Source organism: Lotus japonicus, chromosome 1 (assembly GCF_012489685.1).
Source record: "Lotus japonicus ecotype B-129 chromosome 1, LjGifu_v1.2".
In the NCBI taxonomy this organism is placed as follows: Eukaryota; Viridiplantae; Streptophyta; class Magnoliopsida; order Fabales; family Fabaceae; genus Lotus; species Lotus japonicus.
Window position 1 is genome coordinate 82,606,126 of NC_080041.1, and position 140,811 is coordinate 82,746,936.

Genomic DNA, 140,811 nt, shown 5'->3' on the forward strand with positions numbered 1-140,811 from the left:
CTTGCAGTGTTGAGTCCATGGATATTGGTTTTGAGTATCAGTTTAGGCAACAGAATTGGGTTGTTTGTGGCTTTTACTGTATCAGGTATCTGCTGGGGTAGCTGTTGAGGTTTGGTGTTTGTTTTTATTTTTCCTTCTAGACTCTCTTTGTTGTATTATGGGTTGAGTACCCCTTGTACTCCCATTAATGCATTTCTTTGCTTATCAAAAAAAAAATTAATCAACACAAGATAAAACTTTCTGCATCCTGTGTAAAAATTAAATCAAGTTTCAATTATTTAAATATGTAATCTATATTTTGCTCTATTTTTTTTTTGAGAGAGAGGGATGGAGATGCGGAGATAAGAAAAAGGATGAATAGACAATCGTTTCCACAATAAAGTGGATGTTTTGTTTGGTTGTGCATCAAATTGAAAGCCTAGTAGCAGAGCCCATACTGATTTCCCAGTTTCTAGTTTTTTCTCCTCCCCATTACCCTCGAACCTCTAAAATCACACATGGCCTGCCTCTCAAAAAAAATTCTACATGGCCCAAGGCAAAACCTTAAACTAAAACTTGGGTTTCTTAAAGAGGTACACAATTAGTTGACAATAATAAAGAAGCAGAAAAAAATTACTAATTGAGGATTCAAAGGACTAAATTAAACATCTTCTTTTATCTTTTAAGGGATTATGAAATTTATTTTTATATTTGAGGATTAAATTGACTTATCCTAATTTTTTAGTACATACATGACCATTAAAGCTAAATACATCACCCCAAATCTATGTATATCATCCCCATTTTTGGAAAAAGTCTAAATACCTTTTTTTTATCTCCCTCAACCCCCCTTCATTTCTAGGACTAAGTATCGAGCGGGTTCGGGCCAGATAACTCGGGTATGGACGGGTTTATATCATGCATAGCTCAACCCATTTCCGACCGATCCAAAGCCTCGGATAACTCAGTTGCAGGTTTGGTGGGTTGACGGGTTGGACGGGTCGGTTTTCACGGGTATATAGGCTAAATCACACATCTGGTTTAGCGAGCATGCAGCCATGTGCAACCACCACTAGCATGGAAGCTTCGTTTAATCGAACCATTGCGGCGCAAGAGTGTGATAGTTTCTTCTTCTCCCTTCATAAATAAGTTAGTTTTCTCTTCATCTTCTCACGCATTTATTTCATCCATCTCTAGCATGAGTTGGGATGGTCATCCATGGAGAATCTTATTTTAAAATCAGGTAATACTTTGTACCGCATTATAATTTGCAGTATTAAGTAAATTTTGTGCGCATTTTAGAACGTGGTACGTTTAAGTTAGTTGCAGTAAATTAGTTTATGCAATTTAGTTATATTAGTTTGTTATTGTAGACATGGTAAGAACCAGAGGTAGGGCTTTTCTTGGTAGTCCATCACGACGTCGTCTACCCACTACATCGACTTGTAGAGAGCGTGCAGACAACTCCATCCCTTAGACTTGTCTTGATCATAGATCCCACCATCATTTATAAACCATCACTTTATACTCGAGCTACATTTGTTGTTCCTACTTGCTACACCCTCATTTCCTAGAGAGGTGCTAAAACAGTTCAAGTACATGCAAGTAGTTCATGTACTGGTGACTGAGGTGGTGGGTTGTGGTGGTAGGTAGTGGTGGTGGCAACAACAGCGGCGATGGTAGTTGTAGTGGCACCGACGATGGTGGTGGAGGATGATGGTGGTGGCGGTCGATTAAATATTTTCATGTAAGTTTATACATCACACTTTTATCATGTCTCATTCATCATCTATATGATAAATTAAATAATTCATCATTTTAATGTATATGCTTATATAATACAATATTATCACCAAACAATGAAATGTGAAGCCTAATACAACGTAGCAAACGAGTGGCTGAAATTAAAATAAGTTTTGATTTTGAATATGAAGTGTGAAGCGTGGAGCAAGGAGGACGGAGTGATTGATCCAACGGAACAGAGTGACGGCGGCCAAAGCCAAACAATCTCGTAATGGGCCCCCACACCCACCTGCGTAAGCGTAACCAATGTTCTTGTTCCTCGCCAACGTCGCTGAACACCAGAGCCTCCTCTCTCTGTCTCGCAAACAAACAAAAACAATCAGATTATATATTTTTTATTGTTTACAGCGTGAGAAGAGAAGGGTCAACTCAACTCAATAAACCACCCTTTTACATCAATTACTGTTCGCACATTCCAAACAGAATATCCATTCATTCATTCATTCGCGCTTTTTCTTCATCCTTTTCCATCTTGATCCCCATCATGAATTTTCCAAATTCCGAATCTCTCAACCCAATTCATGAAGGCTTCTGTTCTCAATTCAGCGATGATTGATTTAGTATAACTACGGTGGTTGGAGGATGCAAGCGGTGGGGAGGTTAGGCAGTTACATTAGCCAAGGCGTGTACACTGTATCAGCGCCCTTTCATCCATTCGGTGGTGCCGTTGATATCGTCGTCGTGGAGCAGCAAGATGGGAGTTTCAAGTCTTCACCATGGTACGTTCGATTTGGGAAGTTTCAAGGGGTTTTGAAGGCCAAGGAGAAGGTTGTTCAGATATGTGTTAATGGGGTTGAGGCTGATTTCAAAATGTATCTTGGACATAATGGGGAGGCTTTCTTTCTCAGGGAATTGGATGTGGAACCTGATTTGATGTGTCCACCATCTTCTGATGATGAGGTTGATGTGGATGATGATCAGTCTATGAAACTCAGGTCTAAGACTTGTGATGAGTTTGATTCTGAGAATGGTGGTACTAAGGTGGTTGTGGGTAGGACTGGTTCTCGCCGCTCCCGGATACTTGGCCTTATGTTTGGGCAAAGGTCTTTGAAGGAGGTGGAGGTTGAAATGGGCCAAATGGTTGGTGGGAATAGGGCGAATTCGATGGACCGTGCTGAGATTGCAGCTAATCTTTTGGAGCTGAACTGGTCTACAAATCTCCCCAGTCCAAAATTTGAGGATAGCTCCTCAAGGGATCATGACATGCTCATGGATGATGGTGAATGTGACCCTATTGGGAAAGTGCGTTCCTTTTCTGACTCTGACCTACAAGTTGCTTATGTGGAGCTTGAAGCAAGCATGGATAAGCAATTGAGTGGAGAAGGGGTTTCAGGTGCGAGCTCTTTTATTGATGCACAGGGTGGTGATATTTCTGAGGAGGAGGACATTGCAGAGAGTTCCAAAGTGGGTGAGGATAGTTCAAGTGAACGGGTTCGTGAGGTGCTGTACCTTGCTGATGAAGGAAGTGGACAACTCCATGTCGGTGACGAAGTCCTGCTTGCTGCAACTGTTTTGCTATCTGAGGTAAATTCATATAGCCTTCAATTAAGGCCTTAGCTTGATAAAGAAAAGAATAGATGATTGTAAATTCTTCAAATAGAGTTGTTGCTTATCAACTAGGATAGCTAAATGAGCGAAGGTTTAATCTGTTTGGGCTGACACTGACACGTTAAGGTTCTCATTTAGGGTACAGAAACTGAGGATGTCATGAAGAATGATCTTGGAATGCCAGTGATGGAGGTCTCTGAGTTTCATCATCAAGTTCAGCTGACAGCTTGTTCTGGTCCTGATGTTGAAGACACAACAACAACTCCAAAATCTCAAATTGTCAATATAGATCAAGGACATTGTTCAATTGAGAACATTGAGTCAAACGGTGTCACCAAACCTCACAATTGCAGCAGCCAGGATGACCAAACCCTAGATGAGAATAATAGGAAGGAGAAAGATTTCTTCAGCGTGTTATCTTCTCCTCAGGACTCTATTGGTGATAGTTTATCTAGAAAAGCATCAACGAGCTTACTACCACCTAGTTCAGCAGAAGAAAATTTCCTTTTTGGCGACCTTGATGAAGGTATAATCAATGATCAATTTGAGGAATCACGCTCCCCTAAATATGTAGATAAAGAAGATCATCTTTCTTGTGAGAACGACGCGGAAAAGTTAAGAGTAACATCCAGTCCCATAGTTATCCCGAGAAATGAGGATGCTGGGGAAGAAGTTGTGAAGCGCACAGAATCCTTGCCAAATATTTATTCTGGTAGTAACAGTCTGGGCCAACATGTTCGCCTTCGTTTAAGTCTATCACTTGACTCCAAGCTTCCTTGCAAAGATGACTTGAAATGTCTAAAATCAGATAAAGACAAAGAAAACCAGTTATCACTTGAGGCCGCAGATGGCAAGGATTACCATAATTCCGGGGAATTTAAAAGTACTCTTCCCCTTGGTAAGAAAACTCGTATAAATAGAAGTTCCTTTGTTTTGGTCTGTCTACTGAATTAAAAACAATCCATATCTTTAAATACTATTTCATCTTGGTCTAGTAATGTGCTGAACTTACTTTCTTTTTGGATTATACTGTGACACTGTGTGTATCACAATTTGTAATTTTCACTAAAGATGGAAGATGCTTGCTTTCTACTTTGAACACCATATTAGACTACACAAACTTCTCTCCTGTATTTTGGTCCAGAGAAGAGAAGGGTTCAATGATTGTTATAGCTTTGAAAAATGCTTCCTAAGCATTGAGCTGTAGGTAGATGCAGTGCTGATTTTATGCAAACAATACTCTTCACGAAACACTTGTTGTATGAAGTGGTGCAAGTTGTTGCTACTTCTAAAGCATTCATTTCATAAAATCTGGTTGGTGATAAATTTACTTCTCTAGGCCCAGTGGGATAATAGACTTGTTATAAATATTGGTAATCATTATTTCCAAGGGATTTAGGCAGGGTATCTTTTGGGAGTAAATAAATACTTAAACTGAAAGCATCAAATCTTTTGACCTAGTTGAGAAAAATCATGCAGGAGAAACATCAACAGACAACCCTCCCCCTGGTGGAAATTGGAGAATTTGGCCTTTCTCCTTGAGGAGATCAGGATCAAGAAATTCTTTGCCGCCTATTCCAAGTGATGCAAAAAATAATACTCTTGGAGATTCCTCAAAGAATACATTTAGCCCAGACATGAACAAAAATGAGCTAAAATCCAATCTAAAGAGAAGGAGAGTTAGGGAAACAACTCCAACTTCTGAACAGGTAGCATCGTTGAATCTGAAGGAAGGGAGGAACACTGTAACCTTCACTTTCTCTACAGCTATGCTGGGGAAGCAGCAGGTCGGAATCATGAGTTTCTATAATTTAGGAACATGGGTTTTATTTTTATATATGTTCTATTGGAATCTCTCATCTACTATTATTTCTTATATTCTATGATTGACGAACAGGTTGATGCTCAAATATTCTTGTGGAAATGGAACGCTCGTATAGTGATCTCAGATGTGGATGGGACAATTACAAGGTGAGGATATATAGTTGTTTTCTTTCTGATTGTTAATTTGATGTTACCTACAAAAAGAAGATATTTGATGTCTATCAAAAGATATGCTCCTCTTCATTCTTGTTTAAATTTTAGTGCTGAGTGAACCTTTTATTTTTGGTTTAATCATATATGTCACGCCTCTATCAGATACAATATATCAGCAATATGATGTATTCCTCGATGAGTTTCCTTACCCATGATTTTTGGAGAATTAAGAAAACGTGCCTGAATTTCTTCACATATGTATAATGTATCAACATTGAATCTGCTGTGTATGAGTAAACTTCTACTTAATGTTGCTTTTATGGTGATAAACACGTCTCTAGGCATCTTAGAGCCTAGCATGATACTTTTCCCTCTCCTATTGTCACTTGAAGAAAACTAGACATGGGTGACCCAAGCTTGTTTCAATGTATACCGCTGATGGGATACCAACATCAGGGTTCATCTGCTTGTTCACCCTGTTCAGTTATTTGGTCCTGAAAAATAAAATGTATTGTATGTCATGCTATTCCTTTATCTTTTAGTTTTCTTTTTTTTTTACTTCCTGATTTTTTTTTGGACTAGCATGTTCTAAGTTCTAACCATGCTGAGATATCTAATCTAATGTAAACACAGCGCATGCATGAATCTGTTAGGCTTGGACTATAAATCAAATGTTTAATATCATTGTGGGGTTTTGTAGAAGAATACACTTGGAAGAATTGGGGGGAAAACACCAGAACACTAGTGTCATAGTTGAATGGAGGCATCCTTTCTGGAGTTTCCCTGCATATTTTCTTCTTAGATTCAAGTCTGTATATATACATTTATTTACCCAGTGGGTAGCAGGCACATAAAAGTTTCTCAACTTTTCATGGTACAAGGTTTTGAAGAAAAAGTTTGAGGCTGCGCTACTTGGTGAACCCAATCAGGCTTATGAGCTAGCTATTGTAGTTTGACATTCCCTGTTGAGGGAAAATTTTATTTTCATTCACTTAGGGGTATTTAGATTAGAGAACCTAGGTTGGCCAGTTGCAGTACAATGACACTGGGCGTGAAATTTTAAATGGATAAGGATCTTTGTTTAGTCTGTTTTAAATTCTAATCATGATTCATGATTATTTTAAAGTTAGCTAATATAATTAGTTTCACCATTATCATTGTACCTTTTAAGTCAAATTGAGTTACTATTTATGGAGATATTTTTATGAGAAAATTTATGGGTTGTGGTAGTAACACTCTAATTTGATCTGGAGTTTAATTATTTTTATTGGAATGCCAACTGCATTATGAATACTAAGCAAGAAATATGCTTTTTCCTATTTCAAGTCAATGTCTTTTACTTCTCTTCTGTTGTTATTTTTTAAATTTCTTACTCTGGTGACAATGGTGATATCTTCTCTTGTTTCATGTCTTACAGGTCAGATGTTCTTGGTCAATTCATGCCTTTGGTTGGCGTTGACTGGTCACAGACAGGTGTTGCACATTTATTCTCTGCTATCAAGGTTTGTTCATCTTGTCTGTGTGTCTTAATTGTTGAGATTATTGCAATTTGATAATGTGTCTGATTCCTGAATATGCTTATCATACATTCTATGAAAACCACAAAAATTTTTATTTATCTTAAGGGCCTATCGTTCTCATTTAGTTACATGATTAATTTTTTGAGGAGTTTAGGATGGGGCCTGTACCTGTACCCTGCCCATAACAAAGTTTTTATCTTTTTTCACTTGAGTTGGTAGTCTTTCATGGCCTTTTCCCTTGTCAATTTCATATTTACAGGAGAATGGTTACGAACTACTTTTTCTCAGTGCTCGGTCAATTTCTCAGGCCTATCTTACACGACAATTCCTACTCAACCTTAAACAGGTGATGTATAAATTTAACAATCAGTTTCCAATACCATTGATGCGTGGAAAAAAGAAACAGAAAGAGGAAGAAAGGAATTTACATTTTCATATTTATTTTGTAAATTGCAGGATGGTAAAGTTCTACCAGATGGTCCTGTTGTTATTTCCCCTGATGGACTTTTTCCCTCTCTATATCGTGAAGGTAACAAGACTTCTTCTTGTGGTTCCTTTTCTTCTAAGTTGTTCTCTTTCAACTTTCCATATACCGAACAAGTTTGCATGATAAAGTGTCCCCCTCACTTGTGTGGAATTATTTGTTTTTTGCTGTTTGGTTAAGAGACTACTTTTATCATAATGTAATTATTCAAGAATTTTTTAATGACATGGATGTAAAATTGTGTTCATTGATACTTCAACTTAGATCTCAGAGAGGGAACTAGGTAATTAATTTTGCTAAAATCTGGAGTCTGCTCTCTTGTCCGTGTGTGCTTTCACCTTAATTGACCGATGGGTTTGTATAATAGTGTTAGGAAGGCTATTCTACTGTACTAAGAACCTTTAAAAATAGTTTAAGAGGGAAAATTGAAGGGAAATTTTCCACTTTAAACTGCTGTTCCTTATTTCACCTGAAGATACATGCAGTGCACTGCAGACCTTGTCTGTCAAAAGAATTCATTGAAATGATTAACTTTTGGATGTTCTTTATGGTATGAGTTCTGATATTTGAATTTGAGGAGTGCTAACAACACTCACTTTAACACTCTTTTTAATGGGCTGAAATTCATGATGGTCCATCCCACTAAATTGGAAGTGGGGCCCACATTTTTTAATGGACCCCACATGAATTTCAACCAATCAAAGAGAGAGTGATAGAAAGTGTTAAAGTGAGTGTTGCTAGCATTTTTCTTTGAATTATTGATCATATTAGACACCACCATGTGGAGGTGTGCTCAATACATGCAGAACATAGCATCCTAGTTATCTTGAAGTCTTCTTGTATGATTTAATTGTCCATTTAATTGATGATTTGATGTATAAAAGAGACTGAGATTCAACAAGGCTGAGTATGGAATGCCCTGATCTTTCCTTTATAATATTTTGGATTAAGACTTTTTTTTTTCTTTTTCTATTTCCAGTTATTAGGAGGGTTCCTCATGAATTCAAAATCGCATGCTTAGAGGTTAGTTTCCCGCTGCCACATACTGAATTTGACAACTTTAACTAGGGGTGTAAATGAGTTGAGTCAAATTGAACACTTATATTTCAGGCTTGGCTTGTGAAAAAAATGTGTGCAAGCTTCTCTCTCTTTTTTTACTAGTTATATTGAAGTTAACTTGAAATTCCATGTCTCTAGGGCATCAAGGCACTTTTTCCTTCTGATTGCAATCCGTTCTATGCTGGTTTTGGAAATAGGGACACTGATGAAATCAGCTACCTTAAGGTTGGAATCCCTATAGGAAAAATCTTCATTATTAATCCCAAGGTAAACTAATCCTTCTTATTTTTTAAAAGTAGCTATAATTTCCTGAAATACAGGTTTGTCAACCCTTTCTTATTTTTAAGTTTGCAGGGAGAGATAGTGGTAAACCGAAGTCTTGACACAAAATCATACACTTCTCTGCATGCTCTCGTGAATGGAATGTTCCCTCCTACGAACTCAACAAACTCTTCTGAGCAGGTTAATTATTATGGAGCTTTATCTTTTATTTTCTTATCCATGATCAATCTTGGGGATTGTGTTCCAGTTTAATGCCTTCCCAGAATTTGAAATGAGAAAGAACTGGGGTGGCTCTTTTTATATTTTTTTCTGCTGTGTGAGATAAGTGATATAAATCTTGGTTACATTGTCATGCTTTGCATGCAAGTTTAAAACAATAAGGATTTGTTTGTGATGCAATGCAGCATGTGTGACTTACTTTTTTCCCTTGCTCTTGCTGAACATTGATTGCAGGAGGATTTTAATACATGGAATTACTGGAAGCTATCCCTTCCTGCTATAGATATTTGATAGAGCCCTGTGGCTTTTGGCTTACCTTGATGGGGACATGGATGGGTGCAGCCTGTGCTGCTCTTAGATTAGATGGGTAAATTCACATCCGCTCTACTCCAGGATTTAGTTTTAGTTGTTAGACTTAGATACTTGATATATTCAACATGTAAATGATTGGATTGGTTCAAGTGGTTCATGCTTGATTGCTCTTAAGGACTGTCTCGGGTTCGAGTCTTGTGAATGGAAAAAACTGTGTTGGGAGAGCGCCCCATATAATGTGGATGTGTACGGCTCGAATAAGATTGTCTCCCATAAAGGATACTAGCAGTACATAAATAAATGTGACTAATCTTGGACCCAGCAATGTAATAGAAGTTAGAAGTTGGTTGTTATAGATAATGTCTTGGACCTCTTGATGGATATTAATTAGAATATGGTTCTATGTCATGGTGGTGTATATTTGCACCGTTTTTTATGAGCTTGCAATTATGCATGCCAATTCATTTCACTAAGCTTTTGCTAATACAGGTGATATGTCTGTTAGCCCCATCAGAACCTCATCCTGTTGTGGATTGATTTAATTTATGGAAGCTCATGATTTGGTGGATGAAATTCTTATAAGAGCTGGATGGAACTTCTTCCCCTTTTTGATGCTGTTAGATCAGATCTAGTTTTTTCCCCTTGCTTAGTTCATGTGAACCCATGACCACTAAAGCCATGGAGTCTCATGTATTTGACATCATTTCTCGATGATGGATTAGTGTGGTCAAGTCCTTTTCATGATGACATAATTTGTATATGATTGTGTTGTAGTGTGTAAATTATGTGATCCTGAATGACTCTTCTCAGTTTCATTTTTCCATCATATAGAAAAGCTTATTCTTGGTTATCATTTCTTCTCTTTTTTACTCCTGAATTTCCAAAAAGTTATTGGGTCACAGGTTAATGAATTGAACCAGTTGTATTAATGATTTTCTTAGTCCATCAGGTAACATTATAATTTAAGGGTTTAAGGTTTATATTGATTTCATGTATAATAATACACAAGATGTAATAAAAATAAATGTACGTCTTTCCCAATGGTTGAATGTTGCTCAATCTGGGTGTTTGGATTTTGTACCGGCGGAGGCCGGCTTTTGGGTTTGTCTCTTTTGAATGGTTTATTTACTTTTGTTTGTGTTTCGTTTTTGTTTTGGTGGATGCTTAGTTGAGTTTGTCTCGTTTGTGATCTTTTGTCGAGACGACTTGTATCTCGACACATTTATTATTCAACAAATATTTTTTGCTTTAAAAAAGAAATTGGTAATAAAAATGGTAGAGGATAGAGGAAACATCTCTAGATTAGTGAGTTAGTGCCATGCTGATGAAACGAGCAAATGTGAAATATCATAAAAATATAACAATTGATTTTGAAATGTAGTTGTGAAATTAAATATGGTGCTTGCTGTGGTACCTTAAGCCAGATTAAGGCGTGGTACCCAGAATGATATAAATTAATAGAAAAATAAGGCAATTTGAACTGAAAAGAAAATGATGGATGAAGATTTGCAAGTTTCAACATAGGTGAGACATGGAGAAAGAAGATCCTGACAAGAAAGGATCTTAGATGATCTCTCAAAGTTGAAAGTTAAACTTAAAACCCTAATTTTTCAAATCGTGCATTGAACAGTATAAACAAACTTAAATACAATATGTTATTAGTTCATTGAGTCATTGAACTTAAATTCTTAAAAATTGCAACAATAAATCTTCCATTTTTTTTAAAGAAAATAACAAAATTATAATTTAAAATACTATACGAGGTACCACGCCCGAAAAAAAATACGGGTACCACAGAATTCACCATTAAATATTTGATTATGTACACCGGAGAGAAGTTGTACACTATTTGTGAAATTATCTATTACTTTGCAGCTAGAAAAAGGAAGCATCTAAATACTCAAAAATTTATTACTATGACAATGAAGATGGATGTAAATAGTGTTTGGGAATATGGTGACATTAATTCTGATTAGTGGGAAGCATGATTTAAAAAAATTGCAAACCCAAAAAACCATGAAAATATGGCTTTCATTTTCTTAATTTTTTTAATCAATTTTATTTAGTTCGCGCCGCATATGTCCAAGCTAGCTTTCGCGCACATCAACTAATTTTACTCGGGGCTGTCACTGACCAAGCATTCTTTCTACCCTGAGTTGTCCTAATGGCAGCCTTATACCACTAGGCCAACCGGCTTGGTTAATTTTTATGAATCTCTGCTCTGATCGAACGAATAGGTTTGTGTACGCTCCGAAAAGAATTTTTGATAGGCGTGAAAATAGCCATAAATAGATTATCAAAATTTGAAAATAAGCTTAAAATTGCAAGTAAAAAGTAAATCATACAAAAAACATTTACTCTTGGTAATAATTAAGATTTAAGAGTTTAGAGTAGAGTTAGAGTTTTGAAGCATTTGAGATTGGGTATTTGTACTTGGAACCGGGTAGAGAGGATTAGAACACGCGAAGATGGAGTCACGAGCTCAATGGAACCCGCTTCTATCATTTTCTACCTTCATCCACCAACACTGCCTCCACCTCGCAACTCGTTTCGACGAAACCAAGCGACTCGCCGGAACCCTAGTTCAATCTCACGTCAACCCCTTCTTCCGCGCCAAACACGCCCTTGCCGCCACATTAACCTCCCACCACGTCGCCAAGTCCCTCGCCGGCACCGCCGTCTACACCGTCAGCAACTCCAACAACGAGTTCGTTCTTATCTCTGATGCCGACGCTGCTAAGTCCATTGGATTGCTTTGCTTTCGCCAGGAAGACGCTGAAGCCTTCCTTGCTCAAGTCCCTCCCTCTTTCCCTTCGAAAAATTCAATTTGTTGATTTTGATTTCATTCCAATTTCATCTAATTTGTTTGAATTTGTTGGTTTTTTTACTGGTCTAGGTTCGATCGCGGAAACGAGAACTTCGAGGCAATGCTAGGGTTGTCCCCATCACTCTTGACCAGGTCTTTCTTCTGTGAGCAACTGGATAATTTGTGAATTGCATTAATGGTGGTGTTTGTTTATCTTTTACCTTTTACACATGAGTATATCTTTTTTGTGCTGTAGGTGTACATGTTGAAGGTTGAAGGTATTGCATTTCGATTTTTACCTGATCCTATACAAATAAAGAATGCTATGGAGGTTAGTATCAATTATATTTCTTGTACACAACGTAGAGCCAAGCGATTATTTAAGTCAAAAAGTAGTGAAGATATTGTAGGAATTGAGTTTGATCCATTTGAAATATGATTAATGATGGAAAGAAGATTTGTCAATGAGCATGGTAGCTGCAGTGTGGGAATTAGTTCTTTAATATCATTTTATTTTTGTGGAGCATGTATGCTAGATTGCTTGTTGAGCTAGAGACTGAGCTGTTAGGTAGTGTTTAATATCATTTTTTTTTTCATGTTTATCAGCTCAGACCAGCCAATAAGGAAGGTTTTGATGGGGTTCCTGTTTTTCAGGTTTGTTCTCTTCTTTGTTTGTAAATATCTGTTTTGAAAGGACTTTTTGGGCAATGATGGGGTTTGGGTGGGAGTTATTAAATGATACAAATTTGTTTCCCAATGTATTTATCAGTATAACAAAGGGAGAATTACTATCTCTATCTGTACATTTTATTTTGGCTAAAAAACATTTTTTGCCCCTGATGTTTCAAGTTTGTGCAAATTATGCCCCTACTCTATTTTTGTCGATGTTTCTACCCCTGACGTTTTCAAACAGTGCACTGTATACCCCTCCGTCAGTCAGGCTTTCTCAGGAGAGGTTCCTGAGTGGATTGGAGAGATGAAGAAGAGTATATGAAGTTGATGATGATCAAGGAAATGATATAAATTAAATTTGCTTGATGTTTATATCAATTATGCATGTAATTGAACTGGTTAAATGCATGTTTTGCTACTTACAGGTCTTGAGTTTGAATCTCTCTTGCCTCTTTTTTCCAATTTCACTTGTAATTTCCACGTGGCAGTTCCAAAAAATATATAAAAAAAAGTCACATCAGCTCATTCCGTTAGTTTTTTAACGTTTGACTGATGGAGGGGTAGACGATGCACTGTTTGAAAACATGAGGGGTAGAAACATCGACAAAAATAGAGTAGGGGCAGAATTTGCACAAACTTGAAACATCAGGGGCCAAAAGTGTTTTTTAGCCTTTTATTTTTATTGAACTGATTGTATAATGTATATAACTATTTTAGATATCCCTTTCAGTAGTCTAATATAAATCTGTGCTAGACTTGTAGTCCTTGACCATAGTTACTTTCTTGACTATTGACTGCTAATTACTTGTGCTTACAGTCAGACCTTTTGGTTGTGAAGAGGAAGAATAAGCGTTATTGCCCTGTATATTTCTCTAAGGTTTGTCTGACCCATTAATCTCTTCATTGTTTTGCTTACACTATTAAGATTTAAGACTTCATGAGGTGTGTTGCGTTATAGAATATAATGATATAGTAGTTATAGTTTGCTGGTTAAATGGACAGGAAGATATTGAGCAGGAACTGTCCAAGGTTTCTAGAGCATCTAAAGGAGCTGGACTTTCTCAGCATATAATGGTATAGAATATGGAATCTCTTACTCTTGTTTTTGCTAGTGCCTGTGGCTGTCGGAAACTCGAGCATATTTCAAGTTTATATTAATTTTTATTCTTGAGTTTTGACATTCCAATTTATTTGTCAGAGCTGCTTGCTAGTTTCTCTATGTTGCAGCATATTTTATTCAAACCTCAAAAAACTTTTTGTGTTTCCATGTAATTTCACGACTCATCTTGAATGAATAGTCACATCTAGTTACCTTGAAAACCTACTGAACAGTTGGTTCAATTATAGTGATGTGCTGTGTGTAATATATTTTCCAGATGGCCGTAACAGCAGTTCCTTTTAAGGAAACAATTAGCAGAAAGTGATGATGTTATTTAAATTTTTCTTTGAACAAAACTTAAAACAATTACTTTGATCTATTAATTGGTTTTAATTCTATAAATGTCATTTTCATGGTAACAAAGCATCTGATTGATGGAAGATTTCAATGTTGAAGGAGCAATTTAAAACTGTCTCCAATCTCCATGTGGGATTTTAGTTCATGCTAAACTCTTGTGCTCTGTCTTCCATGGAAAAGATTAGGACAGGAGGGATAATCTTCAGTTTTCTTAAAGAAACAGGAATTTTATTTAAGTGTCTGGGTTTGAGTTACTACATGGTCCTTGTATGTTAATTTCAATTGACATTCTGGTATATCTGTTGTGAGTTTTTTAAATGATAAAATAAGATACATGGTAGAGTGGATTTGTTTTTGTAATTTATCAATCATTTGAAGTTTGCTAACTTGTTTTTAAAAATAAATGAACAGGTTGGCAGCTTTGAAGATGTACTGAGAAAAATGGAGGTAATTAAGTCTGCTTACAGGTTAATAGCTGGGAAGTAATTTGAATTCTGACTAGTTCTCTCTCTCCCATGAAACAGATGAGTGAAGGGAATTCAGGGTGGGAGGATTTGATTTTTATTCCACCAGGAAAAAGTCATTCTCAACACATACAAGAGATTAATGCTTGATTACCAGAGTTCAAACTTAAGCTAACCGTAATTTTATGGGGTTTTCATGAGCAAATTGGATATTGTTGTTCTCACATTCTACTACTAGTCAGCTGGTGAGATGTCAGGACCTTTGCCTTCCAATAATTGTATTCTTCTTTTTTGTTTTCTCAATATAAATTCCCTCTGATGCAGAAACTGCTTTAAAGATTCTCAGTGGATATGAGGTATATTTGTATGTGAGAAGGCATAACTTCAGTCTTCGCTTGTGAGAGATTAATGGGAAAACCGAATAGTTGGCGAGGTTGCTAACCTACTCTTGCCCAATTCCAGTTTTGTATTATTGTAATCCTGGTCTGTTACCGTTGGTTTGGTTCAGTTAGTGTTGGTTTGATTCCATGGAAGAAGCAATGAAAGAATTGAAAAGGAAAGAAAATGGAAAGAAAAACACCATTTTATCATTTGGCTGCGATCTAATCATGGATTAAAAAAAGTGGAATCCGCGTTAAAGTATTTCAATTTGTGTTCCTTCTAGAGTAAATTTTATCTGCTGAGCGACAACCCTTCCACTTGACACCATTTCTGTCCACCGGCACCATCTATTGCCTTCAGTTTCTAATTTATATCTCCTCTCAGACAAAGGTTTTAATATTCATCAACTTAAAAAAACCACAAAAGGTAAGATGATCAATATCAATTCATCATTATACATCACCACATACATGCAACTATCCTGATTTTTACAGACTCATCATTTAACATGTGCATTGTGATTGACATGTAGCGATTTCTACCCCTAGTGTTTCTTATATTACATGACAAGAATAAAAACAAATGAATACGAGAACTGATATAAGATAGACACTTAATGGGAGGAGCAAAAGTGATGGTTGAGTTTTATGTTGAGACTGGATTGGAGAGAGAACTACAATTGACAACGCAAAGAGAACATTGCTCTGGTAAGCCAATGTTAACCTGGAACGGACTTTCAATGTGCCCTCGCATCACAGAGAAATGTGCCAAGTCAGCCGCACACCTTGCTCCGGGCATTACACCAATACATACACCCCTTTGAACCTGGGGGCCTAAATCCCAGTACTCAGCCGAGAGTGCACACTTCTTCATACTGGAATACATAAAAGAAAATGCACGATATAAAAGATATTAAAAAACAAGAGAATGACTTAGAATACATAATGCAGGATATCTTTGAGCCAATACCTAAAAAAAAAAAAATTTTAATTTTGAAATTGGAAAAAACAGGCTAGCTCGTGCATATTAAAGAAAACTGTAAACAACCTGAATATTGGTCTTGAATAAAACTTCGTGAACTATTATAGCTTTAACAAACAAGGTTCCTAGCATTTAACATAAGTAGTAAAAATCAACTTAGTCAGATATGATCAAAGAACAACCATTGTAAAAAGGAACATAAAAGCAAAGAACTCCATGACCTTCATGACCCCATCTTCATGCAAGTTTACGTAATGAAAAAAAAAATAAAAAATGATCAAAATAACCTAAAAATAAATAACATTCAATAAATATAAGTTTCGCAGAAAACAATTTACATTACATGTTGTTGATAAGGTTGAACATTATCTTCAACACCTCCAACAAATTGGGGAGTAACCCCAATGCATGGCACACCTATCAAAAGGTAGGAACAATTATATAAAAACATCAAATCATGTGATCAAATCATAAAGTGATAAAGTTTGAACCAGTATTGAACAAATAAAACAGAATTAGAAAATAGCTACTAACATCAACAATCAAACAAATCAATTACGAGAATATATAGATCTAATTGGTGCATTTTAGCATAAAGAATCCAGCATATCAAGCTGATAAGCTTGCAGATCTACTGCGGTCAGTTTACTCCATTATTCCTTTGATCAATTTCAACCTTAAAATGATAACACATACATCATATCCAATACTGAAGACATAAACAGACATAAATGCATTTTTAAAAATCTTACCAACTAAAATATTGTTGCACAAATGTTCCAAGACAAGGAACAAAGAGCAACAATAACAGCTCGACCATGCTAGTTAGGCTAACTCGTGCATATTAAGGAAAGCTATAAACGACCCGAATATTGGTCTTGAATAAAACTTCGTGACCTATTATAGCTTTAACAAACAAGGTTCCTAGCATTTAACATAAGTAGTAAAAATCAACTTAGTCAGATATGATCAAAGAACGACCATTGTAAAAAGGAACACAAAAGCAAAGAGCTCATGACCTTCATGGCCCCATCTTCATGCAAGTTTACCTAATGAATAAAAAAGATAATAAATGATTAAAATAACTTAAAAATAAATAACAAACATTTTACATGACCTGTTGTTGATAAGGTTGAACATTATCTTCAACACCTCCAACAAACTGGGGAGCAACCCCATTGCATGGCACACCTATCAAAAGGTAGGAACAATTATCTTGTAGATCAATTACCAGAATACCAGCATCAACAAGCAAACAAATCAATTACCAGAATATACTGATCTAATTGGTGCATTGTAGCATAAAGAATCCAGCAAATCAAGCCGATAAGATTGCAAATCCACTGCGGCCAGTTTACTCCATTATTCTTTTGAACAATTTCAACGATAATACATTCATCATATCCAATACTGAAGACATAAACAGATATAAATGCATTTTTAGAAATCTTACCAACTCAAATATTGTTGCACCAATGTTCCAAGACAAGGACCAAAGAGCAACAATAACATCTCGACCATGCTAGTCAGAATATCCAATAATTGTCCAGAGTGAAACCAAGACGAACATAAAGAGGCCAACTATAACAAGGAGTGTTGTGTACATGTAAATAAAACAAAGAACAAAACTAAAAAGGATAGAACGAAAACAATTGAAAATAACAAAAGAGTATAACTACCTTGGTTTTAGGATTGGAGAAGTATAGCAAGACAACCATAATGTCTAATTCAAAGATCGCAGAGAAAGAAAAGTAACATAGCACGAGTAGGGAATCCCGATGCACAAACGAAAAACTATACAATAGGCCTATCGCACAAGAAACCAATATATCAGAGCATTGAGATATGGTCGCGCTCCTAACGCAAGACGAAAAACGTTTGCTGCAACATGAGATGAATATCATTAGATGATTAAATCTAACACATTACCAAAAGGAAATCATGAATAATTCGACTAAACCAAAAAATGGCAAAAACAAAAGTTTAATCAATTGTTTTCCAACAATACACACATTTGAAAATTGAGAGGATAACATAACAACACAAAAAAGTATTTAACCTAACAAAAATTATATCATTTTCACAAATTAATACACAAGTCCAAAATAAGAATCAGTCATAATTGGATCTAGATGAAAATGAAATCAAGAGTCAGAAATCAGATCTAGTTGAAAATGAAATCAAGACATCATTGCAGTAACCTATCATCAAATAAGCACATATCACATTTGAAAATTGATGATGTTTAAAATCAGAATCAGTCAAAAATCATATCTAGATGAACATGATATCAAGAAGTCATTCCAGTAAGCTACCAGATCTACATATAACACATTTGAAAATTGATATGATATAAAGATAACACAAGTATTTCACATAACCAAAATTATATCATTTTCACAAACTCACACACATGTTCAAAATCAGAATCAATCATAAATCAGATCTAGATGAAAATAAAATCAAGAGTCAGAAATCAGATCTAGTTGAAAATGAAATCAAGAAATCATTGTGGTAAACTATCATCAGATAAGCACATAACACATTTGAAATTTGATGATGTTTAAAATCAGAATCACTCAGAAATCATAGTTAAAGGATGCATCTAAATGAAATCAATAAAATGCTTAATATTTAGAATAAGAGAAATAAAATGCAAATTAACACTCAGAAGCTTGGTTGGGAGGAAGGGTAGCTCACTTGGTGAGCTAAGGGAAATGAATGGATTTGCAGGGTGAAGGGCAGGGCTTGAATCCTAGCGGAAGAACTAATTTACTAACAATTAACCACTAACATTTGCCGATAAAAAAAACTCAGAAACTTAGTTCACATGTGGCTTAAATCTTGATCTTTGAGTATCTTGAACCAAGAAATGAACAATGCTCATAAATGCTTTTCAGGAGATAATTTGGTTAATAGTCTCGGAGGATATAACAATCCTTAAGCAACAATAATCATGACAAGAAAGAACAACTTCAGCACTATGGACAAGAACAATACGTGGAAAAGTTTAAACACTAAACTAGAGGTCCTCATGCAATAATTGATGCCACCCACCCACTAACTTCAATTGAAGCTCGCTTGGCTGGGTGGAATGCATCTTGCATCTCTTGCCAAATCTCCCCGAATTGCAAAGGGAGGTGCTAGAGGTCAATCAGCAATGCTCTAAACTCTAAGAAATTGGAAATGTTATCTGAAGGGCTTCTTGAGGGAAAACTTCTACTTCATATACTCTTTTGTTCTTTGGGAGAAGCTCTGGGTCAATAGTCATGGCAGACCGCCACATATTCACAACTTCCCCCCACACTTTTATCTCTAGCATTCTTGAATAGGGTATTCTTACCCACCAGCACCTTATCATAAAAAAGAGTTTCCCATCCCTCACCTGCACCTGTTACTGCAAACATCACAACTTCACCCATATTTTCTCTATCAGCTAGTTGCAGAAGTTCCATGACTCTTCGACATATTATGGCGGAGAAGCACACTTCTAGGGTCATGGTTAGTTTCACCCTGACTTTCACCTGCTCCATGACCTCACACAATATAGATGCTGTGATTTGAATATTATCGCTACTGGCCACATGAGGTTCGTCCTCATCTGATCCCCCAAAACCATGACCAGTGATATGGACGTAGAGAACGTCACCGAAAATTGCTTCTTCTACCAATCTCTTCAATTCTGTTTCTACATTCAATTTGCTTGGCTTTTTATATTTCTTTCTTCTGTCATATGAAAGAAGCAAAATGTTTTTCTTCTCAAACTTATAGAAGTGAGTTAGAAGAAGCTTAATAACCTATATTGTTGTGAGACTCCTAGTCAAGTGCCGAATTTTCCCTTCTTCATCGACTGTTTCGGGGTAACAGGTGCCAATAAGTAGAGATTTTCTACTTGGTTTCTTCACAACTTTAGAAGTTGTTAAGTCTATAGGAGGTTTAGGGGTTTTTGACCCCCTATTTCTAGAACTTTTACCGCTCCCTTTAATTTTCTTTTCAGGCTTAGGAGGACCTTTGACATCTCTTTGAATTTTCAAATTCTTTCCCTTGTCTTTACCCGCTGATTTCGTAAACATTTGATTCCTAAACTGAAAAGCACACAACTCAAATGTTGAGTCAGCAGCTTTAGGAATCTGAAATCTAGATGTTAAGCATGTGGTTGTACCACCCAGAAATAAAAGCAAGAACGAATCCAAACCACAACAGACAAGCGCTCATTTATAATATAACCATGCAGGAAGCCATACCAGAAAAAGCTATGACAGCAACCTCCAAAGTACCTACAAGGAATGAATACAAGCATCCATACAACTCTTCGATTTGAATAGCGAGAAGCCCACCCCCTCACCTTGTTATGAATCCAATTTCAAGAATGAAACTGTATTAAGTCTAGCAACTTCTCCTTATCGAACTCAGCAGCTCTAAATATAATATCATTAGCAAGGAGCCAAACCGACCACACCACAACAAGCCACACGACGATCTCACCCATCTTCTGAGTTCTATTCCAAAAATGATAGGCAAAATGCAGCAGATGTTCACGAGGTGAACCGTGAAGGACACTTGGGCTACCCATCCAATCATTACAAAATGCCTAGATCTCAAGAACCTTCAAGCAAGAAGTAATTAAATGGGTTGTGCTTTCCAACTCCTCATGGCAGAAAACGCAGCTACCGTTCTCTTGGGATTGAAGCACCCCTCTCTAATGCAACTGTTGTTTCGAATGACGTTGATCTAACAAAAACCGCCAAGCAAACGCCGTGACATTGGAAGGCACCGGGGCAAACCACAAGAGACTAGGGGCACTTCTTCATAATGCAAAGATTACAGAATCAGAGAACTATCCCACCAATCCCCATGAACTAAAACAACCAGGACCCAAAATTCTAAATTTAAAAACCATAGCAGCACCCTCCCTAATAACTATACTAACAAAGTTCCAACTCCATAGAATAGAATGAAAAATATTTCCCCTACAAACGTGGTTGTACCACCCAGAAATAACAGCAAGAACGAATCCAAACCATAACAGACTAGTGCTCATTTCTAATACAACCACGCAGGAATCCATACCAGAAAAAACTATGACAACAACCTCCAAAGTACCTACAAAGAACGAATCCAAACCATAAGAGACTAGGGGCACTTCTTCATGCTGGTATTCTGCCACATCAACTAGGAGCATTGCACTGAGACCATACATGAGAACATCTCCACAATTAACCACCATGTTAGAACGAAATCTACCATCACTTTATTTCCCCCACTTAGGTCACAAGCATGCGTTACCACATGATGACCCGGATTTAGTAGTGTTTTTAGGGTCATTTCTTTGTAGGTTTTGAGTCTTTTTCTTGTGTCTCATGTAGTGTTTCATGCATTCTCATGCATTTTTGCCTTTCTTTGTGTTTTTACTTTGTTTTGGTAATTTCATAGTTTTATAGAGACTTTTCTTGCATTTTAAGTAAGTTTAAGACTTGCATAATTTTCCTATTTTATTTGAGGGTTCTCTTGGCTAATAGGCTCTTGGAGCTCCTAGATATTTCCTTGGCTTTGTGGTTAAGTGTTCAAGTCTGAAACTGAAGGAGAAAGAAGGTCAAGAAGCTTTGGGAATTGAAGGGAGGCTTAAAGAGGCTTGAAGAGGAGTTAAGAGGAAGATAAAAGGGTTTTCCAGCGAGCTTGAGCACCTAGGCGTGCTCCATTGGCGCCTAGGTTTCTGGAATTGGCGCCTAGGTGTGCTCAATTGGCGCCTAGGCGCCAATTGCCTTCCAGAGGCACATTTTCAGCTTGAATTGGCGCTCAGGAGTGCTGAATTGGCGTCTAAGCGCCCGAAACAGCCCATACTCGTGATTTTTGCCTATAAATAGGATTCTAGTCATTTTCTCTTGAAGGTTCTTGCCATGCTTGGCTAATCTCTCTTCTATTGCTTTGGTTTTCTTTGTAAGACTTTTCATATTTGAGTTATAATCTTAAGTTATTTCCCACATGTTCTTCTTCTCTCCTTGAATCCCATTTTCTGAATATCAATCTAAGCTTGTATGCATGCTTGCTTTATGCTTTTCTATAATCATAACGGAAGTTTGTTATAGATTAGGGAACTGATTTGGGATTACCCCTTCTATGCTTGCTACTAGGAATAGAGGAAGGGTTGGTGTTTGATGGCCTGAATTTGCATGATCTAAAACCTCATATAAATGACTAAGTACACAAGGAATTGGGCTTAGCTTTTAGTATGAGAGAATTGCTTATGTGAGGAATCAATAAGTGAGTAACTAGGCTATATCATCAAGGAGAGATTCATGAGTTCATGTGCTTAGAATGATGTACTTGAATTGACTAGTTGAACAAGAACCCAAAGCATTTCCATCTTTGATTTTCTTATATTTTATCTTTGTTACATCGACGTATCTTTATCTTAATAAAACAAACCTTCAAACTCAAGGCTTAAGCTGAATTTAGTCACTCACAATCCTTGTGGTTCGATATTTAAAACCGGGTGGATTCGTACACTTGCGGATTTACCAACACCACACACGATCAGAATTGCTCACATAAAAGTATATAATGTAATGAATAGACTTTTAGATTATTGTTCAAAGCTTACTTGTCAACTTCAGTGGATCTGTCAGTCATTTTTGTGTTCTTTTCTTCAGTCAAATCAGCATGGAGATTGGTGCAATCTTGACCCACTTCAGACCCATCAAGAGCTTGGAGATCTGAACCATTCTTCCTTTGAGTCCAACTAGTCATCGACCTAATTATAGAAAACCAGGGAGTTCGAGGCACATTCTCCCATGGGGATGGGGTTAAAGGGAGCAGACTCGAGAGCGGTTTATGTCGACGTAGTTTTTTAGGCGGTTTTGCAGCATTTCCAAGGCGCATCAGTGCTCGCAGATGACGGAACATTTCTGGGTTTCCTTTGCTTTGGGGCTTTTAGGGTTTGTAGCATCCTATTTATAGGGTAGTTTTTTTCAATTCACTTGTTACCAACCAACTCCAAATTAAATAATATTTTATATTTATGAGACTTTTAATACGTCGATGTGGGACTCATGTAGTTTGTTAAGAACGATGGTAAATTGAAAACTTCAATATACTCACACTATTTCTTTTACATATTATTTTCACTCATTTTTTTCATTTTATTTATCTCTTCTGTTTCTAACACACCACTAATCATATCACACATTTCTCTGTCTTCTATTTACATCTCTCATTAAAGGTGTGAACAAAACATTACTCCATCCCTCTCTTATTATAAGTTGCTTTTACCTAATTCTATAGGATAAAGAAAAGTACTAGTTAATTCTTTTTAAAAAAATTTATAGAATTATCCTCATTGAAAGTTTTCTCTCCTTATTAATATTCCACTATCTCTAGATGATATGGTCTTGGAAATAAAGTAAAATTTTGGAAAGTGAAAAAATTTAAGTACTAGCATAAGGGTAGACATGAAAACAGACAATAAGTGCTTCATAGATATTACAAAGCGACTTATATTTTAAGACAAAAAAAATAATAAAAAGTGACTTATAATAGGGGACAGATGAAGTATTTAGTAGACAACATTCTAGAACAAATGACCAATTATAAATTTAGAATCACAAACTATATAAATGACCAACATGGGTTCTCCGCCGCCATATTCTCTACAGCTCGCCCCTGTTGTTGCAAATTTTTTATCATTAATTTTTATATTAAATGGTTTAGTCTGATTAATAAAAAAAGTTAATTGGTCAAAATTTTACTCTCAAACACTTGATCATATTAATGTTGAAAGGTCGTATGCATGGTATCCGCGGATTCGATATAAATGACACGAAAAAGAGAGATGAAAAACAATAAATTATGAAATATTACCTACAACTAATTTCTTCTAACTTTTTTCATCTCATTTTTACTTGTTTTTTTTTTCTCATATTGCATCACATATCATATTTTTCACTTCTCAAATCTATTTATGGTGTGAGAGTACCATTTTTCTTTCCCGCTTCTTATTCGAAACAATAATATATTGTTCATACTACCTTCGGACCTATTTATGAGAAACCAAAAAAAATATAGTTTAAGAAATGTAGTTAAACTAGTTAAAATTCATTAAATTTATTTTGAATCAAAATAAACTTTCAATATTACCTTTTGTTATTAGTATTGGAGAGTGGGAAGGAGAGAGAATAATTAATGAGACACATTTTACTAGTTAGAATTAATAGGGATATCATTGGAAAAATATAATCAATGTAGCACAAACTTTCATTTGGTTCTTATAAAAAAGAACAAGATTTTTCTTCTCTTTTGTTCTTATAAATAGAGTCGGAGGTAGTATTTATAATACACTTAAACTCTTGAAGACATAAAAATAATACTCTATCCGTACTTTTTAAGTGTCATTCTAGCAAAATGTTCTCCAACCAAGATAATGAGCTGTTGGAATTTGTTTTCCCATTTTACCCTCTCACATCTTAATCATGAAGTTATCAAGTTTTCCAACCAAGATAGTGGATAATTAAAGTTTTTTTTTCTACTCTCTCTCATATGATTAAACCATTTATCATTCTTCCCTCCCTAGTAGCAATAAAAATTTATAACCCCCTCCAATTCCAACTATTTCTCCTTCTTCTTGTGCCAATGAGTCTTCCACTCTATATCCTTCTTTTTGTTCAACGAGTCTCTTGCTTTTTCCATCAGAGTTCTTTTATTTGGCACTTGGTAATTCTAATGTTTGTTACTAATCTTTTTTATAGAATTTTAACTCTTCAATCGATGAATATTTTCCTTTGACAAAATTTAATGTTAACACCATTTTCTATATAACTTTAAAAGCTTTTTTGAGTACTTTCATTGGAATTTAATTTCCACTTATTAGTAAGGGTATAATTGACAAAATTGACCTTAAAACATCAAAATGACAGTTAAATATGAACAAAAATATTCTTCTAAAACGACACTTAAAAAGGAATTGAGAGAGTAATAAAGAGAAATGAAAGATATAAGGCTTAATTGCACTTTTGGTCCCCTATGTTTCACCTATGTGCAATTTTCATCCCCTTTGTTCTAATTGCGCGATTTTAGTCCATTTTAGATCACTTTGTGCCAATTTGGTCCATCCGTCAGAACTAACGTCCAAGGTGGCCAGCGTGTCTTTCATTTATGACGTGGCCCTTTTCAGTGGGCCCACTTTGGCTGATGTAATACTATAACAAAACAAAATAAATACTGGGTCATGTGAATCTCCTTCTTCCCCAAATCTTTTACGCAAGGTTCCCCAATTCTTGACCTAGGTTTGTGTTTCTCTCATTCTTCCCCAAATCTTCCATACTTTTCCCAATTTTTTGACTCAGAAGAACTCCGGCTGCCATGAATCGTGGAGAGCACCAGGCTGCGCCTTCGTCTGCGAGCACGATGAGCGATTCCTCTGTGCGAAGAAGACTAGTTTGTGACTGTGGGGTTGTATCTCCATTGAAGACGTCATGGACCAAAGAAAACCCAGGGCGGCGGTTTTATGGGTGTGGGTTATATCAGGTAAGAAGCACTTAATTTTTCCATTGTTTTTTCTGAATTTGATGCCTAAACTCAAGTAATTTCATTTTGTCAGGGAAGGAAAAGGAGGTGTGGGTTTTTTCAATGGCATGATCAGGAATTTAATCCACGTGAGAAGAAGGTGATTGCTTGGTTACTTACTGTGGTTGAAGGCATGAAGAAGAAGGAGAAATTTTTAGTTCGTTGTCTAGTAATTTGCTGTGTAGTTATGTTGGCTTTGGTCATTGTAATTGGTTACTTATTGCTGTGCAAGTGAGATATTTATCTGAGATGTTTAGGAAGGCTTAATGATGCTTAGTGTCGAGCTTTCTTGGGTAGATTATGTAGAAGGGAGTAGGGTAGTTAGGGAGTTGGAGTATTTTGTATGCAGAAATGGGATGGACTGGAATTGGTGTATGTAACCCAATATTTTGTAATGGAAATGGCAATTTCTTGCTCTATTTTAATGGAAATTTCTTGTTCTGGTTTTACCTCTTTTTTTAATGGAAATTTCTTGCTCTGTTCGTGTCAACAAATTACAATAAGAAATGGAATGAAAAGTGGCATACTTCTGGAATGAAAATGACACAGTACTGAATTGATCAAGTAAAAAACTTGTCCACAAGGTTACACAAAATGATATGACCTTAAACATGGTAGGCCAGTATGGCTTCACATATTGAACCACCTTAAACATACCAAACGTACTGAATTTTAAGAACATGGTTTCACAGATTGAACCACAAACACAAAATACCTTAAACAAGTCTACAAAACAAATATAATGAAGTTCCCCTTAAACAAGTTTTGAAAATGCATAACCATTATCTTAAACATTGCTGTCTTGAGTCCCCAATCCATTCTTTTGCTTCTTTTTAGCCCTTGCATCCACCTGTGAAGCACTTGCATTTGCAGAGATCAATGTGCTGCCTGATTGAGAGAATTGAGTAGGTTGTGTTGGTTGGCCAATTACAATCCCCCTTGCATTTCCAGCTCCTTTACCAGTAGGTGGAATGGATGCAGTAGGTGGATTGGATGCAGGTCTGTTTTCAGAAGAATCTCTCACAGGAGGCAAAACAGATGCCCAATCCCAACATTCATCATAATCAGAATCATCTATACTCGCCTCATCAGAATCCTTGTCTTCCTCATCTGAGTCAGGCTCATAGTCTTCATCAGTCTCACCCTCACCTTCAAGCTCTGCAAGAATAGGCACCTCTGCAACAATAGGCACCTCTGCAACACTTGGCTCCTTAGTAACACTAGGTTCCTGTGTAACAATAGGCACCTCTGCAACAATAGGTTCATCTACCACAGTTTTAGCTGCAGCTTTGTCTGCATTCTTTAAGAGACTAAGCACCTCAGGTTGGGAGAAGAAGCCATCATCCAACACCTCAACAGATAACTCACCATCCACATTACCATCAACTGCACCTTCACCTTCTTGTTGCTGGACCACTGTCTCTACCCAATGCTCAACATAGAATTCTACTTTATCATGACCCTGAACATCTTTCAGAAAGGCAATCACCTCCTCATCATTAGTAAATGGCCTAACTCCATTGAACAGCTCTAGGCCAGGATGTTTGTACCACAAGCACTTAAATGAGCCATAGCCAAGACTTTTGACCAAATTACCCAGGTCTATCGAGTTAATGTGATCCACATCCCAATCAGGGTAAGTTTCAGACACACCATGTACATAATCAAATATGGGTTCATTCACGAAATACCCTCTATGCCAAAGAATAATAGTAATTTTGTCGAGAGTGGTTGGCCTACAAACAAAATCAATAAATCCTTATTGAATAGTTTCAACAACTGATTTTACTATGGAATGAATGCGAAACCTAAACCTAACTAATGAGAAAGACATAAACGACAAGATTGGGTTTCGAATCAATACCTGAACCGGTAATTTTCTGGATATTTCGCCCCACCCAATAGTATATTTATGTCAGCAGGAGCTTTGTCGCGAGCTTTATCGCATGTGCTTGTCTCAGGGACCACATGCTCATTTCTACCTTGTGCTCCCAGTGTTCCTCCTCGACTACACAGCGTGGGACCAGTAGCCATTGAAACGAATCTCAAGCTTCAGCCGTTCGATGGTAACACGTTCTTGCAATCGGTTGAGGAAGATGATTGATGAAGGGTTGCAGCCGCACACTTGTGGAAGATAACGCATGAATGGTTGCTATCTTTGGGTCTCGACATATAACAAGAGGGATTAGGTTTGCACATTTGTTTTGTTTTGTTTTGTTTTTTTATTAATTTAAGCAGGGTGGTGCAAATAGAAATGTACACGTCATTTAGAGGATCCAAGTAAGCTAACGGCGTAAGGTTTTGACGTTAGTTCTGACGGATGGACCAAATTGGCACAAAGTGATCTAAAATGGACTAAAATCACGCAATTAGAACAAAGGGGATGAAAATTGCACATAGGTGAAACATAGGGGACCAAAAGTGCAATTAAGCTAATGAATAATGTGATAGGAAAATTACATAAATAGAAAGAGAAATAACTAAACATAAAATGAAAAAAAAATGTGAATTGATCACAACTTAATTTAAAACCATGATTCCACCTCCACCCCAAAAATGAAGATGGAAAAAAGAAAACAAAACTAAGAATGATGCTTTATCAAAAGCCAAAGTTTCCGCAGATATTAAAACCGAACTTATAGTGCCAAAGGAACTTGGACTTGCCACGATGTGGTTGGTGCTGACAGTGCATAAAAACAAAGGCTACATTTTCGCCAAACATTAATTTATTTTTCTTTACTTTAAAGGGTTTTGTTAGTAAATATTACCTTGAATATGTTTTTCATTCTAACTTTTAAAAGAAAAATCTAACTAAGTCTCTATTAAAGATCTTAAGTAAATAGTCCTTGAAGTTTTTTTCAGTTACAATAGGTCCAATTCTCTATGTGACAATCCCGTGCATTTAAGGGCATTTGAACTTAATTTTTGTATCAATTTTAGTTTCTATAAAATAAAAATTAGTCGCATTTAGTCTTCCTCTTTCACATTCGATCTCCTTGTTTGTCTTCATTGTTTTTCCTCTTGTTGTATTGGTTTATGTAACGTAATCTACAAAACCATGACCAAGGCTATTGCTAATCGGCTAAAGGGGGTTCTTGGTGAATTGGTGGCTCCAACTCAGTGTAGCTTCATCCCGGGCCGCCAAAGTTCTGATAATATCATAGTAGCGCAGGAAGTCTTCCATTCTATGCGCTTTCTGAAACGGAAGAAGGGTTGGGTGGCCATGAAAATTGACCTTGAAAAAGCATATGACAGGTTAAGCTGGGCATTCATTAAGGACACTCTCATGGAGGTGGGATTGGATGAAAATTTCTGTGACTTGGTGCTTAAATGTGTCTCTTTGAGCTCCTTCCAGGTTATGTTTAATGGGAGTAAAACAGAAAGTTTCACTCCCGCTCGTGGCATTAGACAAGGCGACCCTCTATCTCCTTACCTCTTTGTTCTTTGCATTGAGCGGTTGGCTCACCTTATTCAGCATGAAGTTGATTCTAATCACTGGAGACCCATCTATCTCTCTAAAGATGGTCCGCCAATCACTCATTTATTCTTCGCGGATGACCTTCTACTTTTTGGGGAAGCCTCCATCATGCAAATGGACCTTATGATGAAGTGCTTGGATCACTTTTGTGATGCATCGGGTTAGAAAGTTAGCAAGGCGAAATCTCGTATCCTTATTTCTAGCAACGTTCACCACAGGGAGGCCACTAGAATAAGTCAAGCAGCTGGTATTCGCCTTACCTCTGATTTAGGTAAATACCTTGGGGTTCCCCTTATCCACAAAACCTCAACTCGGGCCTCTTATGATTTCATTTTGGAAAAAACTCAGAAGCGCTTAACAGCTTGGAAAGCTTCAACCCTCAGCTTTGCAGGGAGGGTAACGCTAGCCAAATCAGTGATATCCGCTTTACCCTCCTATTGCATGCAAACCATGCTTTTACCCAAAGGGGTTTGTGATAAATTGGACCAATTACAAAGAAGCTTTGTTTGGGGTTCTGAGCAAGGTTCGAAGCGCATCAGCCAGGTAAAATGGGACGTTATTTGCCGTCATAAGTCCCAAGGAGGCCTTGGCTTTCGTCTCACTTCTGAATTTAACCAGGCCATGATAATGAAACTTGGTTGGGGTCTCATTCATCAACCCTCCTCCCTTTGGGTTCGCGTGCTTCGTAGCAAATATAATTGCGGCTCTGATATTATCCCTAAGGTCATAAAGTGCAATCGAGAATCCTTGGCTTGGAAAGGCATTCGTTCCACTTGGTCTACACTTCTCTCTGGTTGTAGATGGAAAGTCGGTAATGGTGCCCACGTTAATTTTTGGACAGATAATTGGCTCCTCTCTGGACATCGTCTTCAAGATGTTGCTACTCATGCTATTGATCCCAGCCTGTGTGACAAGCCGGTCTCCCACTTTTATGAGCCAGGTAGAGGCTGGAAAACTTTCCTCTTTAATAACCTTTTGCCTGACAGGTTTGTCCAAGAAATTCTCTGTGATCAAAGTCCCAATCACAGTACCGATGCAGCTGATAAGGTGATGTGGGCACCTACCCCTTCAGGATCCTTCTCCACGAAAACTGCATATGAGTTAGTAGCTGATAAACCAATCGTGCGACATCTCGAACCCCTTTGGAAAGCAGTGTGGAAATTACAGGGTCCTCAAAGAGTTAGAGTGTTCGCTTGGAAACTCCTCAATGGTGGTGTGCTCACCAACGTAGTTCGCATGAAAAGACATATGGGATCTTCCGATATTTTCCCTCTTTGTCAATCATCGGCTGAAGAATACTTACATCTATTCCGAGACTGTAGCGCAGTTAAAGACTTCTGGATTCCAGCGATTGCAGGAAGGATAGCCCCTAGTTTTTTCACAGAAGATTGGGAGTCTTGGCTTTCTATGAATATTCGCGATCTCTGGCAGGACTCTAAGGAGATAGACTGGCTTCGGTTCTTTACCTCAGCTATTTCTGCAATCTGGCGTATGAGAAATGACTTTGTGTTCAATGGAGTGCCTCATAATCCTTCGCGAATTTGGGGTTTCATACGTTCTCTAGGGTGGGAGCAACAATCTATGGACATGTCTCTCAGTCATGCATCAAGGCTCATGTTGGCCCAGCACTGTGATACCTTCACAAATACTAATCACCGAAGTGGGCGCGTGGCCTGGTTCAAACCACCGATCGGTTGGGTAAAGGTGAACGTAGATGGTGCCCAGGGATCCAATCTCGTTGCTAGCTATGAAGGTGCTATTCGAGATACAGAGGGAGATTGGAAGCATGGTTTCATCTGCAACCTGGGTAATCTGAGCACCTTGAACACCTTCTTGGTGGAGCTACTTGCTGTGAAACATGCGGTGGATTTGATAATAAGCCTCGACTTTCCTCAAGTCATTGTAGAGAGTGATTCGCTGGAGGTAGTGAATTTTCTGAATGGTGGGACTTTTCACTCTCATCAGTTTGAGCATATCGCCCTGGAGATCCTCCACCTGCAAAGTGTTCATGGTGCTCTCTCTTTCAGTTTCTCTCCCAGGGAGACTAATGATCTAGCTGATTATTTAGCACGTACGGGACTTTCCTTCCCAATAGGTTTCCACCACCTAGACTCTCCCTTTGGGGAATGTCGTTCCCTGATCCAAAGGGATGCTGAGGTTGCGCCCTCCCCTAGTGTAGGTTCTGTTCCTGCTTAGTCTTTTTTCGGGGCTTAGCTCTCCTTGCAACCAAAAAAAAACAATAATAACAACTAAGCATTTTATGTATTACTTTTAATGTAGTATATTTATCTCTAAGTTTTTTATGGAGTTGTATAAATAACCTAATGTAAAATTTGAATTAGATCACTCTAATCATATATGCACCATTAATATTTAAAATAAGTGAGTTAAAAATTTCATATTTTATTTATTTATAATTAATTCTATTAGTTCATTAGGATGATGTAAAATTACCCTCATAAACAATTTAAAGAACCCGTACATCCCTCCATTTCTAGCTATAGGATTATCCTCTATTTAATCAACTCTTCTTAGTTCTTATTAGTGCATTCATAGATCTTATATGTCCATTTGTTATACTCCCTCCCTTCTAAAATAGTTGTTGTTTTAACTTTTTATGTATATTCTAAAATGGTTGTCGTTTTAGAATTACAAGACTACTTGTCACATCTTTTTCCATATATACCCTCATTTAATATTTTATCTCTCATCTACCATCTTCAATTCTCACCAATCACTTAACCAATAATTATCATTTCACTCTCTTTATATAACTCAACTTTAAATATGAGTGTTTTAGTCAAATATTATATCAATTAATGAACTTTTAAACTATGTGCATTACCTTAAACAACAATCATTTTGAAACGGATGAAGTAATACATAGTAAGTAAATTTTATTGCTAAATGTCAATATTTTAGTCGAGCTATTTTTGTTTTCTTTTTGAAACTAATTCACCACTAGTGACTAATCCATTAATTGTTGTAGATACTTACACCAAACGGTAAATGAGTTATAAGTATGAATTGTGTATTTTAGGCTAAATAGGAAATTACTATGTAATTAGTGAGTATAAACAAGGTTCGAAAATTAATATACGTACCAAAATTTACGGAAGATGTACCAGCGAAGATGTTGTGTTGTTGTTTTCCTGGTTTCACACCTTCCCATTCCAATTGTTTACCGTTCACTCAAGAACCTTTCTGCCCTCAGACTTGACTGTTCAGCATTATTCCATGCATCCTGGCCCTGCAAATAACCCCACACTAGAGCATCCAATCCAATAATGGATGAAAACTCGAGTTGGACAAATCACGAGGGAGGTTCACTTTACTCATCGATTGCGTTACATGCAATGCAAAGTGCAAACCATGACTTGATTGCTCAGTAAAGAACTCAACATTAATCATTGTTTATTACCACTAATACTAGTACTTAATTAAGTGTCGGCATCATGTATGTCATGTGGGCATAAATGGACCACTTTATTTACACGCTCCCCTATGTTACATCATTTACTCTCGGCGGTGACTCTCAAGGTACTTTTTCTATCATGGTCAACACAACACCAATTTTATTTTTCTAACATTATTCTGGCCAATCTTGTACAGTTTTACTACATACATGAATTATATATATATATATCTCAAGATAATAATAATAATAATAATAATAATAATAATAATAATAATAATAGTAGGGGCCTGGACCACATTGTTAAGAAGGTGGTTCTGCTACTATTGGATGGTGGTTGTAGGTATGTTTGATGGTGGTTGTGGGTATGTTTGACATCAGTTGGCAGTGTAGTATACATGTATAATTTCTATTTTTAACTAAAATTTAATTAAAAAGAAAGTTTTGCAACAAAAAAAAAAGTACTATTTACTGTTTAAATCCAATGGTGATAGTTGAATAAATAATGGCATTAATTGAACATTGAGTAGATAATTTGAATGGAGAGATAGGAAGAGTGAAGACAGATGGATCTAATCTGTGTGATGAGGTAGGGTCCACTAAAGAGTACATCTTTCTCCGTGTTTTTCTGCATTCTAACATTAGCTCCATCTTTTCCCACCTCTCCATTTCTTTTCTTTTTCCAGCAACCTAATTTTGATTTCACCCTCAATTTTCTGCTTCATTCATAGGTATGTTACTTCTTCTTGTTGCTCCTTATTCTCTTTTCTTCCTTCAATTCCATTTCTTCATCAATCAAATCATCATAGCTTGTAATCAAAGTTTGGATTACTATTTATTTATGAATAACTTGAAGTTGGATTCATATAACATGCTTTTCCCTTTTGCTTTGTCATTTTTGGTGAAGAAGGGAAACACTGAGTCCCACAATTGTACTTTTCATTCCATCTGTTTTCTTTTTGTCCAGAAGAGCTTTTTTCACTGATTTGTTCTTCTAGTTCTGGCAACCGATCGATTGAACTCTTTGCCTTCAAAAGGTTAGCTACAGAACATGCTTTAATGCTATAGGTTTCATTTTTTCTTTGAAAGAAGGGGAGAAAAAATTAATCTGGGTTTTGAAATAGAGAAATGAAGTATTTATTTTTTACTGTGATTATTATGTTAATTACTATTTTCTGTTTTATTGTGGTGTTCTTTTGGTTCTGTATCTGTAAATTACATTTCAATATAAACATGCATGAAGAGGGAAGAAAATCTGTGATGTGAGCTTTCATGTGTTATATGAATATGATTGTTGTTTTTATTGATCCCAATCATCAAGAACTGTGGGTGCTTAGATAAGTTTAGAAATTCAGTTAATTGGGGTTGGAACTTGAAATAGAAGAGCTGTTTTAAGGAGATCTTATATTTGCCAAAGTAGGATTAATTTTAGAAAGCTCTGTTTTGTACTGTTCACATTCAATTTTGGGATAGTTTGTTTGTGAAATTATAATTATCCATAAAGACATCTCAATTTGTCATCCAAGCACTGAAAACATAGGAAACGGCATGTTTACATTTTTCAGGCAATTGGTTGATGCTTTGAAATGATTTCTTTTAACTTCCAAATAGATGTGATGATTGTAAAAAGAAAAATAATTTAGTGGTACCTATAGAATTCAATTCTCAATTTGTGATTCGTTTATGGTAGTAGCAGTTCCTCTTGAATTTGATACTTGTATCTGGTAACTTTCATTTCAAACTGTAATTGTATTTCTGAGAACTTTATATAGGCTTTATAGATATCTTGTTTTTGCTTTACTTTTTTTACTGATTTTACTTTTTTGCTTGTTTTTAGAGTTTGGACACTGTTAGCATTTTTAACTGCTCCTTACAATGGATGATGTTGAAGATAAGCTGCCTCCTGACACATCTTCAAAAATTGCTGAAGAGAAGTTTCTTTCAGAAAATGTTGAGGACAAGATACCCTCTCAATCCTCTTCAAATATTGCTTTAGAGACACCACTTGCAGAACATTTTGAATTCAAGGTTCCCTCTGAGCCCTCTTCGACAATTGCTGCTGTAGAGACACCACAGGCAGACCATGTTGAAGACAAGATACCCTCTGAATCCACTTCAAATATTGCTTTAGAGACACCACTGGTAGAACATGTTGAAGACAAGCTTCCGTCTGAATCCTCTTCGACAATTGCTTTTGTAGAGATACCACAGGCGGACCAAGTTGAAGACAAGCTACCCTCTGAGTCCTCTTCAAAAATTTCTGTAGAGACACCACTGGCTGAACATGGTGAAGACAAGCTATCCTCTATGCCCTCTTTCAAATTTCCTGTAGAGATGCCACTGGCTGAACCATCTGAAGAAAATTCTGAAGTGGTAAACCTGGCAGATAATCCATTTTCCATTGAAGCTCCAATAAACCCACTTAGCAATGGAAAAGTGGAGCCTGACACTCATTTGCCAGTGAATGAGTTGTCTGAATCAGCTGAGTCACCTAACTCAGCTTCAATTTCGACTACGGTAGATGTAACAGAAAGTAGCTACCAAGTACCTCTGGTTGAAGATCCTGTACCAATTGCTGCAGAAAATGTCTCTTACAATCATGAAATGAAGGATGATGTTACTGATGTCAGTTCTGCTGATAATGAGATTAGGCTCTCGGCTTCCTCTTCTGAAACAAAAGATTTGCAAAAAAATCACAATGAACTTAATATAGATGAGGGAACAATTGACGCACCCAAGCTGGTTGACGCAAATAGAGGCCTTATTGATACTGCAGCACCATTTGATTCTGTCAAGGAAGTTGTTTCCAAGTTTGGAGGAATTGTGGATTGGAAGGCTCACAGAATCAAGACTGTGGAGGTATATCTATCTTGCATTTATCTCCATCTTTTTGTATGACAGTTATTTTCGTTTTACTTTCCACACTTCTAGCTTGAAGTTTCAAATTCTATTGCCCTTGTTGCTTTTTTAGGAAAGCATGTTGTTGCTTTTCTAGGAAAGAATCTTTTTGATTGTTCTGGTTGCTTCTGAAAGCTAAATCAATAATTCAATATCCGTCAAAAGATAGGCTACGGAAATGCTGTATTGGGGCAGTAAAAGACAATAGCAGTAGTCTTCAGTACCGTTTTGATTATCAGTGGTTGCGGTGGTAGTTAAGAAACAACTACGGGTACTTGAAGGTTAAATGGTTGATTTGGTGGCTGTTTTTATGAAGTTGATAATAACAATGTGAAATTATTTACCGATCCATGTCACTTTACAGGGCTAATCATACCTTATGAGGCATGTGCGCCTGTAACAAAACAGTTTTTATTTGCTATGTACTCCCTCAACCGTACTTACATGGCATTTCAACGTACCTTTACATATGCTGTATGTGTAAAATTTATTAACATGGTATTTTATTGCAAGATCTTACAATGAAAATTTGTCTTTCTTTTATAAAATATATCTGCCTGTCAACTTTTTGAGAAAGTGCAGGGAGTGTACTATAGTTCAAATTTATGAAACTAGAATATGAACTTTGTTATTTTGAGATATTGGTGTCTGTATGCACGTCACCTCATATTTCGACAGAATTACTAATCCTCTGACCAGCTTTTTAGTGTTACTTGTTAAACAGGCTAAATTTCGTGAAGGTGATACTCTGCTGATACTAATTGTAATACTTTGAAACTATGAAATGTGTAATTCTGCAAGTGAAATAATTGTGCTTCCATTATAAACCAATTGAAGTGCCTATACATTGTGTGTGTATTTACTATTTAACTATTTATTTATTATTTCCTTGCTTACCAATTCAGTTTGGACTTAACAAAGTAGGGAATTGATATAGGTACTTTCTGCTAAATAAATGTCCCTTGTGATGTTAAAATTAAATCTTCTTGGCGTGCTTCCTGCCATGACGAAGATAAATTATTTCTATTCATGATATGCAAGTTTGTCTGCTGGAACTGTCATTAACTTAGTTTTTTTTCCTGGACTTACAGAGACGTACTCTTGTAGAACAAGAACTTGAAAAAGCAAACGAAGAGATCCCAGAGTACAGAAAACAAGCAGAGGCTGCTGAACAGGGAAAAGTTCAAGTACTAAAGGAGCTGGATAGCGCCAAGAGATTAATAGAGGAATTAAAAGTCAACCTAGAGAGGGCACAAACAGAAGAGCGTCAAGCAAGGCAAGACTCTGAACTTGCAAAGCTCAGAGTGGAAGAGATGGAGCAGGGTATTGCAGATGAATCGAGTGTTGCAGCCACAGCACAACTTGAAGTTGCTAAAGCTAGATATTCAGCAGCAATTTCAGATTTAATAGCTGTGAAAGAGGAACTGGAAGCATTGCGTAAGGAATACGCTTGCTTGGTGACTGATAGAGATGTAGCTATTACGAAAGCTGAAGAGGCTGTTGCCGCATCAAAGGAAGTGGAGAAGTCAGTGGAGGATTTAACTATTGAACTAATTGGTGCAAAAGAGTTATTGGAGACTGCACATGCCGCACACTTGGAAGCAGAAGAACAAAGAATAGGAACAGTCATGGCGAGAGATCAAGATTCTCTCAATTGGGAGAAGGAACTTAAACAGGAAGAAGAAGAGCTCCAGAGACTCAACCAGAAAGTTTCGTCTGCGAAGGAACTCAAGTCTAAACTGGAAACAGCCTCTGCTCTACTGCTTGATTTGAAAGCTGAACTAACTGCTTATATGGAATCAAAGTTAAAGCAGGAAGGTGATGAAGAAGGAGTCTCAAAAGGAGGCCTAGAAGAACCAGAGAAGACGACACACACTGATATCCAAGCAGCAGTGGCATCAGCTAGAAATGAGCTTGAGGAAGTAAAGCTTAACATAGAGAAAGCAAATGCAGAGGTTAGTTTCTTGAAGGTAGCGGCTACATCATTAAAATCAGAACTTGAGCAAGGAAAATCAACTCTTGCCTCAATCAGGCAAAGAGAGGGAATGGCCTCCATTGCAGTTGCATCTCTTGAAGCTGAATTGGACCAGACTAGATCAGAAATAGCTTTGGTTCAGATGAAGGAGAAAGAAGCCAAAGTGGAAATGACTGAGCTTCCCAAAAAGCTTCAACTAGCAGCTGAAGAAAATAACCAGGTCAACTTGCTTACTCAAGAAGCTCGTGAAGTGCTGCAGAAAGCAAAGGCAGAAGCAGAGCAAGCCAAGGCTGGAGTAAGTACCTTGGAAAGTAGATTACATGCAGCTCAAAAGGAGATAGAGGCTGCAAAAGCTTCTGAAAAGTTGGCAATAGAAGCAATTAAAGCATTGCAGGAGAGTGAATCAACTAGAAGCAAAAATGAAATTGACCCATCTACTGGGGTAACACTTTCTTTGGAGGAGTACTATGAGCTTAGCAAACGGGCTCATGAGGCAGAAGAGCGAGCCAATAAGAGGGTTGCAGATGCTAATTCCGAAATTGAGATAGCTAAAGAGTCTGAATTGAAATCTTTTGAGAAGTTGGATGAAGTGAATAGAGAGATAGCTGCTAGAAGGGAATCTTTGAAGATAGCCATGGAAAAGGCTGAGAAGGCAAAGGAAGGTAAATTAGGTGTAGAACAAGAATTAAGAAAGTGGAGAGCAGAAAATGAGCAGCGAAGAAAGGCTGGTGAATCTGGCCATGGAGTGCTAAACCAGAATAAAAGCCCTAGGGGTAGTTTTGAGGGGATTAAGGAAACAAATTATTTTGACCGGGCTCACGGTGCAGCTAGTCCTGCACATAACATGTCAAGTCCAGAGGCCTATGAACATGAAGGCAATGATGAAAATGGATCATCATCCCCAGAATTAAAACATGGAAAGAAGAAGAAAAGATCATTGTTCCCTCGGGTTTTGATGTTCTTTGCTAGAAGAAAAACACATTCAGCCAAGTCAGGGTAAACCCGATTTGATTTTTTTTTATTGTTAAGCTTCTTCTGGAGATCTCACAGTGATGAAATACTGGAGTCCCCAAAATTTTCTGAACCTGTACATGTTGATGTTGGTGATTGCTGATGTATGGTTTAAATGGTATATGGTCGCCTGCACAATGCTTTATGAGGACATAACAGTAAGTACATCGTTGGTGGGAAAAGAGAAATTAAGATGATTCCATATTGTGTATAGGCTTCTGATATATTGAAACTCGGCTTATGTATAGATTTGTTTGAGTTTTGATCAAATGAAAGAATTTTTCGAAGTTTGAGATTTGAAGCGTTTTGAATGGCATGGTGTATACAGTATGCATATTGGAACACCAAATTAAATTGAAACTTGGAAGGAACTCACTTCTCCCAGTCAAAAGGTGAGATTGTTGTGGATCTTCTGCTGCATGGAGTATACATATAAAGGCCTAGGTCACTGATTTTTTAAATAATTTGTCCATAGCATTTGTGAAATATTGAGCTGTTAAGGAGTTCTGCTCCTCTATTCTGTGCAAGTTCATTTTCATGGCTAATATTGTGAGTTGTGACTTCCATGCCGAGATTCAACTTTTGAAGCTGAACTCTGGCAGGTTCACTGTTCTGGATCATTTGGTGCTGTTTAAATGAGTTTTCAATGAAAGATTTACCCCTTGTTCTGTTTGCATTTTCTTTTATGATTCAAAATCAAATGTTAAATTTTTGTGGAATCGTTTTAAGAATCCAGTCATCCGCTTTCATGAACTTATTGAACAAACAGTGTTATAATATTTTTTTCTAAGTGATTAGGAAAAAGACATTTCAGTAGAATAGCTTCATATGGAAATCGGGGAATGAATAGATTGGAGAGATGAAGTGTCAACATCATAGCAAGCATTTCAGTTTTCATACAGTATAAATATATTTGTTTTGAAGGATTATGAACTTAAGTACAAAACTTTTTAGTGTACAAAGAATATACATAATTCCATTGGAATATATTAGAATACAAATGCTTCAATATGCTTAGATCTATAACAAAACCTTAACCAGGACTAGAGGCTGAGGGAACAAAAGTGATTTCGTTGTATGGATCAGTCCATGTCACAAAACTATCACATGCAATCCTCACAAACTAAGAACCAGAACTTGCAAGGGTTTGAATAACAGTTTTATGCCATGGATTGGAGAGGTGCTCCACAAGGTTATCAATTGGTCCAACATGAGTCACAGAAGCTTGTACAAAGATGCCAAGAATTGCCACCATTGCCAGACGCCCTGTAACCAGAAGATTCACAACTAAGGGAAGGAGCTTTGGAGTGCTATATCTTTATTTACAAAGAATAAAGAACTGAGAAAAAAATGGTACCGTTCTTGATTTCTTTAAGCTTCGACTCACGAGCATTTTTAATGTCTTTAGCTAGGCCAAGAGGATTTAGCAGAGGACCCCCAGGGTACCTGTTTGTTGAAACAATTATATATACCTCAATGTTTACCTTATACATTGCCGAGGAGAATGCATAATAAGTCAAGCTCAGTACAAAAGGTAAATAAAACACAGATAGCATGTTTGAATCAATTTCTTTTTCCTCATAATCAATTCTGAAATCTAGAAACTATTCACATAAGCTTCTTCCTATAATTGATTATGACTTCAAAATCAATTGTAAACGAATTTCCAAACATGCATAGAATCAGATTGGAAACCAAAGAAGAAATGTGTGTTGTGTGTGTGTGTGTTGGGAAATGGAAATACCCTGGCTCTAAGCCTTCAAATGAAGCTTCCAATCCAAAGAAGGACCCCTCTTTAGCTTGAGATCCCGGACTAATGAAATCCATGTACCTTTTGGTTTCGGCAAACCTGTGCAAGTAAAAGTGATGAAATCACACCTCTAAAGGATAATGAAACTAAGAAAATATATAAGCCCCAACTCATCAAGCTGAAGTTAGCAGTCAAAGTTCTACCCCATCAAGAGTAGTTGAACAATGATCAGCGTCTGTGTGTTGGTAAATTCGTATTTTACTGCACCGGCTTCAAACCAAACAGGTATCTTACTAAGCCCTGTGACGCGAAGTAGCTGCATAGATTGCTAAGAAGTTCAGGATGACATTTGGTTGTATCTAATAGTGATGTTTCTCAAAAAACTATCTCAACTTAATCTTTGATAGATTCTATGAACTTGATATAAAGACATTACAGCAATTTTCTTTATCTTTGTTAAATACAAATGTCAAAAGAAATGTACTCACATCTGTTACTAGAATTCCGAATACCCCAAGCATTGCAAAGCGAGCATGAACCAGTTCTGCCTGCACATACCACCTTAAGCTTTCAGGATCCTCTCCAAGCCCAAGTGGGTCGAACCCGTAATCTCCGGCAAGACTGAAAAGCTTACCATTATGTTAAAATTTGAAAGAGAAACCAGCACTAGCAGAAGTTGAATAGAGTAAAAATTTGCAGGGAGGTCTAAGGGCTCACGTTCCATCAAGATAAGCTGGGGGATCGAGTCCTGGGAGCCATGTCGGTCGCGGTTGCATTGCTGCGCAAATTTGCCTACAACGTGGAGTGGTTCCTGCTCTCGAAGCAGCAGGTCCCAGCCATGAGTATCCTCCATATGGTGAAGGATTATAGATGGTGTTACTGTTGAATAAAGAGCGTGGCTGAAAAGAGTAGCTTCTTGCTATTGCTGCGGCCATTGCTTCTTTCTGCTTCTATCAGAGGATCACAAATCCAGCTTTCAAAATTGCTACTTCCACAGCCACATGCATAATAGTATAAGTTTCTCTTGGTGCAAAGGAAAATAAAACAACAAAAAGAGAAAACATGGGCCCACTTATCCATGGAGATCAGATAGATGGATAACAAATGTCTGTTTCTAGTGCTTCACGGTAACAATTTTCTCCAACCAAGAGACAGCGGATTCACAGAATCTACACAAATCAGAATTTCGTGTTGTCCATATTTTGCCACCGAATTTGCATGGTATGAACTATGAAGTACCATTGTTTTAAGACCTTTCAATTCATGTGGTAACTTAAAAGCCAAAGCACAAACCAAGTGGAGGGTGAGAAGAACCCTCCTTACATAGGGATAAATTTGAAGCGCTCAACTAAATTAGGGGATTGGTAACTCAAAAAGGGAAAAGGAAATTCAAATGAAAATTATAGAATTTTGGGACAAATTAACATTGTCTTAACCTGTCTTACACCAAAAAAAAAAAAGGAAAGCTGAATATAGAAGTACAATTTGACAATCATAATTCATCAGTGATTTCTCCTTCAACTACACGTTAAACATCTTACATAGTACATACAATTGAAAAGTTTTAAAATGTAACATCTAAAATGCCCTTAATTATGACAAAAGAGCTGTCATTAGGTCAATTGCTGAGTCCAGATTATCATCTCCTGCTGGACATGCTGAATGAGCTAACTTTCAGTGGGGTGGCTATTACCAATGGAGCCTCAGGAGAATCACTGACTGCAAACTTGTCGTGCATAAATCGGCTTTCAACAATGGAATCATCCCTAAGGACTATTTTGTAGCAGTAGCAGCTCTTTAGACCCTGTTGGTTATGGTAACAATCATGAGAACCGTCCTTGACTTGCTGGAAGTTCCATATCACACTGAACTTTCCCACTGTAGCTACTATATGTCGCTCCTGCCTTCCATTCTCCGTGACCTAAGTGACCAAGAAGTTGAAATTATAATAAAATATATTACCACAAGGATATGAAAGACACAAGAAGAAAAAAAACGACATGCCATTTCTCAGCAGATGTATAGTGACAATCTGTGTTTCAGTTTCAGCTACAAAAAACATGACATTCATCTTGAAACCAATGAACTCGCTCAATGTTAGGAATTTGCTAATCTTAACACTGGATACACTCATTACCAGAAGTAAAAAGACAGATTGAATTCATTAAAAAGAGAAAAAAAGAATTCCAAATAGAAGAGAGCCCAAGAGAATTCAAATCAGATGCCATTGTAGAAAGTTTCCATTCAGTGCATGTGTTAGGTGCATAAGAATAGGATTACTAAAGTGTATTTAGGAAAAGATTGAGGTGTGTAGGCAATGTGGGAAGTATCACTTCATGTAACAAACCCACTACATGTAGCTGAAAGGGAGTGTGGGAAGCAAGGAAGGGAACAAGGGATTCAGTCAAAGAGAGGGAAAGAAGAGAGAAACTAGTAAGTGAATAAATTGGCGGAAGCATCCAGAAACTCCAAAATTCTGGGACATTTGTAGCTTCTGTAAAGAGGAAGTTATGAAGAAAGGTCCTCCTATTTTCAGTACAAACATACCACTGTTACCAATAACACATGGAATCGAGAGCAGAATTCGGTCACATTCCTATCTATGCATGATAATTCTCTAACAGATTCAAGGGAAATGCTTCAATTCACAAAATGAAATAAGAGCATAGCAAGAATTTAAGAAAAAGATGCAACCAAGGCAAAAATCATTCAGTGATGGCATAGACCTTAATCCATCTACTGAAGCAATACACAGATATGATTGCAAATTGCAAATTACAATAACTCAAACATATTGCAAACTAAAATGTGTTTGGAAAACTATTGAAAGCCCGCTGGTGCATATTCCAATGTTAAGAGAACAGAAAAAGTCTTTCTCAAGATAAAAATGTGAAAGGATGCTCCTTAAAATTAAAGTACTTTTACTTTTTTTGTATATACTTTAACACAAAGGGCCACAGCACTTTGTAAACTTGGAAGCACAAGCTACTATCTTCACAATAAAGTGCAATTGGAGGACAACAATAATAATAGATACCATAACAATTCACAGGCAACAGAGGATATCATGATTCATAATTTGCAAAAAACAGTGGAAACAACCATAAGCAAGCAGGCAGAGAACATGAACTCACCCAAGAAAACTGAGCATTGCGGAATTTGTTATTTACTCCAGCTAAATGTGAATCCAGAGGGTTGAGCTTGAGCAACCTTGGAGCAGCAATCTTGTTTCCCATTCGTCCAGCGAAACCAGTTTTAAACTTACCATCTTTGTCAGTAAACATGGTACAAATAACAATCAAGTAGGAATCCGTTGTGCCCACAATCCACTTGCCATCAAAGGTAACATCCACGTGAGTAACAGGCGATCCGAGGCCAGGAAAAGCTGTCTTTGCCTGCCTCATGGAGTTGATTGAATAGAGACGAATCTTCCCATCAAGAGACCCAACAACAATGGAACCATCACCAGTAGTGGCAAAGCATTGAAAGCTAGTCCCCCTCGAAAACTGATGCCCTTGTGCCCAATTCAACACAGGAGTGTTCGAATTCGCAATATTCTGAACCATCCCATTGCGATCACGCATGTCCCACCTACAAAGCCTGTTATCATCCAACCCTAAGAAAGTTGATCCTGAAGGATCCAACTGAGCACCTTTGCTATCATTCGCGATATCCCTCATCGTAATCTCAGTTCCATCCTTCCCAAACTTCCACTCAGTCACAACCTTCCCAGTCTCAATATCAAGCTGGTGAAGCCCCATTGAATGAAGCTTACCCTCACCGGCAGGACTCATCAGAAGCATGTTCGTCTCCGCTTTCATCAGAAGCGTCTTCTTGGGGGTACAATGCGACGATGACTCATTCTGGTACCCATCACGAAAATTCACAAAAGCACCCTTCCCATGAATCCCATGTGCAAAATTCTTCACAACCTGAATACCATTTTCACCCACCAAGAAACTGTTGTCCAAAGCACCAAGCGCAATGCTCTGAATCCCACCATTCGCAGCTTCCTCAAACTCCTCCCGGAGATCCTGACTCGGCCGAACCGGCGTGGCGGAACCGGGGCTTTTAGAGAACCTATCCTCCGCGTCCTCCCACATGGAATCATCAGCAGCTTCAGGATTCGCCCACCCAATGAAATCCTTGCCGTAAACCTTGAGCCTGTTCTCCTCCGTGGCCTCAACGCCGTGCGTATTCTCAAACAAGCAGTTCTGAAACTGAACCACGAAGGCACTGTAGTCTTGCTCCGTGAAGAATTTCATAGCCCAGACGCCACGCGCGACGAAATCCACGCGCCGCTGATCGGAGAACGTCTTCAATTGCATATCCAATCCCACCTTGGACCGAACCTTGGATCCCACCTTCAAAACCCACCAAGATTCTTCCTCCTCATCCTCCTCCTCTTCTTCTTCTTCCTCATCCTCTTCCGCAGAGTCACCGTCGATCCGGTGGGTCTTGACGAAATTGTACGAAGTGAGTTTGTCGGAGGTTACCCACTTGGCATTGGGGGTGTTTCCACCGATATGGAGGTAGAGCTTGACAGCGTTGGGGGCCAAAGCAGCGGAGGAAGATGAAGAAGAAGCGTATTTGAGCTTGAGGGCCTTGAGCTTGGCCTCGACATCATCGAGCGACGGTGGCGTTTTGACTCGCCGTTCTGAATCGTCGCTGGCGGCGTCTTGGTAGTTTGCGTCTTCTGCTTCTTCGCGATCGGAATCGGAGGATTCGAGCAAATCGTCGCGACTCTGAGTGGCACCCATTGTTGGTGGTTCTGTGGAATTTGGGATCGGAATTGGAGATGATGATGAAGGAGGAAGAGAAGCGCCAAGTTCGAAATTTGAAAACGGAGCGTTTTCGTTTCGTTTAGGGTTTTTGAACTGAGATGAATGATGCTTATGGCGTGGACCCCACCACGTGATCCACAAGTAGGTTAGGTTGGTTGCGAGTTGCGACGATTGGGCTAGTGGCTTTCTTCCTTCCTCCATTTCATTAGCAAGTAGCAACCTCATGATAAATGAGCGAGTTTTGATTTTAGTCATCGAAAATATTAGGTGAATGAACATTCAGTTTTTACGAGCTTATTATAACGGTGGTTTTTAACAATGTTTAGAAAACCGGACCGGTCACTGAACCGGTGGAAGCACTGGTTTAAGGTTTAAAGGTTCAACCGGGGTCAAACCGAGGTCCAACCGGTAGTATTTAAATAGTATTTAAAAATAAATATTAATTATTAATACTATTTAAAATATAATTTTTACTATATATAAAATTATAAACGTTTTTAATATATTAAATATGAGAATTTAAATACTAAGTTATGTTTTAAAAAGAAAATAGAACTTCCGTAAATGAAATATAGAAAGCCACCTAGTTTTTTTTTAACTACCTAGGTAATGGTTCTAGTACGTTTCAAAATATTTCATTCCTTTTTTTTTTCAAATCATTGCATTTATTTCTTGAAAATCTGATAGTAGGCTTGTACAATGTCCAGTAGCTATACAAATTTACTTATATTTTTTTGTTCTTTTCAGTCAAAGAGTGAGTAATAAATGTTCTATTTCAAAAAAATAATAAATGCTCACAGCTTTTTATGGAAATAACTAATACTAATAGTCAGAGTGAGGAAATCAAGGGGTGCCAGCTTGATATTAACGCAGATATTAATAGCCACTGTTTGGAAAATGGAATTTTGTTACCAACCGGTTAAACCGCAAAACCGCCGGTTTTACCGGTTCTGACCGGTTTTTGACCGGTTTTTATGGTTTTTGTCCGGTTTGATAATTCCCGGTTTTGACAGCGCAACGGACCGGTGAGATGTCCGGTTCCCAGTCCGACCGGTCGAACCGGCCGGTCCGGTCCTGTTTTCAGAACATTGGTTTTTAAGTGTCGCTAAGTGTCGCACTTACAACAATTAAAAACTGTCAGTATTATATATGTTGATAGTATGTCGGCTTAAAAGTGGATGTTCAGGTATAATCACTCGTTAGTCAGTCATCGGTGTATAGTAAGAAAACACAAATGCTTAATGGCACAAGACGATTTTTCGTCTCTGTGCCTCATTTTTTTTATTGGTTGGTTTCATGATATTTCTCTTTCTATCCCTCGGACTTGAGGTTTAAGCAATGTCATTGGCTAATTTAAAATTCGTTACATTCTTAATATAAAAACTGTCGAGCCAGGAATCATTGCTCGTAAGAAAATCATCTATTCATTTTAAGAAATAACCTAGTTCGAGTCGTCGTTGTAGCTAGAACTCCAACAACTTTATCATGTGTCCGGTCAGGCTTAATGTGGCATATTAAGATGTTAAATGAGTCGGGTGTGGAATCCAAATGTAACTTTTTCTTAAAATTTAAATTTCATGTGTCTAATTATTTATTAAATCAAAGTGGAAATTTATTATTTACTACAACGCCTACGCCTTCTTCATCTTCTTCCAGCTTTGAATATCATCTTTATCATTCTTCCATCATCTTCATCATCCCTTAACATACTGAAATTAGGCGTTTGTTTCAAGATTTGGAAAGAGATTCTCGGGAATATGAAGGTTGGAAATGAACGTTCCTGCGTTTGTTACAAGATTGGAAACTATGATTCCTGGGTATCAATCATTCCCGGGAATAAAATAACTTCCACAATTCCCATGATTTCCTTCATATTGATTCTCATGAAAAGGGTTGAGAATCTTACATTCTCATGGGAAAGATGAATGAAACTTCCCACTCCTCCCACAATTTATCATTTTTACCTCTATTTTTAAGTTTTTTTAATTTTAAAATTAAGAAAATTTTAAAATGTTCCCGGAAATACAAAATACTTAACAAACACATTTATAAAATTTACCCAGGAATAACATATCCGGTAATCATATTCCTGGGAATAACATTCCCGGGAATGTGAGGAATGTGATCTCAAACCTTGAAACAAACGCCCCCTAAGGATAAGTTTTCATCTTCCAATTGACTAAGGGGGTGTCTGAATCAACACAATTTTCCATCTTAAAAAAAACTGCAAAATACTTACATATTTACATTCTTTTTTTTAAATAGAATATACATATTTACATTCTTATATGTTTATAGATTTATTATATGCTGCTTACTTATTTATAAAAAAAATTAATTAAACAGAGTTTCAAGTAATTATTTTAATAAATACGCATCAAAATGAACAATTTACAGGGCGTGGAGCCCCTGAAAAAAATGGGCCCCAAAATTTTTTTTGGTTAAAAAATGTCCCAAACGACCAACAGTGATCATATGCCAAGGTATCAAACAAATAGTATCTAGAATTCTGAAAATAAAAAACAGATAATTAGGATTTGAAATACCTACTAGAAATAAAGACACATAGTGGGCCAAAACAAAATAAATAAGAATCCTTCCTCTTCCCTAAAAATTAGCCAATTAAAAAGGGAACTTACATAATATCTTTTTCGAAAATAAGTTACATCAATATCATCTCTTTTGAAACTATTCAATATCATCAATAATATAATTTAATATATTTATTTATCCCAAAAAATAAATTCTTTTTATCCTTAATTTATTCTAATTCTCTTAGTCTTTTGTTCTGGGAATGAACATTCAAGAGAGGTATAGTACCTAGAGGTAGAGGGATTGTGCTAAGAGAGAATCAGAATGAGAGAGAGTGTGCTGAATTTCGAGTGTTATTTCATCCCATGAGTCAAAAGTCCTCTACACTTGATAACTACCTCCTATTTATAGAGCTTGGGTACTACCTATTGGGCCAATTGGGCCTCCGAGGTCAAGGCCCATCTGAAGGCCAGGGCCCCGCCTCAGGGCGGGATACATGCTGGGCGTTGCCCCTCTAGGGGCTCGCCCAGTCCACTAGTCCACAAGACACCGAGCTCGAGGTACGAGAGCTAAGAGTGTCTTTTAAATGCTTTTACATATGTCTTACAGTACACCAGAATCTGCACTGCCAACATGGCTTGAGAAAAGAGAAGTAAACTATATCGCCAACATGGCGTGAGCAAAAGGAAACTTGCATTTTCAGTTACCCAGTCCACTGACTTGACGAGCAACCCGAGCTGGCAAGTCCACTAGTCCACAAGCGGCGAGAACGATTACTTCGTATTGGCGATAAGTTGGAGCAGGTGTATGATCGTTCGCCGGCGGAAAAGGTGGCTGGCATGGGTCATGTGCTGATCATTCAATCACCGACTGGCGGTAACCCCGGCGAGCGGCTGAACTTTGTTGTTGGTGTCACCTGCCAGGCGATGGTGTTTGATCTTTATAATGGCGAGGCTTTTCGCGCTTTCCCACAAACAATAACAATTGGGTTTGACAGCCAAAAGATGAAGGGCGAGCGCCCTTGGTCCGCAAGTCCACAAGCTCGAAGCAGGAGAGCGAAGTGTGTCTCCAAACTGTGACCGTCAATCTCTGTCCCCTTGTGATTCCCCTAGCAAGTCGCCCGTTGCCACTTTCCACTTGGTACGGCGTTCCTCGGCTGGCGGTTTCGACCAACGCGCAGGAACTATTCCCAAGTTTCTAGTTGCAATAGCTTCCCCGCCTAGAAGATCACCTAGCCACGCTACTTGGCGGGATCAACAAAGGATGTATAAAGCGTGTAGGTCGCCGACATGGCGCAAATGAAACACAAACCGCCAATAGCGCAAGGAAATACGCAAATACATGAATCTCCGATTGACGCGGGACCTAGAAAGATGGTGTACAAACGCCTACAAGATTAAGGAGTCGTGGTGGCCCGCCTTATATGACGTGACTCGCTGAATAGAAGCTGGCTCGCCTGATGACATGGTCTCCCGCCAATCTCCCCCGCATCCGCCCCTCGTAGCATCTTCATGGATCAAGTTGCTTCTTGGGCGAGCCCCCTAATATGGCGAAGGGACTCAACCAGTCCACAAGACACCGAGCTCGAAGCATGAGAGCACAATGTGTCTTCAAGCTGAAGTCGCCGCCGCATCGTCCCTAGGAGAAGATCCGCCCAGCACGCATGCTCCTACACTCGCCATAGTCTACAAGTCCACCAGACTCTGTGTCCAAGTCATGAGGAGTAGGAGTGTCCTCACTTGCCGCATCGCCATCACCATCTTGCTTTAGCCTTATAAGAAATTAGCTTGACTTGCTCGCCACTCTCAGCGTAAGGCCGCCACCATTTTGCGGTAGGTCGCTACCCTCATTTTTGGCGGTAGGTCGCAACCCTCTTGCGGTAGGTCGCGACCCTCTTGCGGTAGGTCGCCACCATTTTGCGGTAGGTCGCTACCCTCATTTTTGGCGGTAGGTCGCGACCCTTTAGCGGTAGGTCGCGACCCTCTTGCGGTAGGTCGCCACCCTTAGCGTGAGGTCGCCACCCTTTTGGCGACTTTTGTGTGTCTAAAAACTGAGTCTTACAGGTCGCCACCCATAGCGTTTGGTCGCCACCCTTTGGCATGAGGTCACCACCCTAGCGGTAGGTCGCCACCCTTGGTGTGATCGTCCCATTTCGGGACTCAAAGTGCTTTGGGTTCCAATGGCCAGTTGGATTACCAAAGCGGTGCTCAGTAGAATGGGCAATTTGTACCCCACACATCGCCAATGAATCCGGTGGTTACGTGGGCTTTTCCGGGGCTAATTTAGTTCATCGTGAAACTTGTTTCACTTTGTAACTAAATCGCGCCATCAGGAGCTTGTCCCACCCAATAACAAACCGCTTATGGAAGAGTCTTCCAAGTTTCATAAAACTTTAATGGTGTGCCTCAATTCACCCACTCCTTCTCTTTGATCCGATTTCTCCTCTCTGTCTGAATCAAAACCAGTGAAGACAATATAACTTCTAATATCAACTTCAAAATAAGAAAATTAGGAAATACAACAACTGAGAAGGGAATCAAATGAAAGATGGAGGAAAAGTTTGAAGGAATTGGAAAATTTGTTGCCAGCGATCTTAACCATAGCAACGCTTTACTCGCCAAACTTCCACGGCCAAAACAAAACGTGCCCGCCAGAATTCCGCCGCCGGAGTAAAACGTGCTTGCCAGATTCCAACGCCAGCGACGTTCTCCCGCCGCCGAACTCCATCGCCAACAACACTTGCTCGCCGCCTAACCTCAAAACGTGCTCGCCAAAGCCAACGCGTGCTCGCCAAAGCAAACGTGCTCGCCAAAGCAAACGTGATCGCCAGAATTCCAACGCCTCATAAAAAAAAAAACGTCTCGGGATTGGCTCTGCTCTTCATGTATTGTGCTCTGGGCAGATTCCTCGCCTTCGTTCTTTTCTTCGCCATTACCAATCTGCTCTCCCTCGCCTACATGCTTCCTCGATCTGAAGCTTCACCTCTGTTGACGCTCTTCATTGTCGGTCTGAACCGTGTTGCTCCGATCTGCCATCGCTGGATGCGCCTTGAAGAATCTCGATCTGTCATTCTCTCGTGAACGCACCTTGTTCTTTCCCCTCCGCCTTGCCACCGATCTGAAACTCCTCCTTTTATCGCTGCTTGGGCGACGTGTCGCCCTTTTCCAACTTCGCGCGCTTTCTTTTGAAAGCGTCGTCCTCCTCATCAAGAATATAAGTGCTGGCGCGAGCACGCATCTCCTCCATCGAACGCGCCGGCTTACGTGTCAATTTGCTGTTCAACCCTCCCGGTAGCAAACCGTTTTTAAATGCTAAAGCACAAGCTCGAGGCTCCTCGTCCTCAACCTTGACCGACGCTGCGCTGTACCTTGCCATGTACTCTTTCAGTGATTCTCCTTCTTGCTGGCGAATATTATATAGGTCGTTGATCGTCACCGGCTGATTCTTATTCGCCGAGAATTGCACTAGAAACTTGGATGAGAAGTCTCTGAAATTTGAAATCGATCCGCGCGGCAAAGTTGTGAACCACGCCATCGCCGTCGATTTGAACGTCGATGGAAACATCCTGCACTTCACCGCATCTGACGCCGCAATTATCACCATCTTCGTATCAAAATACAGAAGATGATCCTTCGGATCGGAATCTCCGCTGTAAGAATCCAGAACTAACGTTTTCATGTTATCCAGAATCGCCACACTCTCGACATCTTCCGAGAACGGACGGAACTCAGCCACGGAATCTGCTTCTCTGCTTCCATCACCTCGCTGCTCGCGGCGGTAGAAATCTAACTGAGCCTGTAGATGCTCATTCCGCTGCTGGATGTTGCCAATGCTGCGCATCAAATGGCGCCATTGCTCCTGCGTCACCGCCGGTTGTTGTTCCGGAGCAGGTGAATTCTCTGGTGAGCGCTCCAGAGATCTCACCTGTGAAGGCGATGGAGGAGGTGGTGGTACAGGAGGTGATGGAGGAGGAGAAGGCGATTGTACTCCTGTCGTTCGTACCGGAGAATCCAGGACCACACGATGAGGCCGCCGAGGCGGCGAAATCCGCTGTCGCATTGGTGAATGATGTTGCCTCCTGCGTCGAGTCTCCATCCAAACCAGAAACGATGCAAACTCGATCGGAAAACCAATCACTAATCACAGAATCAAAATCAGAAAACCAGAGAATTGCCTAATCACAATCAGAGGTAACTTCATGCACAATCAATCCACGTGAATGGGAGTAGAGAGTTTACAGTCCCCACAGACGGCGCCAAATGTTCTGGGAATGAACATTCAAGAGAGGTATAGTACCTAGAGGTAGAGGGATTGTGCTAAGAGAGAATCAGAATGAGAGAGAGTGTGCTGAATTTCGAGTGTTATTTCATCCAATGAGCCAAAAGTCCTCTACACTTGATAACTACCTCCTATTTATAGAGCTTGGGTACTGCCTATTGGGCCAATTGGGCCTCCGAGGTCAAGGCCCATCTGAAGGCCAGGGCCCCGCCTCAGGGCGGGATACATGCTGGGCGTTGCCCCTCTAGGGGCTCGCCCAGTCCATCTTTCACTCTCCCTGTTTAGACCACATACGCTTACGCAGTTACCTTCTGCTACTCATCAATAATCATTTTCTAAAATATATGTTAGACTTTAGTGTTTACTTTATTTATATTTCTTTAGTATTTTATTTAAATTTTATATTTAGATTCCTTGCAAATGTCAAATAGAAAGTTATATTTTATATAATATATTAAGTCTCTTTAAAATTCTTTTAAAAGAAAGACTCCTTTAACATTTTCGCCTAAGGCCCCAAAATGTCTGTACACGGTCCTGACCGATGGGTAATAAAGCGGAAATGATTCTAAAAAAGATACAAATAGAAAAGAGTAATAAGTAATAAAGTTTAAAAAAACATATACATATGAAAAAATATTAATTGGGTGATTGGGTAGAAAAAAATAATTTAAGAACCAAAATGATTACAATGGGTTTGGTTTGGATTAAGGTAAAGTGAATCAATTAATCAAATAAATCCAATTACGTTTATTTGTTTTAGAGATCAATCCCATGGACACATCAGTTCAAACGCAACTTTTTCAAGAAAAGTATTCGATAGTTATTGTATAATGAGGTCAATATGTCCCCCCTACCGGTATCATGAAAATTAATATGTTGTTACAAATCCTAGCTTAATTTCTAGAGGCGGTGTGGCCAGGGACCAGACTGGTACGTGGCTCTTTGGTTTTTCAGCCAATGTTGGCAAGGGTAGTATTACTTGTGTTGAGCTTTGGGGTGCGTTTCATGGCCTCTAGGCAACAATCCATTGGGGTGTGAAACGAGTCCTTCTCTCCTATGACTCCAAAGTATTGAATTATTGAATGGGTGGGACATGTCTTTCCATCCTCACTGCCACTTGATCTCTGCTTGCAAGAGGTCCATGACTATGTTGGATTATTGTCGTGTAAGACATGACTAAAGAGAAACCAACATGGTTGTGGACGTCGTGAACAACCTTGGAGTTCTCCTCCACGTTTCTCCCCCTCAAGAGGTTGGTGATTCTTTGCTCTTTGATAGGGTTGGAGATACCCGCTTTGCATTTCCTGTTTTCTGGGTTCCCCCTTCCATTTTGATCAATAAAATCTGAGGTCAATATAGACACAAATTCTGCCAAGTGCTTGAATTCAAATAGGCTTCATTTGGGCGTAAGTTGTTATCGGTGTCTTTGATGGATGTCAATTCAATAACACTAACACCAGAACATCCATCTCCTCCACTGTCTCTCATCATATCCCTCACCTTTGCTACATCATCCCACCTCCCCACAATCGCATAAAGATTTGACATCAACACATAAAATCCACCATTGTTGCAATTCAATAAAAACAATTTTTTTGCCAAGCATTCCCCAAGCTTGACCTCTTGTTGGATGCAACAAGCACTTAACAAAGCTCCCCAGACAGCTGAATCAGGCCGAATCTCCATGCTGTTAATGAATTCAATTGCTTCCTTGAACAAGCCAGCTCGACCCAAGAGACCAACTATGCAAGCATAATGTTGCAAACTTGGCACCAAACCACACTCTTCTGTCATGATACGGTAGTATTTCATTCCTAAATGGACAAGTCCACTATGGGTGCATGCTGCTAAAACTCCCAGGAAAGTGATTCTATCCGGTTCTAGCCCTTGTTCAAGCAGTTCAGAAAAACATTTGAAAGCTCTATGTTCATGTCCATATAAACTATAACCTGATATGATTGAGTTCCACGTCGCCAAGCATGGATCCTTGATGCTGTAAAATACCTTTTCAGCATAATCTAATCTTCCACACTTGGTGTACATGTCTATTAGAGCAGTGCCTGTAAATTCTTCCATTTTCACATTGTTCCTCAGGACATAGCCATGCAGTGTCTCTCCGGTCCGCAGGTTCCCGAGCTGGCAACACCCAGATAGCAGACTAGCGATAGTAATGGCATCTGGTTTTTGTCCATACATGTTCATTTTGGAGAATAACTCCATGGCATTACTTGATTTTCCAGCCTGCACACAGCCAGATATCACAGAATTCCAAGTAATCAGTGGTTTTTCACTCATTTCGGAAAACAAAAATAAAGTGCCTTCTATCTCATCAAATCTTGAGTACATGCTTATTAGCCCATTTGCAACTAAACAATCAGTAGACAGCGCGCACTTCAGCCCATAACCATGGAAAGCACGTCCAATAGCAAAATGAGAAGGATCTTCAATTCCATGAAGGACACTGATCAAGGCAATTGCATCCGGTCTTATGTCTAACCGCAGAGTTCGGATAAAACACTCAACTGCAGACTCTATGTCACCTTTTTCAGAATAGCTAGAGGTCATAGCTGTCAACGTAATCAGGTCTTTTGTGGGATAATATTTGTAAAGCAGTTTTGCCATCTCTGTGAATCCTTGCTTTGCATATAGACAAACCAGTGAAGTAACAACAGAAGCATCATTGATGAAGCCACATTTGATAATACAACAATGGACAATTGTAGGAACTGCATTTGCCGAAATAAGGTTCATCATAGTCACTTGACTAGGTTGCAAACCTTCCTTCAGCATCTCTTTGAAGCAAAGCACAGCCTTATTCGAAAGACCATTTTGGCCATAGGCACCAATCATGGTATTCCAAGAGACAACATTCTTCCCATCCATTCCTTCAAATAAGACTTGGGCTGCTTCCAAATCATCATATTTAGCATATATTGAGATAAGGGCATTATTCAATTGAGTATCCCAACCAAGGCCAGCTTTGAATGCAAACCCATGAATGGACCTACCTTGAAGAATCAGTTCACGAATACCACAAGAAGGTAGTAAACTAGCAATGGTTGTTTGATTAGGTCTGAAATTCTGTCTTAGCATGTGTACAAAGAGTTGAAGAGCGTCATAAGGATACCCATTTTGTGAATATCCACAAATCATCACGTTCCATGATACAACATCTCTATAAATCATATCTTCAAACAGTTGGTGTGCATGAGAGGTGAACCCAAGTTTCATGTACAAGTCAATGAGAGCAGTATTTACATAAAGGAATTGGTTTACGCCTCGTTTCGCCAACTGGGTATGAATCTGGCTTGCTTTTTGCTCAGAGGTTGATGAACCAAAAGCAAAAGAAGAGGAAAGACAAGCTTTGATGAGTAATGAGAAAGTAACATCGTTGGGGTTATAATTTGCTTGTAAAAGTTGGCGAAAGGTAACAAGTGCACACCTTGCATTTTGGAACAGGGAGTGAAAGTGAAACAAGGACAAATTGGGTTTGAAAGCAGCTATGTTTCTGTTGGAAGCCCACTTCATTTCATAACCAGTGCTTCATGTGTTTTTTCTGAAAATTGACTGATTGATATAGGAAGAGAACAGCTGAGATAAAAAGTGTATAGGATGGGAAGATGGATAAATGAGAGATATAATAGAAAAAGAAAAGAGATGAGGAAAAAAAATGTGAGTGAAATGAGATAAAAAAAAATGTGTGAGTTGAATCAAAACTTGAGATCATTTATAGCTCTTTGACTATGAGAGCACTTTAGGGGTGTTCATAACCGAACAAATCCAAACAAAACCGAAAAACCGATCCAAAAAAACCGAAATTCAATCAAATCGAAAACCGAACAGACTAAAAGTTGAAAAAACCGAAATTATTTATTGGATCGGATCGGATTTCGGATTTGATTTCCAAAACCGAACCAATCCAATCCAAACCGAACATTCACAAATATATATACTTTTAGTTATACATATATCATACAATTCACACTTACATAGTACATATTTATTGTTTATATATTTATTATATGAGGCATGCTTATTGATAAAATTACGTTTGAATAAAAAAAGTTTTCAAGTAATTAGTTAAACTATATACATACATCAAAGTAAACAATTATGATCATAACTTATAAATATATTGACTATGTTATAATTTATGAGTGTTATATTGATGTCATAAATTATGTATCGTTATATTTATTATATATTATATATTTTTAAGATTCATACACCACAATTTCAAAGTATAAAAAAAAGGAAACAAAAACCGAACAATCCAATCCAATCCAAACCGCTATAGATTTGATCGGATTGGTTCGGATTTGAATTTAGTAAAAAATTCATTGGATGATAAAATCATAAAACCGATGAGATCGGATTGGATGATTTTTCCTCTGAAAACCGATCCAATCCAATCCGCGAACATCCCTAAGCACTTGAATTTGAGAGAATCATACTTGAGTCAAGCTTTGTCACTTTTCTTACATGTAAGACTTCACACTAGTCTATTGTAAAAAAAAATAATGAGTTCACACTCACTACACATACACCCATGGACAGAACCAATAAAAATAGATAGAGGGAGCCAAAAATTTAACACGACAAAATTTTCAATAGATAACTTTTAAGTGAAATAAAAGTAATTGCTAACATAAAGAGAATGGATGGCTTCCTTGTTGAATCAGAGGTCCAAGCAACAATCACAAAGGCAAGAAGAGATTTTTGTAAAATACCCATTGAAAAAAGTAAGAGTAACATATTAAAGTGAATGTTATTGTTTTTACAATGGGTTGTTTAAAGCACTAGTGAAGGGTAACATAACCCACTTTTGTGATTCAATAGAATTATTTATAAAAGTAAATAAATAAATTACGAAATTTTTAATCTATTTATTTTAAATATCATTGATTCACCAATAATGAAGTTAAGTTACTCTCGTAAATGTTTTAAACAATTTTTTTAAGAGGTTTGAACTTTGAACTATAAATATCTCTTTGTTTACTATTGAGTAGTTCGAGTTATTTTATATGACATGTAAAAGGTTAAAATGTAGTATAAAAAGTGTTTATAATTTGTGTTTATGACCTTATTGCATAGAGGGTACACATATTTTCACTAGGAGTAAAACACTTTCACGATTAAGAAATGTTTTAACGACACAAGGCAATAAAAGCAGATACAAATTCATTCTTATAGTAATAATTTTTCTCTCATGAATATGAATATGATCATCCATATATATTAGGCTCCTATATATTATATAGGCTCATTGAGGAGGCGATCGCTCGTATTGGTGAAGTGTAGTTCCGTTCTTACAAACACTCACATAAAAAATAAGAATAGAAAAGAGAGAAATACAAGATGTGATTGATAATAAATTAATAACACTATTTTCTAATTTGCACCAATACATACATGTAAATTTTTTATAATTATGACCTAATTTTTTAAAACACTCGGACATTAATTTTCACTAAATTATGAGATAATAAGGGGTTGGTTGGCTACTAAAAATGAACATTAAAGAAAAAATAATAATAAATCAGAAACACAGTGCGTGGATATGGTAAGTGCGTGTCTGTTCCTGATTTGAGGTTTGTTGTGCAGCACAGATATCATCGGAAAGGAAAACCGCGCTGTTTGATTCCACTCGACAACGATCAGGTGAATCTCAACCTTCCCTTCTTCCTCTTCCTCTTCCTGTTTCTCTTCCAATGCATTCTTTCTCACTCTGCTCCAACTCCTCAAATGGCAGCTGAATTCACACATTCCACATACATGATATTCTCTGCAAACAAAACACCATGCCCCTGATTGCCATTCACACGCAGAATCATCTCTCCTTTGCCAGCATCAAACTACTACTAGACCCATGTTTACATGGGGAATCTAGGACTAGAATTTCCCATGTACCTTTCAGCTTGGTTCATAATAGGCACAGTCATGGAAAACTATGTCTTGGGGGGATAAACATTGAACCTTCGATCAAAATCAGGGGGATAAGATCAGTTGCAGGAGAATATCAACAAGATGAAGATGAAGATGAAGATGAGGATGTGTGTCCTGTTGAATGTGTAAGAGAATTCAAGACTGACGAAGAGTTCTGCAAAATTCTGGATAAGGCTAAACGAGCTGGGTCTCTGGTGGTGGTTGATTTCTTTCGCACCTCTTGTGGAAGCTGCAAGTACATAGAGCAGGGTTTTGCTAAATTGTGCAGGAAATCTGGTAACCATGATGCTCCAGTTATCTTTCTAAAGCATAATGTGAGTATGCTATTATCTGTCTCTTTTGCTCCTTTATGTTCGATCTAGACAAATAGATCAATTTGTCTAAGAGAAATTCATGATGATCAACTAATAGGGGTTTTATTTGATTACTTATTTAATTCATTAGATTGAGCATGTTAAAATTATATCTACAGAGTTTCTTATCCTTGCATTGCAGGTTATTGATGAGTATGATGAGGAATCCGAGGTTGCTGAGCGACTTAGAATCAGGGTACTCCTTTCTCTTATTGATGATAACTACTTAACTGGTCTATATAATACTAGGAGACAGCTAATAGTATGTTTGCATATCCGTTAGCACTACATGTTCACGCACACTTTAAGATAAAATGTGAATAAACTGGTTGAAAGTTTGTACACATTATATTTAACTAGTATCCAGACACACTCTAAGCATCCCTCATCCACACTTTGCTGTCTAATCATAGTTATGCTTTGGATTCGAGTTTATCTCTCAAACTATATACTATCTCCCCAACAACCTTTTATGGATAATTCTATCTTCTCCCTGTCTCTTTGAGATAGATGTCATGTTGTGTATCATTTGTTCTGCACTCTGCTTTGAATAACTATAGTTCATGCTTTATGATCTTTGGAATTTAAAATTAAAGAAACAAATTGATGCAGGCTGTGCCTCTTTTCCATTTCTACAAAGATGGGATCCTGTTGGAAGCATTTCCAACCAGGGACAAAGCTAGGATTGTTGAAGCCATTCTCAAGTATTCATCTCTTGAAGCAGAAGATATTTTGATTTAACTTCAAGGCTGGTCTTTCTTTGTACCAGACACAATTCATTAAACAACATTCTGTATACTCAATAAAATAGTATATTCGCTTTGTTAGCCGAATTCACTTTGTTGGGAAGTATCCAGTGGTGAGTTTGGAGCATGCCTCAGTGATTTGGCTCAGTGGTTTGGCTTCCATTTGGTGCTGGTAGGGTCTAATATCAACAATAATAAATATTTAATGAAATTTTCTTTATGTTCATGTGATCTGTCTATTTATATAGGCTAAAAAGCATTTTTGGACCCTAATGTTTCAAGTTTGTGCAAATTCTGCCCCTACTCTATTTTTGTCGACGTTTCTACCCCTCATGTTTTCACACAGTGCACCGTCTACCCCTCCGCCAGTCAGGCTTCCTCAGGAGAGGTTCCTGAGTGGATTGGAGAGATGAAGAGTAGTATATGAAGTTGATGATGATCAAGGAAATGATATAAATTAAATTTGCTTGATGTATATATTTATGTATGTAACTGAACTGGTTAAATGCATGTTTTGCTACTTACAAGTCTTGAGTTTGAATCTCTCATGCACCATTTTTCCAATTTCACTTGTAATTTCCACGTGGCAGGTCCAAAAAAAATATATAAAAAAAATCAAATCAGCTCATTCCGTTAGTTTTCTAACGTTTGACTGACGGAGGGGTATACAGTGCACTGTTTGAAAACATGAGGGGTAGAAACATCGATAAAAATAGAATAGGGGCAGAATTTGCACAAACTTAAAACATCAGGGATCAAAAGTGCTTTTTAGCCATTTATATATAACTAAGACCTTTTAATGTTTGCAGATACTAGTTTAGCCGTATAGGAGCAGGGCAATGCCAGTGCCTGTGAATGTGATTCAAAACTCAATTACCTTAGTTGGATGATTGAATCTCCAAGATATTCATTATTTAGAAACTATAAAATGAAAATAGGTAGCCAATTCACAAAGTGGATGTTTGCTTCCATGTCTGTTTTGCGCACAATCGCGTAAATGATAAAAAGCTACTCCTAATAGCTTTTTATATACATAATTTATGAAACATGTGATCCAAAAAGCATCAAAACACACTAAACATAGTATCAACAAGAAAAACATTACGTCATTAACTTGCAATACCCCTTAACGCAAAACCATATTACAAGTATTTCATGGATAAACATCTTCTCAGGTTGAAACTTCACAGATTTATGCTGAAGCTTTTTGTCCATCACTATTTTCATATTATTAAATAGGTGAGACCCGTGAATACTTGTGAATAGATAAACACAAAGTTTCATATGTCTATGAACTTTCACATGACACGAGAGCATTTCACATATGTTTTGCTGGTAGAACACACGGGTTTTATTTACAGCAAGAACTGCATCTTTTAGTCATATGAGTTTATAGCAATCACAAACTAAGCACCACCCCTTCAACAAACCTACTGAACTGAGGGAACACGTTCTTTCCTCAGCTTTTATATCTGCAAGCTATCTACTCTAATTTCTGCCGTTCCTTGCTGTTTAGCACACTGCAATCATGTGAGCAAACAAACTTGCCACCACGGTAAAAAGAATTGACCACAGCTATTAACGTACTTGATTGATGATTTTCTGAAATACACTCACTTTTAGAATGTGCACTGACCATTTTCTTTGTTTCTTTATCTTCTTTTCCTTTCTTTTTTCTTTTTTGTTGTGTAACTTGTTATCAGAAGCCAATTTTCTAATAAAAAAATCATGTTAACTTCATGCCACTTTCAACATTGTACACAGTATATTGTAAATTTCACCTACATAAATTACAAAGATCACTAGCGATTAGAAAGATAAATGATTAATCATTCAGCATTGAGCGGCAAACAGTGAAAACCCGCTCAAATAATGCAGAAACTGTAAATTGACCTTAACTATGTTCAAGACAAGAAACTGCTGTGCAGGAAAACTACTTCATGCATTTTCTCCATAGGATTTTTCCAGGACCCGCACTTCCGGTCCATATATCACACGGCAACGCTCAGTAAATGAACCTACCATCCTAGAGGCTACCTCCTTGAAAAACATTGATGCAATCTGACAACCATAAAAAAACACATGATTAGCTATGAACAGAAAAAGATTATAACGACAAACATGGTAGTCTTAGTAGCGTAGAGATAGATGAAGTGACTAGTGAGCTGTGCAGGCAAATGTATGAATACAAATGCAGATTTACAGGAGGGAAAGTCATGCCTAAGTTCTGGTAATGCTACTGAGCAAATTGATTAAAAAAATAACATAATCTCTGTTCCTTAACATAATCATGAATCCACTGATTAAGCCTTCACTACATAGCTAATAAAGGACATGCAGGGTTCAGTGCTAGAAAATAAAGAAATGAAGGCACCAAAAGGTAAGTTGAGTTGAATAGATATAACAGAACTATACCTGGCTGTAAAGCGGAGACTGAAACTTAAAATCGACCAAGAAATAAAGACTGCAAGTTCCTGGAACCGGGCCAGGATTAAATTCCCATACGTTTATTAAATGGTCAAATAGGGTACTCTGTGACACAGTTGTCTGGACACACAAAAAAACAATTAGAGCAATCAGTAGATATTAAGAGAAATCTTCTGCTATCACAAATATTAAGAAAGGAAGAAATGAAGAGAAAGATATCAGAGCAACTTAAGCACTCTAGCAATTATAAAGATATAACATGACTGAATGTGAACAATCATAGGGAATAAAAGCACTAAAATCAGTTAGACCAATCTGCATCCGTATGCCAATACTCAGCTCGGTACCATATATTATGGTTTGGTTATATAGCAGTTTTGACCAAAGGGCTTAGTACGCCACAAGTTATTTATCGCATGCCCCACAAGGATTAATTGATGCTCAAGCATGACACTCGCAGAAGAATAAGACAAAAATGATACTGCAGCAGCTTATCTAAAGTTGCAGAGAAGATGTGAAAATAAAGAAAGAACAATATACGATATATAATGTTCATCAGATATTTTAAAATATATAATGAACAATAATTATGTTGATTGACTAATAATTAGGCGCGAGTTAGCTATAACTTATTAGGCATTAAGTTAGCTCCTAATCAACTTCTAATTACAGCCTTGATTACTCGATTGATTGATTGTAATCAAGCTATAAATAGTACTCTCTCCGTTCCTATTTAACTGTCCACTTTGAGTGGAGGCACACATATTAAGGGTGTGATTAATTTTGTTGATTTTTAGAAAAAGTGAGGATTATTTTTCTATTTTACCCTTTAAAGTATGTGTTATCTCTCCTAATTTATTGTACTGACAAGGGCATTTGTTGTAAAAACATCATTTAATGCTCTCTTGAAATGCTAAGTGGACAGTTAAATAGGAACAAACAAATTTCTTCAAAGTGGACAGTTAAATAGGAACGGAGGGAGTAAGTATGAAGCCCATGTACACAAGTTCTCTAAAAAAGTCTCTCTTTCAACATACAACTTAACATATAAATTTTGTAGAGGCACTCATTTGATGAGTGCTCATAATTGCCTTGGCCTCATTAAGAATATGATCTTGTTTATACGGAAAAGACTTGTATCCAAAATTCCGAACTTACTGCAATTAAGCTATTTTGGCTAATTAACACATAAGTTGAGCCTGTGCTATCTCTTTTATAAATGAGCTAAGCCCAAGCCTGTTAGGGGTTCTCTTGGCTCAACAGGGCCTAGAAAAATGTAAGAAATTGCTAGTATACAGGAATTGTTACAGTTTCACTTCATCTAGTTTTGAAAAATTGAAATCGACCAAGAAATAAAGACTGCAAGTTCCTGGAACCGGGCCAGGATTAAATTCCCATACGTTTATTAAATGGTCAAATAGGGTACTCTGTGACACAGTTGTCTGGACACACAAAAAAACAATTAGAGCAATCAGTAGATATTAAGAGAAATCTTCTGCTATCACAAATATTAAGAAAGGAAGAAATGAAGAGAAAGATATCAGAGCAACTTAAGCACTCTAGCAATTATAAAGATATAACATGACTGAATGTGAACAATCATAGGGAATAAAAGCACTAAAATCAGTTAGACCAATCTGCATCCGTATGCCAATACTCAGCTCGGTACCATATATTATGGTTTGGTTATATAGCAGTTTTGACCAAAGGGCTTAGTACGCCACAAGTTATTTATCGCATGCCCCACAAGGATTAATTGATGCTCAAGCATGACACTCGCAGAAGAATAAGACAAAAATGATACTGCAGCAGCTTATCTAAAGTTGCAGAGAAGATGTGAAAATAAAGAAAGAACAATATACGATATATAATGTTCATCAGATATTTTAAAATATATAATGAACAATAATTATGTTGATTGACTAATAATTAGGCGCGAGTTAGCTATAACTTATTAGGCATTAAGTTAGCTCCTAATCAACTTCTAATTACAGCCTTGATTACTCGATTGATTGATTGTAATCAAGCTATAAATAGTACTCTCTCCGTTCCTATTTAACTGTCCACTTTGAGTGGAGGCACACATATTAAGGGTGTGATTAATTTTGTTGATTTTTAGAAAAAGTGAGGATTATTTTTCTATTTTACCCTTTAAAGTATGTGTTATCTCTCCTAATTTATTGTACTGACAAGGGCATTTGTTGTAAAAACATCATTTAATGCTCTCTTGAAATGCTAAGTGGACAGTTAAATAGGAACAAACAAATTTCTTCAAAGTGGACAGTTAAATAGGAACGGAGGGAGTAAGTATGAAGCCCATGTACACAAGTTCTCTAAAAAAGTCTCTCTTTCAACATACAACTTAACATATAAATTTTGTAGAGGCACTCATTTGATGAGTGCTCATAATTGCCTTGGCCTCATTAAGAATATGATCTTGTTTATACGGAAAAGACTTGTATCCAAAATTCCGAACTTACTGCAATTAAGCTATTTTGGCTAATTAACACATAAGTTGAGCCTGTGCTATCTCTTTTATAAATGAGCTAAGCCCAAGCCTGTTAGGGGTTCTCTTGGCTCAACAGGGCCTAGAAAAATGTAAGAAATTGCTAGTATACAGGAATTGTTACAGTTTCACTTCATCTAGTTTTGAAAAATTGTATTTTGCCTTCAGAGTGATGCTCATAGGGTAGTTTCACTGTTTATGTGAAATCATGTTACAACTCCACATCAATAACATTAGTAAAGGGGCTTAGTTGCATTGCATCCATTTGAGCAATGTAAAGGCGAAGTTATTCAAATTAAAACTGAAAAGACCAGCAAACCACTTTTTTGAAAAGATGAGCAGACTATATGAGTAATCATGTCTAAGTTTTTTCTTTTCAAAAAAAGGTAAAATAAACACATGGAATGAGTACCTAAGTACCTATCTAAGCCATAGATTTTTCCAAAAGCATGACAATGTTTGAAAACCAAGGCAGCTAGTTGCTGAACAAGATGGAAGCCCAATCAGGGGTGATAGCTAATAACAAACATTGGCTTGAATCTGCCTATTATCTCATGAATTAAGGAACTCTAAAGTCAGACACCACCAACAATAGCTGGAAAAAAATTCCTACAAGGTGGGATAGCTTAAATGAATCAAAAGGCAACAAACTGTCCTATCATAAATCATGCCTAATGACAAATCATTTAATTTACATCTTTCTTAATGATTTGGCCTGTAGTTTTTATTGATCTCTCTCTGCTTCAAACTATTAAACTATCCTCCACCTAATTCACTTTCCATACTTCGTATTCTAAACATTTCTGCACATATAACCAAATCACTTATGGTGAGATTTTACCATCTTTTTCCACGTTTGGTGCTATCTCCCTACTTTAAGTCCTGTTAGCAATATATGTAGACGAAATACTAGAGAGCTCAAAGAGCCAAAGTGGGGCAGCCTTTGTTAGCTGCACTTCAATAGTTAAAATTGTAAAGTTAGTTAGTTCTCTAAGTAAGTTATCTCTCAAATACATGAGGTGTAGATACTGCTCAAAGGGCTATGTTCTTGTATCACATTGACTTCTAGGTAGTAAAGATAGTTATTTTCCCTAATTTCTGATCCAGTTCTATCAGTAACCAACCAACAAAAACCCAAACAAACCTTAAAACCATAGACTAGCACAGATTGAATACCTTGATACGCTTCGGTCTTTCCAATTCAACATGAGAAACATAACTCTCAACAAGAAATTTAAACCCAATCTCCAACTCAGCATCAAATGACCCATCAGGAAAATGTTTAAGTATATTGGACTTCTGACACCACGGAACAAAACCGTGATAGAAATCAACAGCTGCAACAACCTCAAACAATTGCTCCGGCGAGTACCTAAAAAACCAATAAGCTAATCAGCTCATGAATACACCAATCAAAATTCTTATCAAATACAAACAAACACAAGCACATGGATACAATACAAATACAAAGAGATAGGGCTCGAATCCCGAATCCCATTACCCTAAAACGCGCTTCTCCTCATAGGTTTTAGATAGAACACCTTCTTCACCATCACCACATCCAAGAAAGTGCCTTGATTGCACAGAATTATTATTGATACTCTTGAAAACTCCGGTTATGGGGGCAAAACCGGTGCGAGAGCCAAAGGGTTGAATCGGATGGGTGGCTCTGTCGGCAATGGAAGTAAAGCATCGGCAACCATCGAGTTTTTTCTCAGCGCTGTTGCTAGACCTAATCAATTGAGTGAATCCATTTCTGCGTGATGCTAAGGAGCGAAGTGCCTTCGAGGTGGAAGAAAATGGCGGCATTGTGAACTACCAGGTATGAAAAAAGGGGATTGCGTAACCTAATTAGGTTTTGGAAATCAGAATGATGCACCTGGAATTGGGAATTGGAAGAATGTGAAACCCTAGAATTGGAGATTGAAGGAGAGGGAGATTTGGTGCGTGTTTTTTTTTTTATATATTTCGCAGGTGATTTTGTGTTGAATGAGATTGAGAAGGTTTGTTGTTGTTTCGTTAAGGATTCAAACATGGACTACTACGGCCACGTCTCGAAGCAAACCGTAGTTGACCACACACGTGGAAATACTTTGTCACCAACACTCCACGCCTTAACTTCGCGTCAATATTTTTCTTCTGCTTTTACACTGTTTGGTTTGGGAGAGAAATATAGAAGGAGAAAAAATTGAGTGGATCTTCTCTCATTTGTTTGGTTGAATAGAGAAAAGAAAGAGAGTTTTTTTTTATCTAAAAAATCTATAAGGGCCCATGCAACAGTCATGACTTGTACAACAATATATAAAATATATCTCTTATCGGTCACTACCAATAGGCAACATCCACCATTATCTCTTAGTAAATTTTGTCATTGTCGTCACTTAGAACAACATTTACCTCCATCATAACTCGAAACCCTATATCATCGTCATCATATACCTTTGACCGTTGATATTGTTCGATACCTTCCACCTTCTCCATTATCCAACACCATTCACCATTGTTACTCTTATTGGACAACTTCCATCATCATAAGGCGACACCTTCCACCATCTAGCACCCACCACTACTAGCCCTTAACGCCCTCCATCGTTATTGTTATGTGACACTCTCCACCTTCTTACCGTCGTATGAAACCTCAACCACCACACCTCACGCTTGGCACTCCACCATCGTTGACATCAGCCACGCACAACCATCATCACTTAATTACACCCTCCAAGATTTTCTCACCACCACCACAGGTCACCCTCTACAACATCCAACCCTCATATCATATTTGTTCTTATGCTATCATACCCTCAACATTAGCCCTTAAATTATATCTCTCTTTCTTTGTGAAGATTAAAATGAGTCTTAAAAAATAAATGAAAAGAAATCAAATTTTAGGAGCCAGTCATAATAATTAGATATGGGCCTTCCTTTAGAAGAAACTTATGGGTTGCCCAAGTTTTAGACCCAGCTATTGTTGGGCACTTGGGCTATCAACAAAAAATGAAATTTTCTTCTTTATCCTGGTAAGGTTTGCTCTGCACTGAGAGCGAGTGAGCATGCTCCACCTCGCAGATTTTGATAACAAACAAACCATGTTTCAATAATTGAGGTTTTTCATTCAGACATGGCTTCTTCATCTTCTTCTCCACTGTCCCCAACACAGTCACATATCCACTCCCTCGGTAACCCTTCTTCCTCTTTCCGCTCCCCTCCGCTCATTCTATCTTTCCGTTTCTACTGGAGCGCCTCGTTGCCACTTCACACTCGTCTCTCCGCTCTCAAAGCTGCTGCTGCTGCTGCTTCTTCTGATGCTGCTGACAATTTGCTTCGGAAACCGCTAATTACTCCGCGGAAGGACCCAGCTGGAGTTTTGGAGGAACATGGGTATGCCTATGAAGAAGAAGATGATGAAGAAGAAGAAGAGGAAGATAAATGGGTTGACTGGGAGGACCAGATTTTGGAGGATACCGTTCCTTTGGTTGGATTTGTCAGGACGATTCTTCATTCTGGACAGTAAGTTTTCTCCTTTATTTTTCATCAATTAGATAGAAAATGTGATATTTTTTTGTCATTTTCACCAGACACTTCAACTAGGCAATGTTGAATAGTAGTAAGGTTGTGTTTGAGTAAACAATTTAATTTGATAAACTTATTTGAAATAAGCTCAAAATAGGTTATATGTAAGCATAAACTCTTGTTCATAAGCTAATCTTATCAGTTTGTGAAAATAAGCTCAAAACAGCTTATAGGTAGGTCATAAGCTAGTTACATAAGCTCTTTCACACACTCGCATAAGCTCAAATAAACTCTTCCAAACTGGGTCTAATATAACAGGTTCTCATGCTTTATGTAATGATGCATATTGGGTGATGGTACAATTTCAACAATTTTTGTTTACTAAATGGTAATGTGTTTGTGTGTATAATATAGTTAAGATTGAAGTCTGAAAAAAAAAGGGATTGATAGATGAATAGGTGGTGGTCGTCTAAGTGTGCATGTGAACATGGACCATTTAAGAGATTCGTAGAAAGTGAGAGGAGCAACCAAACTCCAGCCAATATTATTAAGTGTTATGATTTAGGAAATGAGAAGTGGCAGAGGAGCCAAGACTTCATACTCATGTATATGGATGAAGAAGCTAGCTAACTGAAGCTTCTAATCTGTATTGGGTAGTCCACCAGTAATTGGCAATAGGGCATTATGTTTATATGTGGTTGATGGGGTTGTGGTGTAAAAGAAATGGTGATTGTGGAATTGGGTCTTTGGAAAGAAGAAAGGTGGATACTTTGTAGAAGATAGGGGCAATCTATACTTTTTTAGTCACATTGTGCGTGGGACAACAAGTTGTTCTTTCGTTTAGTAAGTAATTCAATAGTTGAATCATGTATACCAAATTTAAGATAATTTAGACATTCATGTATATGCAATCTATAAGTAGTAATTTACTTATATTTTAAATAGTATATTATTCTACTTAATAGATATTGTTGTATTCAACAGATATTTTAATGCTTTTTGTTTCCTTTGAACTCAACTCCAATGAATCTATGCAGAGATGGGTGCACGCATGTGTCACTATGTAGTTGTTTCTCACGTTATTCTCTGCATGGCCTATTTGATTCTTTGACTAAAAACCTAACACATACTTATTACAGACCACAGACTAACTCTAACATTCTAATGTCTTAACCTTTAAATATTACACTACTTAAGTAATCAGTAAATTTCTTGACAGCGAAAATGCCAATACTTGTACTCAAGTTTTGTATAACACGCTTTCTAAAATATGATTTCAGAACTTTATATTGAGAAGGAATGATACAAATATGACCATACTTGAAGCTAAAAATACAAGGCATAGTATCTAAACAAGTTGGGAATATCATTTCGTTATGGATTCTTCAGATTTACTCCAAAATGTAAATTTCTTGCTACCTCTTTGCATTTAAATCTGTATGTTTGAATTGATGAGACATTGCTGCATACATCTAGGGTTCAATAAATGACAATATTGCTTCAATGAAACAAAAGCAAAAGAGAGTACTTACTCTTGGGATGAAGGAAATGGCCTCTCTTGAGCTATCGCTGACATTGTCGTGTGTCAGATGAGACAGTTTCATTTGCCTAAACATGTTGGTCGTTTTTAAGTGCTCTTCCATTTTCATCATTACCCAGGTTGCGTGTGCAATACCTGGATAATATGAAACGGTCAACAAGGCAAAATGGATTTAGTTGGTTCAAACCCCATTGCCACGGGCACTGGAGAATTAAGGCAATCCTTTGTCCTTGGTCACATGGAGGTCTGATTTTCCAGCATTTCAGTAGAGATAGGGAAGAGGGGAATAAAATCAAGGCAATTTACAAATCATCAGCCTTTTTGTAAAAGTCACATGCGTACATGCAAAGAAATTTAACTAATAATTATGTTCATGAATGTACATGTTCTGTTTTCATTTATCTTGGACATTCTGATGATACCTTGTTGTGAATTCTTGCTCTAGTTATGAAAGTGGAGATAGACTAAGTCCGGAGCATGAGAAAACCATTCTTGAGAAGCTGCTTCCCTTTCATCCAGAATCTGAGAAGAAGATCGGATGTGGAATTGATTATATAACGGTATATGTTTCTTTCCCTCTTTCACTCACTCTCAGACACAGCACATGCACAGTGCACTACTTGATTGCCAGAAAGCTTTTGCCCATAGTACCTTTTCTTTTCTTTTTTCCTTTTTCTGTTGAGTCTGATATTAGCAATCTATTGGATACCGTGACATTAGTTTTTTCCTACTGTAAGATTTTTACGCCTCATCCATCATTAAATTAGAATAGCTATGGTGGATGGTCTGACTCGCTAACGGTAGGATCTGTCTCTTGTAAAACGCGGTGCAATTTACTAATTAAAGTCGAAGTTGGTAGTTGTGATAGAATCAAAGGAATTAGTTTTTATACCATCTAATTTGCTAATCATAAATAATAGCAACACACACCTTTTATGTTGTGTAGGTTTACAATTTATTAAGCCTCTGTTACGGATATGTTTTTTCAGGATCTTCATCTAAAAGTTGTCTACTTGTCTTCATTTTTCCCTTTCTTGTAGTTCAATTCATTTGATATTCCAAATCCAACTACTTCCCTTGATCTTTTTCTCATCCATGATAGGCATGAATTAACATAATAAATGCGTTCAGTGTTATTTTTCGGCTATTTCTTTTGCAGTTGTCCAAATATAGCTTTTGGCCATGGTGTTACCATTATGTGTAGTGATGTTACACTTATACCTGTCTTGGCTGCTGAAAAGATGTAAAATGATTGGATTCCAGCTAGGTTGTCAATCCCGGCGGGATCCTGTGAGATCCCGATGTCCCATCCCATCTCAGCCAAGTACTAGGACGACCACCACCATCCCATCCCACTTCGCCATACTAGCATTTCCCGCGCGTACCCGGACAAGGAAGGGTCTGAAATTTTAAGAAATGTCCTCCAATTTTAAACGTTGGGGTGTTTTTTAGGGGCATATCCGGGTTTTCGCAACAAAAAAACCCTAGATGGGAGGAAGAGTTTGCTCTCTCAAGACCTATGACTTCCATTGCTAGTTTGCCACTATGAGAGTACGAATATGTAATGAATTTCAAGTAATATTTATCATCGATTTAGTATACATATATATGGTATAAATTATACAAAATGTAGGCAAAAAATCACTATCCCAACCATCCCACTATCCCATTTTTGGGGCCGGCTGCTATGTGCCGGCTGCCGAGATCTGGGGTTGACATTATAGGATTCCAGTTTTCCCTTTTTAGGCTAAGGAGGAATAGTGCAAACTGTGCAATTGTTTGCTTCTGCTAACTGTCTTCCATTACATTCCAACATTGGGTTTTCAGATAAGAAATGTATATAAATTAAATATGCATTTACTGCATTATTAACATGTTTGGATCACCTTCTCTTTCCTCTGAATTATTTCTGCCACCCACTCCCAGAAGCTGCTCACACTCATAAGCTTCTTCTCATAATTGATTTTACTTTTAAAATCGTTTTTAGAAAGATTTCCAAATATGCACTATGTCCAATCTGGTTTTTCTTGGGAGTGATTGTAACTCTTGGTTTGTGATATTTATATGTTGCTGAAAGATCTATTTTCCCTTTTCCTACGACAGATTGGATACCATCCTCAATTTGATCGATCTAGGTGTTTGTTCATAGTACGGAAGGATGGAGAGCTGGTTGACTTTTCATATTGGAAATGCATTAAGGGTTTGATTAGAAAGAATTATCCATTATATGCAGACAGTTTCATTCTCAGACACTTCAGGAAGCGGAGTCGTAATCTGTGAAGTTAGCACTATCTTTTTATGGCTGTACCATTTTGTATTAGAGTTCACTTTTTTTCAAATCCCTTTTGAGTTTTCGTGTTTTCTTGTTGCTGGTAGCATATTATAATGATCTGAAAAAAATGAGATTAGATAAATTTCTGGAGTTTAGAAGAGTGGTTAGCATTTAAGACCTCACTACAAAATGCTAGAAAACGACTTCATTTTACTATTGACGATATGTCAATATTTGTAGTGATTTGAAAATATGGGACTGTAAACTATGTGTATAGAGAGACCTTGATGATAATGTTCCTCTCAGTTAAATTAATTTCCAATTTAAGGAGATTCTAGTTTATGTTCTTATTTTTTTTTTGAAAAGGAGAATTCTAGTTTATGTTATCCTATGTTAATTCCAAAGCAGGTCTAAACTCCTGGGAGGACTTATAGTAGTGTTGACAAGTTGCTTGTATGGAGAATTTCTTACAGAGAGAACCAAGAGCCCGGTTGGAGACAAACTTATTTGAGTTTATCTACTAGAAAAAACACTAGATAAACTCCAACAAATGCTCTTTGGTTTGTATCCAAATGGGTTGCAACAAGTATGATGGTGGTAGGATTGAAGTTAGTTAATAATGGACAGGAGCTGTGGAGATAACTGCTTTAAAAAATTAGCAGAAGGTGGACTCTATTTTTGGGAGGTTATTTGTAAAACATGAAAATTAGTGGATAAGAATCTAGCTTGGAGAGTGTGGAGTGGGCCCAGCTTCAAATTTTGGATCTTTAATTGAGTCACTTCACTCCGGCCTCTCAAGTAGTGGGAATTTTCTATTCCTGAGCATGATATTCAAATGTTACTGCAAGATTTTGTGACACAAGATGATGAGTCAGTAGTTGAACCAAAAAAAAAAAGGAGATGTTGAGTCGATAGGCTTTAAGGAACTCATGCCAGACCATGTGTTAAACTTTATTCGGGCCATTACCCTCCCCCAAGAATTTAGATGATACAGTAAAGTATCATTAAGCGAGTGTATCAAGTATCAACTGACATGTTTTTCTAGCTTAAGCAGATATTTTGAGTTTGAGTCCCTGTGAATGTAGCTACGTAAGAAAAGTTTTCCCGCTCATGGTGGTTCTACCCGCCTTGAACAAAATTATCTAGTGGAAGATACAGGTAATTAAAAAGTCCCCGAAAGTTTGCTCAAGTGGTAAGAGCTATGGACATAAGGGTTTGGGAGTGTGAAGCGTGACGGGTCCAGGGTTCGAACCCTGACGGTGACTAATTTACTAACATTACTAGCAACTAACATTTGCCTATAAAACAAATGTAATTAAAACAAAGAACAAAGATGATATAGTAGCTTAGGGGATCCCAAGATGGAGAGGAATTTACTCTTAAATCAGCATACCATATATTCTCTGAGAGCCCGGGGCAAACAAAGCAGTTATAGAAGTTGATTTGGAGATTTTTGAAAATGAAACGAGTCAAGCTACTGTCATCAGTGTGTTGCTTTTTAACACATTGGAAAATTCTTGCCACACCACCCAATAGCTTGGGAAGCTATTTTATGGTTTATGGACAGCTTTCTTTGGTTCCAAAAGCAATTATTTGAGAGATTTGGGCATATGTTTTTTTTTGTCAAAAGGGCTCATGATATCCTTAATTTTTTTGTTCACCTATTTTTACCATTCTAATGTGGGGAATCTTCATTTTCCATTGATCTATACTCCTTTGCCTTGGATCTAGCTTACTTGAGGGTGAAGGAACCAAAAGATGAAGAAATTGCAAAGTGGAAAGGGAGAGGCTGGAGGTTAATGCGCCACATTCTTCTAGGGAAGGAGAATGACAAACATTTGGTGCGGGAAAGCCACAAGTATAGCACATTCGGTAATTTCGAAGGAGGTTTTCAAAGTGAAAACTAGAGAGAAACTGAAAAACTATGGTCTCAAAACAATACCATATGTGTCAATTTCACATATGACTACAAATGAGTGAAAAAAAAAACAAAGGAGAACCCCCTTTTTTTGGTAAAAGGAGAACCCCTTGTATGGTAGGAAAGGGCGGCCAATACTATTGGGCTAGGTGAAGCTAAAGCCCAAGTTGGCCTAATGCTATACTAGCTCTCCCATGTACTGGAGTTCCTATCCCTATACTGTTGGGCCGGAAATGCAAGCTCATAACTTCTTATATTTAGCAATAAGTTTTTATTCACACTTCTATCATACTTATACCAAGTACGAGAAATGAAGAAAATAAGGACAATAAAAGATATGATAAGTGATGTGATGAAAAAATAAGAAAGAGAGATAGAAAGATAAAGTAAGCGGAAATTAGATAGGTAAGAAAAAGGAGCACAAATGAATCAAAAATCACTATCTAATTGAGCCAAGAAATTCATACCTAAACCTATATGAGCCAATATACTAACCCAAAACAAAGCACGAAGGTCCAAAGCATAGTTATAAAACTCGGACCGGATCGACCGGTTGAACCGGGAACCGGACCCCTTACCAGTCCGAGCCATTAATCAGATCGGTCAAGCAATCAAATCGGTTTGGACCGGCCGGTTCAGGGGATAAACCGGCGACTCGGCCGGTTCTTTATGGACCGGTCAGTCTTTTTTTTTTTTTTTCTTCTGATTTTGCCTTTTTTTTGTCAAAATTGTTTTTAATGGTCAAACTGTAATTAATTTACATTCAATGTTAATTATTTGGTCAAATGATATTCAATTGAGAGTTATTTAAAAAAATTGTCATAGCTAGGACTTAAACACAAGACTAGAGGGAGGAAAGATAATCCAAATTTCCACTACACCACTTTGCTTCTTGTTAGGAAGAATACATATTATTTTATAGGCTAAAAAGCACTTTTGGCCCCTGATGTTTCAAGTTTGTGCAAATTCTGCCCCTACTCTATTTTTGTCGATGTTTCTACCCCTCATGTTTTCAAACAGTGCATCGTCTACCCCTCATGTTTTCAAACAGTGCACCGTCTACCCCTGACGGAGGGGTAGACGGTGCACTGTTTGAAAACATGAGGGGTAAAAACATCGACAAAAATAGATAGGGGCAGAATTTGCACAAACTTGAAACATCAGGGGCCAAAAATGTTTTTTAGCCTATTTTATATATATGATATACAAAGGTTATATTTTAAATTATTATAATTTTTTAATATAAACCGAGTCAAACAATCGAACCAATGACCCAATGGTTGAACCATTGACTCATTGACCCAATGTCTCGATCGAGTCGACCACCAGTCCAAGTCTAATAACACTGGTCCAAAGCAAGGAACATGCAAAAAAAATAGGGGTACACTTAAATTAATAATCTAAGTCTTGAATAATGACTCCAATAAAGTATCTTCTGTTCTTTCCTCTTTGGTAATGTGTGTATCACATTCAGTGTAAACTTCTGCACCCATACTTCAAAATGTCAGCTTTTCATTGGTCATTGACCTAAAAAACAAAAAAAGCGTCTCATTGGTCCTTAACTTTCTACACCCTCCCAGCATTAATTGCATAAATTAATATACAACATATAATAACAGTAGTTAACTGATGATGTGTTGATTTTTAAAACGATGAGAAATGATGAGGACCACATTCATAACCCTTTTTTAGCAATACCAAATTTATTAATTTATTAACTAGTGTGGAGGTTCTTTGTCTTGGATGAATGGATGTGCATGTGCGTTGCAATTTTGGGCTCAGCTTGCGAGGTCTGTGTGTTGGGTAGTTTGTACTCAACACGTGTGTCCTCCCCCTTAACAAGCCTAATATTCTCCACGGAGACAATTTTAATTGAGTCGAGTCAAAAATATTCACATCTTAATAATGTATAGTCTAGCTAGTTACCTTAACAAAAGATTTTTTTCACCATAAAATTAGAATTCAAACTTTTAAGAGAAATTGTACATGTACCAATTGAAAGAACAATAACTAGCTACTTGTAGAAGTTGTTGGTGCCTTTTTAAATGGGGCAACGCGAAAATGGACTATATTTGACAGTGCTTGTCTCTCCCTTCTCCATGGGACACCTGTTTTGTTCATGAATTCAAGTGCTTGTCTTTTCTTTTTTTATAGTTAAAATAACGCTGAAGTGTCCTAACAATTTTGGATCTTTTCCACAGTTGGTAGCTTTGTGACCACATAACATGATGCAGTTTGCACTTTGCACTTTGCACTTTGCACTTTGCTTCCATAAACCACACAACCAATTTAATTTATGGATTAAAAAAATACATGAGATATATCAAATCATCTCTCGCACTTTTGGTTCTAGAAATAGATTATGTTAACGACAATTTTTGTAAGATATCTCCACTATGGTTAATTTTATATGCATGTATGTAATAAAGTGTGTACGTGTTAAAATATCAATAGTTAATGTTCTCATGAAATGTTTTATTTTTCCTCTGAAGTGGGAATTGGGTTTTCTACATATGTAAGCTAAAGTAACACACCAACACAAAAGTTGAAGACATTTTTTTTTTATAAACCAAAAATTGCATTCAAACTTGGCATAAGGGGTGCCAAACCCAAATACAAAGAGATAAGAGAAAAAGAAAAAGAAAAAACTAAAAAATACAAGCTAATAAACCCCAAATAAAACAAGCCTACAACAACACAGTAGCCAACTACCCAAACCAGAACCCCCAAAAAACCCAACCGAAAATTACAAGAAACCGAAACAAACCAAAGACCACGCCCCTGCCAACAAAAACACGAAGCCATGTGCTGTCAAACAAAACAATACCGCAACTACTAGAAGCCAAGCTTACAATGGAGCTAAGCAATTCAGAGGACTCAATTTCCATTCAAACAGAGAATTACAAAACACCCTCCTCTTAGCTTTGATCCAATGCCAAGATCGGGTTTGAATCAACTCCAAGAGCAAACTAGCATAAAAAACCCCATCTTTAAAAATGATATTATTGCACATTAACCACAAAGACTAGCAGGTCGCCATCCAAACAGCTAGTAAAGCCTCCCTCTGCGATCTCCGACAGCTAAAGAACGGAAATTGAACAAATAAGGATTTAATCAGAACAGGCAAAGCAGTAGAAATCCCAAACCAACGAAACACTGCCCGCCAAACCTCCATGTAGCACACGCAGGAGCAAAATAAATGATCAGTACTCTCGTCCTCTAGCTGACAAAGCAGATTTTGAGCATCCCGCATAACTTGACGCCGCCAAAGATTAACCTTTGTTTGAACTCGATTCAACAGCAGACGCCAAACAAAAGCCTTAACATTTGAAGGGGCAAGGCCTGTCCAAACCAGATTAAAATCAATATCTGGATCCACCACAACTGCAACCTGCAAAAAAGAATAAGTTGAGTTAACTGTATAAATCCCTTCCCCGCCTAGCTCCCACAACCACCTATCAGACTTGCCTTCCCGCAAGCAACCATTATTAACACCCTGAAGCAAATCTTGCAACCACATTTCCTCCCCCCCCCCCTCAAACCCCTCCTCCACGTCAACAACCAACACCACACAGCTTCCCGCCACTCCCCAACCTCCTTTATGACAGCATACTTATTCTTGGATAAGTTATACAGCCTGTGGAACCGTCCTTCCAAATGCCCCAAGCACGTCCAATCCTCTAACCAGAAACTAGTTTTATCTCCTTCCCCAGTGACTTCCCAAGACCTTCATCAAACCAGTGCCTAGACTCACCCGAACACAATGAAATCACATCCCTCCACCATGAGGACCTACACCCACTAATTTCATACTGAGCTTTAATCACTCTGCACCAAAAGGTATCAGGCTCATTTAAAAAACGCCACTTCCACTTACCCATAAGAGCCTTATTGAAGATTGAGAGGTATTTTAAACCCAGCCCACCATAATTGTAAGACCTCGAATTAAATAGTTAGATTATTTATTTACTTTCGTCGTGTTGATTAATTAAGTAATTATATTTTATTGTTTTATGTTATTTTCATGACTTGAATCCTATTACGAGTCACGAAAACTACTTATATAATAATTAAGTTCAAATTATGTTTAAGGTTGACACTGTAGTCAGCTTAAGTAATAGCACGAGCCATATTCGCACCCGACTACGGTCGAGAGTGTCCGAAAAAGGCTATATCCGCTCCTAGAGCACTGTTTAAGAGAATTTTAGAATTGAAGGGAGAATAATAACCTCTAGGTAGTTTTCCCATGACTAGTGTTTCGATACGAAACCCTGGACTGTACGCTTGTTAGGTTTTGCTTCCCGGAAGTCCGTCGAAGCTAGACTTTAACTTCTCGGGGACTTTAATTAAGACCCTAAATGAAGAGTTTTTCTATTCGGAGCTTCTAACGAAGTTTCCATCCGCGTTGTCACAATTCTTTCAGCAATTGCAACATTTCTTCAGAAGGAAGTTTCTCTATCCGATGTCGACTGCAAAAAGTAGTTTTTCGGCGTAAATCGACTCACACCGTCTTTGATACGTTTTCCTCAATTAAAAGAACCTTGATTTGAGTTTCGACATTCTGTCGCCGAATACTCAATTTTTATTAGCAGATGAAAGTACCAAAACGACCGGAACCGCGAAATCTCGATTTTTCGGATTTTCCTCTCTCATATAAAAAGGGAAAAAAATGAGAAAATATCTCATTTTCTCCCAAAAGTGGCCGAGAGCTTCAAGAGAGAAAGAGAGAGTGAGATTTTTCTTCAATCCTTGCCCGATCGTCCTGATTTTGGAAGCTACGCGTAGGCACAGAGGTAAGGATGTTTTTGATCTTACTTCTATTTCTGCTTTCTGTCGGCTTATTCTATCTATTTCTGTGCTCAAAGTTTTGAGCTTTTTGTAAAAATGTCCGATTACCTCGATTTTTCTGTCCAACTATCTTCTACTGCAACCCAACTTGCTATAATCACTGTCAGATCGTTCGGATTTTCACCGAGTCGCCGTAGATCTGAAAAACTGACTAAAAACTCATTTTCTTCACATGTGCTTACTTTCTTATCAAAAAGTCGCAACCAAGCTTAGTACCCTTGAGATTAAGTGCTATAAACGTCGTTGTGAACAACCCCATCAATTTTGTTTTTTAGAATTTCAACTTTGAGTTTTCGGTCATTAATTCTTGACCAAAATACCCCTAAGTCGTATTTTCAGTCGTTAAATATTTCTGAGAGTTTCCCTGGCCTAGATATCACCTACGAATACCTAGGAATTATATTAGATCGAAGAAAAAGTTCGGAAACCCTATTTTCTAAAGTGGCCGAAATTTTTTGGAGCTGTACCGTGTCCAAAACTAATTTTTGGGTTAGTATGGCTTGAGCCATAGCGTAGCCCTCTCCGTTGTCGAAATTTTGGCGTTGGTTTCGTGTCATTCCGAGTTCTGTAGCTCGAGTTATGCGCATTTTAGCGAAAACATGTCTTATTGTCCATTCATGCCTAAATGTCGAACTCTAAAGCTCCGAAAGCTTCTTTTTGGGTTTTGTTAGTGTTATTAGTTGTATTGTTTCTTAGCGACTAAGCAATGATACTTTACTTAAGGTTTGGAACGAGTTGAGCTGAGGAATGAGGCTTTGGAGCAAGCGGTGAGGTTTCACAACTGAGGAGGGCGCCCGAGGAACTTGCTGAGTTCGGGAGCTTTATTTTGAATTGGACTGGGATGTTGAGCTTGGATGGAGAAATTGGCTAAGGTAAGGGTAACTCAGTTTTAAAGCGTCTTTGAGTCTTGCATGCTTTTATCGCACTGCATGTGTTTGAGATGAAGTTGTTTAAACTTGATTGACAATTGATTGAAATGTTGGTATGCTTTCAATGTTGTATGCTTGCTTATGTTGATTGTTTATGAGGCTTGTGCCAAATATTTTCTGAAGGCTTCGGCCGAGTGAACTTATTGAGACGTGTGTCTCCGTTTTCTGAGAGGCTTCGACCGTTTACTGGTTTCTGTCATTACTGCTTTCTAGTAGATAAGACATGGTTATTGTTGATACTTGACTTGACTTGAAGTTGTTGATTGAGTGATTACTGAGGTTGAGGATTGTTGTTGACTAACTTGACATATAGGGCTTGAACTTGAAGTGGCAATGTGGTGGCGATGGTTCCACATGATTGTCCCGTCTTTCAAGGCGTTATAAAGTGGCGATGTGGTGGATATTGTCTCACGTGATCGTCCCATCTTTCGAGATGTCCTAAAGTGGCAATGCAGTGGCGATGGTCCCACGTGAATTGTCCCGTCCATAGTGGCGTTAAGTGGCAATGTAGTGGTGATGGTTCCACGTGATTGTCCCGTCCATAATGGCGTTAAGTTGCAATGTAGTGGCGATGGTTCCACGTGATTATCCCGTCTTGCGAGACGTTGCTGATCGATCCATATTGGTAGAAGCATATAGTCGCATTATAGGACACTAACATTTAATTATGTTATTATCTACTTTAGTTATATATTGTTGGTTATGTTTATATATGCTTTAATTATATATTGTTGATTATGTTTATATCTGCTTTAATTATATATTGTTGACTATGTTTATATCTGCTTTAATTCTATGTTGTTAGCTTAATTATCGGAATGTTTTGGAGCCTTTGAAGTGACGATGTGGTGGATATTGTCCCACGTGATTGTCCCGTCTTTCGAGACGTTATCAAGCGGTAGTGGAGTAGATATTTTCACATGACTATCCCGTCTTTCGAGGCGTTACTTAGTGGCAGTGGAGTGAATGTTTTCACATGACTATCCCGTCTTGCGAGACGTTATTGTTTGATTGATATTGTTGAGGATTATTGATATCTGATTTATTGTTATATTGTTGAGGATTATTGATATCTGATTTGTTGGTTTATTGTTGAGGTTGTTGATATCCGAATTGATTATATTGTTGGCTTGACGATATCTGATTTGATTTACATTGTGGGTTTTGTTTATATATGAGTTGATTTGTATTGTTGGTTTTGTTGAAATTTGATCTACATCTATACTGTTAAGTTATTGATTCACGAGTTAGTTTATGTTGTTAAGTTTTGTTAATATCTGTTTTAAAACCATATCGTTTAATTATGTTAAATATATGATTTGATTTCATGATCGATAGGATGAGTTGTCATCTAATTTGAGTTAAATTGCTAGTTTATTTACCATGCTAAGTAATCAAATTTGAATAGCATGATTTTCTCTTTTATATGTGGTAGTTGTATGGAGTTAACCCTTTCTGTTTGCTACTTATTGTTTGGGCGCTTAACGCTATTAGGCGATGGAAAATCTTCGATGGAGCTTGACCTTCGTACGAGTCGGAGAGGAGAACTTGAAGAACTGTGGAAGACTTGAAGAATAGAGTCGGAGGTAGGGTTAGAGCCTTGGGTTAGAGAGCTAACCATTATTGGTTTAAGCTTGCGTAATGATTTTAGAAGTTTATATTTGGGGTTTCGGGTACTCGCCTTGTTCAAGGCTTGATGTAAATCCCTTTGTAGTTGGGAGTATGCATGACATGTTTTGGAAGTACATTTGAAAAGAAAAAAATATATACTCGTGTTTATGTATCATTTTAGAAAACATCGCATATTTACTTTAATAAGTTACTAAAGTGACACCCGAAATTCGCAGCGTTACAATAATTCTTTGGCTTACAGACATCCGTCCATTTTACCCAAGCAATTTTATCAATTCCTTCTGAGCCACCCCAAAGAAACCTCCTCATAAGCTGGTTACACACTCTAAGCACCCCTGCTGGCATCTTAAAAAAAGGCAGATAAAACAGCGGTAATGAAGAGAGCAGACTTTGAATAAGGCAAATCCTCCCTCCAAACGACACTGTTTTCTGCTTCCAAGCCGACAATCTTCCTTTTATCTTCTGAATGACCGGCTCCCAGTGTTGCAGCCTCCTTGGATTTCCCCCCACTGGAATGCCCAAATAAACAAAAGGAATAGACATCTGCTTACAATTTAAAATAGAAGCAAATCTAGATAAAAGCCTCATATCCACTGCCACACCCACCAATTTGCTTTTGTGAAAATTAACCTTGAGACCAGAAACCAGCTCAAAGCACCGTAAAACACACTTAATCACAGTTATATTCCGCACAGTAGCCTCTCCAATGAAAATAGTGTCATCTGCAAACTGTAACATAGATATTTCCAACTCCCCTGCCCTGTCAAACTTGAACCCGGAAAACATGCCCTTGCTAACAACTTGCTGACACAAGCCATGAAGACCCTCTGCCACTACTAAGAACAAAAACGGAGCCAATGGATCACCTTGCCTCAACCCCTTCTCCATCTTGAACTCATCCCCCGGGCTCCCATTAACCAAAATCGAAACTGTAGCAGATTCAAGACACAAAAGTTGAAGACATAAATTTTCAAATGAAGGTGTACAATTCTACCGATGGTGTAGGGATTCTGTTGGTGGACAATTTTAAATATGTTTGTAAGCAATTTATGATCTCACATACATGTTCTAATGTTCTAACTCGTGATAGTTACAAAAGCCGAATTCATCCCATTTTTTATTAAATTGTTACTACTTTTTTCTGTATCTCTTGTGTGAATGAAGGGTGATAAATGGAGAGTTTGAGATGACAAGTCAATCATAACATTAACCAACCCCACAATTGCATGCCCGAAGCAAAATATTGGTGTGAGTGCCTTTCCTCACGCGGAAATAGCAAAGGTGTGAGTGTTTGTCCTTTTTTCAAACGTGATTTCATCCATGAACCAAACACCGCCACTATCTATTCTATTTCTATAGGTATATCCACTTCCTAGTTTCACTGATTGATGTTGTAATGCATCTTATTTTAGATAACATATGAAGATACCTAAGAACTACTTTTGTCAGCTTCCGTTGTAAATGACGGTATCTATCTCGTGGCGTAGTTATGAAGTTAGCGAATGCAAATTAGTATTAGTATTACTAACACATATACTATAAGCACTATAAAATTATTTATGTGTCCCAACACCTTATACTTTTAAAATAAATGGTTCATGAAAGAGTATGTATATAAAGGTTATGTTTGGCATGTCATTTCAGCTAGCTTATAGCTTATTTGACTAGCTTAAAAGCTCTATAAAAGTGTTTGGTGAAGGAGTTTATTTCAGTAGCTTTAAGCTTTTAGTTATAAGCTATCTCAGGTAGCTTATAGCTTATTAAATATATTCTCATTTTTATCTTATTATTTTATTAAAATTCCACCTTTAGCCTTATATGTTTTTTACTAAACCCATTTACTTATCAGTTATCATAGTTATCCAAACACTTTTGTTCCAATTACGTAGTTTTTCAGCTTTCAGCTTGATCGAGGAGCGACCACGTTACCCGTTGACAAGGGGTAGGAGAGGGGATCTGGACGTGCTGAAGGACTCCAAAGCTGGTGAGGTCCCGGGATGGGCTCCTGCAAGACACTCCGATGCTAAAGTCAGTAAGGGAAGTTGTGAGAATCGTGAGTATGGAGAGAATACGTTACCTTATAATGGAAGAGGTGTTCCCTTTATATAGGGGATGTGGAATTAGGGTTGGAGACATGCAACGTCATGCATGGCTCGTACGAGTGGCAGAGCCCGCCGTTGGATTGCCTGCGGGTACCTGCAGAGGAACAGTGATCCAACGGCTTGGGGGCCCCTACGGATCTGCGCCAGCCAACCTACCCCCTTGGGTGGTTGGCCTAGGCCAAACCCTATCTAGTGGGCCCCGGGTTTTCGTCCTTACCCTTGGTGGTAGGGCCCATAAGTAGGGTGCTCCCAGGCTCCCTACACCGTCCCTCGGTAGGGACGTTCTGTGGGGTCCAGGCCCGTCCTTGGTGCCGTGTCTGTCCCTGGCCAGGGTTCCCAGAACAGTAGCCCCCTAGCCCTGGTCCGCTGTTCCAGCGGAGTGAGGGCTAACATGTCCTATGCTCGTGGCGTTATGGAGATTCCCAGGATAGTAGCTTAAGGGTAAAAATTTAAAACTTTATTCATTAAATGTGGGGGGCCATTCGGCCGTTACATTTAGTATCCTTAGAAAGGGGGCGTTACTCGCATGGCGTTGTAGCGGAGGTGAGCGGTTCCTAGATCTCTGTCGAGATTTCTTCTCGCGGCTAGGAGGGGGGCCAGCTCGGCTTTGATTTCGTCCACAGCTCCCTTTTCTTCCCCTTCGAGTTCCGCGGTGGAGACTTCCAACCCCCAAATTAGCATGCTAATCTCCGAGCGGCGCCGGTGCAACTCCCACATTTCTTCCGCTAGCTCCAAGAAGGTTAGCAGTACCGCCTTTAGTTGGGGGTCGGGGTCCTCCGCCAGAAGCCTGCTGACCAGGGATCTGACCCTATCGGCGGTGGGGGCCTGCGTCTGGTAAGAGTAGTACAGGTTGCAATCCAGAGCCTCAGCCCTGAGTGCCTTCAGGCAAGCTTCCGTGGGGGTCATTTTGGTTTGAGGAGAGTGTGGAGTAAGCGAAGGGGGTGTGGTTACTATTTATATCTGAAACGTTCCTGGAAGGTAACGCCCATTGGCCTTTTCCCAGGAGTTTCTCTAGGGGAATGAAGTGGGTATTAAATGCGGTGGCCGGTGGTCAACGCCCGCCTTCCCTTGGAGTATCTTCAGACACTACCAACCGGGGGAGATCCCGACCGTGGTGGCCTGGTGTTAGGGCGACCGGATTTCCTACCGAGCAGGTCGCTCAGGGGAGTAAAGGTTCCGCGGTTTGAATTTGAATAGTTGAAAAGACGTGGGGATAGGGAACGACGTGAGACTTTAGGGTCCACTGCATTTAATGCTCCTGACGCTTGAGAGGGTACGTGTCGTTTCCGGGCCAGCCGTGTCGCTTTGTGACCTCTCTCCCACGTGCTTTTGGAAGCGTGCGTCGCTTCGCCGCCGCTGCCTTTCTTCTGACGTGGCCGGGCCTAATTGGACAATTCCGCTGGGTTTCCCCAAGCGTCATGATTAGGAAAACCCGGGTTGACGAAACGTCATGTCTTTCCCCTAGTTTTCTATAAACGAGGGAGGGGGGGGATTCATTTGCACTTTTGCATCCCTGAATCTCCCCAAAGCTCTTTCCTTTCCTTTCCGCCAGTTGCCGGTGTTTCACGGTGGTGCTTCCTTTCGCGTGGTGGTCGTCCGACAGCTTTTTCAATTTTTTATCGTAAGTCCTTGCCTCTCTTGCTTTTCCTTCTTAAGTTTTTCTTTTATTTTTCCTTTTCAAGTAGAACGGGTGGCTTGCCCCTGGGGGAGTTTCTACTCCCCTTGCGGCCCCCTCTTGCGGTGGGGGAGATTCTTTCAGAGGGTCTTCGCCGCCGCACGGTTGCGCTGTCCTGCCTAGGGCAAAGATGGACCCCGGGTGGGTCCTTCTTTGAGCCGATTCAAACAAACTAGGTGTTGATACGGCGTTCTCCCTTGTGCAGGTGTCGTCATGGTGAGGCCTACCAAGGAGAAGAAGGGCAAGGCTGCGGGTGGGGCCCCGAGGGAGGCTTTTGCCTCAAGGCCCCGTGCAAAGGCGCCCAAAAGCAAGAAGATCGATCGGGAAAAATTTCCTCATCTGGAGGGGGATGCGGCCGTGTATGATAAATGGTGCCGCACCATCCTTGGTCTCCCGTCGGAGTACGCCAACAAGAATGAGGGTTACTTCTGGAGTCAGCGCTTTATGTCGCAGACTCAAGTCGACCCTGGTCACATGGCGTACTCGCCGAGCAAGTTGGAGCGGTTGCCCCATACTCCGTCGTTCGGGGTGTATATGCACATTTACACCATGAAGAAAGTGAAGTTGAGGATGCCGTTCACGGATTTTCAGTGCGATGTCCTCCGTCATATGGCGGTCGCGCCATCGCAGCTTCATCCTGGCGCCTGGGGTTTTATGCGCGCTTACGAGGTTGCCTGCGTCCTGTTCGGCCAGAAACCGTCGATCCCCCTGTTCTTTCATTTATTCGAAGTGGCCCATACTCAAGGACATGGTGGGTATGGGATCGTGACTCTGAGGTCGGGTAAGGATATTCAGATTTTCCACCCGTTCGCGGAGTCTTACCGGGACTTCAAAGACCAATTCTTCCGGGTGGCGCCTACCACTCAGCCCCCTTACTGGTGGTTTGAGAGGGCCCCGAGCGGGGCCAGCCGTGCCCGGTTCCCGCTGACTTGGAATGCCAAGCACTATGACGTAAAGCTTAGTGCCTTCGGTTTCGAGGCCGGGGCTTTGTCGGAGGTTGACTGGGCATTCAAGAATCTCCTGGTGGCCGAGATACGAAAGGAAGTGAGGGGAAATCCTCCCAAAGAGTTCTGTATCCGGCCGTTGCGTTGTTACGAGCTTTGTACCTATAGCGTTCGGAAGAACGCGTGCTTATTGCGTGCAAGAGGTAAGTTGTTGTTATTATTATGTCCAAGATAGCCCGTGTCCATCCCGCAATTTTTGTTTGACTAACCGTTCTTCTTGTTACTCTGATGCAGGTGCTAAGATGGAGCTTAACGCTGCTTTGGTCGCCGCACTACAAGTACCAGTCGATGAGGTCGAGATCGACAGTAACGGGGAACGGAACGAGGTACCCCGAGACGAGGGAGATGGACTCGGCGACCAGGGGCAACCGGTAACCGGGACCAACTCCGTTGGGGGCGGTCAGGGTGCCCCGACCAACGAAGAAGAAACAGCTGATCACGGGTCGGGGCCCCAGGGTGGCCGGGTGAGTCCCGCACGTCAGCCGGAGGGTTCCCTTGAGGGGGGTAAGGGTCGCACAGAGCGCTAGGTTAAGAGAAAGCGTCGCTCCTCGGGTGGGGAGAGTCACTCTCCTGAACGAGTGACCCCGATCGCCCAAGTGCGTCTGCCGAAGTCAATTTCCATGTGGAGTCGCGAGGCGGTGGACACGGAGGAGCATAACGACCAGATCGATGCTTTGGTGTACAATGAGCTCGACCAGTCGTTCCTTGGCCAGAAGGAACCCTACAACCTCTTGAACTATGCTCTGAAAGCAGTGCTTCAGACTGCCTCCGTCATTCGTCATGTGCAGCAGGGGGCAGTGCTCAATGTGGAAGAAGTCAAGGAGCAGGCGAGCGAAGCCGAGCGTAAGCTTGCTGAGGCGGCGAAGGAGTTGGCCGATTCCCAGAAGGAGGCCCAAGAGCTGACTGCTGCCAAGGTGAAACTGCAAGGGGAAGTGAATGAAGTGACGGCCAAGTCCAGGCAGCTTGCGGAGAAGTTGGAGATGAGCGAGAAGGACAACGACTGGCTGCGCAACCGGGCAGAGAAAGCTGAGCAGGCACTGAAAGATGAGAAGGCCGCTCGAGAGGAAGAACTCAAGGAGATGGAGGCCCTGAAGACAAGGAATGCTGAGCTCAAAAAGAAAGTTGCCGATCTGGGGTCTAAGAGAAAGAAGATGAGGTCGAATTTGAAGGAGATTCACAAGGCTTCCTTTGACAATGCTTTGGCCCAGCTTGAGGTGGTCCATCCGGGACTAGACGTGGGTCCTCTTCATTATAGGAAGGTTGTGTTGGGGGGAAAGATCGGTACGTTGGACGACCAGAAGCAGTTTACTCCGACCTTCCCAGCCGAGCCAGCTCCTTGAAGTTTCTGCTTTTAATCGTAGTTTGAACATGTTCAGTGATTGTCCCGTGTTTGAATAAACTTGTGGGTTTTCTTTTTTATTTTTCGTTACGTGTTTGTAAAGACTCGTTGTTTTTCATTTTCCGTCCCGTGGTTGTAAGAACTTGTCTGCTTGCTATTTTGAATTTAGTATTGCGTTCTTATCTCTTTACTTGGTTTGCCCGAACGGAACCGTCTTGGTACCCTATGGGTTTTTTTAATTATTTTCGCCCGGCGGGTCTGGGTGCCCTGTGGGTCTTAAATTATTTTGCGCCCGGTGGGTCTTGGTGCCCTGTGGGTCTTAATGCCCGGAGGGTCTTTAATTATTTCGTGCTCGGTGGGTCTTAGTGCCCTATGGGTCTTAATGCCCGGAGGGTCTTTTAATTCCTTAGTCGCTTGTCGATACGATTGCATGTCTTGTCGGTCCCAATAATCCAAACTTAAAATAACAAACTACTACATTTCTGCGCTTTTAGAGTTCGCGGTCCTAGTCGCGTACAAATTCGGACAAGATGGGAGTGTACCCTTGATTGAAAAAGACTTAGTTAAAGGAAAATGTTAAGGCAGATAGCGGGTGCTGGGTCGGTGATGCCCTAGCTGTAGTATCTCCTCAGATTGGTTGCATTCCAAGTACGTGGGATCTCTTTTCCTGCTAGAGTCTCCAGCTTGTACGCTCCCGTGCCGGTTGCTTCGGTCACCCTATAAGGGCCTTCCCAGTTGGCGGCTAGTTTTCCGCGCTCGGTCGAGCGTGCTCCGACGCTGGCATTCCGGAGAACCAAGTCCCCCGGGGTAAAGGAGCGGAGGACTACCTTCTTGTTGTAGCGAACAGCCGCATGTTGTTTTGGGATCAGCTCTCTGCAATTGGCCACTGCCCTCCTTTCGGCCAGGAGATCAAGGTCCTCCTCTATGAGTTGGTCGTTCTGGTCGGGGTCAAATCCAGCCGTTCGGGCGCTTGGTTCCCCTATTTCGGCCGGAATCACCGCTTCTGTGCCAAAGGTGAGGCGGTACGGGCTCTCCCCCGTAGTCGAGTGCGGAGTGGTGCGGTATGCCCACAGGACGTGGTCGAGTTGCTCGGCCCAATCGCCTTTGGCCTTGCCTAACCTCTTCCGGAGGCCTCGGAGGATGACCCGGTTGGCTGACTCTGCCTGCCCGTTTGTCTAGGGGTGCTCGACAGAGGTAAACCGCTGCTTGATGTGTAGCCCGTCCAAGAGATCCTTAAACCCTTTAGAGGTGAACTGGGTCCCATTGTCCGTGACCAGGACCTCGGGGACTCCGAACCTACTGATGACGTTCTTGTAGAAGAAGCGTTGTACCCGAGCTGAGGTAATCGTTGCTAGCGGCTCAGCCTCAATCCACTTGGTGAAGTAATCCACTGCAACCACCAAGTACTTGAGCTGACCAGGGGTTGTGTCGAACGGGCCTAATAGATCCATGCCCCACTGATGGAAAGGCCAAGGATCGACTAGGGAGGAAAGACGGGCAGGAGGAGCGTGGTGCAGGTCAGCGTGCCTCTGGCATGGGTCACACTGCTTAACATGATCTGCGGCATCTTTCTCCAGGGTGGGCCAGTAGTAGCCGGCTCGGAGTACTTTCCGGGCAAGGGAGCGTCCACCCGGATGGTGACGCAGCTGCCTTCATGGATTTCCGCTAGGACATAAGCTGCTCGGTCCTTGGGCAAGCACTTGAGAAAGGGGGGTGGAGAATCCCCGCTTGAAGAGGTCGTCGTTAACTATGGTGTACCAGGAGGCGCACCTTGCCAACTTCTTGGCCTCGGCCTTGTCCTCTGGCAACCATCCAGATCTGAGGTACTTGAGGATCGGGGACCTCCAGTCCTCCTCCGTACTGACCGGCATCATCAATTGTCCTAGTGGACGATTAGGGTCAGCGACATAGGGAAGGGCTAGGGGTAGGAGAGGGGATCTGGACGTGCTGAAGGACTCCAAAGCTGGTGAGGTCCCGGGAGGGGCTCCTGCAAGACACTCCGATGCTAAAGTCAGTAAGGGAAGTTGTGAGAATCGTGAGTATGGAGAGAATACGTTACCTTATAATGGAAGAGGTGTTCCCTTTATATAGGGGATGTGGAATTAGGGTTGGAGCCATGCAACGTCATGCATGGCTCGTACGAGTGGCAGAGCCCGCCGTTGGATTGCCTGCGGGTACCTGCAGAGGAAAAGTGATCCAACGGCTTGGGGGCCCCTACGGATCTGCGCCAGCCAACCTACCCCCTAGGGTGGTTGGCCTAGGCCAAACCTTATCTAGTGGGCCCCGGGTTTTCGTCCTTACCCTTGGTGGTATGGCCCATAAGTAGGGTGCTCCCAAGCTCCCTACATCGTCCCTCGGTAGGGACGTTCTGTGGGGTCCAGGCCCGTCCCTGGTGCCCTGTCCGTCCCTGGCCAGGGTTCCCGGAACACAGCTAGCTTATCAGTTTTCAGCTATCAGCTAGTTTTTCAGCTTTCAGCTAGGCAGGCCAAACATAGCCAAAGTCTTCTCAAAATTTGAAATTTAATAAAAAGTTAAATTTTAGCACGAGACACAAATGGACCTGTGTAATATTGTTCATTATTAAGTCCAAATGATTTTTTTTGTGAAGGGGTATATTAGAAAAATAATATAAACTTATTCATGTGTCATTTGACTAACCGTTTAAGCTTTTGAGATAATTGATTCATAACTCTAAATAATTACGTGAAGCCTTATTTTCACCCGAGCTTAGAGAGAAAATTAGTAATACGATATGTTATGCCATAAGACGAAAAAGAAAGAAAAATTGAGTGCAACAGTGTGAACATATATAACTCAAATGAAAAAGAAAAGAACAGCTTGGTTTGTCGTAATTAAAATCATTATCTTTGCATTGATGCCAATTTTGGTTTTATACTTTTACTGAAATTTTATACTATATGCTTATTTATTTTTTTACAATTATATCTGCGTATACTTTGTTAATATGACAGTTTATTTTTCATTTAAAAAATAAAAATTTCAAGAACTTTGTGTAAATAATAACTTAAGTGGTAAGAGTTAGAGGATATGTATGAGGTTTAGAGATTAATCTCTAGGGAGTGCAATTTATTTTTGAAATGTAAAAAAAATTGTACACTGAAGGAATTGATAGGGTTGAGAATAATATAAAGAGCACAAATTAGTGTTTTTGTGGTAGTGAGGCGTGTGATACTAAGTCATTATGTATCTTAATAATAGAATAAAGGCGTAATTAATCATTGATTAGTTAGATGTGTATCTAACTAATAGAAATTATTTTGACTTGATTATATTATAGGAGTACCATCAAAGAAAAAGTATGCTTAAAAAAAATTCAGAGAAAGAGTGTAAATGGAAATTTGGAGACGTGAGGTGCAAAAACACTGAATATAAACAACTCTTTGAGAGTGGACTAGCGACAGAAATGGATATAAAATTTCTGGGGATGGATGAGGTTATTGACTTAAATAGGATAGTCTGTTTGACAACATGAATCCTTATCTCGTAATTATTGCTAATTGTAGGTGAGAAGTTGGTTTGTTTGTAGTGTGCTGATGATTATGTAGCATATTAAATTGTGTCTTTCTTTCAGACTGGTTAAATCCTCAAATGTATGTGAAATTGAACGAGTCCAATCAAATTACTCGAATGAGTATTTAGACTTTAAAGATGTGGAGAATGGTGATGATACGGTAGTTTCTTCGTGCTTTAGGGTAGCTCCTCTGTTGTAAGGGTGCGCCAGAGTGCAACCTGTAAAAACACTTTGACGCTAAAGTCAGAACGTGAGTGAGAAGAGAATGTATGAAGTGTGTGTATCTTGTATGCTTGCTCTTCGCATTAATGACAAGCGACTTTCATGATGTCCGACTTAGACCAGTTGACTTACACTCACCACATGAATCACTACTTCGAAAGTCAACCGAACCACTCTTTCTAACGCCTTTCGAGTCCCCAAGGTCAATGTCTCATTGTCCAATATCAAGCACCATGCTCAAGGACAGACAAGGCAATGCGACATAGCATAATTGTCTCCTCGTATGCAAGAAGGACGCTTGACCAAGAAAATCGAATGGCTCATTTCGAACTATGCTGCAACTAGGAATTCGAACGACGCATATGAGACTTGAGACACTCCCACCTCTTTATATATGAAGAGGGATCAAACTAATTAAGATATATAAAATCCAACTTTAACCCTACTTGCCATATACTTTTTGCAACTTTGGCATTAGAGAATCTTTGCGTGTAGCACAAGCGAATGACAACACACTCACGACAGCGAGGCATTTATGAAAGAGAGGGTACCATCCTCAACAATACATCATCATACTTGAAGGTAGGGCTGTCCAAACAAAACATAACCGACCCAAGCCGACCGACCCGAAGGCCTTTTTGCTCAATTGGGTCGGTTCGGGTCGTTGACGGGTCGACCGAGTGAGGTTTTCCGGTTCTAGGTGGTTTTTTTCGGTCAATTTCGGTTTTGACTGCCAACCGACCGAACCAGGTATATATAATAAAAAAATGCCCCAGCCCATTCCAGCCCAACTAAACTTATTCTTGTAAAAAAAAACCTAAGCCCCAAATACACTCAGCTTCCCTCAACTAAAAAACCCTAAATCACTATCTCTCATCTTCCTCATACACTCACGGCCGCCACCACTCTCCATCTTCCTCTCTCACAGCCGCCAGCCCGCCACCACTCCATCTTCCTCTCTCACAGCCGCTCCTCATTCTCCTACTAAGGTTGTTCGCGCAACCAAGAAACACGGCGATCTCGTTCATGCTGCCGGCGCCTGAGATCTTCGTCGTTGTCGTCGTCGAGGGAGATCGAAGATCGAAGATAAATGGTGGAAGATCGAAGATCGAAGGTGGAAGGACGAAGATCAAAGGTTCTAGGGTTTTATTTTCCTTATGTTTTGTAATGATTTGGTCTCTGTTGGCCTGGATTTGATCTTGATTTTGTATGAATATGATTTCTTTTGGTATAAATTTGGACTTCTTCCTCTTCCTCTCAACTTTTTTCTCAAAATTTTCTTATGGGTCTGCAACGTGCAAACCGCCATGACCGATCCGACGAACCCGTTATCTGACGAACTCGAAACCGACGAACCCGGAAGCTTGTGTCGGACGATGGCGGATCTGTAGTTTTGGCTATTTCACCCGATCAAAACCGCGTTTTGGGCTTGAACCCGCCTGAATCCGACCGTTGGACACCCCTACCTGAAGGATTATTCGATCGAAGTTTGTTCAATTAGAACCAAAATTTAACTTAAAACCAGACGCTACTCATTTCCAATTATTACTACACAAAAATAGTTATATAAACCAAAATTAGTAATTAACCGTTTAAATGTTAAAGTTATAACAAGTTGACCATGTGTCGAGACGGAACTACGTGTAAAGAAATGGGGCAGTCGTCCCACTGAGAAATAAAATCTTACTCAATTGAATAGTACAACCTCGGTCATATTTTTGCAAGAACCCAAAAACTAATTCATATAGTTTAAGAAATATAGTTAAAGTAGTCAAGTGCATTAAATTTGTTCTCAATTAATATTGAACTTCCAACATTACCCTTAATTGATCACTTTTCTTAATTTTTATATTTAATTAATGCTTAGGAGAGTGAAAAAAAAAGAGTTTAATTAAATAAGAATAGTTTTGTTAGAAGTAATTAATGCACCACAAACTACAAATTAATTCTTATTAAAATGACCAAAGTAACCATCTTATTCAATTCTTATGAATAAGAACGGATGTTTTTTTTTATAAGCAAATGAAATATATTAAATTGAAGTACAAGGGGTACTTCAACCCAATTCAAGTAATAGGAGGTAAAAACAAAGTCAAATGTGGCAACTTTTACAATAACAACACCAATGATTATCCTACTAGAAGAAAAACCCACCACCCACCTCCTCCTTGGAGAAAGATTGTAGAAATCATGCATCGTTAAAACTCTACCAGAAAAAACCTTTTGGAAAAACCTGGTGAAGGAAAAAGAGTATACAATTTCTACAATCAAGAGGTAATCTCCAAGAAGACCTATACACATGTGAACATTTATAAAATAGTACAATTCCAATGTCACTAAAATAAGAACGGATGTAGCATTCAAATGTTATATTTGCTCATATATTCAAAATTTTATGTTATTCGCTACTAATTACTTTTAATTTTATTTAATATTCTAAGTTTTCACCTTTATCATTTTTTTTTCTGATTTCATCCCTAATGATGTCGAGAAGAAATGATGGGGAGGAGTAAAGATGAAATGGATCAGCATGTACTACTATTGTACTGCAATTAGGTAACAGAATAACCTTCTCCAACAAATTTGCAACATTATGTTTCGTGTGAACCGGATAAGGAAGAATGTCATACACTCATACATATGCAGAAAGCCAGAAACCGTTGCACTAATTGACTGTTGGCCATTCACTTTTCATTTTATGCTCAATTTTGGTTGGATATATAAGTCTGACTATTTCTGTAAAAAAAAGAATAATCTGACTAGAAGATAATGGACAACTGATCTTACTCAACACGTAATGCTGAAATCACACATTTTGTCATTCACCGTTTGCTAATTAACCTGAGAATATTGGTTTGCCAAAAATAATAAACTAAAATAACAGAAAATAAACATACACATAAAAATTATTTAAACATTTTACTAACATACAAGTTTCTTACACTTCAAGGTCTTTGTGTAAAAAGAAACATACTAGTCTAGACTCTAGAGATCCAATTTATTTGAGATATTTGATACTAAGTAAAGATACTTCATTTTAAAGTTGCATATATAACGAAGGGTTCCAACACTTCTACTTAAAAGTAAGCTCTGCCAGTATCACTAACATATCACAGACGCTTTACTAAGTAGTCTGAAGATACTATCTTTCCATTTTACAATTATTCTTTACAATTTCTTTTGCAAATATAGTGTTTATATAGTTGTTTAATTTTTATACTTTTATATTGCTTGTTTTATTTGGTCATTTACTTCAATTAAACCCACGGCTTCATTTTTAATTGCAAATGAGGTGATAGGGCTGCAGTGCTGCACTAATAGAACTGAACACACGACTTACCTCTTTTTTTTTTTATCAAATTAAAAAACAACATAAATCTATTTTTGGAAATTCATATATAATAGTTCAATTTACGTGATGTGACCATCTATTTCAAATCAATTTTCTTTATCACCCTGTTCCATAATGTCACGCCAGTCTTCACACATGGATGGGAAGGAACACTGTTTTATTTATTGAATAATTTGATCCTGTTTCAAATTCAACTGCAAGGTTTGTCCAAATCTTATTTTAGAAAATGTTGTAAATATCATATAATTTTATTTTATAATAGAAATGAAGGGTGGAAAATTGAAATTGATTACTTGTGGTGCCCATAAATTAAGCAGAAGTGAGAAGGATCGCAATGTAAAGAAAAGCAGGAACTATTGCTGACCATACATTTAATAGAAACGTGGACGGCCAGGATTCTCCCAAGAAGCACATTCCTATTGGTTGCTGTCACATCAGACCCAACTCCCACTCCTTCCTCATTGGTCACGTCTCCAGTCGGCAATGTGGGACCTCCATTATTATGCCTTTCTCCTTCATAAATAAATATTTAATTATATCAAACACTTCCTAAATTCCAGTATTCTTAAATCCTTGTGTCTTTTATTTTTGTGTATCCATTGAAAAATTTCAACATTTTTATAATCTAAATATGTGAGGAGGTCCACTCCAACACACTACTGGAGTGAGCTTCTGCTGGTTTCTATATCAGTTAAAAGGAAGACGTCGATATATGTCCAATTAGTTTGAATGTGTCTCTCTTATCCAACCAATAAAAAATAATTGTTTTTGTTACTTTAAAATGAGAAATCAGATGAATAAGTGTTTAAGTGGTATATGCATATTTGATTCTTCTTAAATAATGTCTCAAACTCGAGTCAAATAGATGAAAAACCTTTGTTACGTTTAAAAGGGAACAAAAGGAAAGGAAAGAAAACACAAAAACCGATTAATGAATTTAGAATTTGGATTAAATTCATTTTTAAAATTTTGTTTTTTCTTTCCTCCAAACCAAACAAAGAAGCCTCCATCATGAAGGAGATATTTCCTGGGATTATTTCCTGTTCAAACAGGTTGGAAAATAAAAATAAAAATAGAATTGAGAATTGAGAATAAGTTAAAAATATGACAGCAACTATAATAAAAATAAAAAATAAAAAATAAAATAAAATGAATGGCAGGGTTATGGTGTCTGCATTGAAGTGTTGAAAAAGCGAGAAAATGAGGAATCCAGAGAAATTGGACACTTGGCGCAACCTCTAAGCTCATATGAAAAGAGCAAGGACGCAGCCAACTAACACACACCACAAAACCAAAATTTCCCAAATCAGGTATGCCCCCAAGGATCATAAATAGCAAAAAATAAACAACTCCAAAGGTAAATGTTTCCTTCCACACTCCCTCTTCAATTCTTTGCCAGATTGATTTCTCTTCTTCTGTGTTTCTTCCTACTTTCAATCCCTGTCATCTTTCCCTTTTTGTTCTTCTTCAATTCTTATCTCCTTCTATAACTCCTTCACTCTCATCCACACACACACACACACACACAAAAAGAACTTTACCTTAGTTAGATAGATTTTATCTTAGGATGTACCTTGCTTTCTCAGTAAGATTTTCAACCACTATACAAATTGTTTAGCACAACACAACCAACAAAATGCAAGTTTATTTACCTTCATAAAACATTTACCACACTCACAACACAAAAATAAAAAAACTATTTTTTTCTCAGCATAGCTTAGCTCTAATTTTTTTTTTAATTTTGTAAAGAAAAAATATTTGGGGTTTGGAGATTTTTCATCATTTTTTGAAGAGGATTTTTTTTTATTGAATTTTTTTTTTTTTTTTTGTAAATTTGATTCTGGTGTTTGGAGATTTTAAGGTTGTGGGGAATTTAGATTTGTGATTTAAGATCAGGTTATGGTTTTTGTTTCCTTCAGATTTGACCAACAAGGGCTAGAACAGCCATGAACTTTAAGGGGTTTGTTAACGACCCAGGTGGCGCCGATAACGGCAACGGCGGAGGAAGGCCGCCGCCGGGGGGGTTTCCACTGGCGCGGCAGTCGTCGGTGTACTCGCTGACGTTCGACGAGTTCATGACAAGCATGGGGGGTTCAGGGAGGGACTTTGGTTCAATGAACATGGACGAGTTGCTGAAGAATATTTGGAGTGCGGAGGAGGTTCAATCAATAGGTGGTGGTGTTGGTGGTGGTGGTGAAGAGGGTGGTGGTGGTGCGGCGGTGGGGCATTTGCAGAGGCAAGGGTCGTTGACGCTGCCAAGGACTCTCAGCCATAAGACTGTGGACCAGGTTTGGAAGGACATTTCCAAGGATTATGGTCCGAGCTTGGTGGCGCCGCCGCGACAGCCGACGTTGGGGGAGATGACGCTGGAGGAGTTCTTGGTGAGAGCTGGTGTTGTTAGAGAAGACGCGAAGAACGATGCGGTTTTCGCTGATCTGGCTCGTGCTGGGAACAATAGTGGTTTGGGATTTGAGTTTCAGGCTCAGCAGATGAACAGGATTGCTGGTTTGATGGGTGGTAATAATAGGATTCCTGGTGCCAGTGATGATCCAATTGTGTCTCTTCAGAATTCTACCAATTTGCCCTTGAATGCTAATGGTTTCAGATCACCAAATCAGCAACAACAGATGCAGAATTCACATCAGCAGAATCATCAGCAGCAGCAGCATCATCAGCAACAACAGATCTTTCCTAAGCAACCTGCTTTGAACTATGCTACTCAGATGCCTAATCAAGGAATCAGGGGTGGGATTGTGGGGCTTTCTGCTGATCAGGGCATGAATGGTAATCTAGCACAAGGTGGAGGGATTGGTGGTTTGGTTGGTTTGGCACCTGGGCCTGTTCAACTTGCTTCTGGGTCACCAGCTAACCAGATGACCTCCAGTGATATAATGGGAAAGAGTAATGGGGACACTTCTTCTGTATCGCCGGTTCCTTATGTCTTTAACGGCGGTCTGCGAGGGAGGAAGACTGGAGCTGTGGAGAAGGTAATTGAGAGGAGGCAGAGAAGAATGATAAAGAATAGAGAGTCAGCTGCTAGATCCCGGGCTCGCAAGCAGGTGAATTTTTGTTATACTATCTCAATACTGTGATTATGACTATGAATCTTAATTTAGCAACCTCGCATTAATTTCCCTGTTTACAAAAGATAAGGAAATTAGTGCGTGTTTGGAAACTTAGTAGATTTCCACATTTGAGAGAGAATTGATACTGGGAGAAGCTACTAGAAATAGCTTTTTGTGGAGGGAAAAATGGTTCTGGAAGAAGTAAAAATGAAATCAAAAGATTGATGCAACTACTTTTACCTTGTATTAGTCTCCTCTTAACCAAAGTGGATGAAAATTGGTGCCTGTTTGTGACTCGTTTTGGAGCTACTGGTTTAAGTGAGACAATTGAATGTCTGCCACTGCAGATTATTAGATTTCACTTCCAGTAACAGTAAGGAGAGAAAAGTTTCTGTGGGCTTAATAAATTGCTATTAACAGGGTTAAGGGAAATGTGCAATCATTTTAAAAATCAAAAGAATATGATGACGATTTGCGTCATGTTATTTGCTTTAGTAATACTAATACTACCCAGTCATTGACATTCTGCTTTTATCCTCTGTGACTGTATACCATGAAAGGTTATGAAGCAGAATGGTATTGTGGTAGCGATCTGACCTGATGAAAGGTGAAAGATTTTGGGAAGTTACGGTCATGAGAAGTTGTAAAGAGCCAGGTAACTACAAAGGTAATGGAACAGATGACTGGGGAATATACCTAACAATTGGATCACCTTAAAATCCATGAAAGTATATAATAAGTAAATATGTATTATCTGTATGGATTTTAGTTGGGACATGAAGGGGAAGGAAGTGCTGATGAAAAATTTGTAAAATATATTATGATATCCGCTCTAAGTTCAGTCTCACATTTTTATTTTCATTCATTTCAGGCTTATACAATGGAATTGGAACAAGAAGTTGCAAAGTTAAAAGAGGAGAACGAAGAACTTCAGAAAAAGCAGGTAAATTTTGGCTCTTGCCGCATGTCACATACATTTGCGGGCAGAGATATGTGCTTTAATTTATTGGCGTAAGTTCACTTCATTAAAATTTTCCCTAATAGATAGTTATTTGGATACTGCAGGAAGAAATCATGGAAATGCAGAAAAACCAAGTAAGTATGGCTTTGGGTTTAGATTCTTTCTTATACTGGGCTGTTCTCCTTCCTTTTTTGTTTTCAGACATTACATGTATTTCAATTGACCTTAACTATGCAAGTCACAGGTTTTCCTAGGATTAAGGACCATATTCTTATGCCCCATTTCTTGACCAATTGGTTGAAGATATCATGATACGTGTTTTGAGCTTTCTACATGTAGAAACATGCCACTTTTGTTATCCTCAACCAAGAGCAATTTTTGCCATATAAAATATACTCCAATCAATGGAGAATTTGACGTGTAACTATCACATGAAGGGCTTCAAATTTGAAAGAGAAAACAGCAACCTAACAGTTAATGCAGATGCTTGGAGCTCATTGATTTTTTTTAAATATAATAAGTTCATAGACCAGTTCCAATTATACCCACAAAAAGTTTTGTATTAAAAGCTCAAATCCAGTGCTTACGTTTTTATGCATTAGATGGAAAAAAAAAAAAGGAAAGTTTTACATGAAGATTTCTGCTAGGGGTTGTATTTTTTCTGAACATCTTTAAATGCAAACCTGTAATGCCTTAGATTGTGTCTCTATTCTTCCTGTCAAAGTTTTACTACATGAAATGAAGGTTACTTCACATTTACATCCTCCGCCAGCTACAGTTATTAGATTCTGTGATTAAATTTATAACTCACTCTCTTGGCCTCCATTCTGTATAATACTGTTATAAAGGATTTCATGTGAGGAGCTACAAAGTTGTCACCATAATACTTAATTTTCTGGCATTTGGTAATTTCACAGGTTCAGGAAATGATGAATTTGCAGCGAGAAGTCAAGAGGAAATGCTTAAGAAGAACACAAACTGGTCCATGGTAGATGAAGAATGAATTATGATTCCACAGTTAAAGTACTTTGTAAATACATATAAAACGTATTCTGCTGTAGATTGAGGCTCTTCATAGATTTTAGATTAGCACTTGAAAACATTCCTGTCTTGTTCCTCTTTAGAAAAGTTTGCATAGTTAGGGAGGGTGTCACAATACCATGAGAATACGTTTAAACTCAGCATCTAATTTCACGCCGTTATTGATTGGACAATCTTTTTGTGCAGCACCACTTGCTAAATTTGATTCAATAATGGGTGAAGTGTTTGTCCAATGTATTTATTTTCTTTCGTGTAATTCATTTAGAGTTTGAACCAGTGACTTCCAAGTTATGAAACAGTCCATTTTGCCATTTGCATCAGAGTTATGGGAATTATCACAAATATTCCTTCAATTTTCTTGAATTTAATAACATCGTAACCATTTAATACAACCATTCCGAATCACCCTCAAACACTAAGTGTGTGTTTGGTTGTGAATCTCGAACGTGGATCTGAAGCTGAAAATCGGATCTGAAGCTGAAAATCGGATCATTGATGTAAAATTGATGTTTGGCTACTCGCGTCTGAGAACCGGATCAAGGAGGGAACGTGGATCTGGCTGAAGCATCCTATACCAGCTTCTCCATCCATCAAACGTGAATCTCTGAAACCATGGCAATACCAAATCTTAAACTTTTGAAACCTTTCCCTTTGTGCCCCTTTTCCCTTCATCCACTGTCATGGTTAGATTTTTCCACTGCCAATCGATCCTCTGAAGAAGGGCTTGCAATTCCATGCCAATCGAAGAAGAACGTGGTTAGATTGTTCTCTCTGTTTTTGGTGGCTGTAATCAAGGGAAAGGAAAACAAAGTTGCAATGTGGGAATAATAAATTTCTCACCGATGTGGGACTAGTTGTAGTTTAGATGGCGTTATTCATTATGTTGAACTGATTGATTGATTTATTTAATTTTTTTCATTTGTAATGAGTTGTATGTAAATTTCTGTTTCATATCAGCACCTCTACCAACGATGATGGGGCTGGCTTTAATTTGTACAGGAGACATTTTATAGAAGGCATAATTTTACACTCGCAAATGAGTATTGCATCATTTAAGTGAAGGCATACTACAATTTCTTTAGATGAAACTTCATTGGAAGTGCCTTTAATCTGTGAACTAAAGACCCCTCATGTTTTCTTATACACAACGGGATATATTAATATCCTATCTTCTAATAAAAACCATCCTAATTCATAATGATAAATGGAAAGTACATTGCTCGCGGCGTACATATATGAGTTTTAACAATGCTTTGTTTTCATACCCCTTTTAGTCATTACACACTCAAAAGCAATTCTAATCAAAGATATCCAAACAAAATTTTCTTACTAAAATCACGTTATTGTAACTGTATCCAAACATAAATCACGTCACTCAAACTCACGTTTACCGGATCCAATTCTGCCAGATCCACTTCTGACCAGATCCAATTCTGCTAACGCTCATCCAAACACACACTAAGTTTCTTGGATAAAAAATTGTTCATACAAGTACATGGAAAGATGTATCAGAAAAGAATTCGATATGATGCAGTTGCAATAATGCCCTGAAATTCCAGCTATTGGGAAAATAAATCTGGTCTTTCCTCTTTATTGTCAATTCAAAGATGATAAAAAATTATAAGAATCCTAAGAAATTCCACCCGTGACACCCCTCATGCTGAAACCCGTGTAGACATTAAATCAGAATCACAAATAATCAGCTGCTTAAATGACCCTTCAAAATCGAGCATAGTATCACAACAATTTTTGTTGAAAAGTCAAGCAATGATGTCCCATGGTTGGCTGAATGCACAAAAGAGAGGTACAACAATTTCTTTATCCGCACAGTAGTCAAGATAAGCACCATATCACTGTCATCTATAGAATTAGCACCGATTTGTCACTTTGAGAGGTGAACATTGCAAATTCAAGTGAATTTTATGTCTTCACAGAAGATCATTATTGCGATTCTCACCTCTGAAAGATCTAGCCAGGAGACGAAAATTTCATGTCTTTCCAGGAGATCATCTTCCTGCGATCCCTTCCTCTTAAAGATCTACCCAGGAACCTACCACTAACAGGCTTGCATAAGCCAACATCAATGACTGAAGTGCAATTTGTCCTTTCAGGTGATGGAGATGCCTCATCCAAATAGTAGTCGAACAACATAGCAAGACAACTCACTTGATGAGCCAATACATAATTTTGTTCATTGGCAGGTAGTACCTTTAGAATGTGTAGGTTGACCTACAATTTTGAAAGGTGAGCATTAATAGGTGCCATGAGGAGGAGCAATAAAGGGAATCAAGAAAATAGGTAGCACTCTTTTGATGCAGGGATATTAGATGCTAAGAAACCAGCGATTCTAGGGGGGGGGGGGGGGGGAGACAAAGATTTGTATGATTGTATTAAGAATATTAAGTAACCAGTGATTCTAAGAAGCTAAAACATTGCTGCGCACTATCAATGTCATGATCATCCCATGATTCCTATCCCTTAGAAGTTGGGCGAGAGAAAGTCAATATGATATTTGCATTGGTTTTTCAAGAATCATCCTCAAGATACTAAGGATTTTACTAAAGTAACATCTTGGGAGATAAGTAACTCACCTCTGCTTCCATTGCACGAAGTTCATTATACCACTCCAGTCCATCATTCTCGTCATGTTTTTCCCCAGAAGGTATACAGCAAAGACTCAATGCAAAAAGAGGAGGCCTTAGAGGATATTCCATACTGACCTTTATCTGTCAAAATAAAAATTAAAAACTAGTTGGAAGTGCCCATAGATCCTTGAATTCAAATCAGCAGTTAAACAGGGAGGCTTCTTTACCTTGGCTTCTAAGTTCACATTCCTCTCAACTGCATTGGTTTTTCTGCTAAGAACAAGGACAAATTCTTTGACTCCAGAATCAATCCATGATACAGACTTTCTAGCACAGTAATCAGATGATATATTTTCATGTTCTTGTTCAATATGTGCTGGCTCATCAAAATCACTTTCAGTATCCAGCAGGAAATCCGAATTATCATCAACTTTTTTGAAACTCTGTGACCTAGCTTTATTGAGTGGAGGACTTTTTGAAATTAAGCTCACTTGCTTGGAACGGTCAAACTTAGAAGTGTTAGGAAGTAAAGTTGGAAGCTCCCCATCTTCCCTTAAACTCTCCAGTTCTTCTTTTGTGGCACCAGAACGTTCAATTACATCAACATCCATGGGTTCCTGAGTATGCTTCTCTATTTCTATGATGGCCATAGACGAAGCCTCATTAGGTACAGGGAGGGCTCTTACAGGTGACCAACCATCCAAGTTGCACAAAGGAGTATGCAAAGCCCATGGAACACTTTTGCAGGACAAAAGAGGCCACTTAAGCTTTTTAAGAGATTCTAGCTGTTCCCTGTAATCCAGTGAAAGAATTCCACAGAATTTAACTTAAGCATGCCCAACCACATCAATAAGCAAGATAACTAGGGATCTTCAAAAGCAGAATGGAATTTCACTAAATGGACTAAAAGACAATCCTATACAGATCTTGTACACTATGAAGATTCAAAAGTCAGGCAAAGAAAGGAACATTATTAAGATGTCAGTAACAGCAACACAACCAAATGCAAAGTCCAATAGAAAATGTTAACTTGATCAAATTACAGATTTATCGTCATTGAATATAAAAAAAGATCCTAGATATTCTGAAATCATAAAAAAGCTAGAGCATTGACTCACAGAAGAGCCAACTGAGCTTTTTTCCTTGAGCGAATTCTTTGTAGAATTGTCTGTACTCGGTTCTGTTGACGATATAGTGAAAGACCAGATATAACATCTTCACTCTTGGTTGCCTCACTGTTGTCATTAAGAAGCAGCGGAGAAACCTCAGGCAAGAAATCAATTCCTGCCAGGTGCTGAGCCCATTTATAGGGACGTGAAGCTCTTTGAGCATTGAATGTTACAGCATCTCCAACAAAGAGTTTGGCTGACTGCATCACCATTCAAAGAGATAGGAACGGCATGTCAAAAATGAGTTGGAGAATACATCAAAGATGAGAATGGGTAAATGAAGAACATGCCAATAACGAGTAAAGACACCAAACCTGGTGAGGAAGCTCGAGTCCTGTATCATTGGGGAATAAATTGCATAAAATGTCATTGTCAGTACCATCATCAGATCCTTCTGTTCCAACACATACAACATTCAACTTCACCAGGTACTCAAACCTTAGAGTGATGAGTTTTGCATGTTTAGCATCAAAAGTCTCATCTTCATGCACATGGATAATGATTTTAAGTGGGTGAACTTGAAAGATTCCCCCCTGATCAGGGCTCTCCTTGACTTGTACCCTCCTTGGCCTTTTTCTTCGTCTTTGACCATCTTCTTCTTCGTCAGGAACATCATCTTCCAATTTGGAATTATCATTACCCGAGGAAATGCCTAGTAATAAAAGAACATCACAGTCAATACCTATATTTTCTGTTTCAGGTTGGAGAAAATTACAGAAATCAATTCGAAGACTCAGGATTAAAATATTCAAATGCTCAAGCAATTCTAAAGCTATGTAACTGTAAGACACATGCTTAGAAAGATTGTAAAAATTTAACTATCCATTTAGATAAGCCAAGGAAATATAAACTTAAGACCATTAATAGATGTGGCAGTCATGGCAGTACTTCAACACTGGTAATAAACTTCCTCTACTTGTATCTTGTTGTTAGTATAACAACTACCTATGATTTTCAAGAGCTAACGATGTCCTGAATTATTCCTTAGAAGTGGTCTTTAAAATTGAATCATAAAAAAAAATTATAATGATCACCCAGTGTCAGTGGATACCCTAACCCTATCCCTAAAATTCATGTATCAATTCATAATTACCAGTGTCTTTGTGAGCTTGAATGCGAGCAAAAGCTTGAGCATCTTTCAGGCTTCCTAGAATCTCCACATCAATGGGTTCTGTAAAGGCCTCTTTTTGAGCCAACAGCTGTGAGTAAATCACATAAAGAGCCGGTGGAAGCAACTCTGCTGATTGATGCTGCTTTAGTTTCTTTGTATGCATAAGTCCTAGTTGGTTTTGTACTGGCAAGGATGCTTTCTTAAGAGACTTGAGATGCGAAGGGAGGCTTGTAAGGAACTTCTTTCGGTTTCCAATAGTCTCCAAAAGGGCTTTCTTTTGTTGTCCCAGTTTCTCATGAAGTTTGCAGAGCTCTTTACGCTGATATAGAATTGCAAAAATATTTAGTGCTATTCACAAGAAAACTCAAGGAAGGCAGGTTACTAATGCAATAATAAAAGATAAATGAATGAGACAGAATTTTTCAATTTTCACACAATGCTACTAGATACATATTAAAAGACTACCATCATATGATCACACTCTTTCAACATGCAAGCACAACACACACATTACTCTTAGTCTTCACAACTTTATCAACAAGTATCAAGTAACTTTGATCCATATACGATCAAATGTATACATATATGGCTCAGAAAATCATAGAGACGCATTAACACAAGCCTACCCTGTGTTTATCCCACAATCTCTATTTACTATAGGAGCAGAAACTACTAGCTTATCAATACAATTTTTTTTCTGAGGGGATATAAACTTCTGCCAAAATCCAATACAACAAACATCAAGCTCTCTTTGAAAATTAAACACCATAATTGAACACACTACACTCGGTTAGTCTAACATATACTAGAATGCAATGCGAACTTCATTCTCTTCCATTAATTCATTTGTCAAATCCAGCTAATTGTTAAATGTCAAAATTGAACAGAACACATCATTGTCACCTGGAACAACTCAAAATTGAGCCTCTTCAGCATCAAATTATGGGCACTGTCCTTCGACATAACCGAGTCCTTAATATCTTGGGGAGCGTCACGAAAGAATTCTTCCTCGGGCACGAGATCAATGTCGGGATATTTCGACTTGAAGTCTTTGCAAGCCTTTATAGCTTTAAGGTAGTGAGTTTTCTCATACATCAGGTTGTGCAGCTGCAGGGTGGTAAAATCCACCGGCGCCTTCGCCCGTTCCGTTTCCATTTTCACGCGATCCTCCTCCAACAAAATAGAGCGATTCGCCTGTAAACAGTGAATTTGAATTCAACACAGTTAGGGTAAGGGAATTGTTGATTATGAAATTGCATAAACCCTAGAAATGGGAGAGGGACCTGGCGGAGAATGATGAAGTGGAGGAACATCTGAGTGACGAGATCGCGAAGGTGTGACTTGGGTTTGGATTCTTTCTTGATGGAGAGGATCTCGGCGATGATGTTCTCGACGGAAGCTTTGCTGTTAAGCAGCATTTCGTAGGGTGATTCCTCCGGCTTGCTCTGCTCTGGGGAGTGGGCGAAGGCTGGTTCATCTTCCTCCGCCATAGGGATTGAACCCTCTTCTATCTCACCGTCTTCCATTGATTCTTCTCTGATTTTTTCAGAGGTAGCAGAATCAAGCTATTTCTTCTAGCCCTAAAACCCTTCCATTTTCCCCAAATCGCTTCCTCATCTTTTAATAACTTTTTTTCCTTACAATCTTTTAATAATTTTATAAATTTTATTGCATTGATTTTTATTTTCTTACATAGGAAAATGAAAAAAAAAAATACACTAGTAAGTAGTAAGTAATGATAGATCAAAGAAGACTAGTATGGATGGTCTAACTTGATGGATTAAAATTTCTCAAGTTCAGGGTTCAAATCCTACTCATATCATAGTGATAGATTAGAGAAGGTGAGTACTAAAGGAATGAAGAAACTTTCAAGCTCAAAAAGTCAAACCATCCTTTTATGATTGTCTAGGCAAAACATATGCAATCATGTTGAGCTCTCTAAAACTGTGAGATAAAGAAATTGTTCAGTTGCAAATCCACATATTCTTGATTGCAAGGATAATATCCTGAAACCAATGTCTTTGGACATCAATGATACTTGTAATAAGCTCCACAACTTTCATGCATTATGATTCATAAGATACCTCTAGGAGCTTGGCATGAAGAGGATTGTCATCTCGAACACAAAAAGTAATACTAAAGATATAGGGGCGAGATATCACGAAGCACACCTCCACCTAGCTCCTATACAACTCTGACTTTAAACGCAACTCCCACCAACGTTCAATTTGACCTTATCCCGCTCCAAACTCTACCAAGCCTCTAGAGTATTGGAAAATCTCCCTCATTTATTGAAATTCTAAACTACAATCAAAATCTAGCGCAAAAAGAAGTTTGCAAGCCATGCGTGTTTCTAAAAAATTTGCTTGACAGACCACTTTCGTAATCACCATAATATCAAAACAACACGAACATGACTCGCGTGCCGGAGATCGTTATAGAACCAGCCATGCAAAAGGGCATCCATTGGAATAACTAGAAGCATACCTCCAAAGTGGCGTCAAGTGATGAACATGAAGGAGGGACATCGCCGATAAGCATACCTCCTTACCTCCATCATATGCAGAAGTTGCAGTATGTTGTCCATCTTGTCTTCCTCTCTACAACAACATATCCTCCCCTTCCGAACAACAAGAACATTGTAACACCCCGATTTCGGTGGCGTCACTTTAGTAACCAAAATAAACTTAATGCGGAAAAACGTGAATATTTTTTTTTTTTGATAATAACTAAGACAAGACTGAATTAAATAAAACCCAACAATAACAATAATCAGAACTAATATACAATATATAAACAGCCCCCGCTGTAGTAGCAACCTCGTCACGAGTAACCTCCAGTGACGGAAAGAAAAGTGCAACGCCCGTAGGCAATATATACAAACCAAATGAAAAGGGTGAAGTGCCCGCAACACTATCCCTCAAAACTGAGAATCAGCTGACCCAATGACCTGAAAATAAGACTTCCTAAGTCCAACCAACTCTCTGTGATTCCCGTAAGTAACAAATGAAGCAAGACTGTCAGAGCTAAAACTCTACTCCTACACTAATCCTAACTCGAGGAGCTCATACCAACACTCAAAACTATGTGCTAGCATGATCGTCGTCTGAATCAGAATCCAGAACGACCAAGTCTACTAACCCTATCCGTCCTCCCCTCGCAACCGCAGTACGCTCCGATGCTGGACTCACGGGCTTAGGGCCCGAACCCTGATCACCAATGATCGCAACAGAGGGTGCACTAGACCCTGCCGAAGGCACTCCCACTGGAATCTCCTCTGAGGGATCCTCCTCCTCTGAAGATGACGGTGGCGGCGGTGCTCCTCCGAATCCTGGTCCGCAGTGCACGCCCGGTGGCAAGTTGAAGCTGATAGAGCATCGCCTCAACACTCCTGACCTCAAGAGTCCTCCACTGTCCACGTGGTCCTCCATGATGCGCCCCGAATACGTCGCTCGGTGGCTCGCGGGGTCAACCACCCACGACCCGGGGTCGTCCTGATCTATCATCTCATACCTAATCCCCCCCGAAGGGTGGACCATGGTGAACCAGTCCGCAATACTCATCTGACAAAAGGCGTTGTCCGCCAAAACACACACAGAAGACGCGAGGGTCAACTCTAGAGAACTATGTAGATAATAAACCCAATAGGTACAAGTAATAGATAGCCACTTAGGCTTATAGCTAGAGATGTCATTCCTAGGGTTGCATGTTCCACAATAACATAAACGCAATAATAGCAATTAGCATGTTTCAAATAGGTTTAACAATTACCAATCACACTCAACAACTAAATTAGTATGCATGTTGCATGATATGTATGCAGGTTAACCCAGTCAACCAATATGCAATCCGGAACGGATGGACATCAACGGATCAGCCCTTCACAGCCACGGTGGTGCCATTTCGGCCCGCGTGCCTCTTACTCCAACAACAACGGTAGTCAGATCAGCCGTAACCCGTAGGTCTGCCATTTCGGTCTGCTACAAGAGACGTCTACAGACGCTCTATCACGGAAATCCGGGTCTTATGACCATTTTGGAATCCGACGAGGTCCAGAGTACGTCCTGTGTTAATACCCCATTAATGTTGCATGAATGCAGGATAATTAGTCAACCAACGTCTCCGATCTCACTCGACACGTCGCCACGTGTTCTAGGTAAATTAAAGTTTCTAAAAGCTTACCCTAAGGTAAAGTCGATTCTGCGACAAAAGACACCCTTCACGCCAACACATAACCCACGATGATCTCCAAATCATCCGACTCATCTCAATCCGATGGTCACAAATGCTCAGCGAGCACAGAGTATCATACTCTCGGAAACTAACGGTTTCCCGGACTTATCCCCAGGATAGCCCAACAACATCGCTGCTCCAACAGCACAACAACCAACGCTGCTCCAACAGCACAACAACAAACGCTGCTCCAACAGCACATCAACAACAGACTCAACACTTGGATCCGACGACACTTCTCGTTTTCCAAAACTATGATTTGCATCCAAAGCCTCCTTTCGAGATTTATACCATTACTTAAAGATTTAGAGGTTGTTTAATGTCTTATGAGTTTTCTTTACAAAATAATTATCCCTTTAGTCTTATCGCGAATCCTATAAGTTCTCGGGATCTTCGAATCCCCAAATGACTCCAGAGAATGTCTCGATCCATAAACCCTATACAAGGCCCGAATCTCATTCGTCCTATCAAACTTTCTCAAAACTCTCAAAATAAAATCGGCATGACCTGCCCGCTATTCTCACCATTCAGAATCTCAGATCTCATTGCATAAGTATAAATAACCCAGCACAACCAATCAACATGTCATATATCAATATATTAAACAATAACCACATAGCACTTAGCATATAAGGCATGCACCACACATCCTAAATTACCCAATTAGCACTTAGCATGTCATTCACTCATCAAAAACATTCAGTAGATGCATCATCTACATTGTCAGCCGAAGCCTCAGAAAACATTTTCCAATCACACACAATTCCAGTGCATAAACAGTAAACAATGTCGAAACATCGACCCTAAGCATTAACTAGAGATTCAGTGAGAAGCCCTCATCTGAAAGTTCTCCAGAATGATCAACTAGTGCTTCCTCGCACTCAAAGTGTGGGTCCTCGGGGAAATCCTCAAAAGCACCTTTACAATAAAATCACAGAATACTATCAGAATCTATCGGAAACTAAGCTATCGATACTTACTAAGGTTACTCGAAGTAATCTATACTCTAAGGTACGATAATCTAGCGCGAAAAGACAAGTTTTCGAAAAAGGAAATTTTCCTCCTCCCCCCTATAGGGCTCGGCCACTTTGGTTAATTATGGGGCTCGATTTTTCTTCGATCAAACTTGGTTCCTATGCTTTCATAAGCCGTAACTAAGGGTATTCTGAACTCGGAAAAATTATCGGATCAAAAACTGTCGCAGGGGTATTTTGGTCATGATTTTTAACTTAGGATTTTCAAAACTGAAATCCCAAAAATAAAATTTTGCAGGGACGTCACCAACGACGTTTATGACAACTAATCCTACTAGCACTAAGCTAAGGCGATAGTTTTCAGCCTAAAGGTTGAAGCTTTACACCAAAAACTCCAAAAATGGGTATTTTAGGTTCAAATTGATTCCGGCGGAATTCCGGCGACACAACGGAAAATCTAACCCGGCAGAAGTGATCTTGGGCACATATAGAAGAGGTTTAGAATCAGAAATGAAAGATTCAGGATAGTTTTGCAAAAACCCATAAACTATCAGCTCAGAAAACTCTACAGAAAAGCTATGGAAAAAGCGATCAGAGGTAAGGATTAGCGACTATACCTCGAAGCCTTGAAGCAGCAACTGATTGATCGACGATCAAGCAAACGATGAAGAAAATCTTCTCCTCCTTCTTCCTCTTTGTGGCCGCGGGTTTGGGTGGGGAAATGGGTAGTTTTTTTGGTTTTTTCTTCCTTTCTTTGCTATATATAGAAGGTGGAAATTCGCGGGAAAATGAAAGTTTCGCGAATCTGATTTTTCCGGCGTCATTCTCCATGAATTATTAGATATGTTTTGGCAAAAGAATTCCAAAACTATAAAGAGGTCTCCTTGTATTTTTGGCAACTAATGCATAGTCGGTATAAAACTATTTTACCCGATAAGTTGCTTTTTGCATCGAATGTCGGAATAGAAAACTTCCTTCGGAAGAAAGATTGAAATCATCAAGAGAAATGGGTGTACGCGTGTAGAATATTCATTTGAAGCTCTGAATAGATAAAGTCCCCATAGTCGGGTGATTCTAGGGTTTTGAAATACCAGGGATTCGGTTTCGGCAAACTTCCGATGATTGGAATCGGACGTTCGTAGATCCTAGAGTTTCGCCTCGAAACGATTGTGATATATGGAAAAAGAGAAGTTCTAACATTTCTCTGAAGATTTTTGGAATTAACTGCCATCGTGCATAAAAGTGAAAATTAGCTATATACTAGGGTTTATGACCTAGGTTTAAGCGTAAAACGTTCGTGCTATAACTTTTATCGATCATAAGGCAATCCTTGAACTTTTCCTGAACTTTCTCCTTCATAAATATATTTCATTTAATAAACTTTCGTTCAGGTTTCCCTTCACATTACATCAACCCTAATCGTGAATAAGAAGTTTATTCACTTAGCATGAACTTAAAAACTCGGGCCTTACAAACATTTACCTTGCTAATTTCTTCCTGAACATCGGAAGATATCAAAGTCGAAAGTCGTGATAAGTCCCAAACTCCCCCATGCAAAAATAATAACTCATAACTCAACATCTGATATACGATCAAACAGGATACGATAATAAATTCTACCGACTCGCAACCAGTTAGTGTATCACAGAGAAGATTTTATTTGCCCAATCAAACACAAGCCCACCAATAGCTTCACTTGCTATGAAGATTTCCTTCTAAATGAATTTCAAAAAAAAGATTACCTTCTAAATGTAAGGCTTATAATGCGTCACAGTCCAAATATTCTTCTCTAAGCTTGTAATTCGCCGCAAGCACTAATGTAATGAATTGATTTATTGTGTGGACTTTTGGTCTTGTGCGCCATATGAGATATTTTTTACCATGTGGGTTGTTTTTTCCGTGGTGGGCAGTTTTGGCATCTGTATAGTAATTTGTATGACAATTTTTTCCCATTTTTAGGGTATTTCGGGAAACAGATCCAATGGAGATAGGGTGGGGCCTGTAGAGATGCGGCTTGATCACCTCCTTTTCAGGGAAATCTAATATTTTTTTGGATAGTTTAGTTTGACACTGCTATACACCTAAAAAAAAGCGAACTTTTTTTTTTTTGAAATGAAAAAAGAAGCGGACTCATTTGAGTCAAATTTGGAGTTTAACCAACTATTTTTTGGGCCATGTTCACTTGTAACCACATAACACCAGTGTAACAATGATTAATCCTTCTTCCCTTTAATAAAAAAAATCCTTCTTCCTCACTAAGCCTACCACTATACTTTGTTACATTTGTCAGGGCACTCATTAAAGTCACATAATGAAAAAACGTAAACGAAATATATGCAAAAGAGTTGCATTTCGCCGTAGGGACACATTCGGGGCATGTTTATATCTCAAATGTTAATAGTTTTTTTTTTTTTTTTTTGAAATTCACAAATGTTTTTCAACATTGATAAATATATAACAAGTAAAATGCTGTTTAATGTTTATTATAAAGGTTAACTTAATGCGATTTTTTTGTTATAAGAGAAAAGGTAAAAAACAACTAAATAAATGTGTCCTTGTAGAGCGCTTTAATCACAGTAGACGGAGGTAGACGCCAAATACGACGCGGTAAACTATCCCTCAAGGCTGGCCTAGCTAGACAGTCTGCAACATTAATCCTCTCCCTAGGTTAACTTAATGCGATTTAGCGTAACTTTTATGCTTTAAAATTATGTTAAAGAAACAATAAATTAGTATGAGTCTTGACAATGGTGAAGTCACTTGATAGTCTTAAATCTTAATTATATTCCTTCCCTCATGGTTTGACCACCTAAGCCAATGTTCAAAGTTCACATGAAAATTTGAAGTCACCTTCGGCTCCTTGGAACATATACAATGGAGCTCAAGCTGGCAGACAGACATGCTCTGAATCTCTCTTTATTTTGTGTGGTAAGGAGAGCTCTTCTGAGAAAGATCTATGAGAACATCATAAATGCATATTTACTATTTCCATCTTTTAAAAATTCTCCACAACCGCGAAAGGCAGTTGAGAAGTGCTAAATGCTATTTATTTTCCTGCAAATATGACACGGTTGCATTCAATGTGTGTCATACTTGGCCATCACAAACGGTACTCTTCCTCTCCATGGTGAGAAATTGAGAGTAGACCAAATCACTGTAATAGAGGCCAATGACCTAGTTTCTCAAACAATTTAAAAAGTACTATCATAATCATGACAAAGTAGTCTATTTAAATAAATATGATTAATATTTTTTTGTATTTAATGGATGTCGTTACTTGTTTAAAAAATAGTTGTATGTCTCTCCTAACAAATGTTTTTTTCAGTATTCAAACTTGTGTTCTCATTCTTACTAAATTTTGGCTGGCTTACCACTATACTGACACCATGTTGGTAATTTAAATATATTTTATCTTATTATTATTGTTGTTACCTTACAAATTTATTATAATATCTTATAGATATACATATCTACACATCTATATACTTATTTTATGACCTAATTAAAATATTATTTTAAATAGACTCTTAAACAAATATAAAACCTAACTTAATGTTACTTACTTTTATTCTTCTGTAGTAGCGTATAACATTGTTAGTTGGATTTTTTTTTTACAATCAAACTCATTAGCCTTATAGCCTATATACATATTAGGGGTGTACAAAACCCGGTCCGGCCTGCCAACCCGTCATGGCCCGCAACTTTTGGGTCGGGTTCGGGCCACTGTGTCTCAACCCATTTCATAAAAATGGACGAAAAGTTATGCCCTATTAAAAACCCGACTTCAGGTAGGGACGAGTTCAAGTGGAGCCTCGGGTTACCTGACCCGTCCCAAGTACATAAATTTTAACACTACTAATAGAATATGTAATTCACATTACAGATAATGCCACTATCTAATGCCTAATATTTTTGTTAGGATTTTATTTTATGATTGTTTGCATTACATTATAGTCAGTACCACGCCACACATTTCATTTCATGGTTGTAGTCCTCTGGGAAAATAGCAAAATAGAATTTGAGTTTATTTTGGTAGATGCTTTGGCAAAAATCACAATTGTAGTGAGCTTTTAAAATATTACAGGGGTTAAGTATGTTATTTTTGAAAATTTTCAGTTGATGTTAAAAAATCTAGGTCAACCCGGTCTTGTTTTATATAAACCCGACCTTAATTAGACCTAAGCATTATAGGGTCATTTCGAGTTGAAGGACGGGTTAGGGTTCACAAAGTGGTCCTATCAACATTTAGGGTCGGGTAAGGGCCAACCATAACCTATCCCAACCCGTCGCGCGTACACGCCTAATGCAGATTATTAAGCTTGCTAACTACCTGTATTCTTGTTTACAAAATCAAAGCGAATTTGAAAGCGGGAAAGCAAGTTTAGCGGGAAAGTGAGACCCAATGAATTCCACGGTCAAAGCTAACTAGATTTTCCCTTTTCCTGAATCTAGTGTGCAATAATTAGACAACGAGGAGGAAACAATAGTGTACTAGTCTTAGTCATACTGTATCCACTACCTTCCTCTTCCCCTCGCTTACCTTTCACCATTGTTTTCCTAATTACAAAACCCAAATTCTGCAAATGCGAGGAAGATAACGAAGCTTAGTTTGACGATGGCGGAGTTAGGGTTTCAGGAGCGAAGCTCGTGGAGGAGGCTTGGTCTAATTCCTCGTGACACCAGCCCCGACTCCGCCGTCTTCACTCTCGAATCCAACCTCAGCCTCTTCTCCTCTGCTTCCGCCTCCGTTGATCGATGCTCATTCGCCTCTGACTCTCACGACCACCACTCTTTCGCCTCTCAACTCTCCCTGGTTCGTATCCCCTATCTTCATCACAATCATCATTAGAAATTGAGTTTCTAAATTAAGAAGAGAATCGAAGAATACTCATCTGTGATTAGGAATTATGAGATTTGATTTTTTAGTGTTCCAATTAGGATCACGCATGATCGAATCTAAGATTTCAATCGTTTTGCAATCTGTTGCAGCATTTGGCAGGGTATGAGGGTGATTTTGCTCACTGCAGTGGTCCAGATCCAAATCCATACAAATCTGCACTGCGCGACAACCACAAGCACCGTCGTTTTGCCAGGAACAGCGAAAACGCCAAAGGTAAACTTCATTTTTTGTTTCTATTGAAAAAGTGAAGTTACTAAATTGACAATTTCATGATTGATATTCACATCGCAGTTCAAAACGAAGATAGTGATTTTGACATTGAAGATGAAAGCCAGCAAGTGGAACTGGATTCAGCAAGAAACTCTTTCTCTTTAGCTCTCAAAGGTAAACCCTCTACCACTCCCTACTTTATGCCTTATTTTTATAATCCCTAGTATAATTTATGTTATTGCTTTTTCTTTCTTTGTTCATAAAGAATGCCAAGATAGGAGATCGAGATCTGAAGCCTTGTTAGAGAAGGCTTATGCATTAGATCTGAGCAATACAGCTGCATCTTCTCCGCGCCTCGGAACGGTGAGGAAGAACACACTTTCTTCTCGAAGGTCTGGTACTGCCACTGCCACTTTCGCCAGTCCCGGAACACCGAATTATCGTGGTGCAATGCAAAAGGGGTGGAGCTCTGAGCGAGTCCCCTTGCATGGAAGTGCTGCCAGGAATCAGGTGGTGTTGCCATTCAGCAATGGAAGAGCATTGCCATCAAAATGGGAAGATGCAGAGAGGTGGATTCTCAGTCCTGTTACCAGAGATGGCATGGGCAGGGCTTCGGTTCAGCAGCCCAACAAGAGGCCGAAGTCCAAGAGCGGGCCGCTCGGTCCCCCTGGTATCGCGTATTATTCAATGTTTTCTCCGGCTGCGCCAATGTGTGAGAGGCGTAACACGGGGAATTTTATGGCAGCTTCTCCATTTTCAGCTGGGGTTCTCTCAGCTGAGGGACTAACAATCCGTTCCGGTGGCCATGGGGGAGCGGTTGCCACGACTACTGAACCTTGTATGGCTCGATCATCTAGTGTCCATGGATGTTCCGAGATGCTGAATCAGCCATCAGTGCCTGGCCAAGGTTGGGATAAGGTTTACATAAATTCTAATTGCTTGACTTTCCATTTACTTATTTTATTCTGCAAACAACCTGTGATTATGTATTTGGCCCTTATTACATGGTTGTATGAATGGAATACATGGTTTCTTTGGACACCAATAAGTGGCTGATGGTTGAAATGAAATGGGGTTATAGGCAATTTTTATGTATGAGGGTGTCATCGCAAATATGTATATGATGGTACTCTCTTTATGATTATGAAACTGGACCTCAAGTTTGCATGCATCTGACCCTGCATTGTTGATGTTGATTTTAACTTACAGAAGATAGGTTTGATTGCTTCAAAGGGGTGGGAACTGATGTATCTCATGCTGTTTCAAGAAGGGACATGGCAACCCAGATGAGTCCACAGGGTAGCTCAGGCTCCTCTTCTAATTTGAGGCTTTCTTTCTCTGCCTCCACTCCATCTGCCTTGCCTATCACTGAATTGCAGGGTGGTTCTTCTGCTAAAGTGAATATCAGGGATGTGCAGATAGACGAACATGTAACTTTGACAAGGTGGTCCAAGAAAAACAGGGCCATGTTCTCCGGCAGAGCCTCAGAAAATGTTGAAAGTAGGAAAATAAGCGCTCAATCTTCAGCTTGGGACATATCTGAAACATCAAAAACAGACTCAAAGTATGTGTACTTTTGCATAGTGTCAATTTTATTTAATCTATATGGTAAATTAAGGAGAAATTGATTCAAGATAACTTTGCTTTGAGAATCTGAACCAAATGGGGTGATATAAAGGAATTACCATCAAGCAGTGATGTTTTATTTTTGAAGTCAAGTTTTTCACTCCATTATTATCCAATTTCTCTGAACAACACAGAAAATGTAGTAATCCTTTATAGTTCATTGCAGGGCAACAATAATTTGTGTTTGTGAAATTTAATGTGATGCATTAGCTAAGCTATATAATTTTTGTTTGGCCTTGAAATATTTCTGTTAAAAATCTGGAGCTGTCAATAGTCTCTATTACCTTTCAACTATGATTCATGTTGCCCATCCTAGACAATTCAGTCAATTTGTTTGCAAGAAAATCTTCGCATAAACTTTATATTGTTTGTAAAACGTCAGCTCTTTTTACCCTCTCAGGGCAAAAAGTGAGGAAGCCAAAATCACAGCATGGGAGAACTTGCAGAAGGCAAAAGCTGTGGCAGCAGTTCGGAAACTAGAGGTAGCTTCGTACTGATTTCTTTATTTGGAGAGTCCAAATAAGGACCTTGTCAAAAATGCTAAGAAGCAAAATGTCCATTGCAATAATTTGAGTTGCTGTTGTCCTTTTATGATAAATATCTTCGTTGAAGTTGTATTTATGGATTCTCTATTCTAGCTATAGCTGTTTGTCCAATAGGATGCCTTAAAAGAATGCATCTTATTTTCATGTGTGTAAAACAAGTTGTCTTTACTGATTATGCACAAATAAAAGTTATGTGAATCGTACAATTGTTAATTTATTTAGCTGCATACATGCTTTAAAGATTACTTCCATGTTTGGAGTCCAATAATTTCAAAAAAATGAACAATTGAAGTGCAAAGGGGCTAAAAACAAATGGATGTGACAATTTTTTGTACTTTTTCTATTTCAGATGAAGTTGGAAAAGAGGCGAGCGTCCTCTATGGATAAGATTATGAACAAGCTTAGATTGGCCAAAACAAAAGCCCAAGAAATGAGAAGTTCTGTTTCACCCAACCAAACTGATCAAGTTGTAAGAACTTCTCACAAGGCTTCATCATTTCTTAGAACCAGCCAGATGCGTTCCTTAAGTGGTTGTTTCACTTGCCATGCCTTTTAAACAATATTTTCTGTTTGATCAATGCTGGGTAAGTTTCTCTGTAAACCTTGTCCTGGTTTAGAAATCACTTCTGTAACACTTGGATTTGAACATTTGTTAAAGTAACATGCTCTTCAATACCAATTGTCTGCTTATCTCAGAATTTGAGAAGTTATGATTTTTGTTAATGTGTCTAAGATTTCAGATAAGTTGAAAAGGTTTAAGTTGTTTGTTAATTATACAGGAACTTTTTCAGTCATTAACTTAACTGTCTTTCAAACAGATGTACGCTCTTGCTTCCTTCTGTAACATTCCAGCTCTAGCTTCTTCCTCTTGAGTTTTGATAGCCTAAAAAGGTTTATTACTTCCTTTGCTACTCACCAAAGAAATTGCACGCGATATCCTTGTTCCCATTTTGATTATGGATTTTTACATCCTTGACCAGGCTTGAGAAGGATTTAAATGCCCCCCATGTTAATGAATGAAAGGTGTACAATAGTGAGCAGCTGTGTTGAGATCAAAATGGGGTCATTGCCATTTTACATTACATGAAATACCAGCATCTTCATTGAAGGTCTCGGATAAAATCTAAGTCCCTAGTGCTGTCACCCTCGGTGGTTGGGATTCAGTGGTTAGCAAAATAACTAGTACTAGGGCAAGTTTTAGAACTAAGTTTTTTTTTCTCCCTACAGGATAAGAATCTATTCAAAACTTCAAAATTCATGTAATCTAATCTATAGGGACAATGAAGGTAACTTCAAAATTCTGCTACTACTGCAATTTTGTTTTTCTTTCATTTCATTGCAATTTTGATTTTTCTTTCATTTCATTTAATCTTGGCTTAATTCCACTTTGAGCCCCTGATGTTTTCAAAATGTGCGATTGACCCCCCTGTGTTTAAAATGTGCGGTCAGGGCCCCTAACGTTACAGAAACGTTAACTTTGGGCCCTTCCGTCCACTTCCGTTAGTTGACCAAACGGAAATGCTGACGAGGCACCCTTTAATGAATAAAAAAATTCATTTTCTAATAAAAAAATACATAATAATAAAATTACGATATTTGATTACACCATCTTCTATCCTGAGTTCTGAGCTGAAGGGTGGAAATGGGAAAAGGAAGAAGAATGAGGATGATGATGATGATAAGGGTTGGGGTTTTTTTTTTTTGAAGAAGCCTTTATGAAGAAGAAGCCTTTATGAAGAAGAAGCCTTTATGAAGAAGCCTTTATATGAAGAAGAAGAAGAAGCCTTTATATGAAGAAGAAGAAGAAAAGAAGAAGAAGCCTTTATGAAGAAGAAGCCTGAAAAGAAGAAGAAGCCTTTATGAAGAAGAAGCCTTTATGAAGAAGAAGAAGAAGAAGCCTTTATATGAAGAAGAAGAAGAAAAGAAGAAGAAGCCTTTATGAAGAAGAAGAAGAAAAGAAGAAGAAGCCTTTATGAAGAAGAAGAAGAAGAAGAAGAAGAAGCCTTTATGAAGAAGAAGCCTTTATGAAGAAGAAGAAGAAGAAGAAGAAGAAGCCTTTATGAAGAAGAAGCCTTTATGAAGAAGAAGCCTTTATGAAGAAGAAGCCTTTATGAAGAAGAAGAAGAAGCCTTTATGAAGAAACAGTAGTGATTAAGCAAATTAAACTAAACTCATTTAGGCTTCAAAGTGGACAGCACAGCACGTGCAGAAAACAAAAGTTACTCACAACATTGTATACTTTTTCGATCTGTGAACCCAGATCCAGAGCCACCCACCCACACTCAGCAAACCCGACAATCCATAAGCCCTCACCCACACCTAGTGAACTAATTGACCAAAATAGGAGAAAGAGAGAAGATAGAGTGAGAAGATAGAGTGGGAAGGTAGAAGAAGATCAGAACCAAACCCAAGGTTTGACCCAAAAATTGCAGAAGTCTTGCTCTTGCTCTTTCTCTCGCTCACTCGATCTTCTTCATCCCTTTCTCCCTCGTTGCTTGGCTTTGATCTTCCTCGATCTTCTTCAGGATTGTGATGGGGTTTGGTCGCATGGGGAGAGAATGGTGGCATCAATGAAAATATTGTTGAAGATGAAGATTGTGCATTTGTTGTAGAAGAAGAAGCAATTGATATGAAATTGGGAATGGGTCAGATTGGATTAGGGTTCAAATTGGGGTTAAATTAAGGTTGAAAGGGATTTAGGGTTAATTTACCAAAGTTAAAAAAAATATTATTATGTTTTAATATTTTTTATTAGAAAAATGAATTTTTTTATTAATTAAAGGGTCTCACGCCAGCATTTCCGTTTGGTCAACTAACGGAAGGGGACGGAAGGACCCAAAGTTAACGTTTCTGTAACGTTAGGGGCCCTGACCGCACATTTTAAACACGGGGGGTGTCAATCGCACATTTTGAAACATCAGGGGCTCAAAGTGGAATTAAGCCTTTAATCTTCTATCTCTCGTTTCACTGGTACTGGTTTCCGTTTGGGATGTACCAATGCTGCTGTTTTATTTACTCGAGCTAGTTTGTTATGGGTAAAGATGCGTGTACCAGGTAAATTGGTGCATGCTATATTGGTTATGACAAAAGACAAAAACGGATGAAATAAATTGTCTAAGAACTTCAGGAGTTTGCTAAAAAATACCAATTATCGTATAAAACCAAACAGGGTTTAACAGGGCTGGAGAGCAACTTAATTCCACCTTATAGCACTGTTTCATAAATGGGGTTCTGAAAATGGTTCAACCAACCCTGTCAATTGGGTGGAAATAGGTTGTGCTAGACTAGGCTTTGCTTAAATAGGTCTGACTCATTTCGAAAATTCAAGGCTTGAGCTTGACCTGTTACCTTTGTCATAGAATTTCTATTAGGCCTGAGTGCTAGCCTATTGAAAGCTTGACTTGACCCGGAGCCTATTTAAAAGTCTGCTTTGTAATAAGCCATTCATTTAGACTGACAAATATATTTGTAAACATATTAGCAAACTTATAGGCTAACAAGTCAAAATATATCAAAATCGTTATATCGTTAGTCAAATTAAATATATCATTAGTCCACTTCTGAAGAGGTTTATATCGTTAAATACTTATATAATAACATGTTTAAGCATATAAATAAGTTAATAAAAATATAATATAAGATATTATTATAAAAGTTCAATGTAAAAATAAGAGAATTAATAACATAAATTTATATTTATTTAAACTCTTTAAGTGGTCTAAGCCTCATCTTTTTAACTAAATAGACTTTTAGAAAAGCCTTGATTTTGTCTATTTATTAATTTGGTTCTGGCCTGACCTGACCCTGATGTAGGCTAGACCATAAACCCCTGTCGGCGGCATGACCTACTTCCATCCCTACCCGTCACTATCCCACCTAAAGTGGGATGCTGGGTTGACCCACCTAAAATGACTAAAATGTAAGACAAAATGTAAAAATAACAAACTACTTACACTAGAAAAACGGGTTGACATAAGTCAAATTCATTTTGCCGGCCTTGTTGGTAAGCTCTCAAGCTAACCATTCAAAAAAATGAGCCAATCTAACTTGGATTGGTGTGTTTTTTGTTTTTTTGTTACAACGGAAAATTAACAACAACTAACAAAGGACATCCTGACAAATTAGGGGAACAACAATGGCATGGGGAAGTTTCCAAACTTGCCACCCACACCTGACTCTAGTAGCATAACGTGCCAAGGCATCAGCAACCAAGTTGCGCTCTTTAGATTGGTGTGTTCAGTGAGACTCAGAAGAACTATTAAATGTTAAAATGAAATTAATATGTTTTAGGTTTTAACATATATGGTTAAATTTAAATAAGTTCTTATAAATTTATGTTATGATTTTGTCATTGACAATTTTAATTTAAATAAATACAAGTGACGTAATAATCCTCACATGATTAGTTCATGTGGACAATTACTTTTGATCTTTTTAAAATATGTTTTATTTTTTTGTCATTCTGCTCCCCTATTTCCTTCTTTCTCTTCCCTCCTCATCCAACGACCACCCAAGCTCCACAACCGTTAGTCTGTTACCCATATCTTTCGAAGAGGTTCTTGATCCAATACAATTGTTTCCCATCTAACATTATTATGGGTTTTTATGGACAATGAATTGTTTAGAGACACTTACTGACTTAATGTGATCTTCTAACCTTGAGGGGATAACCTCATAATTATCGATTGTGAGGATACATTGACAAAGCAGAAAAATTAAAGTACGATATTGGATGTTCATTTTTAAATGTAGAGTTTAGATAAAGTGTCAAGCAAGTAATTGTAACCGTTGAATTTCATGGTGTAACACAACCTAACTCCTTTCTTGAATTTTGAATCTCTTACCATTTTTTAATTGCTCTATTGCACTTTCACCTATGGTATAAAATTACCTCCCATACGAGCTCGGCAACTAGCATGAATTAATTAATGAAGACAGGTAAACAAGTTTTTTTATACATTGAAAATATAAATTATAACCATCAACGATTGATCTCCTCACCCCCCCTCTCTATACATGCAAACAAGTAAAACAACAGAAACCACATATAAAAGTTAGCACATAAATAATTATAACTTGCTCATAGTTTTTTTTTTTGGTATAGAAAGAAAGAAACAAAAAAGGAAAAACAGGCAAAGGTCTAGAACTAAGGTTCACTGAGAAGATATCCATCACATCTGCAAATAGCACACGACTCACTCCTTCAAGCGGAATGGAAATGAAACCAAAGGCTCATTGCAGTGCGCTCCATGCTTTATCAGAAAATTAGCACAAGCATTGCTTTCCCGCAAAGTATATATGATTCAACTCCACTACACAAGATCGAACCAGTAGGTCTTTTATACGAAAGCATCCATAAAATCAGTTTGTCACTCTACCACTCGAAAATCATGCTTGCAGGACAACCCAGGGAAGATAGCCAAAGATTCTAAATGGAGAATCTCTGAGTCATTTGGAAAGCCATAGACACCCCAATCCACTCTTCCATCAAGCTCAGAAAACCACCAAAGCCACCTCATCGAAGATTGCCAAGCACGTTGCCATCAACATTGAGGGCAATTCACTTTTGAAGAGAAGGCGACTGTTTAACCATCCTGGGTTGAATCTGACATATCCCATGATTGGTCGGAAAAGAGCGCGAGCAGTATCAAAGGGTCATAATTGTTATATTTACGGCCAAGGTCCGATCATACAATCTTGAACTTTCTAGGCACAAAGAATTCATCACCCTCCACACGCACCACAAGATTGCGCACAACTATGAGGACTTTTCCCGCACATGATGCGCAAACTTGCGGGAACAAATTCTCTCAATTTTATTTTTTCTCAATTTTTTGCAGTAGAATTTGTGGGGGTTTTTAGTCACCACAAATGTTGAAAACCACCACAAATGTTGCCAATATTTTACAGCAACATTTGTGGTGATTTGGTAACATTTTGTGACAGCTAAAAACTGTCGCAAATGTCTACCGCAGAAAATTGAGAGATCCCACTCCAAACTTGCTCATAGTTTCTAGGCTTAATTCCAGTTTGGGTCCCTGATGTTTCAGAAATGTGCGATTTGCGTCCCCCGTGTTTAAAACGTGCGGTCAAGCTCCCTGACGTTTCTAAAACGTGCGATCGAAGCCCTCCCGTCCATATCCGTTTGGTTCCGTCTGTTGACCAAACGGAGCTGCGTCCACATGTAATAAAACGAGCGAATTTACTCTCTGATCTTTCATCTTTGTGCAATTTGCCTCCCTAATATTTAAAAACAGAATTTCAAAAAATAAATCTTTAAAAGATTGTAACAAAAAAAAACATTAATTTGTTTCAGAAAAAAAAACATATCATTAATCTTGAATGAAAACAAATCATTCATTATCAAAGTAACACAACCTGAAACAGATTCAAATCAACAACAATTCAAGAAAAAAAATTGAATCTTCAATTCATGTTCGTTAACAAAACAACACATTTATCAAGAATAGTAATAACAATTTTCTCCCTAGTTCATCTTCCACTTTCAAACACACACATTTCTCTCCATTTTTCATTAAAAAATAGATCCAGCACAAACAAAAAACACATAAATGGCTATGGTGAAGAGAGTGAGATTACAGGTGAAAAAGATGAACTGATTTGGATTTTTTATAATTTATATTTAGTTATATTCTGATATTATTTAGTTTTTTAATTAAATTGTTTTATTATAAATTTTATTGAAACATGAGGGAGTAAATTCGCTCGTTTTAAACATTAGGGAGACAAATTGCACAAAGATGAAAGATCAGTGGGTAAATTCGCTCGTTTTATTACACGTGGACGCAGCTCCATTTGGTCAACAGACAGAATCAAACGGATATGGACGGAAGGGCTTCGATCGCATGTTTTAGAAACGTCAGGGAGCTCTTGACAGCACGTTTTAAACACGGGGGACGCAAATCGCACATTTCTGAAACATCAGGGGCCCAAACTGGAATTAAGCATAGTTTCTATAAGAGATGCAAACAACGTTTTTTTGTTATTTTTGATTTAATAATAATAATTGTTAAGAAAATAAGAAGGGTTAATAGCTTTTTATTTACACGAGATAGTTCATTTAAATGACATTGTTGGGAGAAATAAATAATGGAATTGAATATCCAACGTGGAAGACCACGTGAGATGAGATGGTTGACCAAGCAGATGGGAATCACGTGTCAGGGTGTTGACGTCTGACTGTGCCCGATCGAAAACGCAACCACCGCAATATTGTCAGAAAATCACGTGGATTTCTCATGCATCCTTCACTCACTCACTCACTCTACTCATTTCTTACCTTTGCTACCCTCACACACAACCCTATGCACTTTCTTTTTTTCTTCAACAGCGCACAGACACCTCACATTCTTTACTTTTCCTCTGAACTTTGCATGCCATTGCCCAATCATGTTCTATCTCCCACCCAATAAAATACTATAAGATATTTCATTTGATTTTGATTTTGTAATTTCTCTTATTTAAATAAGATCTGTTGTATGCTTCACCCGATGAAAATTGTTATATTATGCTATTGCCTAACCTAGTTGCAGGGGCAGCTGAACACGGCTACTTGAAATGGAAACCATTTGTCGTCTTCAACTTTTTTGTAGCATTGGAAATGGAAACCCAGATCACCAAGCACGCAACTCTTCCACTGTGCCCGTACAGGTGTCCCTAACGGCAGGAGCATAACATTTCCCTGCATCCCATCTATCAATTTGCTTCCAATCCAAGAATGCACTTGATTTTTATTTAATATAAGCATTTTAATGATGTTGTTTAGTATGCATCTAATTAAAATACAACACAAAAAATTGATATGATTTGCTCACTAAATTAATCTTTTTAAAATCAATCATTAATTATCTATTCTAAAAAAAAATGATTGGTGTGAACACTTCAATTGTGACAAACATCCAAACACCTCTAATTTGTAGGTTAAAAACAGCTACAAATTGGTTTTTAACTCCCACAAATTAAACTAGAGGGGTGTTTGAGTGTTGAACACTATTATGATGTTCACCAATAAATACTCATATTTTCTAAAATATATAAAATATTCCTCCCTACTTATTCAAATCAATTAATATCAACATGTTATAATTCTGATGTCAACATGTTAGGGCTATCTATGGAATAATGATTTCTTAACACTCCATTTTAATCTACAAGCACCATGAGAGTTATAGGAATAAATGAGACAAAAATGACTCATATGATGTGTGATGTGATAGAAAAAGTAAAAGAAAATTAGAAGAGAAAGTAAATGAAAATAAGATGGCAGAGAAAGTGAAATGTGAATGAATCAAAACTCCCCTATAATTAAGATTAACATTTTTATCTTACATTGTAAATATCCAAAATGATAAAAAAAAAGCGGGAGATAATATACATGATATATTATCTTTCATATCCATTATTCGTTCCCATATTCTTATAAGGAAAATCTTCAAACACCTCACCAAAATCAAATAAATATACAACATGGCCAAGTTTTCCTTGCTAAAAGAATGAGTATAAAATTGGACATAAAAAATAATTCACGCCTTACAAAAAGGAAGGATAGAGAGATCGACATTATAGATTCCATTAATCCAACACCAGTTGGGTGGGGACTTGGGGAACACTTGGAATTTCTCGCCATAATTTTTTATAATATCTCTGATACAACAAATTAGTACAATTGGGATTCCAAAATTGAAAATCCTTCATATACTTCAGATAAATAACTTTGTTAAAGAGATAGCCAATATGCACGATTGACAGCATAATATCTGTAATTAAGAAATGGCTACACCTTTTGTATTGAATTAATCAGCTATATAAACAAGCTCATTAAACCTTAATCATATCTCTCATGCTCAACATTTCGAGCCTGGTAAGGCCTAGCAAGAGGATTAAGATAATTAGGGATAACACTCCTACTAGACATTGCAACAGGGAACCCTATCCCTGCATTGTTACTTGAAGCAGCACGTTCAAGTGACTGAATCTGTGTCTTGAGAAACTTGACATAGTGAATTGCCTCATCCAACATGGAAGCAGTGTCCATCTTGGTTCCTCCGGGGACCAACCTCTGCAGTATCCTTATCTTCTCGCTTATCCTCTCTCTCCGGTGCCTCGCCGCCACGCTTTGAGGGTCCTTTGAAATCCTCACGTTCCTCCGCTTCGGCGGCTTCACTGACTCAGGGTCTACCATGTGTATTGGCTGCATCGCCGCCACCCTGAATATCATCTCCCTCATCGCCACCATCGTGTTCCGCTTCTCAAAGGACACCGTAGTATCAGCACCGCCACAACTAGTACTGTTTGACAAGCAAGTTGTGGCGGTGTTGCTGCTACGGTGTTGAAGCAATGTTGGGGTTGGGTTATTGTTAGTGAAAGAGATTGTGGAGGACGGTAAGTGTGTAAATGATAGTGGCATGGTACTAACAGCGCCAGCTGGCTCCTCTGGCGGTGGAATTGCGTCGGCGCCGTAAGCTGCTGAGAATTCAGGGAATTGCATCATCATCATGAAATCCTCTGATGATGGGGAAGATTTTAACTGGTCAAAAGAGTCCATTAGGGGGGAGAAATTAAAGGATGGAGAAGTATTTAAAGGGTGACTGAAAAGACTGAGAAACTAGCAGATGAACAGAGGGATGGGGAAGAAGAATAGGAGTGGGAATAGGAGTTCTGTCTGCAGAATGTGCAGTGTGTGAAGAATGCCTATTCGATTGGTGAGAAGGAAGGAAGAATAGTGAAAAAATCAATAAAATAGTGATATTGGGAACAGGCTACCGCAATGTATCAACACCTTACAGGCGGTGATTGAATTTATATAGGATGTATATACGTATGTTTTAATCTAGATCATTCATAGTTAGATTTAAGTATTTAACGGTCATAATTTATTTTCACATTCTTATATAAAAATATGGGTTAAATATATTTTTCGTCCCTAAACTTAAATTATTGAGTTTTAACTTTAATCTTCACCATTTTTTTTCTTCTTTCATACTCTATCAATTGAAATTTATGGGTTTCTTCATTTGAAAGCTCACACCTTTATCTCTGATTTTTGGTTTGGCCACAAATAGAACCAGAAATTGTTGCCCTTTTCTTCATCTTCTTATCCATCATTTACAGGTCTTTTCCATTTTCTGAATTCTCTGGATTTGGGGTTTTTGTTTTCTGATTTCTCTGGAATGAGTTTATGGGTTGGGTTTCTGGGTTTTGGGGTTTTCGGGGTGGTGGTGCGGTGGGATTAGGGGTGACGATTCAGTTTTCGATCATAGGGTCCTAGGTTGAGGTTGGATGAGAGGGAAGGAGATGCGTTGGGGTTCTTGAGTTTGCTATTGGGTCGGGGTTGATAAATTGGGTTTGCTGGGTGGGTTGAGAACAACGACGGAACTAAGAAAAATAATATGAGAGAGTTAAAATAAGATACTAAACATAAATTAAAATTTTTTATTTGGAATGGACTCATACATAGACAAAAAATAATGATTAAACTAAATTATATACTCATTGAAAATTTATTATATGTTGCATTAATAATATTGGAAATTTGCTTTTTCATTTTTTTTTCAAATGTTTCTCTTGAAAAGAAATATTATTCTTTGTTATTAGTTTTTTTAAAGAAATACTATTAGCTTATTTTTGTACCAAAAAAAGACTATTAACTTTCCTCTTGTAATAAAATAATATTTTAAGGTGGCTTCTACCGTGAAAAAGAGTTGTGAAGCTTCTAATATCGTTGGTACTGTATTTTCTTCTAGCAGGGTTGTTTTTATGAAAAAAAATACCCAACATGCAAATTTGCTAAGTGAAATTCATCAGCATGAATGATATTTTGTGAAATTTTATGGTTTTGTTTGCCTGTGTCACCCAAAGGAGTTTACGGTGAATTTTTGTGTGCAAAAGACACAATTAGAAGCTTACACAATTTTGGGCTCAAAGTAGAAAACACATAAGTTTTAAGGTAGGAAATAGAAGTGAACCATAGACAACTTGCTTAAAAGGTGATAGGTTACCCTACTGGAGCTTTTTTTTTTGGTACCAAAGGAAAATGAGTCTTTCACACATGAAAGACCCATTAGCTCTTTCATGCTAGTCTCCACCATACTTTAATTCTTACACTATAAAGGTCAATAAGTAATAATAAGTGAAATAATGTACATGATCAAACAAATTTAAAGAATAGTGGAAATTAAAAATAAGTTTGTCAAAATGGAATTATTATTTAAAAAACCTTCTAGGAGAGTTTTGAACCACCAAGAAATATTTTAATTCTTGAACTAATTAATTGTACAAATTTTATCAAGTAATAATAAATGAAATAATTCACATTCTTAAACAATTTTACATAGTAGGAAAAATAAGTTTGTTAAAATGGAATATTAATCAAAAAATGGATTATGGCTTAGGAAGGATTTGCAGTCTACCTAGAAATCACAGAGCACAAGTACCAATCACTAGGACAACACAATTCATTCGATAGCATATGCATCGTTACATATATATATGATAATTAATTAATTAAGATGTGACCTTTGGGGGTTGCAGTCCTCCCCTGTCTCAATGTGGCTCCGCTTTGAGAAGAAGATTCTAATTTGTGGAGAGGGTTTGATTGTGGGTGGGGATCTTATGAGAGGGTTCTGGTTTGTGGAAAAGAAAAAGATGGATAGAGATGATGATAAGATGAAGATGATGATGAAGGTCCCTCTTCTCTTCCTACTGCATTATCCACCATGGTTAGAGATGAATGAGAATTGAGATTGCCTCCCGCTCTTCTTCCTGAAGCACCACCTCAACCTTCAATTTCAGATCCAAGCTTCCCTCAATCACCACCATCACATTTCTGACCTTCGACCAAATCCGCCACCTACACTTCCTTATCTATCTTCCTCCTTCATACCACCGCGAAAATGCCACACCACCACCTCCGTCCACCACTCACAGACTAGGGCCGCCACCGTTGAAGTAGTTTATTTGGGATATGGGTTTACAAATAGATTCCGGTGAAAACATATTTAAATTTGGCTGCAGATTCATTTTTAAGCTTTGTTTTGTTGTATGTTTCGTTCCATATCCATTTTTTGCTTTAAAGTTTGATTCTTAACATCAAGCTTATTGTTGATTTCAGATCCATTTTTTTTCTTCCTGTTTTTCGTTCTAGATCCGTTTTCTCTTTTTTGATTTCTGACTATTTATAGTTGGTTTTGAAGCATCTCGCTAGAAATGTTGTTGAAGAAGATGGATGTCTAAAAAATGTTTACTTTCTTGGGTTTGAGTTTGCTTGAAGAAGATGAAGATGAAGAATAGGATGAAGGATGAAAATTAAAAGTTTTTTATTTATTTAATTTAAGAATTAGATTTAGAGTTATTTGTAATTTTTTATTTTATTTAATTGTTCATTTTATATGTGGAATCAAAACTTTAAATCAAATGTATATTTTAAATCCACGTCAGATTCATTTAATACGTGACAGTGCCATATCCCTATGGTAGTGCCAATTTGCAAAACTGTCGAAGCTCCGTCGGAGGCAAGGGTGAAATTTGAACAGAAAGGTAATCAGAGGGATGTTTTCCATACTTTGGAGAAAGTATGGACCAAAATCAAATCTCACCTAAAACACAGGGACCAAAAGCTTATTTAACCCTAATATTAAATGAGGGCATGAATGAAAGAGTATGAGGTAAAATTCTTTGAATTTGTAAAATAATAATAGTTTTGAAAAAAGACACAAAAGCTAAAATAACAATAGTTTTAGAAAATTGAGAGTACCATTTGGGGACCGTGGTGTTACGAAGGCACGCCAGCGACAAGTAGGCACGTGGTTAGCACCACCACTCCGACAGAGACCAATTGCGATTATTTCCCTCAAGTCTGGGGCCTTTTTCAAAAGTTACGCCGACGAGGGACGAAAACCAATACTCGCTCAAAGTCTAAGGAAAAAAAATATTTAACCATAAGAAATTATTCTCATAAGATACGTTTTATATATATATATATAATGTATATATATGTGAGAATAGTTAATCATGAATTGTCAGGATTTAAACAATATCATGAAAATGTCATGTTATGTGACTTTTTTTAAAAAGTCACATGACTTCGTGATTTAATCATGACCATCTATGATGGTCATGATTAGATCTAGCAGTCGTAATTTATTATCACGTTCTAAAAAAAACATATTCCTCATAAAATACATTATATATAATAAAACTGTATAACCCAAAAGTTTGAATCCTAGGATCCACACCCTTGTAAAACCCTTAAAATAAAGGGTCATAACACTAGTTCACCACACCCCACTCTGTTCTCACCTTTTCAAAAATGCACACCTCTACAATTTCTGGTAGGGAATCATGTTCCTATTTTTGGCACTTCCCCCTCTTATAGAACACGGTTTGTTTATGAAATCATATATAGAGTATTAAAAAGTTAATCGGTAAACTCCAATTTAAAAAATTCACTTCTTGATAACAATCTTTTTTACTATTGTTTTGCTTTACAGTTTCATCTGGTTACCAAACAAACAACCAATCAATCATTCATTCATTTGATGAACCTGTTTGCTTAAATAATTTTATAATTAGAAAATAACGTTATGTTTAGCCAATTCTCTTTAAATTCGACAATCTGTTAGTGCTTTACAACGTACGATTAAATCTTGCTTATTTGAAAGAAGCAATAGCATATATATAGTTTTTCAACCAACAATATATAAGCTACTATACAGTAAGAAGTTCAAGAATAATACCAATCATTATATTCTTGTTTTGTAACAATTATAATAATCGGTTAGTTCTATGATTTAAATTCTAATACAAACTACATAATAAAACGATCAGTATAGCTAAATCTTCCATACTAAGAAGTAAGAATTATCATTTCAAAAAAAAGAAGAAGTAAGAATTATAGAATATTAACTAGTTTTATTTGCAAAACAAATAGATTGTTTAATGGTGAAATTGATGCTTAATAAGTGCATTGAAAGGGAGTGTTAAATGAAAATAGGAAAGGCATATTCCAAATTTCTGAAATCAGACACATAATATAAGTGAAAGAAAAAAACTAATTCAAGAACCAATAATAAGCAAATTAAAGCCTCATGCAGCAATTACTTCCCGGTGATGAAAGACTTTATGTGCGACAAGCCTTTCTTCAAGATTGTACTCTTTTTTTTCTCGGACTCGGACAACAACACCAAGCTACGGAGGGAAGGATCCAAAGAAGCACCACACAGTTCAAACGCATTAACCATGATAGGGTAAAACTCCTGCGCCCACCTCTTGCTCATGAAAGAATTCTTACGTGGAAGAGAAGAAGACGACGATGCGCTGCCGTAGTATCCAATACACACGCGACCATACGCGTACTCTATGAACGCGGCCAGAATCACAGTTGCACGATCGCAAAAGTAGCCCTTGACGAAGGTTTCGAAGTTTTTTGGAGGCCTTTGAATGAGGTGCACGACAAGCTTACACGTCTCGCGGTAAGCTTGCACAATGTACCAATTGCTGTCGAGTGCAATGGCGGGTTGGTTGAAGATGCGCTTCTCCTTGAGAACAAGTGCTTGAATGGAGAGCAGGAGCTGGAAACACGTGGACACAGATGGGTTCCACTTCTGGAACTTCTTCGCGAGCGGGAGCCAACGGACCAGGCTCAGGCACACTTCGCCGTTATGAAGTAGGTGCGGGCTGAGTTGAGTGAGCCCAAACGAAATGAAATGGATTTTGGGCGGGCTATCCGGGTAATTAGAAGGGAACGCGATATCAAAGAAGAAGAGGCCATCGCGGAAAGGTGTGCCGTTGGCGCCTATAATCACCGCCCTCATGAGATCAATGCGTCCCTCATAGACCCGAACATAGATGGATTCAGGTAGATTTTGTTCAAGGATTTTCCACTCCTTCATGATACTCTTGTACGCTCGGCTATTTATGTTGCTGAACTCTTGGTTAACAAAGTGGTGATCTGAATCGTCCAAAACTACGTCAAAGTTCTTGAACTCGAACTTGTTCCTCGTTTTCATGTCTTCCATGGTGAGAAAGAAAGAAAGAGTAGCTAGGATGCTGAGCAGGTGAAACTTTCTCAACTATCTGTGCCAAAACTATTTCACCCGTAGTATTTATCACTGTTTTTCATAAACCATCATCACAATATCACATCTTCTTTATAAAAGAAAATTTTGTTATGAATAAATAGTAAGCAAGTAAATAAGAGAGGAGAATAGAGGAACAAGAGATATAGAATAATGTGAAGAGGATCCTCTGCTAGGTGCAGACTCCCTTGTATTTATACTATTAGGTTTAGAGTGTTGAACAAGTATACATGTGAGCCTGGCCCATGGACTCCTAACTCTGATGGGCATCCAAATATTCATAACACTCCCCCTTGGATGACCATCCCTTAAGAATGTGCCTCATTAAAACCTTACTAGGAAAAACCCAGTGTGGGATAAAAACCTAGTGAAGGAAAAAGAGTACATCATTTTATAGTTCGTCTTTATACATTGCCTCATTAAAAACCCTACCATGAAAAACCCAATGGGAAAAAACATGGTTAAGGAAAAAAGAGTACAATGCATTTTAATTGAGATCTTTGAGTCGACGAACTCTCATATTCTGCACAAGCTTTTCAAATGTTGTAGTTGGAAGAGCCTTCGTAAATAAGTTTTCCAAATTATCTCTTGAACGAACTTGTTGGATGTCTATGTCACCATTCTTTTGTAGATCATGAGTGAAGAAGAGCCTCGGTGATATTTGCTTTGTCCATCTCCCATGATGTATCCTTCTTTTGATTTGAGTAGTGCATGTAGTATTATCTTCATATATAGTTGTTGGCGGCATCTTTCAAGAGGACAAATCACCAATATCAAGTACGCATTGAATCACGAATCTCAGCCAAACGTATTCTCGTCTTGCCTCATGTAATGCTAATATTCCTGCAAGGTTAGCTGAGGCGGCTATCATAGTTTCTTTCACAGATCTCCATGAAATGGTTGTTCCTCCACATGTAAACAAGTAACCTGTTTGAGATATTTAGACAAATATCCAGCATCTGCATAACCAATTAGATCAAGCTTGGACACAGAGGGGAAAAATAAACTCATATCCATTGTGCCTTTAAGATAATGAAAGACTTGTTTTATTCCATTTCAATGTCTTCGTGTAGGTGAAGAACTATATCTTGCTAATAAGTTAATAGCAAATGATATATCAAGTCGAGTATGACTAGCAAGATACATTAATGCTCTGATAGACTAAGATATGGTACTTCAGGACCAAGTAATTCTTCATTCTTTTCTCAAGGTCTAAAAGGATCTTTATTTACATTTAATGACCTTAAAATCAATAGAGTACACAGTGGACATGATTTGTCCATATAGAATCCTTTTAGTACCTTTGCAATATAAGTCCTTTGGTACATAAATACCTCATCCTTTAGATACTCAATTGATAAGGCTAGACAAAAGTTTCATTCTCAACTCTTTTATCTCAAATTCTTTCTTTAGCAAATCTACAGCTTTTGTTGGGTCATTTTGTGACCGTCCTTAAGAAAATAATCATCTAGATTGCCTCAATCTAGTAATTTGTTCATTGTTGAGAACATGAATTGTGTGCTTTAAGCATCTTACAATCTTCAAGGAGTTTTATAGAGATATCAATCTCAAGTGAGCCATACCAATAAGTTGTAACTCCAAGTATCCACCACGATTGTCACTTGTTTGTCTTAAATATAACAACATTATTTCAGTTTACTACAAAGACTCTTTAAGCCTTATCGTCTTTATACCTTTAGGGTGTAGATATGAGGTCCAAAGACCCTTAAATTCAGCAAATGAATTGCTTCTTTCTATTTATGGCCAATCACACCCATTCATTTTCGGGTTCAAGATTCTCGCACATATTTCTAATATTGAGCGCTACTTCATCATGTCGACAATTCTTCATGTTCTTGGTTCCTTGTGTTAACTTGTAGAGAAATAATCATATGAGATCTCTTAAATAAATAATTACAGGTACCTGAACCTCTTCAGGAGGAATAAACATTTTCGTAGTCTCTACACTTTTCAAGATAGTTTGCCTCCTCAACAAGACCATCATCCTTCTCTAGTATATATATATATTTTTGAACCAAGTTTTAGGCATGCCTTAACCTAATAATAATGACAAATTTTCCAACTGGGATATCAAGTTAGAGAAGGGTATTTGCAGCATATAAGGAATTTAATAATTCCTTTTAGGTCAGAGAATGCATCTTTTGAACTTCTGGTTCATAGTGCGAGTATGCATTCTTTACAAATTTTCAGAGCTGCTTAATTTCCTCTCCCCCCAATGCTGAGAAACAACAAGTAAGATATAAAATATATATCGGTACTGGCTCAAATTGATTACATAATCTCAGCTTTCCTTGTGGTCCCACCTTAGTGCGTTGTGGTGGAGCGATTCAAAATATATAACGCACATTGAAAATTCTTAGATGAGAGATATTAGGTTCCTGACCATGAACCGATTGCAATGGGGAGAATTCTAATGAATTGTTGGCTTGATGCGTGTCAATGCTGCTAATTGCAATATCACATGTCCATAAATAAGGATATTTGTTCTCATATGTAATTGTCTAGCTATAAATATGAGGCATTTAATTAAACAAATCAGCTAGATAATTTGAATACGAACATGTGCAACTAGATATTCAAAATCATGTCATTTACCAACTTGATCAAGGTTGGAATTTTCACTCTATCAATATTGAGATTTGATGACATATATTTGGTCATTTAGTCGATGCATCGATAAATTTATGAAATACTTAAATGACCCATAAAAAGAGTGAATACGTGCACATGTATCGCATCTAATATACTCAAGAGTATGCGGGATTCAAACCCATATATTTTACCAATTATTAATTGGTAATGAGAACAAGATATAAGAATTCATCATATTGAAGAATCTTTAGGTTCTTCGATGGGTACTCATATGAATTCATATACTTTCGCATCATAAGACTCGGGATGGTCTAACCGGTCATGCATGCCAATCACATTCAATTTGTTCCATATATAGAACTTTATCATTCAAAATAATACTTCAATGTTTGAAGTAAAATTTTATGGCATTTTAAATCCTTCAAGGATTTTGATATTTTCAACCCATAGTTTATCGTTACATCAATTAGATGTAAATAAAGTCCTTCAAGATTTTCAAATTAATAAGGAATATGTGCACATGACAATTGTGTCACAAGATGAGGATTACATCTCATAATTTCCTTTAACTCATATCCATCGCATGGAAAACGCAATAGGTTTGACATATTTACATGTCTGGATTACTACCGATCCAAGCAATATCTAACAACAGTTTTTATATTGCTCCTTATCTTTCTATACTTTGATACCAATTTAGGGGAAGATAAAGGGAGCAGAAAGCATGAGATCATGCGCCAATGTGAGACTCTAACTCACACTTCAATTCTCAACATTCTCCCCCTAAGTGTGAGTCACAACCATATTATTATGCTCCCCCTCAACAAACTATTAGCAATTGCACTGCAATTCGCTTCATCACCGTGTCAATAGGACATGTTGTCTGACCACCACATTGTGTCAAGAAGACTTTCGATATGAGGAGTCATTATCATGGTCACATCAACCATTAATTCAAATACCATTTTTAGGATTGCAACCGCATCTGGGGTTGTTTCTTCAAAAGAAAATATAAGATTATTGATCAATAGATCTTTTCAAGAGTGTCAGTGATCCATTTTAAGATATTGCTTTGAAATTTCATAGGCTTCTTCTAGAGAGCCACCACAAAAGTTTCATTTCATGAAACAATACCATATATGCCATTGGATGTCCTTCAGGGACATTTGACCATGCGTTGATCTAAATGATCACAACTTTTGCCATGTTTGTTGAAATATTCACTTCAGGAAATATCTCAATCCTTCCTTAATATAGCTACTTCTGTAGCTTACATGATAAACACATGTCTTTCAATCAACTTGATCATTTATAATGACAACGATATAGTTCTTCAGGAACTACAATATAAATATTGACAAAAGACTATAGAGTCTTCTTCTTTTGTTTATTTCAAAAGGCTAAGTTTGTTTAACTATTCCTTTATGATACAAGAAGGAAGTCCAAATATATGTAAATAAATTTTTTTATAAATAACTAAAATAATTTTATCACAAACCCATAGATTTATTCCTAAAATACTCTGTTCATGATCTCATAAATATTTACACATATTAAAAAAACTTTAAATTCTAATTTTATTAAGAGTCCCAAAATCAATTGATATTATATTAACTCTTCCCATATTATCTAGCCATAAATCAAGCTTTGCAATGTTCTGCATTTTTACTAAAAAAAATTAATCAGTTATTATAATGAAAAGACTAGAAAAAGCACAACTCATGTAAATTTTTATTTATTTATTTAGGAACCGTATCCAATTTACTGAAGATAAAAATAAACTCATCATGATCATATCTCTTTTAAATATATATATAATTTGAATTGAATTTAAACTGATTATAACAAAAATTAAATGTATGATTATATAAGTATAAAATTTTCATGGAGATAAAAAAACTGATATTGACACCAATAAAAATACACCCGTGATCTAAAAAAAAAAATTTAATTAGAAGATAGTATTTCACAAATCAGTTATCAGAAGAGAATTTATGTAACAAATCATATGAAAAGTAGTAAATTCAATAAAGAGATCAATTTAATAATATAGTGTATTTTATGAATCTTTTCTTGATCTCTTTCCATTATGATATATCTCATGACCTTTTTTTTTTGTCTCTTCCACTTCTGGTGGCAAGATTCAATAATATTTCATTCACATCAAGGAAGGAATGAAGAATGATCAAGTCAACTAAATCATAGAGTAATTTCTCTCAAATGTATCCAATAAATCGATTGAATCTTTTTGGGATTTAATATTCATATAAATTTCTAGTTCTCCAAGAACTCTTTGTGTATTCATACTATGGTACTTCTAGACTCATAGCTCAAAGAGAATATATATCAATACAATTCTTATGGATTCGTAGGATACAAATCTTCATGATTCATATTTTAAAAATTCTACTATGGTACTTCCAGACTCGTAGGTTACGAATCTTCAGGATTCGTATTGTAAAAATCAACTACGGTACTTCTAAACTCGTAGGTTATGAATCTTCATGATTCATTCAAAATAATTCAACTACAAAGTTTCTGGATTGTAGGCTATGAATCTTCATGATTCTTTTAAAATAATTCAATTACACTAAGGCTATGAATCTTCTTGATTCATGCAAAATAATTCAATTACAGTGCTTCGGGACTGTAAGGCTAATTCATGCAAAATAATTCAATTACAGTGCTTCTGGACTGTAAGGCTATGAATCTTCCTGATTCATGCACAATAATTCAATTACAGTACTTCTGGACTGTAAGGCTATGAATCTTCCTGATTCATGCACAATAATTCAATTACAGTACTTCTGGACTGTAAGGCTATGAATCTTCCTGATTCATGCATAATAATTCAATTACGGTACTTCTGGACTGTAAGGCTATGAATCTTCCTGATTCATGCATAATAATTCAATTACAGTACTTCTGGACTGTAAGGCTATGAATTTTCCTGATTCATGCACAATAATTCAATTACAGTACTTCTGGACTGTAAGGCTATGAATCTTCCTGATTCATGCATAATAATTCAATTACAGTACTTCTGGACTGTAAGGCTATGAATCTTCAGGATTCATGCAAAAATTGGTACTTTTAGACTCATAGTTATGAATCAATATAAAAGAAAAAAAATTGATTCGAAGAAGAAGAAAGAAGAGAGAAAATAAAAACAAATTATAACCTTCCACATGGATGTGGTACTTACTCTGGAATTGGTACTTACTCTTTCACTTAGGAATTGAAAATTTTATGGAGAGACTATCGTGCTGATAACGTGTTATGAATAAAGAGTAAGCAAGTAAATAAGAGAGGAGAATAGAGGAACAAGAGATATAGAATAATGTGAAGAGGATCCTCTGCTAGGTGCAGACTCCCTTGTATTTATACTATTAGGTTTAGAGTGTTGAACAAGTATACATGTGGGTCTGGCCCATGAACTCCTAACTCTGATGGGCATCCAAATATTCATAACAAATTTCACTTATCTTAACTTTTCACTTTTATCTTAATCTTTTCAGATGCTCGTAATTTATCACAGTTTTTTCATAAACCATAATCACATCTTTTTTATAAAAAAATTGCACTTATCTTAATTTTTCACTTTTATCTTTATCATTTCATCAACTCAAATCTTAACGAAATCATATCACTAATTTTAAATTCGTATCACTAACATAAGATTTTGTTTGAAAACACTAACATAAGATTGGACGTCATAAAAGGTGTAATTTTTTTTTTGACGGAAGGTGTAAATTAGTTATTCCTTATATAATTAGCATATATTAGATTCTAGATTTAAGTTCACACTCGAAGTTTTTTCCACATAGTTTTACTGGATAAATAAATAAATTATAAATTATATTATTCTAAAAAAATGGAATTTACATCCGTAAAATTAAGCAACAACCATAATAAGGGTACAAAATAATCTTAATTAATTGAAATTTAAATGATTTAAGGAAAATGTTTTCTTCACACCTCATTTTGAGGTGGAAGGAGATGGAGGAGGAGAGAGATAGGAAGAAAATAAAAAGTAAGAGAGAGAAAGTATTAGATGTGATAGATGATAAGATGAGAGAGATAGAAACAAAAATAGGTGGAAATGAAGTGTTTAAAAGATGAGGTGTGTATATATCATTACTCAATGATTTAACTACCTTTTTTCAAAAGAGATTTCTTAACTATTATTTAAAATGATGATTTCAAACAAAAAAAAACTATTATTTAAAATGATATAAACATATTAAGTTTGATATCTATTTTGCAACTAATTATACTGCGCCGTTGATTGAAAATTTAAATTCAAAAATATTTACATATTAATTAGACAAATATTTACAACACACAAAGATTGAATTACAACTAAAGAGAAAAGCTACTAAATATGTTTTTGTGTTTTTAAACTTATCAAGTTTTTGCCAACAAGAAATAAAAACAAAAACTATCCTACTTGCCTAATGGATCGAAAAGGGCCAAACCAACCTCTCCCTTTGAATTCCATTATTAAATATCTCAATCACACATACTTTTTTTTATTTATTTATGAAAAGTACGTCTTTAATTATATCACACATACTACATAACATTGTCATATGCACAAAATTAAACTTAAACAATTGGGCTAAGGCCCAACACACATATCCCTAGTTTACACATACACTCTGGGCCCATTTGGTGCGACGTATAGTATAAGGCCTGATAGTATAAGACCTGATAGTATTAGGCTTGATAGTATAAGCCCTGATAACTTTCTTATACTATCCAGCGTTTGGCCATACTCTGTATAATTTACCATATCGTTTAAATTAATGAAATTTTATGTTTAGTGAAGTATTGAATAATGATATATAATAAGAATCAAATATGGAAGTGATTATAGCGGTGGTAGCGGTGGTGATGGAAGTAGTGATAGGTTGGTGGTGGTGGTGGCAATGGTGGTAGGTTGGTGTTGGTGGCGGTGGTGGTGATAGTGGAGATTGGTTGGTGGTGGTGGTGGCAACGATGGTGGTTGTGGTGATGGCGATGATAGGGTGGTGGTGGTGGTGGTAAGGCGGTGGCGGTGGCGGCTACGGTGGATGGTGGAGGCAATGGTGGTGGTGGTAGCGATAGGGTGGTGGTGGTGGTGGTGGTGGTTGTGGTGGCGATAAGGTGGTGGTTGTGGTGTCGGTGGTGGTAGGGCGGTGGTGGCAGCGGCAGTGGTGGTGATCGGGTAGTGGCGGTGGTGGCAGCGATGGTGGTTGTGGTGTTGGCGACGATAGGGTGGTGGTAAGGCGGTGGCGACTGCAGTATGGTGGCGGCGACGGTGGAGGGTGAAGGCAATGGTGGTGGTGGTGGCGATAGGGTGGTGGTTGTGGTGTCAGTTGTGGCGGTGGTGGCAATAGAGTGGTGGCGGCGATTATGGTGGCGACGGTGGAGGGTGGAGGCAATGGTGGTGGTGGTGGCGATAGGGTGGTGGTTGTGGTGTCAGTGGTGGCGGTGGTGGCAATAGAGTGGTGGCGGCGATTATGATGGCGGTGGCGATAGGGTGGTGGTTGTGGTGTCGGTGGTGGTGATCGGATGGTGGCGGCAACACCGGTGGCGGTGGTGGTGCCAATGGTGGTGTAAGTTGGCAGCAATGGAGGGTGGTGGTGATGATGACTTATACGTCACAACCTTATCATGTCTTATCCCTCACTCACATGATGGATTAAATTATACGTCATTTTAACGTATAAGGAGACTTTGATGGATAAGCTTATACAATACAATGTCATCACCAAACAATGGATAAAGTCATAATGTATTGTATAAGCTTATACTATCATGTCTAATACGGCGTGCCAAACGAGCCTCTAATTCTATTTCTGACAGAAACAACGCATGAGATTAAAAAAGGGCTTATTTTTTTGCAAAAGAGATCCTTAAATTATAAAATTAGCATTTCGCTACCCCGACGTTAGGCTTCGTCAACACTTTTGGTCCCCCACCCGTTTTCCATCCAAAAACTAATGATTTTTAGGGTAAATATGTAATTAAGCAAAAAAAAAAGTATTTAAGAAAAACTAAAAACCTAGAAAATTATCCCCTCATCATCTTCATCTCTTACCCAGAAACCCTAGAAAAATAAATACCCTTCCTCTTCTAAACATCGTCATCTTCTCCAATATTTTCATAGAAAATCAATATTTCAAACTAAAAAATTCAATCAAAGAAGAAAACCCACCACCTCTCCCTTTTCTCTTCCCAATCCCCTCAAACTCTCATCAACCAATCGATCAAACACATGGATTCATTCTTCCATGGTTGGTCTTCAACAATACAATTTCTTCCCTGAAGGTGCGAAAAACACTAGAAGGGGGGGGGGGGGTTTGAATAGAGTTTTTGTATCTCGGGTAAACTTTTGGCCTTTTTCAAAACTCAAAGATAAAAACTAAGTGCTGAATGATAGGAAGTAAAGCACAAGACTCAAAGATAAAAACTAAGTGCTGAATGATAGGAAGTAAAGCACACGAGTATTTTATCCTGGTTCACTTGAGATAAAAGCTCAAGCTAATCCAGTCCACCTGTGAAGGTGATTTCTTCCTTCTTCTGATGAAGGCAATCCACTAAAATCAATGAGTGTTACAACTGCACTTTGCAACCTGCTAAGTGACTAACAGTACACTGATTTTCTCACTAGTATCCTCTTAAGAAGCTGATCTACCGATCCTCTTAAGACTAGCTAAATACTGAATCAGCCTTGATTCAGTCCTCTCAAGATCCGACCAACCTTGGTCTCTTGATGAACTTTACAATATGATGTAAAAGGTTTCGGGTTTACAATGAGTGTTTCTAACAAGCAAATAGTAAACTCAGATGTTTAAGAACAGTGAAGAAATAATGCTAAGAGAATGGTTCGTATATGTTGAATATTTTCAGCACGGTTTCTTAGCCTCTTTCTTCTTCCTTCAGCCTTTATATACTCCCAGGCTTGTGATGTAGCCGTTGCTAGGGTTTTATCCGTTGGAGTGACAATTCTGTAATATCAGACTGCTAGGCTGTACAAGGTAGGTGGCGGACAGACTGAGACTTGTACGACGTTGTACTGTGATAGCGACCTGTCCTTTCACCAGTTGACTTGAGATGAAGGAGCTTCAGATGAACGTTGATGAAGCTTCTGATCATCGTCAGATTGAAGCTTGGATTCTTCTGACCTTGCAACTTCTGCTACTGAACGAGTTCCTCAGAAC

At 38.1% G+C, this 140,811-nt stretch overlaps 14 protein-coding genes across 26 annotated transcripts; 7 read left to right on the forward strand and 7 right to left on the reverse strand.

Annotated features, from left to right (window-relative positions):
• The first annotated feature begins 2,039 nt into the window (after positions 1–2,039).
• LOC130721665 (phosphatidate phosphatase PAH2-like) lies at positions 2,040–10,036 on the forward strand. 5 transcript variants are annotated; one of them, XR_009013589.1, is made up of 12 exons: positions 2,044–3,306; positions 3,469–4,228; positions 4,810–5,117; positions 5,228–5,301; positions 6,725–6,809; positions 7,087–7,173; positions 7,284–7,356; positions 8,291–8,334; positions 8,509–8,637; positions 8,725–8,832; positions 9,106–9,238; positions 9,673–10,036. XR_009013589.1 is itself a non-coding variant. In XM_057572396.1 (11 exons), exons 1-11 carry the CDS (start codon positions 2,365–2,367, stop codon positions 9,160–9,162), a joined length of 2,667 nt encoding a protein of 888 aa, XP_057428379.1. In that variant the 5' UTR covers positions 2,043–2,364; the 3' UTR covers positions 9,163–9,591. The 5 variants fall into 5 exon arrangements, 1 of the variants encoding a protein (XP_057428379.1); XR_009013604.1 differs by lacking the exon at positions 9,673–10,036 and having other exon boundaries at positions 2,041–3,306; positions 8,718–8,832; XM_057572396.1 differs by lacking the exon at positions 9,673–10,036 and having other exon boundaries at positions 2,043–3,306; positions 9,106–9,591.
• Positions 10,037–11,591: 1,555 nt separating this feature from the next.
• LOC130721701 (protein TIC 22, chloroplastic) lies at positions 11,592–15,171 on the forward strand. The gene is made up of 9 exons (XM_057572397.1): positions 11,592–11,978; positions 12,080–12,142; positions 12,246–12,320; positions 12,596–12,643; positions 13,479–13,538; positions 13,664–13,735; positions 14,529–14,564; positions 14,642–14,826; positions 14,906–15,171. Exons 1-8 carry the CDS (start codon positions 11,652–11,654, stop codon positions 14,729–14,731), a joined length of 771 nt encoding a protein of 256 aa, XP_057428380.1. The 5' UTR covers positions 11,592–11,651; the 3' UTR covers positions 14,732–14,826; positions 14,906–15,171.
• Positions 15,172–32,967: 17,796 nt separating this feature from the next.
• On the forward strand, positions 32,968–38,565 carry LOC130721733 (protein WEAK CHLOROPLAST MOVEMENT UNDER BLUE LIGHT 1-like). 3 transcript variants are annotated; one of them, XM_057572399.1, is made up of 4 exons: positions 32,968–33,125; positions 33,362–33,431; positions 34,232–35,253; positions 36,384–38,565. In XM_057572399.1, exons 3-4 carry the CDS (start codon positions 34,270–34,272, stop codon positions 38,265–38,267), a joined length of 2,868 nt encoding a protein of 955 aa, XP_057428382.1. In that variant the 5' UTR covers positions 32,968–33,125; positions 33,362–33,431; positions 34,232–34,269; the 3' UTR covers positions 38,268–38,565. The 3 variants fall into 3 exon arrangements, with proteins under 3 accessions (XP_057428382.1, XP_057428383.1, XP_057428384.1); XM_057572400.1 differs by having other exon boundaries at positions 32,974–33,125; positions 33,365–33,431; XM_057572401.1 differs by lacking the exon at positions 33,362–33,431 and having other exon boundaries at positions 32,981–33,125.
• A 586-nt stretch (positions 38,566–39,151) lies between these two features.
• LOC130721785 (photosystem I chlorophyll a/b-binding protein 5, chloroplastic) lies at positions 39,152–41,052 on the reverse strand. Its single transcript, XM_057572403.1, has 6 exons — positions 40,746–41,052; positions 40,517–40,649; positions 40,232–40,344; positions 40,023–40,127; positions 39,636–39,724; positions 39,152–39,544 (listed from the first exon to the last, which is right to left on the reverse strand). The coding sequence occupies exons 1-6, from the start codon at positions 40,961–40,963 to the stop codon at positions 39,402–39,404; spliced, it is 801 nt and encodes a 266-aa protein (XP_057428386.1). The 5' UTR covers positions 40,964–41,052; the 3' UTR covers positions 39,152–39,401.
• Positions 41,053–41,416: 364 nt separating this feature from the next.
• Positions 41,417–44,935, reverse strand: LOC130721769 (protein CYPRO4). Its single transcript, XM_057572402.1, has 2 exons — positions 43,163–44,935; positions 41,417–41,949 (listed from the first exon to the last, which is right to left on the reverse strand). Exons 1-2 carry the CDS (start codon positions 44,786–44,788, stop codon positions 41,668–41,670), a joined length of 1,908 nt encoding a protein of 635 aa, XP_057428385.1. The 5' UTR covers positions 44,789–44,935; the 3' UTR covers positions 41,417–41,667.
• A 7,343-nt stretch (positions 44,936–52,278) lies between these two features.
• LOC130721801 (pentatricopeptide repeat-containing protein At2g04860) lies at positions 52,279–55,308 on the reverse strand. The gene has a single exon (XM_057572404.1). The coding sequence runs from the start codon at positions 55,148–55,150 to the stop codon at positions 52,973–52,975; it is 2,178 nt and encodes a 725-aa protein (XP_057428387.1). The 5' UTR covers positions 55,151–55,308; the 3' UTR covers positions 52,279–52,972.
• A 1,816-nt stretch (positions 55,309–57,124) lies between these two features.
• LOC130721817 (thioredoxin-like 4, chloroplastic) lies at positions 57,125–58,893 on the forward strand. Its single transcript, XM_057572405.1, has 4 exons — positions 57,125–57,283; positions 57,375–57,882; positions 58,064–58,117; positions 58,534–58,893. Exons 2-4 carry the CDS (start codon positions 57,424–57,426, stop codon positions 58,660–58,662), a joined length of 642 nt encoding a protein of 213 aa, XP_057428388.1. The 5' UTR covers positions 57,125–57,283; positions 57,375–57,423; the 3' UTR covers positions 58,663–58,893.
• A 1,484-nt stretch (positions 58,894–60,377) lies between these two features.
• On the reverse strand, positions 60,378–65,662 carry LOC130721831 (uncharacterized). 2 transcript variants are annotated; one of them, XM_057572418.1, is made up of 4 exons: positions 65,102–65,662; positions 64,777–64,972; positions 61,083–61,214; positions 60,378–60,728 (listed from the first exon to the last, which is right to left on the reverse strand). In XM_057572418.1, exons 1-4 carry the CDS (start codon positions 65,407–65,409, stop codon positions 60,606–60,608), a joined length of 759 nt encoding a protein of 252 aa, XP_057428401.1. In that variant the 5' UTR covers positions 65,410–65,662; the 3' UTR covers positions 60,378–60,605. The 2 variants fall into 2 exon arrangements, with proteins under 2 accessions (XP_057428401.1, XP_057428395.1); XM_057572412.1 differs by lacking the exon at positions 60,378–60,728 and having other exon boundaries at positions 61,098–62,536; positions 65,102–65,650.
• Positions 65,663–66,624: 962 nt separating this feature from the next.
• LOC130721845 (protein DCL homolog, chloroplastic) lies at positions 66,625–71,270 on the forward strand. The gene is made up of 3 exons (XM_057572428.1): positions 66,625–67,107; positions 69,096–69,210; positions 70,754–71,270. Exons 1-3 carry the CDS (start codon positions 66,719–66,721, stop codon positions 70,928–70,930), a joined length of 681 nt encoding a protein of 226 aa, XP_057428411.1. The 5' UTR covers positions 66,625–66,718; the 3' UTR covers positions 70,931–71,270.
• Positions 71,271–94,676: 23,406 nt separating this feature from the next.
• Positions 94,677–98,818, forward strand: LOC130721922 (bZIP transcription factor TRAB1). 5 transcript variants are annotated; one of them, XR_009013716.1, is made up of 6 exons: positions 94,677–94,832; positions 95,395–96,534; positions 97,101–97,207; positions 97,412–97,483; positions 97,606–97,635; positions 98,419–98,456. XR_009013716.1 is itself a non-coding variant. In XM_057572512.1 (5 exons), the coding sequence occupies exons 2-5, from the start codon at positions 95,422–95,424 to the stop codon at positions 98,491–98,493; spliced, it is 1,290 nt and encodes a 429-aa protein (XP_057428495.1). In that variant the 5' UTR covers positions 94,678–94,832; positions 95,395–95,421; the 3' UTR covers positions 98,494–98,818. The 5 variants fall into 5 exon arrangements, 1 of the variants encoding a protein (XP_057428495.1); XR_009013721.1 differs by having other exon boundaries at positions 97,101–97,195; positions 98,419–98,437; XM_057572512.1 differs by lacking the exon at positions 97,101–97,207 and having other exon boundaries at positions 94,678–94,832; positions 98,419–98,818.
• A 1,167-nt stretch (positions 98,819–99,985) lies between these two features.
• LOC130721946 (THO complex subunit 5A) lies at positions 99,986–105,029 on the reverse strand. 2 transcript variants are annotated; one of them, XM_057572541.1, is made up of 9 exons: positions 104,691–105,029; positions 104,311–104,601; positions 103,390–103,726; positions 102,611–102,948; positions 102,246–102,496; positions 101,355–101,919; positions 101,134–101,268; positions 100,500–100,771; positions 99,986–100,402 (listed from the first exon to the last, which is right to left on the reverse strand). In XM_057572541.1, exons 1-8 carry the CDS (start codon positions 104,931–104,933, stop codon positions 100,511–100,513), a joined length of 2,421 nt encoding a protein of 806 aa, XP_057428524.1. In that variant the 5' UTR covers positions 104,934–105,029; the 3' UTR covers positions 99,986–100,402; positions 100,500–100,510. The 2 variants fall into 2 exon arrangements, with proteins under 2 accessions (XP_057428524.1, XP_057428518.1); XM_057572535.1 differs by having other exon boundaries at positions 99,986–100,771.
• A 7,967-nt stretch (positions 105,030–112,996) lies between these two features.
• On the forward strand, positions 112,997–117,193 carry LOC130721963 (uncharacterized). Its single transcript, XM_057572553.1, has 9 exons — positions 112,997–113,427; positions 113,604–113,727; positions 113,806–113,898; positions 113,990–114,631; positions 114,934–115,288; positions 115,751–115,832; positions 116,245–116,479; positions 116,714–116,786; positions 116,876–117,193. The coding sequence occupies exons 1-7, from the start codon at positions 113,230–113,232 to the stop codon at positions 116,449–116,451; spliced, it is 1,701 nt and encodes a 566-aa protein (XP_057428536.1). The 5' UTR covers positions 112,997–113,229; the 3' UTR covers positions 116,452–116,479; positions 116,714–116,786; positions 116,876–117,193.
• Positions 117,194–124,649: 7,456 nt separating this feature from the next.
• LOC130732129 (transcription factor HEC1-like) lies at positions 124,650–125,699 on the reverse strand. Its single transcript, XM_057584241.1, has one exon. The coding sequence runs from the start codon at positions 125,458–125,460 to the stop codon at positions 124,741–124,743; it is 720 nt and encodes a 239-aa protein (XP_057440224.1). The 5' UTR covers positions 125,461–125,699; the 3' UTR covers positions 124,650–124,740.
• Positions 125,700–130,009: 4,310 nt separating this feature from the next.
• LOC130748551 (putative ubiquitin-conjugating enzyme E2 39) lies at positions 130,010–130,930 on the reverse strand. Its single transcript, XM_057601779.1, has one exon. The coding sequence runs from the start codon at positions 130,928–130,930 to the stop codon at positions 130,010–130,012; it is 921 nt and encodes a 306-aa protein (XP_057457762.1).
• Positions 130,931–140,811: the final 9,881 nt, after the last annotated feature.

Bases quoted from the DNA above. Each gene is read 5' to 3' on its own strand.
- LOC130721665 (XM_057572396.1), top strand. From the start codon at position 2,365: ATGCAAGCGGTGGGGAGGTTAGGCAGTTACATTAGCCAAGGCGTGTAC. The intron at 7,357-8,290 runs GTAACAAGACTT...TTCTATTTCCAG, and splicing joins TCCCTCTCTATATCGTGAAG to TTATTAGGAGGGTTCCTCAT. The intron at 8,833-9,105 runs GTTAATTATTAT...CATTGATTGCAG, and splicing joins CAACAAACTCTTCTGAGCAG to GAGGATTTTAATACATGGAA.
- LOC130721701 (XM_057572397.1), top strand. From the start codon at position 11,652: ATGGAGTCACGAGCTCAATGGAACCCGCTTCTATCATTTTCTACCTTC. The intron at 11,979-12,079 runs GTCCCTCCCTCT...TTACTGGTCTAG, and splicing joins CTGAAGCCTTCCTTGCTCAA to GTTCGATCGCGGAAACGAGA. The intron at 13,539-13,663 runs GTTTGTCTGACC...TTAAATGGACAG, and splicing joins GCCCTGTATATTTCTCTAAG to GAAGATATTGAGCAGGAACT.
- LOC130721733 (XM_057572399.1), top strand. From the start codon at position 34,270: ATGGATGATGTTGAAGATAAGCTGCCTCCTGACACATCTTCAAAAATT. The intron at 35,254-36,383 runs GTATATCTATCT...CTGGACTTACAG, and splicing joins ACAGAATCAAGACTGTGGAG to AGACGTACTCTTGTAGAACA.
- LOC130721785 (XM_057572403.1), bottom strand. From the start codon at position 40,963: ATGGCCGCAGCAATAGCAAGAAGCTACTCTTTTCAGCCACGCTCTTTA. The intron at 40,650-40,745 runs GTGAGCCCTTAG...TAAGCTTTTCAG, and splicing joins CCAGCTTATCTTGATGGAAC to TCTTGCCGGAGATTACGGGT. The intron at 40,128-40,231 runs GTAGAACTTTGA...TTACTTGCACAG, and splicing joins GTTCAACTACTCTTGATGGG to GTTTGCCGAAACCAAAAGGT.
- LOC130721769 (XM_057572402.1), bottom strand. From the start codon at position 44,788: ATGGGTGCCACTCAGAGTCGCGACGATTTGCTCGAATCCTCCGATTCC. The intron at 41,950-43,162 runs GTGAGTTCATGT...TTGGTCACTTAG, and splicing joins GCAATGCTCAGTTTTCTTGG to GTCACGGAGAATGGAAGGCA.
- LOC130721801 (XM_057572404.1), bottom strand. From the start codon at position 55,150: ATGAAGTGGGCTTCCAACAGAAACATAGCTGCTTTCAAACCCAATTTG.
- LOC130721817 (XM_057572405.1), top strand. From the start codon at position 57,424: ATGCCCCTGATTGCCATTCACACGCAGAATCATCTCTCCTTTGCCAGC. The intron at 57,883-58,063 runs GTGAGTATGCTA...CTTGCATTGCAG, and splicing joins TTATCTTTCTAAAGCATAAT to GTTATTGATGAGTATGATGA. The intron at 58,118-58,533 runs GTACTCCTTTCT...AAATTGATGCAG, and splicing joins CTGAGCGACTTAGAATCAGG to GCTGTGCCTCTTTTCCATTT.
- LOC130721831 (XM_057572418.1), bottom strand. From the start codon at position 65,409: ATGCCGCCATTTTCTTCCACCTCGAAGGCACTTCGCTCCTTAGCATCA. The intron at 64,973-65,101 runs GTAATGGGATTC...TTGGTTTTTTAG, and splicing joins GAGGAGAAGCGCGTTTTAGG to GTACTCGCCGGAGCAATTGT. The intron at 61,215-64,776 runs GTATTCAATCTG...TTGTGTGTCCAG, and splicing joins AAAGACCGAAGCGTATCAAG to ACAACTGTGTCACAGAGTAC.
- LOC130721845 (XM_057572428.1), top strand. From the start codon at position 66,719: ATGGCTTCTTCATCTTCTTCTCCACTGTCCCCAACACAGTCACATATC. The intron at 67,108-69,095 runs GTAAGTTTTCTC...TTCTTGCTCTAG, and splicing joins ACGATTCTTCATTCTGGACA to TTATGAAAGTGGAGATAGAC. The intron at 69,211-70,753 runs GTATATGTTTCT...TTCCTACGACAG, and splicing joins GTGGAATTGATTATATAACG to ATTGGATACCATCCTCAATT.
- LOC130721922 (XM_057572512.1), top strand. From the start codon at position 95,422: ATGAACTTTAAGGGGTTTGTTAACGACCCAGGTGGCGCCGATAACGGC. The intron at 97,484-97,605 runs GTAAATTTTGGC...TGGATACTGCAG, and splicing joins AAGAACTTCAGAAAAAGCAG to GAAGAAATCATGGAAATGCA. The intron at 97,636-98,418 runs GTAAGTATGGCT...GTAATTTCACAG, and splicing joins TGGAAATGCAGAAAAACCAA to GTTCAGGAAATGATGAATTT.
- LOC130721946 (XM_057572541.1), bottom strand. From the start codon at position 104,933: ATGGAAGACGGTGAGATAGAAGAGGGTTCAATCCCTATGGCGGAGGAA. The intron at 104,602-104,690 runs GTCCCTCTCCCA...CACTGTTTACAG, and splicing joins ACTTCATCATTCTCCGCCAG to GCGAATCGCTCTATTTTGTT. The intron at 102,949-103,389 runs GTAATTATGAAT...TTTTATTACTAG, and splicing joins TCAAGCTCACAAAGACACTG to GCATTTCCTCGGGTAATGAT.
- LOC130721963 (XM_057572553.1), top strand. From the start codon at position 113,230: ATGGCGGAGTTAGGGTTTCAGGAGCGAAGCTCGTGGAGGAGGCTTGGT. The intron at 113,428-113,603 runs GTTCGTATCCCC...AATCTGTTGCAG, and splicing joins TCGCCTCTCAACTCTCCCTG to CATTTGGCAGGGTATGAGGG. The intron at 113,899-113,989 runs GTAAACCCTCTA...TTGTTCATAAAG, and splicing joins TTTCTCTTTAGCTCTCAAAG to AATGCCAAGATAGGAGATCG.
- LOC130732129 (XM_057584241.1), bottom strand. From the start codon at position 125,460: ATGGACTCTTTTGACCAGTTAAAATCTTCCCCATCATCAGAGGATTTC.
- LOC130748551 (XM_057601779.1), bottom strand. From the start codon at position 130,930: ATGGAAGACATGAAAACGAGGAACAAGTTCGAGTTCAAGAACTTTGAC.